Here is a 144,179-nt window from a genome sequence, read left to right as displayed (position 1 = left end):
TCTAACAAATATCCAAAATGTCTTTGGATCCCTATTTTATCCTTTTTGGCCGATCACAAACAGGTATAGAACAATAGTATCAAAAACAAAAATCATTTTAAATAAAGATATTTTATCCAAAAAAAACTGTATATGTAGCTTTTTTCAAGTTTCAACATGTATTTGTAGTTAAAAAAATTCTAAGTGAAAATAAAAAAGTTTATGTATACATGTAATCAAAAAAATCAAAAACTATGTGTGTAATAAAAGTCATAAATGATAATTGAAAATAAAACAAGAAAAATCAAGAAAAATATATAGATCAAGATATCTAATCTTATAAGATAGGACATTTACCTGATTGTGTTTGCTAAATTTATTAATTAAAAAAAATTATTCAATCAAACGATAATAGAAATAGGCGTACATGTTAAATTGATTGAATAAAATAAAAGAGGACAAAAAATATTATGCAAGGCTGCACAAATTAGAAACATCATTTGAAAATAAATATTTTTTTATTTTAAAAAATAAAGTTCATCTATATACAAGATAAAAAAAACTATAAATTAATCGAAAAAACCATTTAACAAAATAAATACATACAAAATAACTAAAAAATAATCGTCACTTACAAAAAGTTATGTAAACAAAATAAAAGAGAGAATGAATATTAATCTAAATATAAATATAAATAATGATTTAGAGGGAAAAAACATAAAAAAACATTAATTTTTTTAAAATAGAAAAAAAAATAATTTAGAAAAAAGGATAGGATTTATAAGTCCTGGTAAGCCAAGCCCAGGCCATCCAACCTGACCCATTTTGTTATGGCTCTTGTGCCTGAGCTCTTTATTTGTAGTATTTTGGGCATCGTCCACCCTATTTTTTCAAAAAAAATTAGACAACGCGTCATATGATTTTTCTAGAAACTGACCACCATGGTGGCTGGAAAATCATAGTAGAAGGGTTTTTATCCGAAAACTCATTTTTAATCCAAAACATCAAAAAAACACCTTAAGAATAGTTATAAACCTGCCCATAGCCTCAAAAAAACCCAAAAAACTGTTCCAAAACCCGAAATCAACTCGAAAACAAAAATCTTCTCAAGCTCAAATATAATTTGCAGGCACTTTCAAGGTAAAAATCACCTAATATGAACTTCCTTCATCAAATGAAACTGTTTGACACAAAGATCAATTGTTTTTGGCAGCCGAAATCAATGTCAACAACATAAATCTTTCTCTACACTGAAATTCAGCGATCACTCTCTCTTCTCTCTCAAATTAGGGACTAAAAAATAAAAAAATAAATTTTTGTACTCAAATTGAATTGAGAAAATATTTAGGTGCTGAATATTTATAGTTTTTAAAGTATGGGACTAAATAAAACTTTTTGTGTGAGCTTTGACACCATCACTCATTTATGGTGTATTTTCTATTTTGGTCTCCTATCTTTCAATTTATCGTTAGTCAAGAAATTTGATTCAATTGCTCTTAAATTTGACAAAAAAATTATGCAATCGCAAAGAAACAAATTTGGCAATCAATTGAAAAAAAATTGAACATTAGGTCCACTGTAAAATGTGAGATCATGAATAATATATTTTTACTACAGGGAAACACTCACGCATTTTAGTTTCTTACATAGTATTTTATCAAATACTTTTTCTATAGCTACAACCAAAACTATAATTATACATATACTAAAACAAAATGGTGTTTTCGTGTAGAAATGATAAAATTTTAGATTTTGCTATTTTTTTCACTATAACAGTGACAAAATTGTGATTTTTTATTTTTTTATATAGAAAACAAGTTTTTCTTATATTTTCTTCTATTTGTAATTAATATTTTTTATCATTTTATACTTGGCCTATTTATCACAATTTTTTCTCTTATCACCATTTTTTTTATAATTTTTTAGGTTTTTTTTTTTCTTTACACTTTTTTCTAGAAAAAATATTATTTTTTATTTTTTGCAGTTTGAATATTTATCACTCTACACATGGTCTATTTATATTATTCTTTCTGTTCTTATCTTTATTCTTTTGTAATTTTTTTATTTACAGAGACTAAAGAAATAGTATTTCATTGTAGCAATTGCAACATTGTTCCATTTTTTTGCTACCTTAAAAACTAACTTGAGATCTTATATATTTTTATTAAATCATATAATCTTTACTATATATTTATTATATGTAAGCATTGATATTTTGATTTATGGTTATAGTTTTATACTCGATGTTAAAAACGTGTTAATAACACCTACACATTAATTCTTTTGCATTAGAAAAAAAATTATTTGACCTGTAACGAGACAAGTTAAATAGACACATTAACACTTTGTATTTTTGCATTTATTAGTATAAATAATTCTCGATGTATTTAATTAAATGCATGCAAAAGTTTTTTGATTTATAATTAGAATAAAAAAACACTTGAAAAGCTTGCATAATTTGTTTTTTACCAAAACAATTATTCGACTCGTGGCAAAGTGCCTTTACATGGTCGGGTGATGTGGATACCAAATATACATTTATTGGATATAAATTTTGAGAACAACATTTACAAAAAAATAAAAAAATAAAATCCACTAAATATATCACATTGATGTTGAGGTCTATTGAGATCGCTTGAAAATAAAATTTAATCTATTAAATTGTAATTTGACTTAAAAAATATATCTTACCATAAAAAACAAAGAAAACAATTATTTTCATAAGCATTTATTTATTTATTTATTTTGATATATGTATTAAGACCTTTTTCATTAGAGTATTTGTACTTTTGATAATTGATCAATTGAGTACATTTGATACAATATCGGTATGAGATTTAATGAGATTCTTCAATCAAGATTCAAATAAAAGAGGTGTTTATCTTTAATTAATAATAAAAATTTTCAAAAAGTATAAGTGTTTCAATAATAATAAATATGACTAAGTACACGAACTAATTTTGTTGTTATTTTAGTAAATAGAGGAAATAACATAGTTACTAAATGGTAATAACTTGATTTGGTCCGGCAAGTTTATTTAGTGACCCACGTGATCTATAAAGTAATTTAATTAATATCACATCTAAGTCTAATAACTATAATTAAGATGTTAAATATAAATTCATGAGTTATTTTGGGCTCAATAGTCATTTATATTGCATATTTTCTTATAAATTATGGTGTTCAGGCCAGCTTATATATACTTCGACTAATCCTCACAGACCCTGAAATTAACGATCAGGTAAACCTCTAATGACCATCAATATTAGCAACTTCAAGGCTCGAACTTGAAACCATACGAGGAGCAAACTTTTCAATTTCAAACTCTTTTCACTGAAGAACTACCTGTTAACAAAGCATAAACTTAAACAACCTTATTTTCTTTTAAATTTTTTTTAATATAAATAAAAAAATAAAAAATTTATAAACAACCAAACATGCCCTTAACATCTTGTAAGAGAATCACGTGAATTTGTTGGTAACTTTCCCATTTTTCAATATGGTGGACCAATGCTTTTGAACAAAGACAAATTACAATGATCATCTTTTTTGTACTTTTTTTTTTATAATATCACAATAAAAATAAAATATTAAATAAATAATATAGTTAAAAATTTAATTAAAAAATAATATTATTTATAATTTTTCTATGAAATTTTATTAAATTTAAAAATTAAATAGATATTATTTTTTATCATAACTATAATAATATTTATTTATTTTTAATAGATAATATTCTAAAACAAATAAATATTAGTTTCAATTTTAAATTATAAAGATAATATTTAATTTAAATAAATATTGTTACAACTATTTATCTGAATAAAAAAGATTGAAGCTAGTACAACACTTTATTTATTAAGAACCACTACTTCATTTGAGCAACATAATGCCACAATGTTAATATTATCTAAAACTTAATTTTTTATTTTAGCAAGTTAAAGAATAGAGGTGAAAGAATAAAGGATTAACTTTTAAATAAACAAGACAATTAGGGAGATTAAGATTAATGTACTGGAGTAGAGCCAACCATGGAGAGTTCTTAACATATATATAAATTATTTGTTTTAATGATAATAATATATTAAATGTATTTAATGTATATATCAAGATATTATTGTTGTAAAAATTATTCTACATCAAATTGCAGTTTTAGACTCTTTGGAATGAAATATCACTCGAAGATTCTCAAGCTTATATTTTATATAATCAAGTCTTTAAGGAATATAATTTGGCATTACAAAATGATTTTCATCAACCTAAAATATTTTATTGTCATATTTCCATCCAAAAATATTTTTAATGCATAAATTATTCCATAATGAAAAATATCTCATGAAAAATTATTGCATCATATATTTTGGTATTTTTTTATCACATTGGTTTTCACACCATTTGTTTATTATTAACTAAGATGTCAAACTTGTAATTTTAAGAAAAGTGTGCTTAATACTCCTTTTCTCTCAAAAGCTTCAATCTAGTTGTTTCTCACATCTTGAAAAATCACTTGGAAGAGCAAATGTTTTTTTTTTTCTTATTTTGTATTGCTAGTAACAACTAGTTTTCGAGTTTTTCCTATAAATACTCAATTGATTTCAATGTAAGATCTCTTTCACACTCCTACTCTTTTACAATCTTACATATTTGATGCCTTGAATTTCTTTTATTCTAAAAATCTTTTATTCATCTTTGTACTTTATTATGAAGCTTTGAATCCTATATTGAATCAAATCATTTTTTCACCTTCGTGAGTTAGATTACATTTTATAAAGACTTTAGCTTAATACTTGTAATCTTCGTTTTAAAAAAGTGAATATCTATTGTGAGATAAATATCATTTGTAAAAGTGTAAGTGACACTTGAAACAACTTAAGTAATCTTTGGTTAAGAGTCATTTAGTGATTGGTTTAATCTTGAGTCTTCTAAAAAATTATGATTGGTTTTCATTTTTGATCCTGTAAAGATATTTTGATAGATTTGATCATGTGCCCATAAAAAAATTGTGTAATGTTTGATTTTGAGCCCGTAAAAGGATTGAATTTGAAACCCCACAATAGAGTTTGTTTCAAAACCTATTAATGAATGAAACGACAATATGAATACATTCTATAATGCTAAGGCTATGAATACATTCTTTTGTGCTTTTAACAATATGGAGTTTACTAGGGTTAAGAATTGTAAGACAACCTTTGAGATTTGAAAACTTTTGGAAGTCACCCATGAAAAAACAAGTCAAGTTAAAGACTCTAGATTGAGTAACCTCACACCTCACTAAAGAATATGGATTTTTCAAAATGGAGCCTAATGAAAGTATTTATAATATATATACTAAGTTCATCACTTTTGTTTAGTGAACTTGTTAGTTTAGGTAAAAAGATCATAAATGAGAAAATGGTTGGTAAATTTTTGAGATCTTTACCTAGAGCTTGGGAACCTAAAGTCACAACCATTAAAGAGGCTAAAAATCTTAAAACTCTTAACTTTGATGAGTTTATAGATTCATTTATTGCTCATGAAGGAAAGATTAAAAAGCTTAAAGTGGAAGATAATAATGTGAAAAGGAAATCCTTAACTTTAAAAGCTGTAAATGACAATGAGGAAAAAAATATATATAATGGTGAAGAATATGAAGATAAAACCTTAATAGCTAGAAACTTTTCTAAATATTTAAGGCTTAAGAAGTATGGTGCAAATCGAAGAAGTTTTAGAAGAGAAAAAGGTGATAGGGGAGAATCAAACAACCAAGATGTTATTATTTGCTATGAATGCGAGAAGCTGATTCATGTGAAATATGATTGCCCAAATATAAAAAAAAAGATCAAGATTTGAGGAAAAAAAGGCATTAAAGGCATCAACTTGAGATGACAAAGATGATAATGCAATCTCTTTGGAAGATGATGATGATGTGGAATAGGAGGAATTAACAAGCTTATGTCTGATGACTAATATTGACATCACCAAAGAAGAGATATACTTGATGGAAAATAACAACATTAACATTGATGAGGTAAATGATCTTGAATATCAATTTACTTTTGATGAATCGTAAGATGCTTTTGATGATCTTTATCATGAATACAAAATGTCACATAAAAAATATCTTACTTTAAAATAAATTAGAAGGTATCTTAAAAGATTTTGATGTTTTACGGGGGAAAAAATGATGTTTTGTTGACTATGAATATTGACCTTAAAAGGCAAATATATTCTTTAAAAGAAGTATCTAAATTATTTATTTGCAATGAAAATTTAGTTAAGAAAAATGAGATTTTAAAAGCTCAAGTTATTGATTTAAATTTTACCTTAACTAGATTTACTAAAGGAAATGAGAACTTAAATATACTTCTAGGTAATCAAAGATGTGTATTTGAGAAAAGTGGTTTGGGATATAATCCAAAGAAAAATAAAAAAAAACTTTACTTAAACTTATTTGTTAAAAGCATCAACATCTTTGAACTTGTACAATTCTTATGGTAAAAATGGTTTACATGAAAAATATTGCATGCACATGAATATCTTAACTAAAATCAAACATATTTGGGTGTCAAAAAACACATTTACTAACCAAAATGGACCCATGAGATTATAGGTATCAAAACCAAATTGTTGAGATTTTTCTTTGTAAGAAAATAAGGACATGATATTTAGATGATGAATATTCAAGACATATGTTGGGTGATAATTTCAAATTCACATTCTTTAAAGAGAAGAATGTCGAACATGTGACATTTAGACACGATATCAAAGAAAAGAAAAATGTATCAATAATATTGGACATTCCTCTACTATTAAGCATGTTTTACTCGTTGATGGTTCAATGTATAACTTACCTAGCATTAGCCAATTATATGATAAGGATAATAAATTTATCTTTGAATCCTTACATTATTTGGTAATTTGAATCCTTAATAACAAAATAATTTTCATAGGGAAAAGACTCGGAAACACTTATGTAATTAACTTAAATGATATTGATCATAATATTAAGTGTTTTAGTATTTTGGTGGAATCACCTAATATGTGGCATAGAAGACTTAGACATGCCACTATGAGATTAATTCAAAAGTTGTCCAAGAAAGAGCTTCTAAGAGAACTTCCACAACTTGAGTAAAAAATGAATGATTTGTAATGCTTGCTATTCTGGAAAACAAGTCAAAAGCTCTTTCAAAGCCAATGTATCAAGTCTCCATAAATCAAGTACTATAACTTCTTCATAAGGATCTATTTGGTCTAATATATGTTCAAGTCTTGGCAGTAAAAGATTTGTATTTGTCATCATAAACAATTATACTAGATTTATATAGGTTCTATTTCTTACACACAAAGATGAAGCACTTGAGATCGTTTCAAAATTTTGTAAAATAATTCAAAATGAAAAAGGTTGCTTGATTTTTAAAATTAAAAGTGATCATGATGGAAAATTTGAAAATCTTGTATGGCGAAAGCCATAAATACCTCTTGCTATATTTCAATCGAGTTTTCCTTAGACCAGTTTTGTATAAAACTCCGTATGAACTTTGGTTTGAAAGAAAATCCAACATTTAATATTTTTAGGTATTTGGATTAAAATGTTTTGTTTTAAATACCAAAGATAATTTGGAAAAATTTGATGCAAAATCTGATGAAGGTATTTTTCTTGATTATTCATCTATTAGTAAAACATATAAAGTTTATGATGTGAATCAGCGAGTATCACTAAATAATCCATAAAAGGTACCAATTGAGCCTATTATAAAGTCTGAAACTAAAAAGATCCAAGAGTGATTAATTGGGTTGATTATAAATATTTGGGTTAACAAGTTTCAAATATGCCAAACTAGACATTTGTGTACTATTTGAGCTATATATAGAGTTACAAGTGACATTTTTCTTCTATTTTAGTGGGGATAGAAACCAAGCATCTCAAGCTTTCCATTCATAGATGGTAGGCCCAATAATTCATCTAGACGAGAGAAAACAACATGTTTATAAGTAGACCAAAAGTTATTATACAAGTTTTGTAATTTGTTTTCTTATGATCTATGGACTTCTTATTTAACAAGAATTCTTTTTGTATAGGGATCGTATAGATGGAAACAATTAGAATTATTTTGGTAAGGGTTTTCATATCAACAACTTGATTTTCCTTATGTTTTGTTGATTTTCTCATTAGCAAGGTTATCTTATCATTTAAAAATATTAGAGGCGGTTTTATGATTATATTTTCTAATGCATAGATTTATGTTGACAAACATAATTTTTTATCTAACTGTTTGATCAGGATAAAATTTTACTAAAAGATTCCAGAGGCTTTGTTTTATATACAGTTAAACTTTCATAGTACTCGGACATCAGAAAGGACTTACGATAAGCTCCATAAGCTACTATGTAGAATTTATATTAATTTCCTCATTGATTTAAGATTCTTTTTCCTATTTTATTTATAAATATTTTAATATTTTTACAACCTTATTTAAGAAGATTTTACCCACTTTAATAGGTTTATTTAGCTTGTATTCAGTGGCGGAGCCAGGATTTTTTAAATGAGGGGGCAAATTATTGACAAATATTTAATATTATGTATTATGTAGACATGCATTATATTAAGAAATCAATTTGAAATATATGTATTAACTCATATCAAACAGAATTAATTTAAAAATACTTTCAAAATAAAAAAAACTTACGTTATAATTGTTCTTTTCGAGTTTTATATTTTAAAACCGCTTCATAATAACTTTATTATCAATCTCATCAAAGATATTTTTCTTAATATATACAATCAAACTGTCATTCATCTATTTTTAGTTTATGGTGGGTTCAATATTTGTGTTTTCTAAATCTTCCAAGGACTAGTGAAGTTCTTGACAACAATTTTATGTTGATATATGGTAGAGAGTAGCTAAAACCATAACTTAAAAGGATTGTCATGACAAATTGATGTTGTTATTGTTGACTTATTGTTTTCTACAGGTGGGTTAAACATAAATGTTAAATATTTTTTTAATTTCTATATTGTGTCCTTAATTTTTTGAGTTGTCATATACTTCATTTTTAATCACTAGTAAGTTCATCGCCATCCATTTTCAATATGAAATTCATAGTAAAATACTTATCAATTTATTAAAACTCATTTCAATTCATATCCATATGCATATAATATTATTCATACACATATTAATTCAACAAACTCTTAAATTATTATAAATCCTAACATTTTTAATAACTAATTGTAAAGGAATAAAACTAAAATTAAACAATGAAACAAATAGAAAAGATGAAGAAAACTTACCTAAGGCATTAAGCATAAAAGGTTATTTACTTAACTAATTAATAGCTTAGGACTTGAAGAGAAACTTTGCAAAAGAAAGAGAGGCAAGAATAATAGCTCGAAAGAAAGAAGAAAGGCTCTCAGTTAATTAATGAAAGAAAAAAAATTTAGTGAAATGTGCTAAACATATATATTATATACTATATTATGTTGTAGTTAACAATAACTAACTTGGGTTAATTAGTAGCCAGCAAAGAAAATTAAACATGTTAAGATATTATTAATATTTTAATATAAAAAGTATTTTAAAAAAAAGTTTAAAAGGGCAATTGTATATTTTAATATAAAAAATATGTTGGAAAAAAAAATTAAGGGGGCAATTGCCCCCTTTTGACACCATGTGGCTCAACCACAGCTTGTATTTAGTTTTTTTTCACAAACTTTGATTTCAGAATAATCTATTGTGTGTGAGAGGAAATTCTATTAATTTGGTTCTTCATTGAACTACTCTCACTTATCAAATAATTAACTAAGTTTAATGGCGTTTTCTATACTTCTCATTCATGTTTCTTCATAGGTGTTAGGTAGGATTTGATTCTTTTAGTCTTGGTGCCTTAATATAGGTTATCTTTGTGTTAAGCTTAATCACAAGTCTAAATTTAGCTTTCTTGGAAAGAGTCAATTGGATTGTGGGTTTTTAGATTTTTATATCTATGAGTTTCACATCATTTGGTATTAGAGCAAGGCTTTAAAATTAGGTTATATCCCCTTATCTTTTAGTTTATGTGTTATTTCATCATTATTGTCATCTAAACCTAGTTGTGGAAAAAGTTCAAAAGGAAAGATCAAACAAATCACATAAGAGGAAAAACAAGGGTTTAAGCCACAAATTAGGGTTTTTCATCAAATCTTAGATTTGGCAACTCAAATCTAAAAAATTCTTGATTCTTGGGATATCTTAGTGTTATATGTTGATTTTAGGATTATTCAGACATATTTTATTGGGAAATTTATGAGATTTATTAAAAAGAATAATTCATAACAGGCAGTTTTGGCCTCAATATTTTCTTTCTTTGCTAGTTTCAATTAAGTAAAAAAAAAGATTTATTTGCTTAGTTTGGATTATTTGAGTATTATTTCATTATTTTTCTTATTCTTATAATTTTTTTTCTGTGTCTTTATATCGTTCATATTTCACATGAATTCATTTTGTTATTCGCAATTTTATATAGTTTTATAGTTTTTTTTCTTTATTGCTTATTGAGTCTGTATATTATTTTGAATTACACCACTAAGTAGTTAATTTTATTTATTTATTGTGAATTAGTTCCTTAAAGAACTGATTTTAGATTGAGTGGTAAATTGCGAAAGGTGAGCTTATTATAGTGAAAAGCTAGAAATTTATGTGAAACGCGAGGGGGTGACATCTATTGAGTGTAAATAAGTAAGGGTGTGCGTGATGATATATTTCTCTTGCTATTAACATGATTTTTATATCTTGATAATGTCAACTAAAAGTGGATCATCACCGCCAAAGAATATGAATAATCCAAAATGAAGTTATTTGTCTATGCAATAACAAATGGAGATGATAATCATGAGGTTTGAAAAGGTTATGAATGTGATGACTGGATTGAGAACTGAAATAATTAGCCTCAAGATGGGCCAACCCATAGAGGTCTCGATGGTAGAATCCATGTGAGATGAGCTATTTCATATACAAATGAATTTGTAGCTATAAATACAGATAAGGAGACTAAGGATTTTGATTATGAATATGGAGCTAGATTTTGGTAGTATAGGACCCGCAAACATGGAGGAGTTTGACCATATGATTATTTTAACCATAAGAGAGCAGATAAATAGGATGGTTTTTGTGATGGTTTGGATATAACTTTAGGGAGTGTTAAGATGAAGATTCCGACTTGTCAGGGCATAAACAATCTTAAAGCTTATTTGAAATGGAAGAAGAAAATAAAGTTTATTTTTTTTTATTATCACCATTATTCTAAGAAAAGAAGGTAAAACTTGACGTTATTGAGTTTATTGATTATGCTATTATTTGGTGAGATCAAATTATTTTAGATAGAAAAAGAAATGAAGAGAAACCTGTATAAACTTGGGAAGGAATGAAAGCAATCATGAGAAAGAGGTTTGTTCTTGGATATTATTATAGAAAATTATTTTAGAGATTGCAGATTTTAACTCAAGGGTTTAAGATTCTGGAGGATTGTAATAAAGATATGAAAATTACTATGATTAGATCTAATATTATAAAGAATGAGAGGCTACAATGGAAAGGTTTTTGAATGGTTTGAATAGAGAGATATCTATTATCGTAGAACTATAACATTATATTGAGTTGATGATATGATTCATATAACTATCAAGGTAAAAAGACCGTTGAAAAGAAATGGCAATACACGTTAAAGAGATAACTTGGGTTTTTTTTTCTAGCTTGGATGCCAAAGTATAAGACAGAAGGGGACTGCCCTATCAAAGACAAATACAATGGGAAGTAAAGTCGAATCACCAAAAGCTATAAAAAAGGATTCAACCATTGTTATCCAAGGTAAAACTAAAATTTAAATTAATCATAACCATAATATTACATGTTTTAAGCGCTTGGAAAATAGACATATAGCTTTATAATATCTAAACATAAAAGTTATTGTTATAAAAGAACATGTGGAGATTGAATATGAAAATGACAAATTCGAAGACATTGATATGCCAACATGTAAGGATTGTAGTGATGTAAAGTATTTGGTTGATGGAAATGTTTTGGTGATGATATAAAGTAACAAATAGAGAACATCATCCATACTAGATGCTATATAAGTCACAAGGTATGTAGTATGATTATTGATATTGAGAGTTATATTAATGTTGCTAGTGTTATACTTGTTAGAAAATAGAATATTAACACTAATACACATGAAAGACCTTATAAACTTTAATGGTTGACTGAATGTGGTGAAATAAGAGTTATTAAATAGGTTTTGATTGCCTTTTTTGGTTGGAAAATATAAAGTTGAAGTTTTGTGAGATGTGGTTTCTATGTATACTATTCATCTATTATTGAGGCGTCTTTGGTAATTTGATAGGAAAACTAAGCATGATGAGTTTAAAAATATATATTCTTTTAAAAAGAATGAAAAAACTTTCATACTTGTATCATTATCACTTAGACAGGTTTATGAAAACCAGTTGAAGTTAGAAAGGAAACCTAAAGTGAAGAACAACTATGTGAGGATGTAAGAAAGAATGAATATAATGGAAGCATTGGGAGAATAATTTTGACCAAAGTAGAGAAGAATAGATTTTTGACTGAGAGAAAACAGAAGAAAAAAGGGGTGAGAAAGAAGAGAGTGTGGAAAAAATAAAGAAACAAATTAGTTTTTATGCAAAAGAAATTAAATTAAGAATGCTTATTTTTCTAACATGTCTATGATTTTACTTGTGTACAAAAATACATATTTTAACACTTGTGAACTTGATCTTTGTATTCCTAGTGTTTGTGTTTCTTTGTTTTAGGATTATGAGGATGTATTGCCTATAGATGATGTTTCTATTATTGATTTAATGACGAATCATTTTGAGAAGAGGAAAAATGACGCGAATCAATGAGCATTACTAAAAGATTTATTAGAGATACCAATTAGGCCTATTACAAGGTCGGAAACTAGGAGGATTCAAGAGGAATTGATTGGGCTAATTATGGATATTTAGGTTAACAAGTTGCTAATATGACAAACCAAACCTTTGTGTTCTGTTTATGCCATATCTAGAGCTACACGTAGAGTTTTGCCACAATTCTAATTGGGATGGAAACTAGACATCTTAATCTTTTCATTCATATATGGTAGGCCTAGTAATTTATCCTTACAAGAGAGAACGATGTGTTTGAAGTTAGGCTAGAAGTTATTGTACGAGTTTTGCTATTTGTTTCTCTATGATTTATGAACTTCTTATTTAGGCCCCATTTGTTTGCTGGAAAGTAGTTTCCTTTTGGAAAGTGAATTCCAGGAAAGTGAATTATTTTATGATATTTGGTAGTGTAATGGAAAATAAGTTGGAAAACATTTTCTAATGTTTGGTTATGTCATGGAAAATGAGCTGGAAAATAACTTATTAATGTTTTATTTTTTTTCAAGTTTATTAAAATAATGAGAAACAAATCTTACAAATTAAAAAGTTGAATGAGAATAAAATTGAAAAAAAAAAATATAATTTCATAAATTATCTCAAATAAAATATATAATAATCAAAATAATAGAGATCAAATCTAAAAAATAAAAAAATTGAAAGATGAAGAAATTAAAATAATAATAATTAACATTTCATAAATTATTTCAAATAAAATAAGTAACAATCAAAAAAACGAGGACCAAATTTGATAGATAAAAAATTTCAATTAAAAAATGATAACGGAAAAGCAAATAACAATTATAAAATTAAGGACCAAAGTTAGTATAAAAATTTCATTGTAAAGGATGAAATTGAAAAACAAATATTCAAAACAAAATATATATAGTAATACCCATCAGATGTCTTAAATTTGTTTTTTATTTCTAGAATGACATTTGCGATATCCAAGTCTTTAATGTTAAAATTTATTAGTTAATATTGCTTAATCATATAATTATTGCTATCTAAAATTAGAATGTTATCAATATAAAGACACACAAGGACATAACACTTCTCAATATAATGAGACTAGAACAATACCAATCTATTAAATATCATATAAATTTTTATTTCTAGAATGACATATCTGATACTTAAGTTTTTCATGTTAAATTTATTAATTAATATTTTTTTAGTAGACTTAATCATATAATTATTGCTATTCAAAATTAGTATGTCATCCAAATAGAGACTTATAATGATATAACCTTTATTTGTGTTTTTTTACATAAATAAATTTACAAACTCCATTGATTTTAAACTTATTTGACAACATAATCTTATCAAAATTTTCATTTCATTTTATTTTAAACTATGCAATGATTTGACAAATTTATCGACTTTCTTTTGAAATGAAAGACAAAATAGTATTTAACTTTGAAGATCAATTTCAGAATATAACTGTGTTATAACAAACATGAAAACATTAAACATATGAACCATTCAAAAGTTTTTTTATTTTTCCTTTATCATGTATAGAGCAAAGGTATTAAAAGACATGTATATTCCTCCCAAGCATCACTAAAGATATTAATTTGACTTTTCAATGCTTGTTTTACATGTTCTAAAAGAAATGCTAAACAAAATGCCAAAATACTATTTCTCTTACAAAAATATTATTTATTACAATATTTTTTTTAGCAGTTCCTTTTCCTTTTATTCTTTTTTTTTAAATCTATGTTTTTTTCTCTGTTTGTTTTCTATAAGATTATTTTAATTTTATGACCCGTATCATGAGTTTGGTAAGTTCACTCGTATTTATCTTAATTGTTTTTTTTTTGTTTTTTTTAATTGATTTTTTTTTTAATTTTTTTCTTTAATATTAAGTTGAATGAAAATCATCCGAGTGACCACTAATTCAACTAGATCTTATCCAGTTATTAAAATAATTATGTATCAAATATATTAATATCGAATTAGCTCTTATGAATGAATTTACCATTTGAGTGCATACAAGCAAAAACAAAAAAAAAGCTTGTTCACATGTTTAAATAGCTTTATTATTCTAAATAACATCTCGGCTCTTATGAAAAAAGACAAACTCTTTTATTTAGGATTGTAAATCAAATTAAATAATATCTTTAATTTAATAAAAACTAATCAATCAGTCCTTTTTCTAATTAATTGAATAGTCAAGGAGCTAATTAATTATGTTTTAAGAATAAGGGATTATTAAGCTCATTTAGCAAAACTAGAGGGAATAATTTATAATTTATTCGTTTTAATTAACAAGGGTAATAGAAAAATGGCGGGCATAGAGGAAACGCGCGCGCCCAAAAATTTCAATTCTATCCATATTCTCTAATAAGGTCCAACAAATTAGAAACCCTAGCCAACCACCCACCCACCCAGATCGGACACAGCAACGGACTCGCTTGCTTTGGATTTAAGCTCTGTAAGTTTTTCATTGCTGCATTTGATTTGGATATCTTCAGTTCTAGATAAAAAAAAAGGACTGCGCTTTTTCTTTTTCTTTTACTTCCCGTTATTTGATAATTAATGGCAAATATTTAGTAATCGCTGGCGGTGTAGGCAGCTAAGTAGAGAAACCCTAAACAAGTGACCCAAGAGAAGAATTTTTTCTTTTCTTTTCTTGGAACATTTTTAGCGTTTCATATCATTTTTATTTATTTATTCGAGGTAGAGATTATGGAAAAATCATCACGGATAAAAGGAGCAGAATCGGTGTTAAATCTTGAACCAAACTCTTCGATTGCTATTGGGTATCACGCTCTCTTTGGTTCTCATGATGATCTGATGCTCCTTGAGATTGATGAGAAACTCCTCCCTGATATCCTCCACGAGAGGTATAAGTTCAATTTAGTTGTAGAAATTCATTGGACATGTAGCTCTTTTTTTTTAAAAAAATAAATTAATTTCTTTGTAGGGTGGCGTTAAGAGGCCAGCTGGATGAAGATTCAGTGCTTTGTACTCAGTCAAAAACTTATGCCATTAAGTTTGTTGGAAATTCTAATTCTCCATTCCTTATACCCCCGTCAGGTCAATTCGCACTCTGTGAAAATTCACAAGATTTTGATGGGGAAATTAATGATTTTGCACCTGTCATTAAAGTTGCACCTGGAAACATGGAGCTCGTTGAGGTTGCTCCCAAGCTTGACAGGCTTAAATTGCTTCTTTCAGAAAATCCTTACAGCTATGAGGATGTTTTAGAAATGGATTTCATGGAGGATGTGGAGAAAAATAAAGCAAGATTGTATAATTGGGATGATCTGGTTGAAAGGGTTCAGGCTAGTGATGAGGAGTTGAGGAATGGATTATGTGCTCTTTCAGCTGTGGAGATTGATGGGTTTTGGAGAATTGTTGATGAAAAATACATGGACATGATTCTGAGGATGCTTTTGCACAATTCAATTTTGAATGACTGGTCACTGGATGCACTCAACGAAGATGATGTTGTGAGTGTGCTGGTGTCTGATGGATTTCCTGATAAGCTTGCCTGTCATTGTTTGCATGTTTATGGCAGTAAGGTGGATGGGGATGTGGGAAGGAGTTGTGTTTGGAGGTTGGATGAGAGTCGTGTATGTGTGCATTTTGCAAGACAAATCTTGAGCACAGGGAAGAAGAAGATGGAGACTTTTATGGCTGAATGGTTGCAGAGGATTCCGGGTAGGATGCAGGCAAGTTTCAACATGTTGGAAGGTGAAGTTTTGACGGAGAAGCTTGGCGTTGAGACATGGGTTTATTCCTTCAGTGTTTCTTCATTGCCCTTAACACCTGCTGAACGTTTCAATATGCTCTTTAGAGAGCGGTCAAAATGGGAGTGGAAGGATTTACAGCCATATATAAGGTTTGATCCTATTTCTTTCTTTTCTCTTTTCTCTGGATCTGACATTTGATGCAATTCAATTTCCCTTAATGAAATTTATTTTTCAGAGATCTAAAAGTACCTGGCCTTTCGTCAGAAGGTTTGCTGCTCAAGTACACTCGAAGAACACAACCAACCTTAGATGCAGATCCTGTTTTCAGTTCAAGATAGTGCACAAATTTATTTCTGTCAGGCATCATCCTTGTAACCTAAGTGTATCATTTTATGTGGTCCAAGATGTGCATGTGTTATTTGTGCATGCCCTTCTTTGTCAAAGTGTTGCATGTCGTCTTTGTAAAGGAAAACACAAATGCTTCTGCATAATATGTTGACTGCAAACACTAAGTTAACCTCCAGTTCACCAACTTTATGCAAGAGTCTGATTTCCACCAAGTAATTGCACCTCTGAGAATCTATTAATGCAATTTTCTTTCTTATTAAGTAGTTCGTTTGCAATCTTTCTTTCTGACTGGTTAAATGAATCTGGAAACTCATGAACTTACCAGATTAGTGAAAAATCTAGATGTTTGGTTCCCAACACAGGAGATTACCAAAGGGTTGTGCTCTTTTTTCACCTGGCTTTGAATTTCGTTCACTTGTTGAAAATAAAGCTTAGCTGCTAACTTTCTGATGCCAATTTTGAGTATAGGAGCTACTTGTGACACGCAGTGCGCTTTAAAATCATCATTTTCGTCATATGATTAAATGATGCAGCATTGCAGCGTTATATTTATGGTTTTGTTCATTTTTATATTGCTACTAGACTGGTGCCCGCAGCGTACGAGCTATGCTGAGTATACACACTATTTTTCCAGTAAAATTAAATATTTACCTCTCGCAAATGTTTTTTTTTTTTTAAATCTAATTACTTTGTTATAGTAATGATAAATTAAATAAGTTGGATTTATTTAAGTCATTTTAAAAAAAAGGAAAGATAATATAAAAGAAAATATATGATGTTGTTTCGTCTTTGGCTAATTTAACATGGAAGGACAAATCAATGTAAAAAAGGATAAAAAACTGGTGTGAGTTTAAGGGGTGAGTTAGTCTGGATTAATCCGAGAAACCTATTTATAGATCATGAGACCAATATAATTCAGTAGAAAAAAAATTGAAGTTAACAACAAAATCATTTTTTTTAAATACAATGTCAAATGATGATATTGGAAAAGAAAATAAGAAAAAAAATATCAACCCCTATTAATTTTTCAAACTCGTGACCCGAGTCATTATACCGAAAACATTATATATGAGAAAAATCATGAAATACAATCTCTAGGAAATGAAACGTTGAAGGATGACTTGAAAAAAAATAGACTTTTTTTTTAAATAACAATTAAAAGAATGAGGGTTAAAATCAAAAGAAAAAATAATTCAAAAAGACAACAATAAATTTTTAATTTTGAAGTTAAATTGAAAAGAATAAAAACATTAAAAGAATAAAAAAAATGAGGACCAAAATAAAATAAAAATATAATCAACCTGGATTGAAGGGTGAAATTGAAAATAATAAATTTTTTATAAAAAATCAAGAAAAAAATAAATTATCAAAAGAATAAAGATCAAATTAAAAACACCAATATATGATAAACAAAACTGAACATGTATAATTTTTTAACGTGTTTTTTTACATAAAAATCTTAAATATAAATTGAAAAACTTATGAACACATCTAATTACATAAATTATAAACTATTTTGTAAATAAATTAAAAAAAGCCATCAATGATAAATAAAAATGTAATTGAAAAAATTGAGTGACAAATATAAATCAAGATATTTAATTACATAATATGGGTCATTTACCCTATTGTTTTTAATGAATTTATTTATGAAAGTAAATCTGTAACAAAAATCGACACATAAAATTTATTGAATAAAATAAAAGAAAACAATTCTATGCAAGGCTGCATATATTAAAAATATTATAAAAAAACAAATCTCTTTTATTTTTAAAAATAAGTTTAATATATAAATTATAAATGAATCACACTAACCTCTTAAAAAAATTAAACAAACTCAATATAATTAAAAAATAATTGTTATTTAAAAAAGATTAAATAAGAAAAAAAAAATCACGGAGATGGGGTAGTAATCAAAACATAAATGTAAAAACTGTTTTTAAAAATACATATAAAAAAAAAGTAATTTAAAAAGAAAAGAAAAAAAGAAAAGAATCAGGCTAGGCGTTATGGGCCTGATAAGGTAGATCTAGCACCGAGCCCACAAAGAAAGGGCTTGTGCGTGACCTGCAAGTCCATGCTGATGCACGCAGGCCTTTATTTTTTTTGGAAGTTAACTGGGTTGACGACGTGTTGTTTGACCCCTTTTTTTACCAAAAAAACTAGACGACGCATTGTCTATAATTGCCTAGATTTCGACCATTGTTGTGGCCGTAAAAAGATGACTCTTGTTTTTTCAATCTAAAAACTTATTTTCAACCAATGCTTGACTCAAAACATCTAGAAAACACCGTTGAAATCTTATTTAATCAATCCATGACCTCTAAAAACGCAAAAGACTGTCCCAAAATCCATAATCAATTCAAAACAAAAAATATTCCAGAGTTTAGATATGTTTTTTTTAGTTATTTTCAAGGTAAGAAAACACTTAATTTTAACTCCATTCATCATATAAAACCATTTGATATAAAAATTGATTTTTTTAGTTACTAGAATCTTCACCAACAACAACTTTCTCTCTCTAAAATGGAATTCAATGACCCCCTCTTTCTTCTCCATTGAAAAAGGACTATAAAAAGAAAAAATAAAGCATGTTACGATAATGTAATGTTTTAAAATTATAGAGATTAATTATTTAATAGCTTAAAAAGATAGGGGGCTAAAATGAACTTTTTAAAAAAATTTTAGAGCTATCACCCATGTTACTCGTGTTTTTTCATTTAAGCCCTCTAATTTTTCAATTCAAGCCTCACCACTAACAAATTATGCAATTGGACTTCAATTTGGGTTAAAAAAAACCTCAATTGTGCAAAAAAAAAAAAATTTGAGGATCAAATTGAATTTTTCAAAAATTTCATTATTAAAATCAATAGTGAAATATGAGAATGTGAACAGTAAAATTACTACATTAAAAAAACACATGTTTTATAGTTTCTGATGAATATGAAAGGGGGGGGACCAAATCTGACAAATATTTGAAGAAAAAGATTTTTTGAATACGAGTTGAAGAAAATAATTAATCGTCTTCAAGAAGCTTCTACTTGAAGGAAAAAAATAAAATGGTAGTAGCAGTTGAATTTAATGGATCATAAATGGTTTCGAGCAAGGTTTACGAGGGAGATTTGTCTGTTTCCGACTTTGCTTGCAGCCATTACAATTTGAGATTTCTCTTTGGCATGGCCCACAGGTTCCTGCAGACCGGGAAGTTAAAATTTCATTTTTTCATGGCATGGAAAGTTCCTAAGATATGGAGTTGGTCAGGGGCACCCCATTTGCTCTTGCATCTTTGAAATCTCCTAAGATATCTGCAGAGGTATAGCCATTTGCCCAGAAAACTTTGTACACAACAATTATTGCTTTTGGAACTCCTCTAGCCACAATTACAACTAATCCGAAGTAGCTTGCATTCGTACATATCTCTTCTGCAATTCAAGCCGTATAACTTCTGAAATAATTTTAATATGTAAAGTATATAGACGCAAGGTAACGTGAATATCTTCTAAAATACACTAAAATTAAATTTAAATAGTTTGTAATTTGACCCAACAAGAATTTGTTTTGAAAAACCAAAGTTATACATAATGATTTTTTTTTTACTATAAATTAAGAGATGCAAATAAGTAGTATAAAATCATAATGAAGTTGATCAATCTTTCAAAAAGTTTAAAAGTTCAATCAAGAACTTGGTATGAGAATCACTAAACCACACGAAAGATTTTTAGATTCATTGGATTATTATTATTTATTAGATTTATCCATATCTATTAGTGATATCCTATTAGACTTATGATTCTTTATAGTATAAATACTCTTTTGTAGAGACTTTTTAAGGTTAGACTATTAGACTATTTTTAATAAAGAGATCGGCATTCTTGCTATCTTTTGTATGATTGAGTGATTATCATACTAAGTTCTTGATTGGTTTCTTTCATTTTGAAAGACCTTTAAACGTTTTGTGAAGGATCTTGAATTTTTTTTTTTCAAAAGTACTAGTGTCATTAAGACCTTTTGCTTGTACTTGACAGAAAATTTCAGAAACTATTTTATTGCTATTGTCTTATGTATTTTTACCATAGAATCTCCATTGTCATGACAATCTTGTTGGACAAAAACTATGATTAATTGATCAATGATTTTGACAAGGATAATGCCATGACAATTGAAAGTCATCTTAGACCTTAATCCAAATTGAGCTAAGTCATTGGCTTTTGTATTATTTAATCTAATTGAAAAACAACAATAAGATTAGACAAAACTTTAATAAGGTTTGTGTCTGCAATATGATATAGAGTTAGAGTTAGATGTTTATACTTATATTCTTTGGATAAAAGGTTAATGATAAGCAATGAATCCTTAGTTACTATAACTGATTGTGCTCCTAACTTCAAGAGTATCTCTAGGCTTATGATTAAGGCCTCGTATTAATCGTTTATGCAAGGAAAATCAAGCAAAAAACATAAGGTCACTTTATGACCTAACATGGATATCATCACCACGACACCAGCTTTGGTTTTGGTCTTGGATCTATCAAACCACAATGCCATGAAATATGTTGTACCATGATAATATTGATTTATGCCTTTTATAATTCAATTTAACTTTTAGTTTGTGATGTATTTTCTCAGTTTCAACATGAATATGTTTTTAATTTTTCTATTTGAGTATAATGTTATTGGATTGAATATTTTTTTTTATGTCTATGTATGACAAATTATAATAAATTTATATTGTAATTACATATCAAAGTTGCAATTTATTTTTTAATTTTTTCCTCAAACTATTTTTTTTGCTTTTTTTTTTATGTGTGACCAATTTAATGTCATATTGTTAGATTTTTTAGTAGAAAAAAAAATTAAAAAAACAAAGGACCAAATAGTAAAACAAGGAAAAACCATATGGCCATTATCAAATCATGGAAAAAATGTTTTTTATTCACCTATTTTTCTTCTTCTTCCTTTACTGTCCTCAAACTTTTTTTTAATTCAATTGCATTCTTTTATGACCAATTGAGTATTGTTTGAATTTATAGTAAAGAAACAAAATTAAAAGATAGATAACCAAACTATAAACAAGGAAAAACTACTCGACCATTACCAAATTCATAAAAAAGTGCATTTTAGTCTATCTATTTCCTTTTTTTTCTTTACAGTTTTTATAGATTGTTGAATTTTAGTTTTAGTATATAATTTTTTTTTTGTTTATTTTTTAGTATCTAGGTGTGAGGGAGAGACAAAGTCGCTAAAAAATATCGATATTCCAACCACAAAAATGGTGATCTTTTTGTCAATAGGTTAGATATTTTAAAGGGAGATCAATGGAGGAGGTTTTTCCCACTCACAATGCTGAAAAAAATAGAAAAGATCGTTAATGTTTTTTTATTCGGTGATATTTTGTTTTTTTAGTGAGATTAGATGTTATCTTGTCATTTCAAATGAGTTTTTAAACGTTTCTAGAGTGTTTTTTTTATATGTTTTCAGGTGAAAACATGTTAAAAAATAAATTTTTATGGTTCAAAAACTTAAAACTCATTAAAAGCTTATTTGACTAATATTGTGTTGCGATATGCTATTCATTGATTATTAAAACATAAAGAATTAACATGAACATTAAAAAAATGAGAGCATTTCATTATTATAATAATTCATAACTATATCTAAAAAAGCATGAAGTCTTTAAAATTTTTTGATTGATTATTATATTCTTAATACAATACTAAAATTATAAATATCTCCAATACAAATATATAAATTGCACTCCACCTTTAATTAAGGAGAAAAAAAACCTACATTGATGAAAACTTAAAAACAAATCTAAAAAAACAAGTTAATATGATCTTTCTATTATTTTCATATTTATTGACAACATAAAACTATAAATAAAGTAATTAAACTTCTTCGTAAAATGGTTGTGATATGGATCCAATGTTTCCTACTGTAGAGAGTGTGATCTAGGTTGAAAATTGATAGACATTGTCAAAGACCAAATCCAGTACTTGTTATACATTACTATGGATTTTCTATTTTCCTTATTTGAAATTCCACATTTAGTTAATGGCATAGAACCCATATATAATTAATAAAAAACTAAGAGGCATGAGACTCTCATAAATCATCTTAGAGTGAAGTAGTGCAATTTTCTTCTTTTTATTTTTATTTTTATTTTTTCTGGTGCTTGGTGTTTATTTTCTCTTTAATTTGATTCTTTTAAGGTCAAATTATTCTAATTTGTTTTAAAATGACAAGATTGAAAGAATAAGGGTCAAAATGATAAAGATGGAGAAACATGGTGGCTTTTTTCAAAATTTATGTGAAAGGTTAACTTTGGTCGACCTCCTACTTTCAATTGATAAATTTTTGGTCCTTATCTTTTTATCAGTTTCTGATTTGAGAGAGGAGAGACTGTCACCAGATTCCGATGGTAGAGAGAAAAATCTTAGTTGATACCAATTCTAAATACCAAAATGGTTGATCTTGGTGTCAACGAGTTCCATTTAATAAGAGAAACTGGTGGTGTCAATGTAATTGATTGCCAGGATATTTAATTGGTTGGCTGTCCTGAGTGGAACTAGTGGTGTCAATGTGATTGACTGTCGAGATATTTAATTGACTGGTTGTCTTGAGTGGAGCTGGTGACGTCAATGTGTTTGACTATTGAGATATTTGATTGACTAAGCTGCTCAAAGTGGAGTTGGTGACATAAGTACGACTGACTTGTTAGGTTATTAATGGATTATTAGATGGAATCGGATAGTCGACTAATAATACAAAATTAGGTATTTATGTTAAAGTGTTAATTACAGATTAAGGAAATAAAAATAGAGGTTTATATGTTTTGTTATACTAGTGTTGAATTTTATCCTTGATTAGTGATATAATAGTGAAGGTCCAGGATGGTTGGACCATGAATTTATGTGGAATGTTTGTGGATTGTGTTGTTGACACTTGGGATCGTGTAATTTTTTGGATAGATTCTGCCAAGATTTCATTAGAATATTAAACAACTAAAAATGAGAGTAACATGTAATCATGAATGATGGATTATGAAATTAAAAATAAAAATATATCTAGGGTTTTTAATGATTCATGACCAGCGAATTGTTTGAAACGTGTTTTAAAATTTAGGGTTGTTACATGAACCTACCCGTATGATGATGATGTTAGAATTTTATGACGTGTTTTATATAGGAAATGGCAAGATGAAAATTGAATAAAGTTTTTTTATAAGAGAAACTCAGCTGAAATTTCATTAAATTGAGAAAGTTTCCATTTGGAAATAATAAGTTGAGTTAAAGTGCAAGTTTTAAATCTTTTTGAAAAAGATAAAAAACAATGTGAAGGATAATAGTGATAAGAACCAAGTCAAGTCCGAATTTCGCTTTAAACTATTTATTAACCAGTTTTGTAAGATCAGACATATCTCTCAAATCATAGATCAGAACAAGCTGAAATTTTACAGGGAGATACTAGACACATGAAATATGTTTTAGAAAATTTTCAGGTCAAATAAATTTTGAGAAAATATTATTTCAGATGGTTGAAGTTACTAGACAAATCTTGTCAAATCTACCAAACTAGACTTTTATGTACTGTTTGGAACATATTTGGAGCTACAAGTGTAATGTTGCTACCATTCAAGTTGTGATGGAAACTAGACATCTTAAGCTTTCCAACCATATATGATAGGCCCGATAATTAATTCATACAAGAGAGAACGACGTGTTTGAAGTCATGATTGAAAATCTACCAAGAATGTGTGAAAATTGAAGATTCGGGCTACGTAGAGAAATTTTAGCATGAAAACTTTGTTTTTATTATTCTATTCTATTTACTTATTTAATTTTGAATAATTATTTTTAACTTGAGTTTGTTCTGGCCTATTATACGTTGTTTAGAAGTTTATTTTTTATTAGACTTATATTAATTGATTATTAGTTTAGGCCCATTTGCTTAGAATCCAAAAGGGATCCATTAGAGTTAATTAGAGTAGACTATATTATGTTTCTTTTTTATCTGTAAATTTGAGCAGCAAGTTGAAGAATAAACGTGAGTTTTTCATTTGTTTGTTTGTGACAAAACAACATTTCCTTGTAGAGACAAATCGTACACTAACTTGTTAAAGATTAAATGGCTTCGTGATGTCATTCACATACTTAAGGTTTTTAAATACAAGATTATCTCTGGATCCAAGTTTTTTTTTTCCAATACTTTTAGTTCTTAGATACATGGTTACCTCTGGGTCAAAGTTTTATCAAACTTGATTTTCGACTTTTAAATTTGTTATCCATTAAATAAAATGGTCTATGCAAGACTACGAGAGATTATACTAGACAAATAATCATATAAAAAGCTAAAATGACAAAATATATGTTTAGAGAATATCATTATATACATGAAGAGGGTGTTTGAATGGGAGGTAACTTGTGCTTTTTTGAATAAAAAACATGTTTTTATAGCTTTTAGAGGTGTGGTTTATGCTTAAAAGGTATTGTACCTTTGACAAAAAGCCACCACACCACCAAGCCAAACACACCCGAAATGAATCATAGATAGAGAGTCAAGAGAGTACCTGATGAGTAGTATTTGGTTAGAATAAATTGAATTCGAAGAAATCAAAAGGTCATAAACATATTTATAAAATGAAAAATAGCATAAATTAAATATATTATAAATTAAAACAATGGTGTGAACGATTTTCAAGCTACTTAGTTTTTCTACATTGAACAAGTATTAGTGTGGGCTGACATGACTTAAGCTATATATTATCATCTGACATGACTTTTTGTTATAACTAATTCTCTACAAGCGATCGACAATCACGGTACTAAAATTCTCAAGACATAAAATCTTATATTAATATGAAATCTGCGAATACGGCATGACATCATTATTAATTTATTATTTTAAATTTGAAACATATATGAATGAAAAATAATTTCCTGCCAGAGATTTTTTCTACCCAACACATAACAGTCTCTAAGGATATATATCATGTATTAATTACTTTTTAATTTTACTCAACTAAAATATTTTGTCTATAATAAAACCTTTTTTTTTTTTTATTAGAGAGGAGTGGTTGAGATTTTCAATATATTTATAAAATATTAAATATTGTCTAATACGAGGGTAGTGCAATAGACCGTCATGTATCTGGAAGGAGGATATCTTTGAGAGCATGGAATTATATTTTATTATATAAATATAAAGATTAGCTGTCTAACTATTGTAAATACATCTTGTGAGTTGAAACGATAGAACTCACATGCCTAACAGCTAGGAGTCTCGATGCGTTGAAGCAAAGAGAAGGGAGGAACATTGTCAAATACAAATAAAAATATGGATGAAAGTTTTCCATTCATAATTAAATTACAGTAAATTTTACTAACATAATAGTTTTTTAAAGTATTCATCCATAAATACCAATGAAAATATTTTATCGATAATTTTATATTATCAACAAAATAATTGATAAAATAAAAATTAACGAGGAAAAGTTTTTTGATAAACAGTAATCTTCTACAAACCCTTCAGTAAAAATCATGCCAATTATTATCATCGACAGAATATCCTGTAAGCAAGATGTAAGATTATGGTAGTGATACGTGTGGCTGACTGACTCATGTTTCTTCTGCAAGAACGTTTTAAATTTAAACATCGAGATTTAAATTGGTAACGTTCAGGTCAAAAGGTGCAAATATATTTCTAGCCATAACGGTGGATCCATCATTGAGCTCGACATTTTCGGCGACAATGGCTTGCTATTTCAACCATTACGTGTCCATGGAGTTTGATTTCCTTTCCATTTTTTTGTTGCAGTCATGATAACGTCTTGGAAAAAACACACCTCGTCAAGAAAATAAACTGCACCTTTTCTTCAAGCAAAAAGTTCATCTTTCGATGGAAAGAAAGTTCAGAGTAATTATTCAGTATAGTACACGAAGATTGTGTTTTCTTCTTCCACGTCATAATAATATATATATTTTTATAATAAATCCCATGTTTTTACAGAAGGAAAGGATACTATTGTTGGCATATTTGGTTGAAACTAAGCCCTAGAGAGAGAGGAGTTGACCCAGAAAGCGTAACTCGACCAGGTTACTGGAGCGGCGCACCACAATCCCTTGAGCCAAGGCACGATATCTGGGATTAACTGATTTAACTGTTTTCTCTTGTTTGTATTACTAATCCGACCAACAACAGTTGATCACTTCCATTCTTTGAGTAGAATATGGATGATCCTATGGGTCGTCAGTACATTCTCGCAAGGAAGGACGACAGTAGATTGACGACAAATTCAAAGATTTTGCCATGTGTGTAGCCTCCTTTCATGACTTTAAGCATATTTTGCACGCATCTTTCTTTATCAAGAATGACCTGGGCACGTTGTGTTTAAACTATTATATACGTGAAATGTTTTGCTGATAGCTAGCTGGTATTGACATCCATGACTTTTTCTTCTATCACGGGAGGAGAAAATGCAAGGATTTGGCTCGTGATCTGTAGGGGTTATATACACGTTAAGTATTCCTGGCACGGGCTGCTCTATGATCTTCCAGTTATGGCTACTTGACAGCAACGCCGATCTCATCCACTGAATATTAATTAACAATACAATTTGGAACTTTGTATTGGTTCTTAAGGGGTTTTGGATCAATTAATAATGACAGTATATTTTATATTATTGGTCTCTGTACTTCTAATATTTCCTTAATATGATTCATCAACACTTCTTATTTATTTATTTATTTAGTTAGTTAGTTATTTGGTTGGTTTCAAGAATTGTTTTTCAGTAGCTGGCAATGTGCGTTTTTGGTTGCGTCAATCTTGAACTTTTAAATAAAACTCGTTTGGTTTTTCTTAATTTTGGTATTGTGATAGCTTTTATAGTTGTAATTTGAAAAAAATTATTTTATAAATAATATTTTTGATTGAGGTTTGTTTGATATTTATATATATTTGGTTAAAACTGTAGTTGGAATTGAGATTGAATAAAAAATAGTTTAATGTATTTGGTTAAATATGTTTCTCAAATTGAAGTTATAAAATAATTAAAAAAAATATATATTAATATTGATGATTTTTAACTAAAAAATATGTTTTGTGGATTCTATTTTTTATTTAGCGCATGTTTGTTCTCTGTTCATGCAGTTGTTTTTATCATATTGATTTTGTGTTAAAACCAATATTTTAATTCAATCTGCACTTATATTAAAGATCATTCAATCCAAAAGCTTTGCAAAAAACCCTTATTTGGATCTTTAAGATTTGTTTTTGAAGTTAGGTTTGTGAGTATTGTTACATAATATTATGTTTTGAATAAAAGTTGTAATTTTAAATTTTAAATTTTAATTTTAACTTGTGGGTGTCCATGATGTTATTTTAGCACTGGTTTTCACGTGAAAATTGAATTTCAAAAGAAGGAATTTTCAATTCTAAACTGCCCAATATTTGTTTTTATTATGAAATATGAGAGATTCATTTATTAACTATTATAGCCATTAGAAACATAGCTTAATAGAGAAGAAAATACAAAATCTTGGAAGAGTTTGAAAACTTACTTAATTACAAAGTTAAAACCTCTTATCATAATCTTACTTAAAAAGTCATTGAATAGAAAACTATATTCATACAACTAAATCAGTTCTCTAAGAACTTTTTGCTTGACCAAATGATCTATAATATTATTTTTCTTTCTATAAATATGCTTAAAAAACACACAAAAAAACAAATTGCATGCAGTAAAAGCATTATTAAGATCACCTTGCAAGCACCATGATAGCATGATGTTTTTTTTTTCACATTGTAAAAATTAGATTCCATAACCTTTTAATTTGAAAAAGCATAGCTTCAATTAGTGCTCAAAAGCAGTGCCTTTTAAATTATCAAAACCTCAACTTGGAGCCCATATTAGTTGTAGAATAAGGGAAAATATTCCCTTCATGATTTCTTAAGACCCCAACAATTCTTAAAGGTTCTAGAGTTTTCCATTTATAGACGCATCAATATTCCATTACAGCATGCCTATAGGAGGAGCTATCCAAGATGAATCACTTCTCATTTTTTATCCCATTAGTCCATATAAGAAGATCATTTTATGAATGTATTAAATCTAACATAGTATAACAGAAACTCCCATCATTATATTTGGTCCAAATTGCAACTCAATGAGAAAGTGAGTAAAACACATGATCTTAGTAAGTATCTTCCTAATTAAAAATCATATTATTTTAGCATTCCAAATCGGCCAAAATATATCAAAGAAGAATAAACACCATGTATTGTTTTTTCATATATCCAATTACCATGCCATTAAAAAAAAATTCATCTAGAAATTGAGGCAAGATCCATTGTTGCCCCAACCAATTTACCGATCGAAACCATCACTTCCAAACCATATCGCTATACAATAAAATATGTTTCATAGTTTCAATCTCCTTTTACAAAACAAGCAAATTAGATTATTACCTTCTAACATACCTCTTCAATGAAAAAAGTATTTTGTAGGCTGTTTATTCAAGATAACAAGTCATAGATTAGACTCTACCTTTGGTGGTGCACAATAGTACCAAATATCTGATCAAAGTGATTTTTTTCCTAGCAAAAGAATTGACTCAAGAAAAGAAGTACAACTCTTTACCGAGAAAAACCTATTCGGGTTTGGTCTTCAAACCTTTCTATTTGCAACATTTTTGTTTAAAGAAACCCCTCCTCTTTCTTTACCTTTTTCGATTCCCAAAGGCTTTTTCTCCATGATAAGGACCATTTCCAACTATTTTCATTCCAGGTTTCCATCTCTAAAATCTTTGCATTTGGATTTCTACAAACTATATAAAGACTTGAAAATGTAAGCATGAGAGCAGAATCTCCTAACCATATTGATGTCCAAAATTGAATGTGATTCCAATTTCTTATAGCCATTGATATTGCGTTTTACAATCCTAGATAACAATACTTCACACCATTGATAGGTGGACAAACACCACTCTAAATAGCTAAAAGAGTTGCTATAAACTATTTATATCTACATGTGTTTTCCATGTAGTCCAAGCTAAAGTGTGATTCCCTGTTACCCGTGTTTTGTCTTTGATTTTGTTATTTATATGTGTTTTGTAGTGTTTAGTATTTCGTTACTATATATATTTGACATAATATAAAAAAAATTGAAAATTCCAAAAAAAAACATTCAAATAAAAATATAAAAAACTCCCCACACAAAATAATATATAATGATCTTAACAAAAAATGAAAAAATGAAAAAATAATATATAATGAGCCAACCCAAGATATCCTGTCAAATTCGCGTCCCAAATCATGTGATTGGAATAACCCGATAAAAAAATAAACAGTGTTAACTTTTCAAAATCGTAACCCAAGTCATTAGACCCGAAGTACCCAATCTGGAAAAACCATGAAGTCCAATTTCCAGTCAATTAAATATCAAAGGATAAAATTGAAAAAAGAATTTCAATTATATAGAAGGATTTTAAAAAATAGCAATTAAAAAAATAGGAGTCAAGATTCAAATGCTAATTAGAGGTGTCACACGTTCCACTTAAAGTGCACAGACGTCTCTCATGTGCCTTCAAATGTGCCACACGTGCACATTTTTTTTAGTCAAATACATAATTGCCCTGGGTTGACTTTGTAATTACAAAAAAAAAAAAAAATTTGTAAAGCGAAAAATGCCCTTGTCTCAAGGTTTAATTTTTTTTTATTTTAAGGGTATTTTTCATCGTTTAACTGTGCATTTTAATTATTAATTATTTTTTTATATTTGTTAAAATACCAAATTGGCCCTCAATTTAAATTATAATAACAAAAAAATCATTGTGAAAATACAAAAATACCATTTTATTTTAGGTTTATTTTTTTTGTTTCCAAGGGTATTTTTATCATTTTACTGTACAATCAAGATAGAAAAATACTTATTTGTTTTCGCTCTATTTGAAAATGACAAATGGACCATGCAAAAAAACTTCAATACCCTTAGAATCTAGGGTTAAGTTTTTTTTGTTAGAAAAACAAAAACATTATTAAATTATTCTAGTGAACAGTGTCAATAGATCTGAAGCTATAGTGATCTCCAAAGGCCAATAAGCTATTTTTAGTTAGAAGCTTTAGAAATTTGATAGTATTCTATTGTTTTTTAACTTTATTATTTTTTAGATTAGAGTAATAAACATGATGAACTCTACCTGATTTCTGAAGAACCAATGGTAAATCAGTAAGAAAATAACGTAAATCCCTTAAATTAAATATTCAATTTCATGTTTTTTTTTTCTTTGGTTTTTTTTTCATGGTAAGTTTTTTTTTTTTTCATTAGTTGATTTCTTAAACCTAGGTCTTTGGAGGGGCCCATTAACGGGTCAAGTAAGCTACTCATTTCAAATTTCCAGTAAAGAAAATTAAGGAGGTCGTGCAAGTAGTTGCTAATTAATTATACTGTTCTAGCACAAGAATTAAATTGCATATAAATTACATGAAACTATACGGTAAAAACACAAACCTTATTGTTTGGACAAAAATACCGTTAAGTTTTTTTTTTTTTTTAAATTAATGCGCAAATAAAATAAAGAAAACTTTCACCGTGTATAAATAAACTACTCAAGTCTGGCTTTATTGCCATCGAACTTCCCTCTTCTTTAATCACCTGGTTTAAAAAAAAATTAAAAAAAAAAGAAAAGGAAGGAGCTGAATTTAGATTTATATTTAAATCTTATAATCATCATTCAGGAAAATGTATTAAAGTTCTCTAAATGTACAATGTGTGCCTTAAAATTGTTAGAAAGGAGACTTTATTATAAGTTGATGTTCTAGTTGGTATATGAATACTCTTAATTAATTTATGGTTGAATAAAAAAAAAGGTGGTTAATTTCTTTTATTTCCTTCTAAATTAAATATATTGTAATAGCATCTAAAGCTTTATTCTTGGTTGGGTTTTCCTACCTTTATTGATTAATCCTATAATATGAGATAATTAATGGCTTAACCTATCCTTATGTTCGTTATCTAATATATATATATATAGTCCGGGTCAGTTTGTACCCATCTCGACTAATCACACGGGCCCTGAAGTTAACGATCATATTATATTAGCAACCACAAGGTTCGAACTTGAGACTACAGGGGGAGCAAACCTCTTGATCCCAAACTCTTATCACTAGACCACCTACTAGATAGTTATCTATTATTATATTCTTAATTGAGTTAGTCGTGCCCTGTAAAATAAATGAGAAAGTTTAAATACCTTAAGGTAAAAGATAAATTACCTCAATTTATCATTTTATTTTATATCTAAGTCTCTAATATGTTCTTAAAAGCTTAATTATCCAAAATTTGTCCTTGAATATAGTTTATTTTCCTATTTGTACTTTATTAGATATTTTAATTCAAATTGATAAAAATAGTGCATAAACCTAACTTAATTTATTATAGCCATGAAAAGAAACAAATTTTAACCCCACATGAGAATATTTTTTTTAATAAGGTAGGTGAGGTTTGAGAGTTTTAAATGATGATATTTTCATTAATTTACATGAAAATTTTGAAAATAAAATCAGACGGGATTTTACTATATCATTTCTCATAAAATACTATTTATTAAAATGTTTTTATTTAATTTTTTTTGCAAATTATGTTTTTTTTTTTAATTTCAATTAAATATTTTAACATTAGGTTTACGGGGAATTGAGTTTTATAATTTTTTTCAATTTACTTTTTATGAGGTCATTCCAGTCTCATTACCTGGACTGCGGGCTTGACTAGTTTACTCGAGTTTTTTTCATCCCATTTTCTGATTAATCTTTTTTATATATATATAATTCATCATTCAATATTAGGCTAATTGAAAATTAGGTTTCGTGATCTGTTTTGCTTTAATTTTTATAAGGTTATCCTTGTTTCGTGATTCGAGTTACAAGTTTGGTAAATTATCGGGTTGACTCGAGTCATTTTTATGTCCGTTTTTTAATTGAATTTTTTTCAATTTCATCTTTCAACACTGTGTTGATTTAGAATAAATCTTCATAATTTGTTTCAATTTGCTTTCTATTGGGTTATCTTAGTCTAATGACCTAAATCGAGGGTTTGACAAATTAACCCGAGTTGACTTGGGTCATTTTTTGGTCATTTTTAATTGATTTTTTTAATTTCTTCTTTCAATATTGAGTTTATTAGAAAATGTTCTTAATTTATTTTGATTTGCTTCTATAGGGTTATTATGGTATCATGACCTGACATGCAGATTGACAAGTTAACCAATCATTTTGATCAATTGATAACCAAGGGCATAATTGGAAGTTTGTTGATCAACTATGTTTTTACCGATTATCCGGGTTGCCTTTAAATTCACCAAATCATTAGGGTCATATCAAGTTAATCTCTACATAATTTAATTTTTTTTTACTACAAATGTTTTTTGGAACACCTAGACTTTTTTCTTCCATGTTAAAAATAAAATTGATTCGACTTGTAATACAACGGGAGCCAAAAATCTAATGTTTATTAGAAGGATGTATTAGAAAATAATATAAAATATAATTACAAATTAAGAGTAATTGGTCTTTTAATCATAGTTATTAAACCCGGCCCGGGGTTGACTTGGTCAAGGGACCGGGTCTCGAGTTTCATGAGTCAACCCGGGTCAACTGGGGTCAACCCGGGTCAACTGGGGTCAACCCGGAAAATAAAATAAAAATTAAATTTTTAATATTTTATATGAAAAAATTAAGAAAAAATCCATGTAAATATAGGCTATACATATTGTAAATAATGAAGTTTAAGAAAATATTTTAATTTTTTTTATCCCACATTAAAAAGATATTATGTTAAGCTTTTAAGTTGAAGTATTTAAACTAAATTTTTTTTTATCCCACATTGAAAAAACATAACGTTTTTATTGGGAACATAAAATATATATACTAGTGATTTCAAATCCCACATTGAAAAAATATAACTTTTTTTTTTGTGTACATAGATTATATATACTAATGGGTGTCAAATCCTACATTAAAAAAAATAATTTCTTAGGAACATAGAGTATATATACTAATGGGTTTCAAATCCCATATGGAAAAAAAATAGCTTTTTTCTTGAGAACATAGAGTATATATACTAATGAATTTCAAATCCCACATTGAAAAAATATAGTTTTTTTCTTGAAAACATAGAGTATATATACTAATAGCTTTCAAATTCCACATTAAAAAGATACTATATTATCCTTTTAAGTTTAAGTATTTAAACTAAAATGTTTTTTTATTCCACATTGAAAAAACATAACTTTTTTCTTGGGAACATAGAGTATATATATTAATGTATTTCAAATCCTACATTTGAAAGGAAAAAAAACCGGGTCTCGCTCGGGTCACAGGTTGACCGGGTTTAGTCGGGTCGTTACACTGACTGGTTTTTTTATAAACCCGAACCGGTCCAGCTTTCAAGTTGATCTACAGAATCAGTTCTCACTCAGGTTTAATAAGTATGCTTTTAATGATGGATTGGAAACTGAGCTTAAAATATAAAAAAAAAAAGTTGAGATAATTCCCCTTTTACCTCAGGTCATTTTTGGTATAATATTAAGTCTTCGTTATATAATATTAAACTGAATTATTTCATCTATAATCTTAATATACATGAGTTGAATCCGTGGATCTATTACCGCTTATGGAATATTCTGACTCTATGAAAAAGTGGAAGCACCAAATTCAAAAGGCTTAAAAGATTTATTAATCTCTAAAGAAATTATCCCATTTTCCATTAGTTTTTTATTTATACATAAAAAAAAATTAAAATAAACTTAATTATTAAATCACTCCTAATCTATACATATTATTTATTTATTTATTTATTTTTATTTTTTAAAAAAGGCATAGTAGCTTGACCTTCCTATAAATATGTCCACCATCTCCTCACTAACTAATAAAGAAATCCACCCGCATCTCCTCTGTCTTTCACCTTTTCACTTGAAGATGAATTTTTTCAATCTCAAAAACTACTCTCTAATCATCCTCAACATTGTTCTGTTTCTTTGGACTTCAAGGTTTGAGACTTGCCATGCTAGAGAAGGCCATCAGTGGAGGTTAAAAGGCAAATTCCCCCCTGCACACTCTGTGCTAAATGTGGAGAAAGAAAAAGGTCACGGTAGCACTGCTGGTAGCAGCCATCAGCACCATGGTCGCAGTGCCATGTCGAAGTTTGCTGGTAATAACTACATGTTGGCTGACGATACCATGTCAACACAGCAAGAAGGGAGCTCTAAAGCTTTTAATGTGTTGGAATTTGGTGCCAAAGGTGATGGAAAGACAGATGACTCAGAGGTGATTTGTTTCTTTAAGCTTTCATTTTCATTTTCATTTGCTTATGTTGAGAAATTTTGCTGGCCACGCTTAACAGCAGAAGTTGCAGGTGGATTCATTAAGGGAAGTGCATGCTATTTCTCGGAGTGGCACTTCATCCAGTTTCCAGTTCGTAATCATTGTTTAGCTTCTCGAGATTGTTGAAAAATAGATTTAATTTTAATTAATGCACGAACAAATTCAGGAGTGGTAGGCCATGGCAGCAAATTAAAATCAGAAGTCAATCTCAAATATACTCCATTAAATTTATAATAATAGAAGAAATTATACCACGTCGTTGGCCCCCACGTTTCATGTTCCCAAGAGCTAATTAATCAATCAAGATTCAAGAACCAAATCTATCTTCTAATCAAGCATCTGCTACATGCATTGAATTTTATGTATTATTCTATTCGTCAAAACCTTCTGAAATTATTGTTAAAATGAGAGCCAGGCATTTGGGGCAACGTGGGCAGCTGCTTGTAAAGTGGAGGCATCGACGATGATAGTTCCATCTGGATATGTTTTCCTTCTCCATTCGGTATCTTTTTCAGGTCCTGGTTGTGAAGCTGACATTGTATTTCAGGTATACTTCCACCATATGAGCACTTCTCTTTTTTTTCTTTTTTCTTTTTTTTCCAATTCTGATGTTTGATTTACCGAAAATAAACACTTGTCTAATCTAATTTCACGCAGTTGGATGGTAAGATCATAGCTCCTACTACTCCTGGAGCTTGGAAATCCGGGCTTTTACAATGGATTGAGTTCACCAAACTGAATGGAATTACTATTCAAGGTAAAGGCATTATTGATGGACAGGGTTCAGTCTGGTGGAACAACTTGCCAACAAATAATCTTGAAGACTCAGAGGTAAAAGATGCAATCAAGCCATAGCTCTCAATCCCATCAAAGAAACTGTATTCACGGCAGTTTCCATTTAAAGTTCTGACAAAAAACTAACCTTTCCCCGTCTCCTGTAAATAGGGTGTTATGAATGCAAAAATGCCAGGAACCAAGCCAACGGTACTCACATCTCTCTCTAAGCCTTGTCAATGTATAAAATTAATGTTGAAACAAAGATGCCGATGTCACTCTTAACAATGCACTGCAGGCTCTAAGATTTTATGGAAGTACTCGTGTGATAGTTACCGGCATCACAATCCAAAACAGTCCTCAAACCCACCTCAAATTCGACGATTGCACAACTGTTCAAGTTTCTGATTTCAAAGCAGCATCACCTGAGAACAGCCCTAACACAGATGGAATCCATCTGGAGAACTCCCATGACGTGCTCATTTACAGTTCCGATCTTGCTTGTGGTAATTCTGGAACTTCAAATTACCTGCTCCACAAATTGACATGACAAATAAATTAAATTGCATCATGAATCAACAATTCTGCTAAACTGTTATATCTTGTTCCACTCTTCAGGGGATGACTGTGTATCTATACAGACAGGATGCTCACAGGTGTATATACACAATGTTAACTGCGGACCAGGACATGGAATTAGTATTGGAGGGCTGGGAAGAGATAACAGCAAGGCCTGCGTTTCAAACGTGACTGTCCGAGACGTAGCAATGCTCAATACTTTAACTGGTGTCAGAATAAAGACATGGCAGGTATAATAGAATCCATCCTTCGCTAGTAATTTGTTCTCCAGGGACATGATATTTTGGAACCACATACCTAGCTAACAGTTTTTTATGCAGGGAGGCTCTGGCTCAGTACAAGGAGTCACTTTCTCAAACATACAAGTTAGTGGAGTTAAAACACCAATCATGATCGACCAGTTCTACTGTGACAGGAGCAAATGCCAGAATGAATCTTCAGCTGTGGCTGTGTCAGACATAAACTACATAAATATAAAAGGCACATACGCATCAAAACCTGTACACTTAGCATGCAGTGATGACCTGCCATGCACTGGAATATCGTTTTCTGCCATAGAACTAAATCCAGTTCAAGAAGACAGCCAACCTTTCTGTTGGAACACATTCGGGGAACTGAGAAGCACCACTGTTCCGCCAATTAACTGCTTAAAAATGGGCAAATCAAGAAAACCCGTTGTCAATTGCTGAGGACTATATATATAGGGATAGTGTGAGGACATAGAGGGGGTGATGATGCAGTACAATTCTGTGATATTATTAAATGCTATAGTCTTCCGTTTGATAATAAGATTAGCGATGCACTAAAAGATAAAAAGCTCAAGGCATGAAATCCAATTGTTAGTTGTAAGACAAGTTCATTTTAGCCGAATTCGAAACAGAATGCGTTGGATCCTTAACGTACGGTCCATGTATTCCACTAAGGATTCCTTGATACCATCAATACTCATGAAAGATGGGGTAGTCGTACACATCTGAAGAAATGATCCAAGTAAGACCAGATTTTGAGATGCATTCTATGTTTAATTTAAAAGTAAATCTCGAAAGAAAAACCCGCTGTATCAGAATGTTTAAGCACCCGAAATGTTTTGCTGCCAAAATACGCATAAAATTAAGAAGCATAGTGAATAACTTCGGAGGCAGTCAAAGAAAAACATTAAGCCAGTCAAAGAATCCCAGAATAGAACAGAGAACATGTAACCAGCAAAATAGTCTGATATTTCTGAATCTGCAGAAAACACCATATTTGTAGATAGGATTCTAATGTTGAGAAGCAAGATTCCAGGGAAGCAGGAATAATATAATCACGTTTTTCGAACTATCAAGAAGTTAAGCTTTAAAAGGCCTGCCTCTTGTGACAATCAGCAAAACAAATGAAGAGCATGGAAGCTGAAGGGAGCCATTCATTTCAGAAACTTGAAGTCAAAGTCAGTTCTCAGATTCAATTCCATAGAGTTTCCATGAGATGAATCACGTAGAAAGAACATATAGCAGGTTTATTGATAATAGAAGCCTGATTCTGTGATCATTGATTTTCAAAAACCAGCAGCGACATTCTTCACTCGTGTTTCCATTGCTTCAGGGCTTAGGAGAACTCCTCAATCTTAATATTGTCATTTCTTTTCTATGGCCATTAGTCAACACCAACCTGAAAATCATGAAAAACCAAACTGAAGACCAAGCATACAGAATGCAAGTGATTCCAGATTTCAATAGAAGCGAGTCTTTTGTAATTGCGAATGGATGGAAAATTCTATAGCATTTAGATCAATGGCAGAAGCTACAAACATAGTTTTTGTAGCAATGAAATGTTTTTGCACGCTGCCTGCCTTTTTCTCCCATTCTTTTATATGTTTTCAGATTCCAAGATGAATCCGAGAACAGATTAAACCACAAAATTACTAGAGAACTATGAGTCCTAATATCTAATATAATCGTCGAGATTTGTAGATATAACGGATTCCTCTTTAAGTTAGTTTGGGACTGTAGTTTAGTTGCTTTGAGTTGAGTGACAAGTCGTGGCTTCTAGCCTTTGGTATAAATCCTGAGAACGCCTTTTTTGTAATCCGGCAAATAAACATGAGACTTTTAACCGTTCTTGAGCAATTTGACCGTTCTATTAAAAAGAAAAACAGTAATTTATTAATGTACATTTAAACATTTTAACAACCATTACATATATGATGTATCCGGTTTTGAAGAGATTTAGTGTTTTGAGTACCTATAAGAAAATCTATTCTAAATAGAATATATGAATGATTTAACAAATTTTTTTACGCATTGATGAAAGATGTGTAGATCTAAAAGAAGATTCGATAGCATCAAACTGGGATAACGACTTAAAATAGCAATAATAGAATATTTAATATGGATATGACTCGAATTTTTATTAGAGATTTTCTATGTTTTTTTTATGAGAAATCATTTTATTACTTATCGGACTGTTATATCTCCCGGAATTAAACTCAGAATTTTTTTTTTGAGATTAATTTTGTTATTTTTCTAGATATTTTTAATTTATGTTGTTTTCCTATAAAACACTATTTTATCATTTATCAGACTGTTAGATCTTCTGGAACTAGAGTCATAAATTATTTTTTTGATTAATTTTGTTATTTTTTGTTGATATTTTTTAATTTATTAGAAGGAAAACTTATCAAATTCTTATTTCAAAAATAAAATAAAATCTATGATTACTTGTCTTTTCATCCTAATTCGGCCCACTTTCTATTTTTTTGTGCTTGTTGCTGTATTGATTGTGCTTCAGCTTGTATCAATAACAGTGACAACCATTTTTAAAACTGAAGATTGTTTGATTTGTTATTTCTTTCTCTTAAATTAGATATTTAATTTACTAGCAAAAAGACAGAATGAAATAGGTGGATCTTTTATATGATATATCAAAATAAACATGAGATAATAAAACGAATAGAATTGAAAAGAAAACATTAAAATGTGAGACAAAAAAATGGAACACATTTTTGTAGTTTCTCAAGTACAAACTCACACCCAAAAAAACATGTGACCTAAAAAATAAATACAAATAAAACTAATTGAATACACACACACCCTAAAAAATATTACGTAAGGCCGAACATATCGGAAATATAATTTAAAAATAAATATTTTTTATTTTGAAAAATAAAGTTCATTTGTATAAACAAAAATAAATACAGATGAATTATAATAATATCATGAAAAATTAAACAAAAATAAAAATTAAAAAAAAACTTATATAAAAAAAAGACATGCAAAACCCGTAACCTAAGTTATGACACCAAGATAAATTCATAAAAAAGAAATTGAAGATAATCACAAAACTAATATTAAAAAAAAAAAACTAATGCAGAACAATAAGATCGTACGAAACTGAATCACCAACAAATCAAATGTCAAAAAATAAAATCAGAAAAAAAATCAATCCCATAAAAGGATCTAAAATAATAAGGGTGAAAATACAAAAATAATAATTAAAGGGTGAACACAATTTTTCAATTGGAGGGTTAAATTGAATTGAAAAATAGCTTTAACAAAATGAAAAACAAATCAAAAAAATGAGGGTCAAATTTAAAAAAAAAAACTTTGATTGAAGGATGAAATTGAAAGCCAATTTTTTTTTAACAAAAAGGCCAAGGAAGAAAATTAAAAGAATATGGTCCAAAATGAAAAAAAAAAGACATGAGAAATTTTAATTGAAGGACTAAATTGAAAAAAAAAACAAAACTTCTATAAAAGGAATAATAATCAAATAAGAAATCAAAAGAATGAGGACTAAAATTAAAAAAACAAAAACAAAGAAGAAAATCATGCACTTTATCTGGTAGGAGAGAGAAAATAAAGGGAAAAAAAATAAATGACCAATGGCGACAATCTAACCACGAAACGCCGCCATGCGCCACACCATGTGGAAGAGATACGATGACACATCCAAAAAAATAATGGAAGGTCAGGTTTGGTCACCGAGTGGCATCAAACGTGCCCCTAAATAGCGCGAATGCCACCTACTTCTCAGAGTGTGCTTAACACTCACCAATATCTTTTTTTATTAAAAAATTAAAAATTCAAAGTGAAAAATACCAAAACACCCCATGGCTCTGGTAATTACCCAAAAAAACCCGTGCGAAAATATGAAAATACCCTTGAATGCAAACCTTAATTTTTTTTCCTTTTAAGGTCAAATACGTAATTTATCTATACATGAAGAATGGAAAAAACAAAAAAACTATTATCCAACGGCCTAATATTTTTTTGAACCTAGATGTAAAGAAGTATTTTTACTGTTTAAAAATTTATGAAAAATAAAAAAAAAACTCTTGAACAACTCTAAATTTTATTTACTTCGAAGGTAAAAATGTTTTTTTACTATGAAAAAAAAAAGACTTAGGTAATCAAAAATAATTTTTTAATAATCATTGGGTCACTTGAAAAGCCAAAGCACCCCTAACAACAAAGGCCATTATTTTTCTACTCGAAGGTAAAATAATAATTTTATTAGAGCAATCCACAATAATACGTGATTATAGTAAAAATTAATTTTATTAATTTTATTGTAGGGTATATATTTTATTAATTTTATAAATAAACCATTAGTTGAAAAGTCCATCAATTAAAGACATTTATAAAAGTCATCAAGCTAGGATGTTGTGTATCTCCTTATTTCATAGCAAGCTTCAGCTTTCTATCATTTATTTTAAAATAGTAATGTGTATAATTTGATTCGAAAGAGCACCAAAAGCCTCCTCAAATTCACCCATCACAAAACTATGGAAGGATAATAATTTTGACTCTATCATCTTGTTCCAACTTCAATTTTATCCTAATTTCTCCTTCCCACACACTATTGGTAGTGCAAACAAATCCTCAAGACTGTGTTAAGCTTGTAATCCCTTAACCATGGTAGGATGTGGTGGGGTTGTAGATGGAGAAATCAAGATGGGTAAACAATCTTAGTCGAGAAAAAAATGTATAATTGAACGTTTGTCGTGCATTATTGACACTTCGCACTAACAGGAATTAGTAGGAGCTTTAATGGTGATTTTATAAGGCGATCACAACCTCTTAAATACACCGAAAGATAGTTGTACCCATGGCGACTCCTTTCATGATGCTGAAGCTGTAAATCATATAGTGTAGGTGGATTGAGAGGGTAGAAACCATTTCCATTTCAATGGAAAAAAAAAAAAAAAAAAAAAACGAGAACGATTTCAACCAACTCAAGGACGAGTTTCTCCAGCTAAAGAGAATGATCCAGGAACCTTTCGACAAGTACACACAATTAGCATTTGACATATTGTTAGGGTTTCTTATGAACCCAAAATTCTATTATCTTGTTCCAATATAAATTCTATCTTAATTTTAGCCATCATTATGCTATAATTCATGTTTTTTATTGTTTTCCCCTTCGAGAAACTGGGTGAGGTAAAGAGAAGAGCGAAACACACTTCAGGTAAGAAAAGTAGCTGCATCAATAAGTTGAGCGGACTTGAATATAGACAGATGGGGGGGTCATCCCAGTAAACAATACAAGCTACGAAATCCCTAGCACCATTAGTTGCTAAAATGCAAGTGCAATACAAATATTTCTGCTGTAAATAACTTTGTAAGCCAGCCATCTATTTCCACAGCCACACCATGTAGTATGCGGTTCTTGTGTTCAAAATTGCACAGCGCTTGCCCCAGCATATGATGATATGTGCAGCATCAGCCTAAATTTTATCTGTTATAGCAATGGCATATTTGTAAAACAGAAGAATCCAGGGGGAATTGAAATGTAGAAAACTAGATCATTGTGTACCTATGTGCCTGTGGGAACAGACATGTTTATATATACTTTCCACAATACCTCATGCAGTAAACAGAAGCCCATGTCTATATTTATAATTTTCCAAAACCTGCGGCAACCTTCTTCAATCTGTGTGTTTCTATTCTTTCAGGACTTGGGAATCCAGTCTTATCCTCGTACTTCTTTTCCAAGGCCTATTAAATTAGATCAGGATTAAGAAAATTAGTATTATGTCCACACCGTCGAATGGCGAGCTGGTTATTATATAAATACATTTAGCATTTCTTCAGCGAACAACCAAGAAGAAGAATAAATAGAGCAGAAAGTCGAACAGAGGTGATTTTGAATATGATCACGATAGAAGTTAAGACTTTTGTACATGGATGGGAAAATGGCATGGCTAGCTGCAACAGCTGAAATTATAGTTATCTGGGTGTAAAGAAAGGCCAGCAGCAATTTGATCAGCCTACCTCGTCAGATGTTGACTGAGTGATAGAGGGACAATTGCAATACCAACTATATCATGACTTTCAGTATGACACTAGTGCTATCGAAGGCAATGATATAGCCATGCTTTCCTTTGTCCCAATCAACAAAAAACTAATTCGTTGAAAACAGGCAACCTTTCTCCTTAAGTCGATCAACTTGTGCATAATTACCATATTAACATTAAATTGAGGGTTGGAAAGTGAGACAAGACATATGGCACCTCCTAAGCTCATTTTTAAATCCAAGAAATGTTCTTTCACATAGCATGGGCTTTTTGTCCCTTTATTTTATGTGTTTGCCCTTCCCAAGTCAGACAAGAAAACACTCGAAAAGGAAATCGGATGAATTCATGAACAAACTATCTACAAATCATTAAGACATGTGGGTTTAAAATCACTACAGTCTATAACCCTTGGGTGAATCAGATTCCTTTGTGCTCCTCAGTAAATCAAGGGAAGATAATACACATGAAGTTTGATTTACCACATTATACTCGTTTGCATTTACCTGTTGTTCTGACCAAGACACTAGTAGGTCAGCAGCAAATATGGACATTAGTATTTGTAATTTCTCATAGCTTGTCTCATGATATGGTTATAATTTCCTATGAAACAAAAGAATTCCCTATGTAACTATAAACAAGCTTTGTTGCATTGACTCCAGACAAATATTTCCTATAGAAGAAAAAGGGAATCCTTCTCAAGGTTAGTGGAAAACAAATTAGTTTTGGCATGCTTACTCACCTGTAGCCCTGGACGAATACTATCAAGAACTTCTTCAGTCATTCTATCAAAGAACAGAATCCCCTGCAAGACCATGAGCAATCTTTGTAAGAAGGCTTACCACTCGATAATCATTAAGCACAAGACACAATAGTATTAAAATAGCAAGTTTCCCAGGATTTCTTGCAGTCATCAGTGATTCCAATTTCTGTGGAGGATCCAAGGATCTTTTATTGAGATTTTCAGGATATTATCTGCGGGAAAGTTATATAAGATTCAGTGAAGTTGGCCATCTTTGCGGTTGTGTGGAGAATATGAAAGGAAAGAAATTCAAGAATGTTATTGAACTTCCTTTGCTCAAGTGATTATTGTAGGGTAAATATGTTTTGTTTGTTTTTTCACCTCATTTCTGAGTATAGCATCAAGGACCAATAGAGGATTCCCTTTAGCTAAGATGCAGCTGGAATGGAATGCCTAGGTTTGTTGACTTATTTCTTCTCCTACAGTGATGAATGTCTCATTCTCCTTTGAATATCTGCATATTCTTACTCCTCTAACAAAACACTTTACTTGTCTGTGTTGGACAAGATCTCTCTGGTATTATAGGACCTTCAACATGCATATCAGCTAAAGAATTGTCATAATTCTGGCTTACAATGCAATATTGTGACGGTAGGATCATAGAAAGTTTTGAGGAATAAAGGTGACAATTATATGTCTCAAGAACACTACAAGCACAAAACAATTTTTTTTCATAAATATAATTAACTGGAAACCATAACCCCATATATAAAAACACAAACTCCTTTAAAACTTTTGCTTGATTGTTATACCCTTAATATATTAGTAATATTAAAACATCAATATTAATATCTAAATCCTAACCCACCTCTAATAAAAATAAAAAAAAAGGACATCTTCTTTCTTTCACATGAACAAGACATTTTAAAAAGTTATTGTATTCCTAAAAAATAGATTAATCCTGTTTTTTCATTATTTTCCAATTTATAAACCACCCAAAACCCTGAAAAACATAAAATAAGCTTTTTAAAATTATTCATAATCTATATAGTACTTTAATGAAACTTTATTTTGACCATCAAAACTCTAAAAAAATTTAAAATTTCTAAAATTATAGTAACTTAATATTTTTTCAATGTCTAACAATACATACTTAAAAATAAATTAGTGCAAAACTTTTTGTGGTTATTTCCTAGCATTCTTATCCCAACAACCAGCTGTCAAATATTCAAAGATAATACAAATTTATGTTACTAATTTTATATTTTAAATTCAAACAAACAGATTTTATACTTACAAACTTTATATGAAATAATTCAAATTTTAAAAATCAAATATTTTAATATAATAACTATTCAACCTTATTCATCTGTAAATAATTCCAAACAATCTATTAGAGATTAAAAAAATATTATAAAATAGTTTAGTATACATGCAAAGCATGTGTCAAGAAAACTAGCAGCTATAAAAAAAAGCTGGACCTGGAGACATTATTCTTCATCAAATGAAAAGAAAACTGGTCATGTATTAATCCCAAACCTCCTGAAATTTCACTTCAATTCAGAAATATATTCTTGCAAGCACACGAAGAAATATTTTGGATAAAGCATATCTCTAAGATCCATAGGTAACTTCATGTATACTAGCAACTACATACAACTCAGGCTTATTTGTAAAACTTCCAAATGCAACACTCATATATGATCTCGTCATCAAAACAAGAAAAAAAAAAGTAGAATGTTATTGAAGAAAAGACCTGTAAATGGTCGAATTCATGCTGGAAAACCCGTGCAGGAAGACCAGACAAGTTGACAGTAAACCTTGCACCATTAATGTCCCTCGCATCAATCTTTACAGATTCTGGTCTCTGAAAGTATAGATTTCAGTTGAAATAAAGTCTATTAAAAAATCTTTATGAAGAATCACATTGTTAGCTAAAATATCATAAATCAAAAAGCTTTCTCACATTATCAGTTGATTTGGCTCAGATAAGCACACACGACAAAAAAATCCAACGCAGCTCAACATTCAGCTAAATATAACTAGGAATTATAATATATTAAAAGAAGGTTAACTTGTATCTAAATATTTTTTTGAGCTGTCACAAGAATGTATCATGAACATACACGATGGGAAAACAGAGTTCATGAAATAGTATTTAGTTACAACTTAACCATTGTGTCCTTTCATCAGATATTCATGTCACAACTTTTTTTCGACAAATATCATTACTAGTCCAACCACCACCCAACCAGATGAGTCAAAATTAAGCAATAAAATATCCAACAAGGCGGAAAAAATCTTGACGAAATCAGACCAAGTCAAATCACAATTTGCTCAAGTTTTTTAGGTTTGGTTTAATCCATAAAGGTTTAGGATTATATCTCTTAAGCGATGAAGACAACTGAATAATTACACTCATTCAGACTTTGATTACTGGAATTCTTTACACTGACCAAATTCTACGTTCCACTGTGTACTATAGGAGTCCTTTTTATCTTATAGCCCTACTCAATACTTCAGTTTGAACTTGACACTCAAAGCAGAACATCAATACCTTAACATCGGCGTATATCCCAGGAAAGGATAGGCAACCTTCATTAAAGAGCACAGTTTTCTTCGAATACTTATTCACTCTGGGATTAACAAGAACAATTTCGTCTCCTTCTCCATGCTCATCAGCTGGATTGAATACCATAAGTTGAACATTAATTCCTACTTGCGGGGCGGAGAGTCCAATACCATCAGTTCTGTTCAAAATCAAGCCAACAAATACTTGTTTACTAAAATGTAAATAAATAAACAATTTTTTTTCTAGAAGCATCCAACAATAAATTATGCAAATATTCTTTTAATAAAACTTCCCTCCACAAACATCTGAAAACAAGAATCAGTAACAAATTATACAAAAATATCATAAGAAAATAATTGGGTTCTTACTTGTACATGACATCGAACATTTCATCAACTAATTTCTTTAAATTGTCATCAAAACTATCAATTCGCTTGTTTTTGGCTCTGAGTATAGGGTCTGGATATTCCACGATTTTTAATGGTGCCTCGAATTCAAGATCACCTGCTAGTAACAATCTATTAATTCAATGGAATTAACGCATGCATAACAAAAATTCTGATCAATTTTTTCTTGTTTTTTTGCTTACTAGTTGCTGCTACTTGGTCTTGTTTGAGAAAAGGTCCACGCTTGGCCTGACTGCGAACGAATAGTGAGGGAGGTCTGGGTTGCTTCATGGTTGAACTGAACCGGGCGAGTCTGATGGGCTCGCATAAGGTTTGTGTTCGGCTATGGAGATAAGGAAGGAGGAGAGCACGAGATAGCGAAGAGCTGCGAGTGCAAGTCGCCATATGAGTTACGACCCCACTCCTAGTGTCTGGTGCTGTTTATTTGTACTGTTTTTTCAATTATTTATTAAATTAAAAATCTGAATATTAACAGAACATATAAAACTACCTTAGAGTACTGTCTGAAACACTATTCATTGTGACATTAAAATTACACTTTCATCTTTTAAAGAAAATTTTGTTTGCCCTGGTTTATTGAATGATTTCGTCTTTTTTAAATGCCAATTAGTCATTAAAAATTTGTGAGTTATTTTTATTTTTTCAATTTTTTTTTTAATAAAGAACACAAATACTTATTTACCTCCACATTAAAAAAAAATTTGAACTATTGGCCAAGGGTATTTATACTTTTATACTTTTTACAAAATTATGCATTGATTTTTATGCCCTTGGAATTGGGGGAAAAAGAGAGGCAAGAGTTCATGTGTGATTTTTCTTTTCGCATGAGTTTTTTTTGTTAATATTAAAAACATGAAGGGTGTTTTGGACGTTTTACTCTTAATAATTAATTTTTTAATAAAAAAACTGCAGAGATATGCACCTTGTGTTTTTTAAACGGTGCGTGTGACGCCTCCCGATGACCGTTTTGCCATCTCATTAGAAGTGTCGCCTCTCCCTCTTCCTCCTGATACGACGCGTGATGACTAGTTTGTAGTTGGTGGTTGTTTTTTTTCTTTTCTTTTTTTATCCTCTCTTTTCCTCCTGATAGCTCTGTGTTTTATACTCTCTAATGTGTATGAAATTTAACCAAGAGGAGGACTTGGAAAAAATCCTTTTAGATTAATCAGACTATGGATTTTTGCCCATATTAAAAAAAAGTTATGGATTAGCTCTTTGAACATGTTAATCCATATTCGATGTACGTGTACATACACTTGCATTCATGAACATACATGTATTCATGTTTAAATTTCACGCATGCATACGAAGTTTGAAATATAGGTCCTCGACAAGCCCAAGTCCACAAAGTGTACAACACCTGACACCAACAAAGAAATATGGAAGATGAACAACGCGTTCACCATGATGTTCACTTCTAAAAGAAGTTGGATTCCCTGAAGGTTAACATGGCCCGCATGATTAGCCTGCTTGAACAAACGTTCAATAACATCTCTGGTGAAGGCCCATCCAATTAGCCTGTGATTTTTGTTCAGACTCGGGCAATAATTCGGCCTAAAAAAGATGGGAGGACATTACTCAAGACCCCTAGTGTAACATAGCCTTTATGCAATCAACAATACTTGCACAAGTCTTAGTAGTTAGGGATGCATTCACTAATGAATCCCACAAGACAAAATGCTCTGAGTGGCATTGGTAATGATAAAATAACAATGTTAGAAGCTAGGGTAAGGGTTATCAAAGGAGTGGACTTGTATAATCTTGTTCAAGCTGTCGATATATGTCTAGCCTCGAATGAGGTTGTACCAAAGAAGCTCCATGTACTTGAGTTCATAAAGTACATCGAAACTCAATGTCCTGTCACTCACCTCAAGTTTTATTACAACAAGATGGAATAAGTAATGTAAGATGAAAAATTACTTATGTATTTCTTTTAAGAAAGTTTGAATGGGAAAAATTAGATTGGTACATGAGCTAGAAACATGAAAATCCAGAAATGGAAAGACCTCATCAAGTAGTAAAGTACAACATAGATGTTATTCCAGACAGATTTAGCTTGTAAGGTATAGATATGGGTGATAGGGTATTTATTCGAGAATACATCTGAACGTGGTTTGGTGTAGCTACTTAAATGGGTCTTTTACTACTAGAAATGGAGATGGTCAGCTTACTCAAAACGCCTTACATTAAGTTCCTAATTGGAAGTGTAGCCTAACACTTTGCGGACCTAGTGGTTGTGCCGAAATAATTGAATGAGTTATCAAGATAGTAACCATGAACTCTAAAATCATGAGGAAAAGAGAGAAAACCAAAACTTTAGAAGGTCAGATATTTTTCCTTGAACAATGGTAAACATCACCACCAATCCAGTGGTGAAGATGAGATAAAGGAGCATCAGATCTACTAGACCACGCTCTATCAGCAGCGACAACGCATGAATCCACGTGTCGATAGTGGTGGTGACACGTGGTACACGTGCCGCCACTGTTCCAGTGATCTTCCAATGTCGACTTAAGTATATCCTGGGCCCTTCAAATGCCTCAGAAGGTCCTTCAAATCTGGCTTTCCCTTAACAGGTTAAGAGTTACCAACGTTCGATGGTGTTAAGAAAAATTTACTTATCTTCCAATCCTGAAGCATCGTTTATGGTTTTCTACAAATTAGTAACAAGAACCTCTACTCTTTCATAAACTCAGCTTGTGACCTATATAAAGTTCTAACACATTTATCAAAGAAGACTATAGGAAATTTATGTTTATTTCTAAAGAATGTAATAGGTTCACGTATGAATCCACTTTCACGAAGTTACACAGCCAATGAACCAACATTGTCTCTGGTTGCTTAACACAAGTATGATAAAAAATGAATATCATGTTTCCTTTGTTTTAACTAACAATCTAAAGCTTCATCCTGAAATATCATTTGATTTCCTTCTTGACCATACGAAGATTGTGGCATCAACAAATCAATGAGTTACACTACCACACATATAATGGACCATGTTATTATATGTGCAACCCTACTACCAAACAATGACAAACGATCCTGAATCCAGAGGCACGATATGATACTTTCAAATTTGGCATGATGGTTGAAAGATCAAAGCCTTTACACTACATGATTGTGAGATTCTCAAAGCCCAAGTGTTGCTCGCATGATAAAGAGTTTTATATGTACCACTATATTAGAGTCGAGTTGTTTGAATCAACAATTTGAAAATGGAAGCTATTGGATGAAGTAAAGTTGCCACAAGAAGAGTCCCTTTATCATCTAACAAAAGTATCTGTGAATGGTTCACTTCATTGGCTTACTTGAAAAAGAAACATATTTGTATTTTATATGAAAAATGAGAGTTATTGCATATTTCCATTTCCTCTACTAGTATATGAAGGAAATGATAGCAAATATAATATCGGGCTTGTTGAATACAAAGAAAAACTTTTCATGACTTGCATTGATAGAGAGGGCGATTTCATGGAGGTATGGATCATGAAAAGTTACAACAGAAAACAATAGAATAAAAGATAAACATATAGGTTTTAACAAGGAAAGAACCCTATGTAAGTCCTTTGACCTTCCACAATGCTGACATTGTCCTGATAGGAAATATTTTTCTGACATGACATTCTTTAACCTCAAAACCAGAAGTATTGATGTGTTGTGATTAAAGAAAGGTTTACTTCGTGGATGCTTCCCATTTCAATTCACTTTTATTGCAAAGGAAAAAACATGGTCACACATAAAAAATGAAATTGCCTAGCCTTCAAGAACAATTACCCCAAGCTACCATTCTTTAGTTGGTACACCAAAACATCCTTAACATAACAAGTGATAAAAAATACTTAACAAAACACATATATTGCTAGAGAAACTGATCTAATAAAGGTGTTAAATTGTCAATCAAGTTGCTATGGAATTTTTTTATGCACTTTTGTTTTTGGATTAAATCGTCTTTTCCATAAAATATGTCTTTTCTAACACACGAGTTAAGGCTAGTCAATCTTGAAAGATTAAAATTGTTTTTAATTGCAGAAATGATTCAATGTTTGTTAAAATAACATGATAAATAATATGGGGTGACCAAAATTTTTTTGAGCTCATATACAAATTTGATCCACACATTATGTAGCTAAGTTTTAACAGTATGCATAATGACATGTAATGGATTCGGTAGTTATGGACTAGTGAATCATGATTCTCTGTAAGTCTAAATCGTTATGTTGGACGAGGTCAAATTTTATCGGTTTTAACTGACCTTGCTTGAAATGAAAAAAGATCATTTTTGTTTATTCCTTTCACAATTCTTAAAATATATATCCCTTGCAATCTCATTTTAAGCTTGGTGGAATATTGTTTTCAACAAAGAAACCCTGACATAGATCATACCCTATATTGGGGGTAAACAAGTGATTTTTTTTATTGAAAAGATGAAGACAATGTTAGAATCAATGATAAAAAAGAATGCTAAGAACAAAAACCTAACGATTGATAAATGGCTAAAAGTGAAAAAGCCCTAGACTAAGGGGCCATCAAAGTAAACTTTGAGGAAGGTTGTGTGAAAGCCAAAAGCAGATATTGTCCGAACTTAAAGGCAAATCAAGTTGTGATGATGAAATGCCATGATAAGGTTAAAAGTAGGAAAATACCTATCAAGTCTAGGAGTGGAAAAAAGGTTTTAATTGAGGAAAGACACAACAAATGCCAAAAGTCAATGTCGAGGGTAAGACAAAAAAAATACTGAATTACAAACATGTCTTTTGGTATCTATAATAAAGCCTCTTGTGTCTTCAAATGATTAGTTTGGTTATCCATCAAATGAAAAGTTGGATTTTACCTTATGGCCTCTGTTAAGAGAATTTTGATCTTTTAAGTAAACATGATTATCTGCCATTCTTTTACAAAGATAGTGAAATAGAAAAAGGGAAATGACGAGGCTAAAGATAGTTCGATGGACTCGACAGAAATTGGGTGTACAAACTCTCTAACATTACTACCGAGAACTTGTGGATGACCCATAAAAATCGGGTGTACGAATTCTCTAACATTACTACCGAGAACTTGTGGATGACCCATAGTATTTTAACCATTGGGTGTTTGCAATCAATCCTGAGCACTCAGTCTCTAGAGTTCACAACCTTGTTAGATCAAGGAGTGCAAGAACATACAACTCATCTTAATGAAAAATATAAACGATTCTTTGTGGATTATGAAGAACTCTACCGAATGGTCATGGATATAAAATCATAGATAGGTGGTACATGTGTACCTTTTTATTGGCCCCACAGTCCCGAGGATGACCAACTTCCTCCTCTAGCACCGCCTATATTCTAATTTCATTGTATTTGAACGTATAAATTTGTAATAAATATTTGTTTTTTTATATTAATATAATTGATTTTTAAATACTTGAATTTTATATAAATTTAATTTTTTAATTATTTTCTATTTCCGGTCAATATGGTTTTTTTTAAATATTTTTAAATTATTTTTTACGGAGTTATCGATGGAATAATTCCATCAGTATATTCCAGAGAGTTGGAATAGAATTACAATAAACATCCCTGTAACTATTATAGAGAAATGAGATCTTAGGCTATGTGGGCTTTGAGTTTAAGCCACATGGCCACTTTCACTCGAATTAGTTTAGCATGATATGGGCTTGGGTTCAAGTCTAGGTTTAGGTTTGGATTTATAGTAAATGATTTTTTTATCTCATTAAGATTAATTTTTTATCCCATCCATGAGTAAAATATTTAATTAGTAACCTTTTACTACTTGAATAATTTATTTTTTAATAGAAAAATCTAGTTTAAAAGAAAAAAAATTATAAGGTTTTATTTTATTTTATTTTATGAAAGGCGATTAAGCGCTAAAATGATAGGAATTAATTCTAATAATTATTAAAATTAATTCAGTAATAATTTTGGTTCCAATAGTCATTATAAAAAATGGCTTGAAGTTGGGTAGTACTATTCTGCATAATAAGCTATTATGTCTTCTTCTCCTCTGTTTTCTAGCATTATTCTGCTTTATTTATTGTTTTATTTTTTTTAAAAAAAAAATCTAAAGCTTAGGTTTGGGTACTTCATAGAGAGATTCCAAGTCTGTTTTTTGTGAACTTTAATCAGCAGTGCAACTACTCATATGGTGTTTTTAAAATTCCCAGAGAGGCTAATGACATGCAATTTGTTTGCACCAAGTGACACATAATATAATTTTAAAGACAAAAGATATAATTATTTGCATCTCTTCATAAAAATATAAGTACACAAGTAAATATACCAAATATTCTTATAAAACTTAGTTTTGTATGCATTTTATTTCTGAAATAAATATAATTTGTTGTATGCTTATTTTGTCTTTGAGTATTTGTTATTTGATTGTTATAATACAGTGTTAAGTTTACAAAATTAATAAAATAAGAATTTGAGTTTTATATTCATGCAAATTATATACATAAAACGTTAACATAAACTTTTTTAAAATAGAAACTGTTTGAATGTATTCGTTAAAGGGTGTTTGAAAGTATGGTTGCAATTTTTTTTCTTTTCACTCGAAAATATATCAAAATAATATTTTTTATTTTTAAAAAATTATTTTTAACATCAACAAATCTAAATGATCTAAATATATATATATAAAAAAATTAATTTAAAATAAAAAAATTATAAAAATTTTCAACCTCACTTTTAAAATATAAAAACAAAAATAACTATGAACATAATTATATCACCGGATCTCATCTGTGACACAGATTAATGTCGATTACCAGCTAGATAATATTATATTATCTTAGATTTCCTTACAAAAACCCATAGCAACCCTCCTTATCTCATTATATCACTCTCTCCCCTCCCCCTCCCCCTCTCTCTTTCTCTTTCAAACCTCTTATACCTCTCTCTCTCTCTCTCTCTCTCTCTCTCTCTCTCTCTCTCTCTCTCCAAGAAAAAGAAATGGATAAAAGTCCATGCAACTCTCAGGATGTTGAAGTGAGAAAAGGGCCATGGACCTTGGAAGAAGACTTGATCTTAACCAACTACATCGCGAACCATGGTGAAGGTGTATGGAACTCGCTTGCAAAAGCTGCAGGTAATCTGTTGCACCATTTCTTCTCTGTCAGCCTTTTTTCCTTGTGAAAATGAGATCATAATTTTATTAAGAGTAATAAAACAAATTACACAAGATGGTCAAAAAATGGCTATCTAAAACGACAGAAAAGATTCAATTGAAAAAAAAAGAAAAAAAAAGCACAATGATCAGGAAGAGAGAAAACTGATGAGGCAAGCAGAACAAAAACCAGAAAAAGATAGGGGCAGTAAGTAGGAAAGATGAAGGAGCAAAAGGATGAATTTTGCAAATGTTTGTAACTGAAAAAATTGTACTATAAGGAATTACCATGATGTTGTAAGATAGGGCCAACCACAATAAACTTGTATGATCAGTACGTTGCACCAATATTTCTAATATTATCATCTAATTTTTTTTGTTATTATTTTAGTTTACGAAAACATAATATATACAGCATTTAAGTTGTTTTGGTCAGCAAGCAACACAAGCCATCTTTTTGTTTGATAACCTTGTAGGTCTGAAACGTACCGGAAAGAGTTGTAGGCTCCGTTGGCTCAACTACTTGCGGCCTGACCTTCGAAGAGGGAATATTACTCCTGAAGAACAGCTCTTGATCATGGAACTGCATGCTAAGTTGGGAAACAGGTTCAAGAAATATATACATATATATGTGTGTGTGGCTTTACTTACTTTCCTTTCTCCACCATGCTCTAGCAATAAAAAAATATTGCATTGTATGTTTGTCGATATTGGAAGACGTTGAAGAGATTCAATTCCCTGATTTCTTAGCTATACTTGTTGTTATCAAGGAAAGCACCGTTCTTAAAGTCCCTAGTTTCTTCGGACAGCCTCAATGAACATGAGGAGGAGAAATAAATGTTGCTAGGTAGGGTCTGAGCTGTTCCTAGCAAGAATTTGAATTCAACACATGGGGATTTACAACATGTGGCTAGCAAAACTTTTCAGCTTTAAAATATTCTCTAATTTTAGTTGTTATATGATAAGATGGAGCTGGGGGATCATCACTTTCTAATGAAATCTATCCTCCATCTAGCACACACATATATATATGGAAAACCATCAAATTCATCAGCTCTTGAAGGTCAAGAAGACCAAAGTATTTGAAGAGATCACGCACGATTTTTTCTTCTTTTATATATCAAATCCCTAACCCCAAAACTATAACAACAACATATATATATGTATATATTTCACCCAAGATAGTCAGTACCAAAATTATTAGGAGATTGCGGCTACTTGTGTGCTGGATGCATGAAGGATGATGGATCCCCGCTCAACGGTGTAAAAGTATTACTCAAAAAATAAAAAGGTAATTTTTTTTTCTCTCTTCAACACACACAAAAAGGAGCCTTTCACACCGAGGGTAATCGGGTCCGAAGTCCTGAAAGGGTTCTAAAAATATATCAGAATCTAATATTAAAGCTATATTTTTTATACTGGCCACTTGTGGGCAACGTGAATGAAATCCATACAGAATTGGCAGTAAAAGTTTCTAGTTTCTTATTTTCTATTTGAAGGTTTTTTTTTCTCCAAGTTGTCATATGGGAATCCCTCCTTTTCCGAGAAAGAGAAGCTGTTTTGAATGGATTGACGTAGACATTAACCATATTGTTCTAACTCTTTTTTTGTGGTAAAGTGTTTTTTTTCTTTTATTGTCTGGTTTTTTTTCCATAAGGTGTATATGTGATTGCGATTTGATATATTTTCTACTCAAAATTGTTGGATATCACTACATATTTGTATATTTATTTTTTTGGTTAAATTAATAACATTTCCTCTATGAATGATTAGAGATCTAAACACTTGTAAAAGCATAGAAACTTCAAATTAAATCTTTGGCTTTTGATGTATAAATGCCTTTTCCATTGCAATTCTGATTTGTAAAACCTTTTTTTTTTTTTTCGAAAATGTAGTGCGAAGATTTCCTACCACTGTAATTCCGCACCTCAAAAGTCAGCCATCCTGTAAATCTAACACATTCAACAATTCATGGGGCTGGTAATTATTATTTACACCAACAATTCCTCTATCATTTCATATGAACTTTAGCTTAAGGGAGAGGGGACCTCACAAAGCTCTCTTGGTTTAATTGTGAGATTATGCGTCTTGTCCCTGAAAGAAAACAAAGTGTGTTGTCTTGTGTGGTCATGTCAATAGTCTTATAATGTCATCTGTTTTGTAGCGACTCTAGCAAGGTCTTCAATTATCGGGCAGACCTCTTACAGCGAAAAGCTCGAGTGAAATAGTCTTATTGCCATAGTCATGCATTACAGCTTAATTCCAATTGCTGATAGTACTTAAATGTCTTGCGTTTACTCTTTTGTTATGGTAAATCTGATCCTTGAATATTGAGTGTTTTCTATAAGATCTTTAACTGGTTTACATACTGGTCGAACAATTTCTGGAAACAAGTTCGTCCTCACACTTGATTTCTAGAGCTTTTTTTTTTTTTTTCAAATTCCTCCTCAAACATAGATCATATGCATATCATAAAAGAACTGACCAGAAGGAAATTCTTGGCACGTCTAGGTGGTCGAAAATTGCAAAGCATCTTCCAGGGAGGACCGACAACGAGATAAAGAATTACTGGAGAACTAGAATCAAGAAGCATACTAAGCAAACTGAACCATTTGCGGCGGGGAGTTCTGAGACTAATGAACATGGGAGCAGTACTTGCCAAGTTTCCAGCGCAACCGACCAAATGGAGACCTATTGTCCACCATTCTATCAAGGAGACGTAGGGGCCTTTTCTGGTGGGAATATACCTCAAGAACTGAACGAAAACTATTGGAGCATGGAGGATCTCTGGTCCATGCAACTGCTTAATGGCGATTAAATATATGTAAACATCTCGGGTTGATCCTATTTTGGATCAATATTTAGGTTTGTCTATAGCTACCTCTCCGTAGTATTCTCTATACGCTAAAACTCATTATGCATTTACGCACGGTTTGTAATATATATACACATATATATAGTATGCTATAAATACTTTGCATTCGTTTATATATATTTCATGGCAAATGATCTTGAGACAGGTTACCTTGTCTTATAATGTCACCTTCCTTGTTTCATTAAATATGGCTAAGTGGGTTGATTTTATGGATCTAAAGGTAACCTGAATGATCGGAAAAAATATGACTTAACTTTAAAAAAAATTTCAAGATGATAATTTTTTTAAAAAAAATATCGAGACAATGACAAATTGGATCAACTCTGGTCCTCCTACAACCTAGGTCATGGACTCTATTAGGTTTAATAACATGTTTTATATATATATAAAATTATTTACTTATAAAATAAAAATAAATGTTTGCAAAATTGAACATCAACCCTAAAATAGACTTTTATTTGAAACTGTGATAACCTTATAAAATACAAACAAAAATAAATCATGGAATCCATTTCCTAACCAATCTAATATTGAAGAACAAAATAAAAAAAATAATAAAAAAAAAAATAAAGGACTAAAAACAAAAATAAAATTCAATTGGTGAGTAACCCGTCAAACCTGTGAATCAGGTAACTTAGACTAACACGCCAAATACGTGAATCGAGTTATGGACTTCACCGAGATTATAACTTTTTCTAAAAACTGTTTCTTATTTAAATATATGATAACAAAAATAGACAATCACAAAATCGAACACCAACCTTCTAGAAAGTGAAATAAAACCAATTATAAAACTGAATTTTCAATTAACTAAATATCTATAAATGAAATAAATAAAAAGGTTAAACAAGTCAGACCTGCGAACCATGTCAATTAACCAGCCAAATTTATAAAGAGATCCATGGACTTTATAAAGTTTAATAACATAGAACTATATTAGAAAAAATATATGATATACAACAAAGTCAAGTTCAATTAGAAAAAAAAAAAAAAAAGACACCCTATCAAACCCCATAGATCGAAGCAACTTGGATTACTCTAATAAATCTGCAAATCACTTTGACCCTATAAAAAGGCAAAAATAAATAAATACAAAACTAAATTCTCAATGACTTCAATATTGAAAGATGAAATAGAAAAATATAAATTTTAAAAAAAATAACAAAACAAATTCAAAAAAATAAAAGAAAAGAAAAACAATATATTATTATAATACATAGTACAATGAATGTGAGTGATTAGTAGTTTCTCTCACACCCTTTAGCTTTTATGTTAATGTACTTTGATCACTTATATGATAACCTTAAAAACATGGTTTAGATAGGGCAAATTTTTAAGGTTTCGCTACATTTCAAGGGCTTTACCAGTAGCTTAATTAACATTGAAACGGACAAGTGTTCTGGGGAGTATTAAATTGATACACAATTTAGAATTGGCTAGAGTCCAACATCTTGGCAAACCAATAACATGGGATAATAAATACATGAAGACAAAACGGGTCCATTCATAGGATATAAAGAAATTCAATAAGCACTGATTGCTAGTGAAAGAAAGAAATCAAGAATAAAAAAAAATAAAACAAAGTCACTCAATGAATTATTATCCATCTATGTACTTAATATCCTGTCTAATAAACTCAATCCAACTCAATTATAAGTCTCGACCCATGATTCCATGTTTATTATAAATCTAAACCTGGTGGCCTGCATGGTCGATGAAATGGGTATATGCGTTTCCTCTAGAAAATTGACTCGCCACAATCTACACACGAACTATTTTTAGAAAATGTTAGCTTTGCTTTTGATTAATACTTGTCCATGTTGATGAATTCCTATAAAAAATTGACGAGCGACATTGGCCTAACTCTTGCAATTGAAGCAAGGAAATCTTCACATGCTCTTTATAAATTCCCTGCCCACTTGGCCAACTTGTTACTCCCAAGCCACTTTCTGACTTTTGTCTTCATTTTTTCATCGAAGTTTTGGTATTTAATTCCACTACTAACAATTATGATGATCGACTAATAAATTTTTGACAACCTAACAGAGCTCTACCTGAGCTAGCGTTCCATATATGACTCTTATTCGATCATAGGAATACGTGCGGGCATGCAAATTGAGTATATGTATTAGCTTGATGGATTTGTTTTCTTTTGTTTTTCTTTGTTCATTTTTGTTCTTTGATTATCTTAGTTATATTTGCTCGAACTTGAACTCTTGTTCATTAGCTTTAGTAACCCTAAACTCCACGACAAAGCAAAGTCGGCATGTGCTTCTCTAGAAAAGAGTGGAGTTTTTTAAAAGACGAACGAACAGAAGTCAGGCCAAGTGATAACTACAGGACTAGTTTTTCAAGAGTTTGCATTTACAGTTTACCAACCTTTAACTTTAGCAACAAACTCTTTTCTGAATTAAGAGTTTTGGATATAATGCCAAGCCCCATTTCCTCTGTTTTTGCACTGGCTTATATGGGAAAGATGGTGAAGGACGTCAAATAATGGATTGAGCTTTCATTGTTGCCTTCTATCACACGAGGAAGACCTAACTTTGAGCCCCACTTTCTTTTTTCTCACATGTTTAATGTGCATAAACCTTTCATGTGAAAGACAAGGAAAACTCACATGATGGGTCGGCCATGAATACACACCAAAATGTCATCATGATCGCCTGAGTAATGTGCTCAAGCTCGGACTTCCTATCAAGCTAGTTTTTTTTCTTCTTCTTTTTTCAGTGGGCACACCTTGATTTTTCTTCCAATTTCGATTTGTTTTAAATTATCCACGAGTTAAGGATTTTTTGGGTCATATATATGCATGTGATATCAAGTTGATCAGCAAATAAATCATGTAACTAGATTAAGCATCCGAGTACATATTAAAAGTATAAAACGTAAATATTTAACCTTTTAAGATATTATTTATTGATTCAACACTCTTAAAATTCTGAGTATATTAATCATTATATTTATAGTAAAATTAACACCTTTAATTATCATAATCTAATGAAAAATTTAATTAATTGTATAAATAAAAATTCTAAACACAAGCCTTTTTTAATGCAGGAAACCTTTTTCTATATTAACAATCATTTCCTTCAACTAATATTCTACAATCCTTTCCTTCAACTAATGTTCTTAAACACTCCGTTTAGTAATAATGAGGGACTTTCCTTTTAAAAAAGGTTTATCTTGAATACAAACACCAAATAATCTTCCTAGTTTCACAAACGACTCCAACTTAAGGTGTCTTCTTCTATATTTTCTTTGTGAATGATGTATAAATCTTCAATATATTGCACTGCATATAACTTGAGAATATATTTGTAAATTGATCTTAATCCAATGATCTATAGATTACTAGAACTAGATCTTCTATAGCATGTTTTACTCTACGAGGTATGCCTTGTTTTTTTTTGGCAAACGCCAAAGTATTAGGAAACACTTTCCTTAACTTTTTTTCATGCACGGAATAAAGGTCATTAAGTATAATTTCCTTTATTTTCTTGATAATACATCTTTTAGTTGGCTAAAGTACCTATAGTTTTTATTGCTCACTACACTAAACTTTATTACTCCAACTATGATTTCTTTAGGTAGATCAATGTCCATTTTTGCCTGCAAACAAAAAATAAACTAATTTGGCTTTCCTTTTACATTGTCGATCCCAAGTTTGTCCATCTTTATTTTTTCTTAAAAAACTCCCACACTAACTAATCTAAGATCTTTGATGTCCATTTGCTAAGGTCAAATCTAGGAGGAAAAGATGCTTAAGTAGTATATACAAAGAATGGAAGCCTGTAATTACAAAGTACTCTTCTTGAATAACAACCTTGAACCAAACATTCAATAACATACACATGGTTAAGGGTTCTATATCCTTAATCAACATGGAAGATTGTTGAGTTGTCTTACTTTTCTCCTTTTCTTCAAAAACATTTGCAGATTATTGAGGTTGTCATGTTATTCTTTTATTCGAAGCTCTGAAACTAATTGTTGAAAAACTAAATACACAAATATTTAACCTCTTAAGATTTTATTGATAGATTCAACACTTTTAAATTTTGAATACATGAATCCTTATAGAAAGATTACAATCTCTAACTATCATAATCTAAAGATTCTAATTTTACACAAATCCTTTTTATCTAAAAAAACTTTTCCCTGTCGTAACAAAAATGAATTTAAATTGAATTTCAAAGGTTATATCCACTTGATGAAACTATACGGTTGCATTTGGATATCAATCATTGAGTGTTTATCTTCTTTCTTTTTCTTTTTAACTGACCTCGAAATATACAACGAGGAGCAATGATCGTCCAAATTTCCAAACTTCACCCAAGCCCAATATCATTTCTAGAGTTTCAACCTCAACTTGCTAGTAGAAAAACCAAATCTTAATCATTCAAGCATCCCCTTGAAGGCCATGTGTTTATCATAGTTAGTTCATCTATGGAACTATTATTAATTTATCATTATTGATATCGACATCGATATCCTGTTAACATGCCGATATATACGATGACGACCACTTAATTAGAACATATGGGATAAAGAGTACAAGATGAAAGTGAAGTTTCTTGAGTCGACAGAAAGATGTGATGATTCCATCTTTACATGTGTATTGCACGTTACTTTTTCTAGTGCACATGCAATTATGTACAAGCTTGTAAATGAACCTATTCCGTGCTTTTAATTGGCTTATGGGTAGGTTTTAAAAATTAATTTTTCTGCTTTTTAACCTAGTGGTAAGCTTCGGGATAGTTAAAACACTGAAGAGAAGAAGAACATTGTGAAATCCTCAACTATACAGGGCTGACTGCTATTGTATTTATAGTGTAGGGTTACAATTGATACGAATAAGTGTCTGTATAGTAATACAAGCCTATATATACAATGAATAAATCATTTACAATAAATCAGGAATTGTCTTCCTTGTTTATATCCTTAACACAATCAGTTTCCTTGGCATTCCCTCTCAAGTTCATGGGAATAGGAAGAACATGAAACATGTTCTTGAGCATTAGAAACCGATAAGTAAAGCGTGCTTATGTAAACAAATCTACACCTGATCGGTAGTGCTAAAACAACGAAACTCATGGTCTAGTTTGGCAATATTATAGAATGTACCTATATAGGGTTGAGAATAATGAGGAGGCTTAACCTATTGGTTAGTCAACCTTTTATGTGTGTGTGTGTGTGTGTAGGGCAATATATACAATAGTAATGGTGGATATTACAACATAAGAGTATGCATATAATATTTTCTATATAGGTACATTCTATAATATGCCCCCTCAAGATGAGAGTGGAGAGTTGACCTAAAGCTTGAAACGAAAAGCAGAAAACGAAGCAGTAGGAAGTGGCTTAGTAAAGACATATGCAAGTTGATCTTGAGAGGAAATAAAACGAATCAAGAAAAGAATTTTACAACCTAGAAGAAAAATCAAGAAAAGACAAGACACGTAGACCATATTTAATATTATAGTCATTCAACCATAAACACACAATCACATTAGTCTTTAATGTCTATAATCATCCGTCATGCATAATAACATTTAATATGCATAATAAAATTATTGCATGCTTCAATTCTAATTATTGCCTTTATATGCAATTTTTAAAATAAAATTCTAACATTTAGAAATATTAAACAAATCCATTTTGATAATTTCTCAAACACAATAAATTTTATTTAATATATATTTTCTTTGAAAAACAATATTTCAAAATTTAATAAGAAAAATAATCATATCAAAATTCTTATTAAAATCCTAAACATTATAGGATCAAATAAATAAAACTTTGTGGCTTAAAACTCTTTTTATTTTAGAAAAAAATATTTTTTCTAAACATTATTTAATTAAACATTTTAATTAAATCCTAACCCAATTAGGATATTATAAAACACAAAAAATTTTGAATTAAACATTTTAATTCAATCTTAATCCTATTAGGAAAATTAATTCTACAATTAATTTAATTTGTTTTTCAATTTTAAAATATAAAATCAACATTTTATATAAGGAAGGGTAGAATTGTAATTCTATAAATTACACCTCAAAACCCTTTTGTAATAAATTATAAGTGTTAAAAACCCTAAAAAAGCACTAGGGGCAGAATTGTAATTATTTCCCTCTCCCTTCCTTTTCTCTTTGTTATGGCGTGGGAACACTGCCCACGTCGGCTGCAGTCATATCAGCGGCAGCCGTGGCTACTGCCCAGCAGCGTCTAGAGCTACTCGTGGTAGCGCCCATGGCATCTGGCGCTGCGTGCAGCAGCCCCATAGCACAAGGTGCTACTCATAATAGTGTTAATGACAGATCTCCTCTTTTCAAAACAAAATATTGCCAGATTTAAGCCAGATTCAATAAATCCAACCAGATCTTACTGGAACAATAGACTTTCAATTTATTAAAAAAAAATCAGGAGAGAAATTAATTTTTAGAAAATGATTTTGCACATAAAATTAATTTGAAATTAACACCAATAAAATTAAAATATGCAATCATCAACCTTAATTGTCTAACAATGGCTCCGTTACCACAGTTGGGTTTTCCAAAACACTTATACGCAGCGGAAACAATAAATTTAAAATTTTTTCAGGAATCCCAAGGACCTAATTAGACAGATCTAGGGTTGTTTAGGATTTATACAAATATTACTTGAAGATCAGGTGTTCTTTTCAATTTTGAATAATTATTTTCAGGTTGGATTATCACAAATCACAAGTTGTCTAAATGTTTGGCCTATAATGGTAATCCACACAAACCACCAGTGAGAAATCTCTTAAACCTTTTTAGGAAAGAGAGATTATTTTACCCTAAAGTGCTAGCTTTTTTCTTTTAAGTTTTTAGTATTTCAGTATTGTACTCTACACACCTTTTTCACCTTCCACTGGAAATAAAAGGCATGGCTTTCTATAAACACTCTCTATATAAGATAACTTAGAGATCTCAAGTTTAAAAATCACTTGCACAACCATCATGTGAGCTTTTCTATAGAAACAAGTGATCTTTTCATATGAAATTCTCATGTAGGTCAGTTTAGAAAGCGTTTGGAAAGGCGGGCCAACTCGCGTTTCCAAAAAATTCAAAAACTTTTTTTTTGATCGTTTTGGATCGTTTTGATGCGCTGATCTCAAAAATAATTTTTAAAAAATAAAAAAAACATCATTTTGATGCATTTCAACATGAAAAGCACTTTGAAAAGCAACCACAATCACACTCTTAAACAGGCCCACTAGGGTACATGTTATCTGACAAGCACCTACATATTAGTTATAGATATCCCCCATACCTAAGTTTATAAGAACAATTACTTCCTTTCATAAAAAAAAGAACATAATATGTACTAGTCTCAACAACTCTAATTAATGTTCAGTCTTGAGCATTGATCAGGAACATTTAGGAACATTGCTTTGATGCAATAGGAATCTCATAGTTATAATAACTTTATAATTTCTTTTGCAAAGCATTTTTGTCTCAATAACTTTACCTTTATTCTAGATTCATTAATCAAACATTATATTCATTAATAAAATATTTGATAAATATTAAAGATATATAAGCCTTCATTAATAAATTAAATATTTTTACATGAAAAAAGAGTCAATGCAACATGTAACCAAACGATTGGCTACATGGCATTATACAACATTTCAATCCTTTATAGAGGGGGATTATTGTCTAATTTTTCCATGACTAGTGTCCAAAACTAAGATTTGATAATAGACCACTTATGATGCATAGTGTTTTTATTAATAGCATATTAATACATCTATTTTAAGGGTAAAAAATAAAAAATATCAAAATAGCCCAAAATATTTTGGAAAGTTAGTGTAAGACTTTCCATCATCTAAAAATATTGAAATAGTTTATTTCTTTAACTCGCATATTTTAAAAAGAAGTTCTTTAAATTTTATTCATTCAAAAAAGGGTAACATAGAAAATGATTTGTTAGCAAGTCATGTCTCAAACCTCTATCATACCAAGCTATCACCTCAAAGAAATCATGACATGTCAAAAGCTTATAATAACTAGGCTTTTTGTGATGTCGTTTTTGAATACTTTCCCCAAGAGTTTATCAGCATCTTCAGCCATAAGATACGGATGCTTTCAATCCTCTATTAGGACAATCCCCTTCTATTTTCAATCTTTAGACTCATTTTAGAACTATTCTTGATTGTCTTGTCCCATATCTCTCGAAATTCCATGCATATCAAGCTTGCCTAGCTAGTGATATTATATGGAGATGTCCTATAGGAGGTTCTAGTCATTACGTGAGAGTAGGTTGATTAACATATTGGTCTCAAAAGAATCGCTCATTACTTGGATCACAAAGCCCCAAAGGTTGATCTGATGCCTATAAATGGCAAAAAGTCTAAACTGAGGTAAAGCTAATTGTGACCTTGTATACTTTCAACGAGATTCTAAGGTTTTATGTGTGCTAGCCTAAAACAAAGTTATATCAAAACACCATTAATTCCTCATGCCAGCCTAAAACGATGTATACGCAAATGAGTTTCGTGCAATGGGTGTATGGGCATAAGTCCCTATCCAATCCTATATGCATAATAACAAAATATATAAAAATAAAAAATAAAAATAAATAAACAAGAGCACAAAAACCAATATAACAAATCACATAATATAAATAATCACATAAAAAACAAAATATATAACAAGCATATTATTTTCAACCAAGCAAACAAAGTCTAGCCCTTACTAATTTCCCAACGGAGTTGTCATTTTATCATAGGAAAAATCTCAACGATCTTGATTATTTCAGGATTGACGAAGATAAAATTAAATACATGAATCACCACCTAGTTTTATAGTAATCGAGAACCCTAAATGGTCTTTAGAGATTTTTGGATAAGGTTCAAGCTACGAAGATAATATAATAGGCATCTATTACACCTCATATGCAAACTACGAAGGCACTGGTGTAAATAAGAATGTATCATCCAAAATCAACACAACAGGTATAGACAAGCAATATCTCAATCTCAGAAGCTTCCCTGATGGAACCAAAATTTGTTACCTTTGAAACCTACGCACGGGGTCAGCAAGAACAAGTATCTGATCAGTGCAGGGTTTTTGTATGGTAACTATGATGAACTACGATGGGAAGCAGTGAGACTGAATGATGCATCCACTCCCCTCACAACAGAAATCATCCATGTCCTTTCTTCAGATAATATAGACATTTGTCTTGTGAACACAGGTTTTGGGACACCTTTCATATCAGTTTTGGAGCTAAGGCTTTTGGACAATAACACTTACAGCAATGTACCTGAGTTGTTGGCCGCAGAGTTGGTTGTGGTGTAGCCTATTCAGATTCGATCAGGTGAGCCATTTTCTTTCATGTTTTCATACATTACCTCAACTGTCCAGTATTATCTAGAAATTTCTCAGTAAACAGAAACATATCATCAAGGTTCTCTAACGATGTCTATGATTGAATTTGGTCACCTCTTCTGCCTCTTGGTTGTGAAGCTAAAAATACTAGCTATGCCATTAAATCACCAGATGATAACAAGTACACTTTCCCATCTGCTATCATGCAAAGAGCAGCGGTTCCAATCAACCATAGCAATCCCCTAGTGTTCTATTTTCAACGTGACAACCCCACCAACCAGTTTTTCCTCTACATGCACTTCGCTGAAATTGGAAAGCTGCCAGCAAACCAGACCAGAGAATTCAACATCTATGTCAACAATAAGCTGTGGCATGGACCGATTGTTCCAACATAATTGCAGACAACTACAGTAAGCAGCATATCCGTATTGGAAGGAACATAATTTACAGTTCCGAACAATAAAACCAGAATGTTGAATTTTAAGATTTGAAGCATTTTCCACCGATCAATTAGGCAAATAATAAACTTGAGAATCAATGATCTGACAATCCAATTTAGCATGTAGGGTATTGTCATGTGTAATGCAAATTGGCCCGTTGCTATCAATATTCAGCTCCACTTTTCAAAAATAAAAATGAGTTCAATTTTTTCTAAAGAAAAATATATCAAACTTCATTGTAGCACCATATCCATAACAGAACTTTCACAAAAAAAGAATACTAATATATTAATTGGTATATAAAGTCAATTGAAAAAGACTTTACCTAGTCGAGACATGAAAAATATAATAAAGAGGATATTCACCTGTTCAACTGTGTCATTGTGCTGCCAATTAGGAATATTGAAGGAAATTGATCGCTGACTGCAGAAAGCAATCTTTTCAGTAGAAATAAAAAGAAGTCCTGCAACAGCACCAGTTTCAGTTGACAAAAAGAAGTGTGATGTCTTTAGCAGCTTTTCTCCAGCTCTAACGTCAAATTTCTGCTTGAAAATGTTCTTCCTCCCACCTTTTTTAATTCTTTTGCCTCAAATTTCATTGTCTAAGAGACCAGCCGACGTAACTGCAATTATATAACATATGATTAATGATATTATTTTTTTTCTGAAGAAGAATCTCATCCTTGATTTATTCATTCATAATGGGGTAAGAGAGAGAGAGAGAGAGAGAGAGAGAGAGAGAGAGAGAGAGAGAGAGTGAGGACAATACTTCAAATAATTCAATGGAATGAGTGTTAACTACCACGGTCAACGCAATTTGCAGTGGTGCTGCTTGATTCCCCATCTGCATCAACTTCTTCAGCTGCACCTGCAAGTCATTGAATTAAAATTATCCACAAATATTGATTTAGATTCAGCAATACTAACTGATAATCTTGGGGAGAACTAGAAGACGAACCAGGATGATTAGAGGAAGAGGGTGTTCCTGGTTGCTAGCAACAAAGTGGAAAAGGTAACCTCATTGTCTTTACCACCACCATCCTTTAACATCCCATGACAAACTTCAAAAGCATCCATCGATAACCCATTTTGGGCATACACAGCAATCATAGAATTCCAACACCTTTCCAGGCAAACTCATTTCACCACACTTTATATACGCATCCAACAAAGTATTCTCAACTCCCATCACTTTATCCAACCCGACCTTCATAGCAACCCCATGAACTCCCTCACTGACTGCTTTATTAGAAACACAAGAACAAGCCGATAAAACAGAAACCATAGCAACAGAATCAACAGAAGTTCCTACCTCTTCACCATTTCCTTCACTCTTCTCAATCAAAAACTCCTTAGAAACCATTAACGCTTCATGAGCATCATCATTTTGAACATACCCGGTGATTAAAGAAGTCCAAGTAGCAATATTTCTCTAAGGAATTTCATCGAACAGTATTCTTGCATCACTTAACTTCCCACATTTTAAACACATATCAATCAAAGCTGATGATATAAATAGGTCCGATTCAAACCCAAGAACAAGAGCTTGTAGGTGGGTTTGTTTTCCAGAATCAAAATCAAACAAAGCCGAACATGATTTCCTCAAGAATGATGAGAGTACAAAGTTATATTTTATACGAAGGCAAATCATTTTATAAATAACAACTCTACAGTGAATTTCCTATTCCTTTTGATGAGATAAATATTTCTCTTTTAAAATAGCATCAGGAAAATTGATTTTTATATCGTGCAGCAGCATACAACTTCAAAAAAAAATCATAATATCCAATTCATCTTTATCCATCAGACAAAACACTCTCTAATATCGATCCCAGCTTTGTGATCTGTGAGAAATATTATAGTGGTACATTAAACTTTCTTTTTCTATTGTTTTCCATGATTAGGAGTTAACTATACAAGAAAACTGAGTTGATAAATGATAGAAAATTCGGAAACTCAAATCAAGAAACTTGTGGTTGTGTTTCAAGTTACGGTAATGGTAGGTTTTCAAATTATTTTTAGTTTAAAAATAGTTTGAAATAATATATTTTTTTATTTTTTTAAATTTATTTTTCACATTATTATATGAAAAAATCTAAAAAATAATTTAAAATAAAAAATCAATTTTTTTTAAAAGTACAGCTAAAAAAAACAGGACATTAGTTTGAAACCTAGGTGTTTCTAATAACATATTATATTTATATATATAATGATATAATAAAAAATAAAATTGATATTAAAATATTAAAATTGAATTGGAAAAAAAAAGTAATTATGAATGAATAAATTAAAACCATTCATTCAAATCTATACAATATAATGATAAGATATATTTTGGATAAATGACATGTGGTTAATTACTTCTTCTTACGGTATCTCTTGTATAAAAAAAAATGATAATTGAACTATAAACGATAATTTTAGTATCTTTAATTTGTTTATAAAAATGGATTAAAACGGAAAGAAAAATATTTGCACTAAATTATTTGTTCATCCTCCACGTAAAATATAAATAAAATAAAATGATGAAAATAAGTCATATATCTTGATGAAACAATCATTAATACAGGGTTGTTTGGAATTATCTTACCGTCGGCGGTTCAAAGTGATTTTCACTTAGAAATATATTAAAATAATATTTTTTTATTTTTTAAAAATTATTTTTATTTTTAACCATTAAAAAATAATAATTTTTAATAAAAAAAATTTAAAATTTAAAAAAACATGATTTACAGATCGCGTTACTAAACAGGATTGTAAATATTCATCTATCCGCAACCAAACAAATCTATCTAGCAACTTGAGCGCAAGCTGAAGTTGCTGGGACTTTCAGCCCTCTGCCCTCTCAAACATGGCACTAACCTGCACCAGCACTTGTGTATTTCATTTTACCATCACGAAGACACTTTCAAAAGATAGGAACAAAGATGCTGAGTAATTTGCAGCCTTGTTATTAGCATTATTTGAATCAATTCAGAGCTTTTTAATCCCTTTCGTTCATCATTGTAAGATTCTTCCTTGGAGAGGCTACATGAAATGATTAATTGTAGATATTCCCACCCCTAAAAAACAACATTCCACCTCTTGTTTTTAATTAAATGAAATATGTTATAGCAATGTGTACATGATGATAAATAAGTGTTTTGCATAATTGTTTATGATCGTAAATGAAGTATATTATCAGAATATGTAATGAATGAGAAATAAGTGTTTTATAAAATTGTTTATAATTATAAATGAAGAATATAATAGAAAAGTTTAGGTTATGTGAAATAAATTATGCTTTTAGTATAGGAAAATGATATTATATAAATTATGCTTTCAGGTTAGGAAAATTATATTAAGTGAAGATATGCGTGCGATATTAAAAAATAATATAAAAAAAAATATGTTTTTATGACAGGGATAAATAAATAATTGATATAGTCAGATCCTATGGAGGGAATTAAATTATGAAAATCCTAAGTCGATCGTAATGACGAAGACTAATTGGATAAGTTTATTTAAAGTTGACCATAATAATAGGGAATAATTATGAAAATCTTAAGCTAACCATAATGGCGGAGACTAAAATGTTGATTTTGGTTAGTCTTATTGTTGAAGAAGCCTACTATGTAATGGCATAAATAATGAATGATTTAGAACAAGGAATAAAAACAAGCAAGGTTATTGTACCGATCAAAAAGGGGTATTTGATAATGGTTTAGAAATACTATAATAAAAGAGAATGGGGGAACTTAACTTTGGATGAAAAGCATGAAATAACTAGAAAAATATAGGACATGAAATACAACTATTAAAATGAACAAATGAGCATGATTGACTTAAACCCCAAGCTATGCTTATTAAAATTGATTAATGAATGCATGGTTGATGTAAGGCATAAAATGATGACTATTAAAATGAATAAATAATAACCATCTAGGTGGTGATCCAGTGGTAAGAACTTGGAATCAAGAGGTTTGTTCCCTCTGTGATCTCAGGTTCGAGCCATGTGGTTGCTTATATGATGACCACTAGAGGCTTACATGGTCGTTAACTTCAGGGCCTGTGGGATTAGTCGAGGTGCGCGCAAGCTGGCCCGGACACCCACGTTAAACTAAATAAATAAATGAGAACGGTTGATTTAAACCCCGAGCTATGGTTAAGGAATGGAATCGATGAAAATGGTTGACTTAGAACACGAGCTATGGTTATGGAGATAGATTAATGAATATGAAAATGAATTAAAACATGAGCTATGAGTATTGTATGTGATTAATGAGTCCATAACTAAATAAAAAGCATGTATGAGATATGAATATTGTTTCGGATTATTGAATCCATAATTGAATTAATATACGAAACAATGGTTATTATTTTTGGATTAATGAATCCATATTTGAATTAATATACGAGATATGAGTATGGTATAAGATTAATGAATCCATAATTGAATTAAAACACGATTTATAACTACTAAAATGGATAAACAATGAAATTATTGTTGGGATCTTAGCTTGTTGATGAAGATGATAATATATTAAGTCAAATGTATGAAACAAAAGTTATCGCTTGATGAAGAAAATGAAATAAATTGGAAGGAAGGATGACGTTCCATGTTTTGGGAAAGATTATGTATGTTCAAAGAAATGTTATAATCTTGTTATTTAACATGTAATTTGTGTATAATTATATTTTGATGGAATTGATTGATAGTGAGCTTGAGGTCTCTTTCTATTATAATTTTATAACTTGAGTTATTTTGGATAGAGTCTCCATATAAGAAAAACTCTGTTGAAAAATGTTCAAAACAACACTAATTTATATTCTATTTTGCAATAACATAATCATTTAAAAGATCAATGTAATAGCCCGGTCCAATCTGCTATATATTATCTGTTTTGGGTCTTATTGATTTCACGGTTTTGTTCCTGGTGACGTGAGCCCACTTCTAAGCCTGATACTCCAAAACACGTATGACAAGTTGGCAACAAGTACTCTTAATAAGACCAGCTACCACTCCCTCACCCGTTGATGTGAGATATTACAATCAAGTTGCCTTATAAAAATTCTAGATTGTTACAACTAGGCTCTGTTATTTTTTATTTCTCTAATTTTGTGGTTCTTCTAAGTTAACTAGGTTAATTTTCATATAAATGAATTTGAAACCTGATTTAAACAAATAATTAGGTGGTTTTGAATACTTAAATAAAACTCATTATATGAGGTTTAATTATAATGCCAAAATATGCACTTTTGTTATTATTAAAGAAAAATATATTCACCCAGCAGCATAGCACAAAAGAAAATTAGCAAAAAAAAGAAAAGAAAAGAAATTCACTCCATGGAAAATGGGGCAAACTAACCCCTAGAGCCATAATCCTTTTCCCGATGGCTGCTGCTTCTTAGCACAGCCAACACAAGGTCTGTAAATCATAGAAATAACTAGGTGGTTATTTTTAATTTGGTTTGGTTTTATTTTTTTAAAGTAATTAAATTAAATATTTTTTTAAATAAAAACAGGACTGAAATCGATTCTAACCAACCGGGTTTAGTTTTTTAGAACAAAAACCGGCTCAAACTGATTTGGCTTGGTTTTTTCGGTTTGGTTTGGTTTTTTTCGATTTGAATTCGGTTCAGTTTTTTCAGTTTCAGGCTTATAAAATCAAAACCAAACCGGTCAGTTTTTTTTAAATTTTAATATATTTAATCAAATTTTTTTATATATAATTTGGATTTTTTAGTTATTTTTTTTTATTTTCTCAATTAAATCAGTTTTTTTATTTCTTCTAAACAACCGTAAAAGACCAGATAAGTTCGGAAGAGAAGCCATGCCCATGCGGTGGGTATACATGATTCGAAGCCTCATCCACAATTCATCGGTCGACAACAATTTGTCCTAGCCATAGCCATAATTTCAAATAATCAGATTTATCCACTTGTCTTCACCACAAAAAACCCTGCCATCATAATCTCCTCTCATCTTTCCGCACGCTTCCCAATATCTACACTCGGTCCCACCGTATCTTCTCCGTCCCACGATTGCTTCAAGTTCAAAACATTTGTAGATAAAATAAAATTAATTGCTATAATTTAACTAAATTTTGTTCTATAAATAATAAAAAAAACTATCTTCCTTAATTTTCTTAATATATATATTGTAAATATCATTTTGCAAACCTTACAAAGATTAATCTCAATTTATAGATTTATTTTATAATTCTGAATGTATGATAATAAAAAATCATAATTATGAATTAAAAATATGTAAAACTAATATGTAAAACTAATATTTTGTGAGATAATATATAAGATTTAAAGAGATATATGTTTAAAAAACTGATTAAAAATCGAATTATAATACCTAAGGAACTGAGAAATATATAATGGATGGAACCATATAAATAAAAACAAAATCCAATCAAAAAATAAAAAAATAACAAGCGTTGGTAAAACCAGAATATATATATATATATATATATACACTTTAAGAGCCTAAAATGGTACAAGTGATGGTGGGTTTTCCTTAGATGACAAAATGCCACCCAAAACACAAAATGGAGAATTGAAATAAATCTCCCTACTCTTCTTGACTCTTGAGAGCGAGAGAGAGAGAGAGAGAGCGGAGAGAGTTTTGGTTGGAGAAGGAGAGCCAAAGGAGATGGGAAGAGCATTTGTGTATGTTATTCTTGGAGGAGGAGTGGCAGCTGGGTATGCAGCTCTTGAATTCACAAAGAAAGGGGTCTCACCTGGAGAACTTTGCATCATCTCTGAAGAAACTGTGAGCGAGAAAAAAAAACCTCATCTTTTTAGCCTTTCTAGGTTTATTTTCCTTAATGGGCATCTGATTTTTTTTCGCTCTTTGTTCTATTCATGCTTTTCTTTGATGGGTTCAATTTTCAGTTTGTTAGTTGCTTTGTCTCCTTAATTCTGCTTCTTCCTCTCTTTTTTTATCTTTGTTGGTTAGATTATGAAAAGTGAGTTACGTTTAAGAAATCCCAAGAATATATAGCATGCTGCTTACCTATAAGGAGGATTCTGAAATTTGAACAGTTAGCATCGCCATTGTTACCATATGTATTTTGCTATAGCTCTTTTTTTTTTTTTTCTTGTATTGGTTGATTGATTGCAAATTCTTGCCTTGCCTTGTGACTTTAAGTAATGGTAGACTGCAATAGTTATTGTCAATTTCATATTACTTATATCATGTTTTTTCCTCATTCTTTTAATGGAATATAAGCCATTGGGGACATTTCTGTGAACAAGTACCTTCTCTTTCTATTGGTCTTATTTTGGTATGTGGGGTTTTAAAGTTGGAAAGCAATAATGAAAATGGCTAACCCTATAGCGGATTCCGCAGCTGCCACCATTGGAACCAATAAAGCAAATAATTGACCCATCATATCATCCAAAGAAACAGAAAAGACCAAAAAGCTCAAATTCACAGCTAATAACAATCTCGTATATGGGTTTTTAAAGTTTGTGCACTAGACATTTTCAGTCTGAAGTTATGCCGGCATTATAATTTGGCATCATAGTATTGAAGGTGCAAAATGAATTTGATTTATATTTTAGTCGTTGATATGTAATGTTGATGATAACACAAAAGCTTAGCTTGTGCGATTGAATAAACTTGATGTTAGCTGTGAGTTGGGAAAACCCTTGCACGGGTGATAATTATGCAATGGAACAATAATAAGACTGAAATGAAAGTTTTTCTGCAGGTCATAAAATTGCATTCGCCTCATATTTCCTGCTTGCCATGTCTAGTTAGATAGTGATTCATGAATGTCTACTGGATTTCTTTCAGGTTCCACCTTACGAGAGACCTGCATTGAGCAAAGGTTATTTACTTCCTGAAGGTAAAAGTTCTCATCATTCAAGTTCAGGGTCTGGTTATCTAATATAACCAACTATTTTGGTAGAATTCTTTATGTAGTGTGACATATAAATAATCTACTGAAATGTGCTGCTTGTTATTAGTCAATAGCTTTGCCCAAGTCACATAGATTTGTCAGGCTGAACTTGGGGATAGTCAACTTTGAGTCTGGATGCAATGTGGGGGCTTTGGTTTCTTTTTCCTGATATGCTGTCCTAAAATTCACAACTAAACTAGGGAGTGAAAATGCTAATCATTTGTTGTTTTATGTTCCTCCCGTTCATTTATTATTCTAATATTCAGCCTTCTATTGAAACTTTTGCTAACATGCAGCTCCAGCACGCCTTCCATCGTTTCACACTTGTGTTGGAGCTAATGAGGAAAGGTTGACTCCAAAATGGTATAAGGAACACGGTAATCTATTTTTGGCTTGTATGATTCTTTCCACTGACCAATGAGAATAATAATCTTATAGCACTGCTCTTATTCTCTGGAGTACCTATTTCAAAGTTTGCTATGTTATCCATATTTTTATTTGTCTAGAATCTGGATGGTTCTTTATGCATTCTAATTGGAATTATTTAGCTTTCAGGTATAGCATCCTTCATATGTTCTTATCTAGATTACCTGTAATTATAATTTGCTTATATCAAATGTCAAGGGAGCAGAGGTAGATGAAAAAAATGCAGAATGAATTCAAGTTATCCAATTTTGTTCTCGCTCGATATTTGTGATCTCACCTGCTCAACTATATATATGACATGAATTGTGTCGATGGCAGTTGTATTATATTTGAATGTTTGATCCATTTGGGTTGCAGACTTGTACAATGAGGCTTTTATTACCAATTACTAAATACAGCAACTATGATCATTATGCTTCATGTGTAGATTTAAGTTGACAATTAGGTTGCCATACTATATCTGCTTGTTAATATTGTTGACATGAGAAAGTTCTTTGACTATCGAGTCTAACATCTTTAATTAGTTAACCTGTTGCTATAAAGATTTTTACATAAGTAAAAATGAGACATACTTTTCTCTTGTAGAAACATAGACTTACTAATTACATAGATAGTTTTAATCAAGCATTTTGTGATGGGTACAGCTCTTCATATTTTACCTACATCCAACGTAACCAAGATCAGAAGGAAATGTCTCTTCATTTTTGGGGAAAAACTCCTAGTAGAATTTGTTCAGACACAAATACCAGCGAAATTTTTTCTGTTACAAGTTTATTATCAAGTCTTCTAAATTGTTGGCAGCTGAAATTCTTCCTTTTATGTTTTATCCCTAATTGATGGCTATATGAATTATTTTTTCTAGGAATTGAATTGATTCTGGGAACTCGAGTTAAGTCTGTTGATGTGAGGCGCAAGACACTACTAACTGCAGTTGGCGAGACTATAAGCTACAAGATTCTCATTATTGCAACAGGTGCTCGGGTATTGAAACTGATCTTTCAATTTGTTGATGCTATTTTTTATTCAGATGGTTAGTTGATGTTTTTAATGTTGGGTAAATGCAGTATAAAAATACCAAGTAGGGATCTGATTTCGCTTTGGGAAAATTAGAGGAATTACAATCCATGTCCTTTTGTTTGGTAGCGTTTTGAATGGGACCACTTGTCATTGTTAAACATATATAATATTGGAGATACAAAATGTTCAATTAGATCTTATCATCATGTTAGTTTGCATTTTTTGCCTTATTTTAACTTTGGAAATGGTTCTCAAAAGACTCTTACTAAAAAAAAAAAAAAGGAAGAAAAAAAATGTTGGCCTTTATAAAAATTTCATTGAAATAATAAAATGTGTAGAGAGTGAATTGCATTGTTCAAGTAATAATATGACATTAAAGTAACTCTTCTTTCTTTCTTTTTTTCACTGTTCAATGTAGGCTTTGAAGCTTGAAGAATTTGGAGTGAGTGGATCAGATGCGGAAAATGTTTGTTATTTGCGAGATTTAGCTGATGCAAACAGGGTTGTTGATGTGATGCAATCTTGTGCTTCTGGGAATGCTGTTGTTATTGGTGGTGGCTATATAGGAATGGAGTGTGCTGCGTCTTTGGTGACAAATCGAATTAATGTCACTATGGTTTTCCCGGAAGTACATTGTAGTAAGTGCTCCCAATGCTGCTTTATGCTTCCTCTTTTGAGATCTTAAAACTTATTTTTGAGGAAGAAAACCTTTGAAGTTAAAGGCTGTGGAACGTCTCATATCTATCAAACTTGTTTGCATTTAGTCATGCAAGAACAGTTGTTTTTGAAGATTTTCCTGCCATGTTTTCTGACCACAAAAATTTAGGACTACCAATTCTTTCCCAAACTATTGTCTTGATTTCTTCTTGAATACAAGTTACTAGTGAAATATGTCACTGTCTTTGCCTTTTGTAGTGGCTCGCTTGTTTACACCCAAGATTGCAAGTTATTATGAGGGTTATTACAATTCAAAAGGAGTTCGATTCGTAAAAGGAACTGTCCTGTCATCTTTCGAGATTGACCCCATTGGAAAGGTAAATCTCCTGCCGCTTGACAATCTTGCTAGAACTTGTCTCAATCTGTTTCATGTTGCGGAATATTTCAGACATAGTATTGGTTACTGTTACAGTTTCTGTTATGCTGATTGGGTTCATCAGATGATTCTTATAATTTTTCCGGTGTGAAAAATGTCAAAATGCAGGAAGCTTCATGAGTTCATAAGCATCAGGAGCTTTAGCTTCCTTAAAAATTGATCACCAAGTCTGGCTTAACCAATCCAATTCATCTTTTTCAGGTTACCGCTGTTAATCTTCGAGATGGAAGTCAGCTTCCTGCTGACATGGTTGTAGTGGGCATTGGGATCCGTCCAAACACGAGCCTGTTTGAAGGCCAACTGACTTTGGAGAAAGGTGGGATCAAAGTAAATGGACGAATGCAAACGAGCAACACTTCGGTCTATGCGGTAGGAGATGTTGCTGCATTTCCAGTGAAACTATTTGGTGAAACACGTAGGCTTGAGCATGTTGACTCTGCGCGGAAAACAGCAAAACATGCTGTTGCAGCGATAATGGAGCCTGAGAAAACAGATGAGTTTGATTACCTGCCCTTTTTCTATTCCAGGTTCTTCACATTTTCCTGGCAGTTTTATGGGGACAATGCAGGGGAAGTGGTGCATTTTGGGGATTACTCGGGGAATACAATTGGAGCATACTGGATAAGTAAAGGTCACCTTGTTGGATCTTTCCTTGAAGGAGGAACGAAAGAAGAGTATGAAGCTCTAGCCAAGACCACAAGACTTAAGCCAGCAATAGATGACATAACTGAGCTGGAAAGGCAGGGTTTGGGCTTTGCAGTGACAGTTAGTAAGAAACCACTAACATCTCCACCTGCTGATGTTAGTGATTCTACCCTTGTTCTGGAGAGGCCATTGTTTGCTTGGCATGCGACAGCTGGTGTTATCACGGCGGCATCAATAGCTGCGTTCGCATATTGGTATGGAAAGAGGCGCCGGAGGTGGTGAAGTTGCTGTTTCCAAAGCAATTTAGTAGGGTTATCGGGGTTTAAGAATGAATTTTATGATACCATGTTGTAGCATTAATAGGTCAGGAGATGTGGAATACTATGATCTCGTGTGATTAACTTCAATATATTGCTGAATACTAAATCAAACCACTTCATTTTGTTGTTGTGATTGATATATGTGGTACTGTGTTGTTTGGTTTGTTCAGATTCATCCGTGATTCCAAAATATTATCTAGAGAACGAGACATGAACTTGGTCAAGGAGTAAAAATAAATAAATAAATAAATAAATCGCATTGTGTGTCATTTATTTAGCTGCCATTGATTCCCTAATCATATCCCCTGTTTTTGTCATGTAAATAGTAAGGTCTCCATCTTTACTTATTTTAATTTTTGTTCCCTTTTTTGTTTGCATAAAAACAATTGTTAAACGCAACTTTAAGCTATTTGTTGAATGTTGAAGTTATAGCTTGTTTGCTGTTCGTGGTTTTTTTAAAAGTATTTATTTATTTAAAAACATATTACAATAATTATTTTTTTAATTTTTAAATTTTATTTTTAATATTATGCCGGGTTGTTCTTGTATGGATTTTAATTTTTTTTTTTGTTTTTGTTTGTATTTGTGTTGCATATGGAAAATGTATTACAATATTATTTAATTGCATATAAACGACAAGAGGGCATTTGGTCTAGTGGTATGATTCTCGCTTTGGGTGCGAGAGGTCCCGAGTTCGATTCTCGGAATGCCCCAGCATTTCTTTTTTGTTATTTTCCAGAGTGTAGACTGGTTGACAAATATACCCCTAAAACAAAAGGCTCTCCCTCCCGAAACAGCCGGAAATTGAAAGGACCTTTTAGTCTAGTTATTATATAAGAAAAAAAAAAAGGGACCTTTTATATAAGATTTATATTAATCTAAAAGAAAGAAAAATAATATTAAAAATATAAGAAAAAGAAAAAAAAAAAAAGAAACCATCGTTTCATAAACCTTTCATCTCCTCATCTCTCTCCCCATAACCTTATCCTCAAAACACCTATCCATCTGTTTCTCTCTATTTCATCTCCATAGAAAAGAAGAGAAGAAATCCTTGGATTCCCCATCATCAGAAATGGCAACAACAAACCCCCTCTCTACAACAATCCCAACACTCTCTCTCCACTCTCCATCGTCTTCCACCACACACTCCCCCACCAAACACTTCCTCCTCTTCCCTCGCCGCCAACTCCCCCTCTCTTTCCGCTCCTCCCACGTCCGCCCCGTCGCCGCCGTCGCCGCCCCTGAAAAAATCGAGAAACTCGGTGCAGAAATCTCCTCCTTAACCCTCGAAGAAGCCCGCACCCTCGTCGACTACCTTCAGGACAAGCTCGGGGTTTCGGCTGCTGCATTTGCACCAGCAGCTGCCGTGGGTGTCGCGCCAGGGGCTGCAGCTGATGCGGGAGCAGCAGTGGTAGAAGAGAAGACGGAGTTCGATGTTGTTATTGAGGAAGTGCCCAGTAATGTTAGAATTGCGGTGATTAAATCGGTTAGGGCTTTGACCAGCTTGGCATTGAAGGAGGCCAAGGAATTGATTGAAGGATTGCCTAAGAAGTTTAAAGAAGGGGTTTCTAAAGATGAAGCTGAAGAGGCCAAGAAGCAACTTGAAGCGGCTGGTGCTAAATGTTCTGTTGTTTGACACAACAGCTTTTCCTTAATTTTCATTTGTTGGAGTAGCTTGTTTTTGTGATGAAAAACCTTTACACTTGCTGCTAGTAGTGATGGTGCTGTATGCTTTGCTTGCTTCAATTTTAATTTAATTTAATTTAGCATATGGATTGGATTACCTTCATTTCTCCTTCCTTGAATCAGAAATTGTGCGTCAACAATGCTTAAACAGCATGCTCTATTGTTGATTTTACCCTTCAATCTCATCTCCACAGGTACAGAGTGCTAAGTTGTAACCCAGAATGCTGGATATGAAAAGAAAAGAAGCTTTTCATAAAATAATACAAGATGGGCACTGATCCTTTTCTCTTAAGAATAGAACACTGTTATAGGGTTGCTTGTTCTACTAGATTATACCTTGCAATCTGCAATTTCCACTGTCTATCCAAAATGAAACTGCGAGTCAGCATGCATTCACCAGTGCGAAATTCTAATACGTAGCACGCCCCCACATGGCCATGGCCACATAGTCAGCCAAGGGCGCATTGCTACACGATCTTATCATCTAGCAAGAGAACATCAAGAGAACATTTGAGATTTCCCTTTGAAAATATTGATCATGCGTGCCATTCAAGAAGAGGTTTTCTTTGACGAGTCCCAGATTACTGTTTGGTGCAAATCCAACCTTCATCATCCGATCTTGCAGCTCTGTGAACTTGGCCGTATCACCATCTTCGCAAGCAATGCTGATGACGTGTATTATAACTCTCACTATCAAAAACCTGGAATTCCCTGGCAAAGAATACCAAGAGTGATTCTGCTTTGCCTGGCATCCCTTTTACCACGGTACCCATGTATCATTGCTATGCATATTTCTGGATCAGGTTGCAAACCAGAACTATTCAGCCTTTATGCTTCTGCCCATTCTACACCAGCCGCAGATGAGGGCTTTATAGGTTAGAAGAGTAGGGTTTAGAGGTAAAGCATCTGCTACACAATCACATTTGCAGAGGGACTCGATGAGTTTATTGTAGATTTCCACATGGGGTATATAACCACGCTCAGACATTCTTTCCAGAAGAGTCTTTGCTGCAAACGGCTGATCCTCTTCACATAACGAAACTACTAGATAATCATAAAATATCTAGAGAGATTGAGACATCAAATTTCTCAAGCTCCACAACCGAATTCAAAGCAGAAATAGCCTTCCCTCTTTACCATATCCTTGAATAAGAACCCGACAAGTAAAACTATCAGGGCATCCCGTTTCCTATCATCTCCTACAACAATGACTTAGACCCTAGCATCTTTCCTTCCTTGCAATAACTACGAGTACGAGTTTTATACGAAACAAGATCGAGATTCAACCTCCATGAACCATTCTATGGAACCCTTCCTTCTTTACAAAGGCCATTCATTAATGCAGCATACAAAACCATAATTTTTCTAGTTTCTTGACAATTAGTTCTTTAAAAACTGAAATTTTTTAGATTGATTGGTAAAAGGTGAAATGTGAGCTTATTATATTTACAAAGGCCATTCATTAATGCAGCATACAAAACTAGATTTTTTCTAATTTGTTGTGAATTAGTTCCTTAAAGAATTGAGATTTTTTAGATTGAGTAGTAAAAAATGAAATATGAGTTTATTATAGTGAAAAACCAAAACTTTATGTGAAATACGACAGGAATGACATCTATTGAGTGTAAACATGCAAAAGAGTTTGTGGATATATTTCTCTTACTGCGAATGTGATTTTCAGATCTTGACGATGTCAACCGAAAGTGGATCACCACCGCCAAAGGATAGGAACAATCTGGAATGAGGTTATTGAGCTATGCAACAACAATTAGAGTTGATGAACATGAAGTTTGGAGAGGTTACGAATGAGATGGGTGAATTGATAATTAAAGTAGCTAGCTTATGAGATGGGTCAGGCCGTAGAGGTCCTAAGTAGAAGGCTTGTAAGACTAGTTATTTCACCTCCAGAGGAGTCTATAGCAAAAAAAAAATATAGATGAGGAGTTTGAGGATTTTGATCATGATTATAATGCTAGGTTTCAACAACATAAAAACCATAAGTATAAGGGAGTTCGGCCACATGGACATTTCTACCAAAGAGAGCAAACTGAGAGGGTGGTTTTTTTTTATGATTTAGACAAACATTTTGAGAGTATTAAGATGAAGATCCTGACTTTTCAAGAAAAAAAAGATCCTAAAGCATACTTGGAATGAGAGAAGAAAATGGAGTTATTCTTTTATTGTCACCTATACTCTAAAAAAAATAAAATAAACTCGTTATTGAGTTTACTGATTGTACTATTATTTAGTGGGATCAAATTGTTTTAGATAGAACAATGAATGGAAAGAGATCCGTAGAGACTAGGGATGAGATGAAAGAAATCATGAGAAATAAGTTTGTTCATGGATGTTATTATAGGGAATTGTTTTAGAGATTGCAAAGTTTGACTCAATAGTCTAAAAGTGTAGATGATTGACGATTGTCATAATTAGAGGTAATATTGTAGAGGAAAGAGATGTTACAATGGAAAAAATTTTAAATGGTTTGAATAGAGAGATAACTAATGTGGTTAAGTTGTAGCATTATGTTGAGATAATGGATATGGTTCACATGGCTACCAAGGTATAAAAGGTAATATACGCTAAGGAGGTAATTCAAATTCCTTTTCCACTTGAAGGCTGATTTATAGAAGAGATATTTCCCCCTATCAAAGTCGAATACTATGAGAAACAAAATTGAACCACCTAAGGATCCATTAGAAGTTTCAAATTGGTCGATTGCAAGATCAAAAGAAATAAAAAAAGCTCAAAGATACATTCAATTAGCTTATTTAGAGTATTTGGGTCAAGGTGAATTTCAAGAAGACTACATCTTTAACATGTAATGATCATACTTTAGCCAGTTTAATCTATATACAAAAGAGCTTGATTCATCTACTTTTTATGTGCTAATTAATTTTGGTAACTAGAGGTATATTTTTTCTAATACATAGTTTTACTTTAACAAGCATAGTTTCTTATCCAACTTTTGGATGATATGAAAATTTTATTAAAAGATTTCAAAGGCCTTGTTTTATTTTGGGTTAAAATTTTAAGTCAGTTAGACATCAAGAAGGCCTTATGATAAGGTATAGAAGCACTATGCTGAATTATATTAGTTTCTTAGTCGTTTTAGGATTATTTTTTCTATTTTTTTAGAATACTTTTATTATTTTCCAGCATTTTTTAGGATATTTTTACCTAGTATAAATAGGGTTTTTTTAACTTATAATTAGGGTTTTTTTACAGACTTTGATTTTAACAATTATTATTGTGTGTGAAGTTTTGATCATACTTTTTTGTTCTTTATTGAACTACTTTAATTTATCAAATAATTGACCAAGCTTCGTGGCATCTTCTATGTTTCTCATTTGCGTCTCTTCATAGGCATTGGATGAGGTTTTTTTATCAATTACTTATAGTTTTGGTGTCTCGGTACATGTTATCATTATCTTAAGCTCAAAGCTTGAATTTAGTTTTCTTGAGAAATGTTGATTTGAGTGTGGGTTTTTGGATCTTTATATCCAGGGGGTTCACATCAACGAGTTGGAAAGAGAAATAAGAAAAATAGAGTTTTTGAATTAAAAAGAATGTAGTTTTGAACTAATAAGTAGGAGAAGGGAGAGAGAAAGAAAAGAAAAAAAAGGAAAAAAAAGAAAAAAGAAAATGAAAAAACAAGAGAAACTCGTAATTAGAGAGAGAAAATCATAAAAAAACCTCTCCATCATGAGTACCACCATCATCTTCACCACTAGAAGCCACCACAACAGCTCCCCACTCTTGTGGAACCACCTTTAAGGTAAGCCACAAACTCTCATTCCTTTTTTTTTTCTTTTTATAATAGGGTTTTACATGCATGATACAATTCACTCGTTTATTTATTGATTTTGAATCATATTAGTTTCATTTTGTAAAACTAAAATTTCTCATTTTTATGAATGTATAAACATAGATTTGTTTTCAAAATCAGTGTGAAAATAACTTTGTTTAGGAAAAATGTGATTTTTCACTCATGTATTTATTTTATTTTATTTGGTTATCACATACGACAGTGCAGCGACCAGCTCTCTTTCCTAGAAGGGAAGGGCCTTTAGGTTTTGAGATGGAAAAGGTATACAACTTATTAAGAAAAAGTTACCACCTGGTATGATAGTCATTTTGAACCTTAACTGGTCTTCATAATTCTAAGATAATGGACTAGTTATGCTTGAGGAAAGATATTATCACCCTAAAGTATCTTACCTGAGGTAAGTTGTATTTAAACTTGTCTTCTATTTCTAATGGTATGTTCCACCTAACTTTTCAATGGTCTACTTATATGGATGATAGCAAGTTTACTTCAAAGAGTTAAACCTCGAGTAGATGTTTCGGCTTGAGCCTATCCATTCCAAAATTCAGGTTATTTTGCCACTTTCAATTGCTACCATTCATTCATTTGATAACATCTACTCGAGATGTTATCAAATGAACTAGTTATTTGGTTATCACATACAACATTACAGCGACCAGCTCTCTTTCCTAAAAGGGAAGGGCCTTTAGGTTTTGAGATGGAAAAGGTCTAAAACTTATTAAAAAAAAGTTACCACCTAGTATGATAGTCATTTTCAACCTTAACTGGTCTTCATAGTTTTAAGATAATGGACTAGTTATGTTTAAGGGAAGATACTATCACCCTAAAGTATCTTATCTAAGTTAAGTTGTATTGTAACTTGTCTTCTATTTCTAATGGTCTGTTACACCTAATTTTTCAATGGTCTACTTATATGGATGATAACAAGTTTACTTCAAAGAGTTAAACCTCGAGTAGATGTTTCGACTTGAGCCTATCCATTCCAAAATCCAGGTTATTTTGTCACTTTCAATTGCTACCATTCATTCATATGATAACAATTAATGAATTAACATATCTATAATCAATTACTCTCGATCAAGTAAATGATCAATAATGGTCTATCAAGTTATGTCAATGAATAATTAGATAGGCTTTTAGTGAGATCATTGAACCCAAGCAAAATCCTAGGAGATGTTATAGCTAAAATTGTTGTTTATACAACAGTAGCCCATGGATAATGGTCGATTAATGACTGTTTATACTATAGTGTTAATATATTTGCCCTATAGTTAATTGGTTGATTACACGCGGCATTAACTTTGTTCATGCAAAACATATTTATTATTAATAAAGACTTCTTTAACTTTAATATTCATTTGTGTTTGATTAATAAATCTTGAGTAAAGATAAAATCCTTGGAAAAAAATATTTTGTAAAAGAAATTATAAAGTTGTTATAATATTCAACTGTTTCCTAGTTATGTTTAAGGAAAGATACTATCACCCAAAAGTATCTTACCTAAGTTAAGTTGTATTGTAACTTGTCTTCTATTTCTAATGGTCTGTTACACCTAATTTTTCAATGGTCTACTTATATGGATGATAACAAGTTTACTTCAAAGAGTTAAACCTCGAGTAGATGTTTCGACTTGAGCCTATCCATTCCAAAATCCAGGTTATTTTGTCACTTTCAATTGTTACCATTCATTCATTTGATAACAATTAATGAATTAACATATCTATAATCAATTACTCTCGATCAAGTAAATGATCAATAATGGTCTATCAAGTTATGTCAATGAATAATTAGATAGGCTTTTAGTGAGATCATTGAACCCAAGCAAAATCCTAGGAGATGTTATAGCTAAAATTGTTGTTTATACAACAGTAGCCCATGGATAATGGTCGATTAATGATTGTTTACACTATAGTGTTAATATATTTGCCCTATAGTTAATTGGTTGATTACACGTGACATTAACTTTGTTCATGCAAAACATATTTATTATTAATAAAGACTTCTTTAACTTTAATATTCATTTGTGTTTGATTAATAAATCTTGAGTAAAGATAAAGTCCTTGGAAAAAAATATTTTGTAAAAGAAATTATAAAGTTGTTATAATATTCAACAGTTTCCTATTGGATTAAAGCATTGTTCATAAATGTTTCTAGCCAATGCTCTATTAATATTAGACATTAATTAGAGTCATTGAGACTAGCACATATTATATTATTTTCTTTATGAAAGAAAACAGTTGTTCTCATAAGCTGAGATATGATGGATACCTAAAACTAATATATATGTGCTTTTTAGATGACATGTACTCCAAATAAAACCGTATTAGAATTCTATATAGAGAGATCTCCAATGTCTACAAAAATGCTCATATGACAGTTGTGTAAGTGATCTTTATATTTGAAATCACTAAGTTATCTTATATAGGGAATGTTATGCTTTGATCCTAACTACAATTTGTTCTAATAAAGGGTAATTAATGAGCATATATTAGGTATAACATGAATTATATGAAGGTATTTGAGTGATCAAGAGATGATTTATCATCCTAGATAAATTAGGGAAAATGTTCTACTTGTTCTCAAATAGTTTGATTGTGAAATTGTTTAGCAAAGTGAAATGAGATTTAAAAAGAGTTTCATATCTTATTTAAAGAATCAATGACTATAGTGTTGAGAACAAACATGATTTCACATAGCATACATACTTCATGTTATAATTAATGTCTAAATAAAAAACATTCTTGTTGAAGGATAATAATTGCATTCGAAAACTATCCTAGATAAATTATTAAAAATGTTCTACTTTTCTCAAATAGTTTAATTGTGAAATTTTTTAGCAAAGTGGAATGAGATTTGAAAAGATTTTCATATCTTATTTAAAGAATCAATTACTATAGTGTTGAGAACAAACATGATTTCACAGAGCATACATACTTCATACTATAATGTCAAAATAAAAAACATTCTTGTTGAAGGATAATAATTGCATTTGAAAACTGCTTAATCATAGGTTAAGTCAAACTACATATAACTTTCCTAACATTAGACGGATCATGAAACGTTGTTAGACAATACACTTAATCTTTAAATATAAATCAATCAATTATTTTATTGATAATAAATTAATTTATTTAATTTATTTAATCCTATTTAATCTAGGATTATGATTTATATTTGGGTCAACTTATTAAGAACCTAATAAGTCACACACATTAAGAAGTATTGATCACAAATTAAATTGGAATAATTAATCAAGTGTGACTTGATTGTAAATAAGTTTTAGAAATTGAGGACTAGAATATAATTAATATAGGAAATTACAACTCTAGACATAGAAAAATCAAGTAGGGACATAATTGAATAAACTTTAAAATCATCTTGAAATAATATATTTGATATTATTCAATGGGATAAATAGATATTTTATTATTACTAGAGTTATTAGGTTTTCCTTTAAATAGAATGTTATGCCTCATATTTTTTAAAAAGGGAGAAAAATTACATAAGTTACAAGACAAAAAGAGCTAACATTTATAGGCATAACAATTCCTTTATTCTAAAAAGAGTTTTAGAAGATTTCTCATTAGTGGTTGGTGTGAATAACTATTATAGACTAGATACTTAGATTGCTTATGGTTTTCGACAACATAATCATGAAATAATTGATCAAACCTCAAAAGAAGATGCGAGTATATGTTTTGGGAAAGTCGACATATAGTACTAAAGTTCACTCGTAATTTTGTTGAATGAGTTTTTTTACCCCAACCCTAAATATCTAAGCAGTGACCTATTATAGGTTTATCTACTTGAAAATAGGATCTAATAGCATGAATATTCTTTTGAACTTGGTTTGGACAATGACCTCTATGGATTTATTTTTCCCAATATATTTTGTTAAGTTTAATAATCATATTGGTACTTTAATTCTACGATGTTGCCCTATATCAATGTTCGTATATATTGGTCGATAAGACTAGTGAATGCACTTTCATAGTAAATGGACAATATTATTTTACTAGAAAATTTCTATTTTTTTTCTTATTATTGATGTGCATTTTGAAAGGTGGTTTACTAAAGGCTTTAGTACTCTTAATTGGTGCTTGGGTATCGTTGATAAATACTAGGCTTAAAGACTTAGAAGTTTTACAAACTCGTTTATTTGAAAACAAAACGAAAGAAGTGTTACTCCACATTAATGTCCAAAGTAATTACTTATTATAAGTCCATTACCCCAAACACTATTAGTGAATAACAAAAAAGAGGACATAATTTATACAATTTCAAAGTAAATGAAAGTTTTTAATAAAATAAAATAGGAATATCGTCTCATACAAGTCTTTTGATGTGGGTAGTTAGGCCTTACAAACTTGTTTCAAGGCTCAAAAAAGCATGTGTGAATGGTTTTTGTTATCTTAAACAAAAAAAAAAACAAAAACAAAAAGAGCAACACCTGCTACCTTCGTAGATTCAAAATCATAGTCATAACAGGATTCCATGAAGCCATAACATTGCAAGATATGGTCAAAAATAAATCAAACACAAGGTGGAAAACTTGATATGAGTTTCGGCCAAATGAAACACAAGTGAAAACTTAAAACCGAGTAGAAATCATATCTGAAAAGACCAAACTAGGAAATCCATAGGCCTTTTAAAAAACCTACTTTGGTTTGGGTTTTTTACTCTACTAATTAGAAAAACAAAAAACAACTAAATTGAATCTTCAATGTAGAAATCATTAATCTACATATCATTCAAATTTACATATAGTTCATGATAGGCATGGATAAGATAACCATATAGAAAAGATAGAACATAGAGAAAACATTTGCAAACAAGGTAAAATTCCAAGCTACTTTTAGGCTTGAACTTTAAAGGGCAATAGATTTTAATCATTCCAGAGTTGTTCATAATGAGTGAACATTAAAATGAGTATCTGACCTACTCAAAGATTCCACCTTATAAAGGTAACTTAAAACTTAATCACGCAATCCAAAAGTTTAATTCACGAAGAGTGAGTCCTATTACAAATAAACATTCTCATCAAAATAGCTGTACAAAAAAGCTTATAACACAATCACACAATTCAAAAGCTTTACTCCTGAAGAGTGAGTCCTATCATAAAAAACAAATCTCATCTAAATAGTAACATATGACATCTCAAGATTCATGGATATAGACATTTTTCACATCACAAATTGCACCATTATAGTTATAAAACTAAGGCATTAAAGAAAGAAAATGAGCCAAAAAAAAACACACAAGGTAAAATATCTACACTTGGAGGAAGATGGGGGTTGAATCAAACTGAAATGTAAACCAAGACTCATAAGCTTTTTGGAACCCTAATTTCTCACTCTCCAACAATAAAACCTTCAAGACTTTCTTGCCCAAAATCCTGAATAACAAACCTAATTTTTCTTTTTTTGTTTATTTCAGTTCTCTAATCTAACTATATTTCCTCTAAGTGTTCCTTCCTCTTACTTTTTTTTCTCTCTCACACACACCCTTGACCTATTTATAGGGGAAGAGGACTGACCTACCTTCCTAGACCAAATCGACACAAACCACATGATTTCTAAGCATGAAATCTACAATGTTGAAGGGTTAAGACAAAACAACGATCACAGGTTTCAGTACATGGGCATGAAAAGGCTCTCTTGTAGTGGGTCAGTGAGTTAGTTTTTGATGAAAAACAATAAAAGGAAAAAAACAACAACGAGGTTAACATGTTGCCATGTAGAGAAGAACAACCAAAGGTTGAACAACGTTAAAATCATGAAAGAACAACGTTTAAAAATGAATGAAACAATGCTAAAATATCCAAAACAACAATGGTTAGTGATGGTTTGTCAGGAAAATGACAGGAGTGGTGGCTAGGATTCCTGATTTTGATCTCTAAAAAAAAAAGACAAAGAGGTTGAGGGTATATATAACAAGGCCTTGAAATGACGATGTTTGGTGTGGAAAAAGCTCAAAATAGTATTTGAAAGTCAATGCCTTTTTAGTTTTAATCCTCTTGAAGTTTTAATTATTCAATTAGGCACAAAATCAAAGCCAAATTAATAAAATCTATTAATGATGTCATGGACCAAAGTTAAATAAACCCTTCAAGTTCTCAGCTATAAAATCATAAATCTGTTTCATTAAGCCCCTGATTGAATTAATAAGACCTCCTAAATTAAACCAATTTGATAAATTTGGTCCTTGATCCTTCAATTCCTTCAATTAAAACCATTTTTGTTTAATTTAAATCCTTCAAAAAATTTCTTATTTAATTAAAACCTTGAGGAATCTTGATTGACTTATTTAAACAAATAATGTTTTTGGATTTTCCTCTCTTTTTGAAAATATTTTTGGGTAAAAATAGGTTATAATAGTTTTCCTTTCTTTACAATGTTTATAGCACAAAGGCTTATAGAAAAGGCTTTGTATAATAGGTTTGTCAAGAAAAGATGGTGTTCGTGAAAACTTTGAAAAGTGGTAAAGTCAAGAAAAGACTATGCATGGAAATTTTAAATGTTAGTCAAACCAAGAGGTGACCAACCTCAATTTTCTAAAATGATCAAATCAAAAGGTGACCAACCTTATTTGTCTTTGATCGTAGAGTTTGTTTGGCTTACCTATAAGATTTGACCGAATATATCTCAATTGTAGGAGTGAAGCCTTCTGATAACATAATTGAATTTTAATTGAATTATGGCACGAGGATGGATCTCCTAATACAAGTTGAATTCTACCGCAAGACCGCTTGTCTTAAAGAATCAAATCCACGATGCTCTTTAATTGTAGGGCTAAAACTTTTAGTGCCAAGTTAAGTTGGAAGAAACCTTGTCAAATCTTTGTTGACATGGATTTATTAGAGCTTTTTTAGATTCCAATTGGGACTTTTACCTATAAGATTTCTACAAAACATTACACAATGATAAACACTTTTGGATAGATGACATGTATATATCATTATCTGGATTAAAATATAACCCCCTCTTCTTTTGTAATATATCTTCCTTATTGATAGTAGGACCGATTATTTCTAATTTTACCTCTCTTAGTCATTTGACACACCAGCCCACTCGAGTTTTACTGTGCAAATCCTTTGTTTGGTTGCTTACAAGTCATACGACCTAGGGCTTTTTGCAATAACATCCCAAATATACAAGGGTGCATTGATCTTATCGTCATACACCTAACATTTATGGTATTTTTTTATATGTTCTACGCAGTCTCTTTACATGGTCATCTAGAAGTAACCAAATCATTGAATCTACTCAACCATCATTTGTTTGTTTGCATGAGTGGCATAAATCCTTTTATGAACTTATCACAAGGCCTTTTTGGCTTCTTTTTTATTCAAACATCTTAATAGAGTTCTGTCAAATGATCTTTTGCATAGGGTTTCTCCATCCAGGTAGTATTATTCAATTGTCATCCTTCTTAAGGTTTTCTTGTCTGCCTTGGATGCTTCTAATGGATATTTATGGCATTCGATGAACTGTTTGATGTCATGATACCAAGGTTTCCCAATTATTTCTCCTTCAACTAAACAACATTGATATGGAGAATTCCTGATCTCTATGTAGATTAGGTGCACTCTGATTTCATCTCCAACCCATGAATGCATGCCTCATATCATGTCACATTGTTAGTACAATCAAACTATAACTTGATTGAGATGAGATACTGACTTATGGAGAAGAAAAAAAAGGAAAAATCTAGCATATATTTGGCCCTAGTACTTCTATGGATAATAGAAATGCGATTTATTATAGGTTGGGGAGCAAGCCTATAACTGAAAAGCAAATCGAGTATCCGAACAAGGTGGGGGAGGTCCAAGTCACAAGTCGTTGGTTTTAACTTTGATTTTATTTGTGGAAAGTTACAATCTTGAAAGCAGAAATTATTATCACAAATAGGAAGGAAGATTTTGTTTAAGGCAGTGATTACTGCCACCCCAAATTATATGATGTCCAGTTTTAAATTTCAAACAAGTTTTTGTTGTAATTGTTGTCTGAGAAGGAAGTTTTAGCATTGAAATAATATGTACTGGGTCTACAGTCGCAAAGAACACCTTAGTATGGGATTAAGAAAAGCTTGGAAGCCTAACTATGAAGTATGGATATTTTGTGCAATCATCCTTGCATAACATCTCTTCTCAGATAGAATCTCCTTCACGTTGTGTCTTAAGATCAAGTGAGGCTATCCAAAGCTTCTAAAAGAAATAATGGGCTCTCAAGATACCTTAGAAAATCACAAATTTCTTGTGTGAGGCTTTACAAACTCTTTAGCCACATGAGAGGGTTTGTTTAAGAGAAATATTGGCCCAAATTTTGTATCTTATATGTGGAGTAGAAGTGGAATCAGTGGAATATACCTTTCTTTTATGGTGATCGTGGATAGTGGACGTGGCTCGCAAGCCAATTAGGTAATAGCGCAAGTGATATCGATTTTGTTTTGATAAAGGATTTGTGGTTGAAGCTACAACATACTTTTAAAGGATCTGCAATTTGGTCAAATTGCATTACTCTAATGGCATATTTGGAAAGCAAGGGCCGACTATTTTCAAAGGGAAAGTCGCTAATCCTAAGAGTCTATTTTTAGATGCTTCAAAGGATCTTTGAATCAATATTACTCTTTAATGTTGCCTAACTTATGTAGTGTTTAAAATTATAATAGCAGTTGTTTTTTACTTTAAAATATATCAAAATAAATTTTTTATTTTAAAAAAATTATTTTTGAAAGGGAAAGTCACTAATCCTAAAAGTCTATTTTTAGCTGCTTCAAAGGATATTTGAATCAATATTACTCTTTAATTTTGCCTAACTTATGTAGTGTTTGAAATTATAATAGCAGTTGCTTTTTACTTTAAAATCAAAATAAATTTTTTATTTTTAAAAAATTATTTTTGACATCACGATAATCTAAAATTATATAAAAAAATAATTTAAAATAAAAAAACAAAAAATTTCAAAAATGTTTTTTGATACAAACACACAGTTCTTGGAACTATTAGTAGTGTTTGAAGGTCATGATCAACAACAGACAACTTGACCATTTCAAAATGGTGTAAAAAAACATGTGCTCTCTAATTTGATTTTTTGATCAAGTTTGCTGGACCTTAAATTTTTATTAATTGGTCAAGCATGATTCTTTCAGCCTGATATGCGTTAGTGAAATACAAATGGCAAAGATTAGTAGAGGTGTGTTGAAAACTACAATTGAATACATTAAATTACAATTCTTGTAATTATACTCCTTAAAATCACATTTCCTCTCAAATATCTTTCTTCATCCCGATTCAAATAACATCTCGATCTCACTCAAAAAAACCCTTATACTTCTCATCTTCTCTATATGCTTCATAAATCACTAACTTTTGCTTCCAAACTATAATTCATCTCACAAATCCTTCACAGTCACCATCAGAGCCCAAAATATATAACATCCTTCCAATCATGAAAACTCTTAATTTTTTATTTAGATGAGGAAAGTTGAAGCAAGCCAAGGGATAATTATTTATGGATTTGTGGGAAACAAATAGCTTTTAGGGCTCGAGAGAATTTCTTTTTATTTTTAGGAGTGAATATTAATATAGTAATATATATTTAAGTATTTGATATATTTAGGATTTGTAATTCAATGTATCAATCCTTAGCTTTCTACTTGCTTCAATTAATCTCTACCACCCCATCATCCATCTTTGCTTAATTCATAGATAAGACAGCCAGGTAATTCCTTAGGGATATTAAGCCGACATGGGACATGGTAGGGAAGGACAGTGTTAGCTATACACCTAGAATGGTCAACATTTGCTGATTGGGCGGTCCCTGAACGTGTTTGTTGACTGGATCAACTGCCAGATGAAGAGTATGGTGCAAATTCCTTATATTTTGATTATTTTTTTTACTAAACTTTTTTTATATTTTTTTTTGATGTGTTATATTAAAAATTAATTTTAAAAAAATAAAAAAAATATATATTATTTTAATATATTTTTAAATAAAAAACACTTTAAACCACAACCACTATCATAATCTCAAGCTTGTGTAATAACATTTTGATTGTTAAATGAGTTGCAACCTTCCATCCAAAACCGAAGAAAACAGGAAAACACCTGAATATAAAGACGCACCATAATCATCAATTACTCCTTACCTCCCATGTTGAAGGCAGTTTTAGAAGCAACCGTGGTTGCTGGAACAGCTTGAGCACGGAGAATTTAAATCAGATTATTTAAACAGAGTACAGACATCAAGGTTACATAAAGGTTAGAAACAACTGACCATTTAGTAAAGCTATATATTTACATATAAACTATTGGTGACTGATACCTGAAAAGGGGGAGTCCCTTGTGTCGCCATTTTGATGGAAACCCAGAAACTTGTGCATTCCAGCCCTTTAGCCTCACATAAAGGACTCGTGGAATAAGATCCAGTTAGAAAAAGAAAACCGATTAGAGATAAGCTTCACGCAGGAATAGTAATGCGTTCTAACTGAATAGTTAGAGATGCCGCAAGCAAAGATCATATAGCCTAATTGACTGCAAGTTAGGCTATGACCCTCTCTCAAGTGACCAGCATATTGGCAAGCCTAAGCTGCTTCTCCAAAGGCAAATACTCTTTTAAACATGTACAGGTATGATACATCACATGCAATAGAAAGGAGGCAATATCCTTTTCACTTCCGTCAATAGGTTGCGTGCTATTTGTATTGTCAGGGGGTCCTTTGTCAGTAACCAAGTAGTATATGCGTTCGGTTGATGTCCAAAGGGTAGAAACAATGGATTCCGCAACAACTTCCCAACTAGGTTCGGTCACAAGGGAAGGGAGGGTAACTGGTAGATCACTCAACACGGATAGCTGGTCCAAAGTCAGAAGAGACCCATATTTGCAACAGCTACCAGATAGCAGACCGAGAAACTTTAAGGCCTGCAGAAGAAATGTAAAGACCCTTTATTCAAAAGCATTATCACAAAGAAAAATTAAAAACAAAAACAAAAGGACTTTAAAGGTGAGAAATAATACAGGTTCCTTTGCCCCTTATGATTCAGATGACACAATGGCAGAAAACAACGCATGGGAATCACTAATTTCTACACAGAAATGCATTTTGAAAAGGTTCGAATTAAAAAGAGCTGAACTTCTTAAAAACATGTACACAAGAATGGAAGTGGAAGCGGAAGCGGAAGCGGAAGCAGATCATATCAACTGCCAATGAGGGATGGATTTTTCAAGGCTGCATTTACATACAAGTAACACTAGCCAGACTACTTGCACAGATCAACTATACCACCACCACCCTCCCCCCCTGACTGCAGGTAAACAAACTATCCTCCTAAATACATACAGGGTTACTATTCCATATTTTGCTTAGACTATAGCTACCATGCCGGTGCCTTGTGTTGGGAAATGGGAACCAGTCACCTATGCATTTTGATTGTGTAAAAAAAAGCTTACTATGGAAGGATAGCTCGAGACACAACTAATCTCCACTGCATCAACAAGCCACTGTCTTTTGACACTACCATCTGCATATTGCAAAGCTGCTACCACTTCAGCATGCAAATTCCAAATATCTGTATTGTTGAAAAGAGGTGCATTAAACCAATTCTAAGCAAGAAATTCCAAGGCAAGAACCACCAAAACATGCAGCAAATTGAATCCAAATTGGCATCATGGAAACAACATTAGCAATATTTAGAATTAGACCGGCTCAAAGTTATTCAACTACCATGCTCTTTCCAAGTAAAGTAACTAACCCTTTGATTTAGAGTTCAGCATATAAGCTTTTAATCTTCCAAGCTCGGTTAATGGGATGGAACCCATCCTAACTAGCTTCACTTTCGCTAGAATCTTCTTTAGGACTTCATTTGACTGGCTACCTCCTTGCACAAGATCCCCTAATGGAACCTGCAAAGCAAACATTGCAACATAATTTTCTGAGAATAGAACATAATGGAAATTCAAATGCTCCTACATAAACTCTACAAGACTAAATAATGTTTTGAACCATTTTGGGTTCAGCTCAGTATTTACAAACCAATTAAGTTGTTGAATATAGATATACATGAAAGAGTTCCAAAGAGTACTCCCCATGGTACTAAATATGATTATCAGTAGAAACTTGATGCTCTTCAAAAACATTATCAGTAGATATGATTCAAGTTCATAGCATATGACCTAAATATCCACAAAGCAGAAACGAAGACAAGAATTTTCTGAAAAGAAATGCTCCATAGAGAGATGATTGACCATGTTTACCTGCAGGAAATCCAATAACCAATCCCCTTGAGCCTTTGCCAAGCATTGAACTGCCACACGCCATTCCTCTGCAGCGTTTGGCAGATCCACTCCTGTGAAGGCAGCAGATTCTGATGCAGGCAACAAGTGAAACAGCACCTCTATGCACTTTTCAAGGTTTGATATGTACTCTACAGAGCTAAGGACAGCTTCTTCTAGACACTGATAGAGACCCACCCAGCATGAGATTCTCAATGAGCTCTTCTGATCAGAGCTATACCCTTGGTATAAAATATCTGAGCCAAAGTATTCAGCAATATCATCAAGCAGTTTCTCTAGCCTGGAACCTGAGAATACTTTTATCAGGCCTGCAAGATGAAAGAGCAGACATGACTGTAGATTCAGCTCTAGTGTCCTGAACCTAGTCAAATCAGATAGCTCGTCAAGGAAAGTCAGGAGGGGATCAAATTGATTCGCATGAGCTATTGAGAATTGTACACATTCCTCCCGAAGGGCTCCCCTCTTAAGAGCTGAATCTGGCAACAACACCTCAGACACTTGAGCCTCATATCTCATGCAGCGTCTAATGATCAATCCCCAATCCACTGTTGGCAATCTAGGAGCTCGGGAAAGGCATCTTAAAACTGTTACAACAGTGCCCACATGTGCAATAGCCCCTGCCTGAAAATTAGACAGCAAGAAATTAGAAAGAAGAATTCACAAAAAGCATCTCTCAATAAGAAAAAAATAGCTGAAGAAAATAATATATGCAAGCAATAAGATAAGACTAACGAGTAGGTAGTGGAAGAAGGCAAAAACATTAATAAGTCTGCATGTATTTGCTTATGCTGGTGTTGTAAATCTACAATGTGATAACAGAGATTTCCCAGCACCTGATGCATAAACTAGAATAGATCATTATACGAGGCAGAACCCAAAGTTATAAGCAGACAAAAGTTGATTGTTCTCTCTCCATTCCAAAGTTGAAAATGTCTCCACACATGCACAAAGAACTAGAGTCCATCTACTTCTTATGCCAAAACTTCAATTATTCTACAATCTTTCAGCATAAACAGGGAGAAGCAGAAGCATGCGTGATAGTTCATAGTTCTTTCTGAAAATATACTAGAAAACATTCATTGCCTTCTAATGATTGCACTCTAGCCTAAAGCTAAACAAGGATAGAGAAATAGAGAGAGGAGAGATGAGGGGGGGAATCAAGAAATAGCGAGCTGGGAGGCTTTAATTTAAATAACATCCAAAGCGGTCTCCAGACAATATTGTATTCTTTATACAAGGACACCAAAGAAATCCTAACACCCTTTGAAGTAACTATATGAAAACAAATACCTAATATCCAACTAATATTAATGCATTTTCTTCCAAATATAAAACAACAAAAAATCCTTAGGGGATCCTCCATCATAGCTTGCATACCAGCACAACACACTAGTGCATCCACCAAGAAAACATGGGCCACTGTGGAAAACTTCCCTCTCCTTCATTTACCTTTATCCGTCCACATAGCAAGGTCAACTAGCTAAGTGCATTCCAATTTAATAAAATGTGAATAAGATATTTACTTACACACATACATAAATACATATGTGCACACGAGCAAACACATATAATCTAAGAATTGGTTTTAGCATTCATCACCAACAAAGAGACACTACAAGAAACATACTTATAGACACACCTTAAGGTATAAACTATTAGAGAATTATATAAATCATATCTTGAAACCTCACTTAATAGCTTAAACTATTAAACTGAAATGGTTCTTTGAAATGGTATCAAAGTCTTGCTGACTAAGCGATCATAAGTTCGAATTTCACCTTATCATTTTATTTGATAAAAATTAACCACAAGTTAGCGTAGGCCTGTGCAAGTTTCAAGCTCGAAAGGCTTTCACTTGAGGGAGTGTGTTAAAGAATTATATAAATCATATCTTGAAACCTCATTTAATAGCTTAAGCTATTGGGTTGAGATAGTTCTTTGACATAAACATGATGTGTTCACACACACAAACAGCATAAACCCCATGTTTATCTCAGGCATGCATTCTCACTAAAAGAGCTATACATACATTCATGTTTAGCGAGAGAGAAGATGAAACAAATCACAGCTCATATTAGATACAGATAGCCACAAAGGAATAAAATTACTACAATAAACATGTAACCTGGAACGTTTAGACAGAACCTACCCCGGAGTTATTTAAATGCATTAACCATATAGTCAGCTTCATAACTAAATTGTCCTCAGGAAAATTGTGAGAAATTGTTTTGCTATCAACAACATCAGTCTGATCATTGCTTTCAGCATTTAGAAGTTCCTTTGACCACAAACCATTTCGAAGGAATGAAACGGCCCAAGCTGCATTTTGTTGCATTTTAAGATCATCAGAATTTTGCGCAATGAGAAATATCTCTTGCACCAATGTTGTCAAATGTGGCTCACAAAAAGGGCTTGAAAGTAAAGGGCCCAAAATATGAGAAGATTCCTGTTAACCAAAACAAAGAATGGTGTTCAAAACAAAAACCCCTATTTTTGTGAGGGTAACTCTAACAAAAACACAGAATATAAGAAAGAACCTTTTGTTCACAAGCAGTCTTGATTGAGGCTGAGAAGTGATGGGCATGAACCAAAATCCCTGCACCAGCTCCCATTGCATTAACAACTCCAAGCATCCCACCCAAATGGATGATAGGAGGGAAAGAACTACAGTAGCATTTTCTAAACATCTCCAGTAAACCTTTTACAAATTCAGCTTCAAGAGGGTGCACACCTTCATTCAAAATGCAAGCGATAAGACTTCCGGCACCAATGCATGATGCCAACATCAAGCTCTGATGGAAAGTACCAGATTTTTTAACAGATAATAACTCAGATATGAGCTCATGATAGCCCTTTAATAGTTGATCCAGCTCATTATCATTGATCATTTCCACTCTCCGGCAGAATGCCACAACACTGGGAAGTGCAAGACAGGATCCTACTGATAAAGCTTTCTCCCTTCCTTCACTGGAAAAAGATGAGTTCGTTACTAGAGAGTTTACATGTGGGATCCATGATATAATCAAGTCCTTTATCTTCAGCATAGCATCATGTGCCCCAGCTCTATATATTGCACTGAAAGAGATCCCCAAGCCAAGGACAAGACCAGCAACACCCCAAGGATCTTCCTCCAAGTCATCACACTTCTCAAGCAACTGGTCAGATGTCAAATTGATTTCCATATCATTAGCACCCATGCTGAAAAATGGAGGAAGACTTTCTAGAATATCATATGAAGCATTACTGAGCTGGCTTGTCATCAGAAGTAGTGTCCTAAGAATCTTCCCTAATAAGTCAACCTCCTGTGCCTTGTACTTTTCTTTATCCAAATCAACATTATCAGCAGCTTCAAACCTGGTAAGAAGGTCTTGGCATGCAAAGCCCAAGCCAAGCCCACAAGCTCCTTTGACGAGGATGCTTTTGCTGCCATGCAAAACCTGAAAGCATGCACTGTCTTATAACAAATGCCATATAACTTGTATAATCCTTTGCAAAAGAATCTAAGTTGATCCCTTTCATAATAATTTTCTGAAGTATACTTCATTAATCCCTCTGTTGGTGACACCAAAAAAAACCCTACGTGTACAAATACACTCATTTTGAAAGCTTTTTCAAAATGGACTGGAATAAAATGTTCACAGTTCCAAACCACAGATCTTCATACCTTTATAAGTCCAGTGATATTCTCAAATTTCTGTTTGTGATCAGTTACATGAAGACAACTTGAAACCAATCCAAGAGATATTGCGGCTGACCATTGGCGATGATCATGCTCATTCTGGAACAACCAGTTTAGCAGAAACTTTGAAGCAGTTGATTTGACAGTATGGGTAGATGGAGCCAACACCTGACAGTAGCCAGCAAAACCAACCATTTAACTGACAAAGCATGTGAATCAAGAAGTTTAAATGTGAATGGTAGTGCATTTCTATTTAATAAAAAACCAAACCATTACTCAAAAATCAGAATGACTGGTTAAGAGGCCTTTAATAGAATAAGATGAAATAGCAGGATTGTGCCAGGACCTGAAACCAATTAACTGACCACCAAACTTTCACCCAGCCTCATAACTTGGTTAAGGGAAATTTGCAGTTTAGATGCCCTGGATGGCATTTTCATTTTCCTTTTTTTTCAATATCACTGTCTGTTTCCCACATTAATGCCAGCCTGGGCTGAAATTTGAATCCACAGTCTCTACATTCCATCTCATAAATATCATGGATATGCATATAAAATTGATCTTATGATTGGTACAATGATCCCAAGCACCGAACAAAGTAAAGACATCAGTAAGTAGTTAGATTGTGAAATCTGGAATGAGATTTATAGAGCAATCTCTTACCACACAGAGTGCACCAATAGCCAGAGCAATATTTTCAGCAGAACTTGGGATAGACTCTTCAGCAAGTCGCATCACACGCTGCAAGAAAATAATGCAGTAGAAGAGCATTACACATGGCATGAATCTGTTTAAAATTGCTGCAGATAAAATATTATGGTACAAATGCTAGAAGAGGAAAAGGTGAACCTTCAGGATATCGGTAGCAGCTTTAGAAGTTTTATCTAATGAAACAGATGGTGCTTTAGCATCAAGGGATGAAATATTTGCCCTTATCCAACGCCGCATGAAGGACTTCCAAGATTGCAATGAAAGAAGGGCAGTGAAAATATTTCTTGATAATTGAAGAGAAGCAGCTATTTCCACCAGTGCACTCTCATATCCAGCATGGAAATCTACAGATACCTGGGAGAGAAAGTAACATAGATTTAAATATCATAGTAAATTCTCAAGAAAAGAACTCAACATATGATTTCTTACTCTTGACAAGCATTGGCTGTTCACATCTTTAGGGGTAAAGGAAAGGCATAACAGAGCTGCCCCAGGTAATTGCCCAGCACTACCTTTTATCCCTGCAAATGTATTGCTCATTTGATTTACTGTACAGGTCACACATAAGAAATGAACAGACTCCAAGACAACTCGACATAAAATGAAAAGGTGAAGTAGATAACCTAGCATTCAATAGGCTAAACCATCTTAGATGGACAAGAAACTAGAGCTCTTGAAATCCAAACAAACAAACACAAAAAGACTTTTCAAGACTCCTTTTCATTCACCAAATGGCCCTCTCAAAGTTTACAACAAATGTAACACGAAGTCAGTCCTAAAGAGTCATAACCAAATAAAAAATAAAACCTTAATGAATAAAACTACATAACAATCCAGATAATAGCAAAAAAAAAAAGACATTTCAAACCTTATAACTAGAACCTTCTCAGATATGACAAAATTACACCATTAGTGAAAGTTTAAAGTGACTAAGAAAACACCCTTCATATTGTACCGCATCAAGAAAGTTTGCAGTGGTCACCTTTAAGAAAGGGCAACCACCCTTGTCAGCGAGATGCCTGTATTTGTCAAACAATATTATCCATCTATGATGAATCTAATACATCATTTTTCTATATTTTACTTTCTTTTTCCTTTTCCCACCCTTGTCTGCTAGATTCCTGTATTTGTCAAACACTATTATCCATCTATGATGAATCTAATACTTCATTTTTCTATATTTTACTGTATTATTCACCTCATATATTGCTTCTCTACTAGAGGTTTTACATTGTATTATTCCTCTCATCTCATTTTCCTTTTCTTTTTCATTTCCAAAGTCCACTCAATATCTTTCAACTCTTTTTCCCACTTATTCTGCATCGGGACCTGTAACAAGGGCAGACAATAAACTTCTCGCAATCACTTGAGTTGTCATGATACCATAAAATGCTTTGGACAGGGGGTTGAGGATTAAAGACAATAAACCAAAACTCACATGGAAAGCAGCATGATCTACATCAGAACCCAATTGCATATAATACCTGAGACGAGAACCTGTGGAAATACATTTAGCAACTTCTCAATCTTACTTCCAGCAATTTTTTTCTCCTTCACCAACCTTCGACGATTCCTGGAGCAAATATAACCAAAGTATCAAGCTTCAATATCTTATGGTTTTCAGCAAGTGAAGGAGAAAAGTGGATGTGTTCTTTACACATGTTCATGAGTTATGATCTTGACTTGAAATCCTTCCATAGCCGTGAGCACATCAAGATTCGTCTCACGTAAAAGCAAATCCGTGTTCACTGTCTTAAAATCTGGAATTCCTATTTGTATATGTGTAACCTAGTAAAGCATAAAGTCATTCAGAGAATCTGTTTTAACTGGAGCATATGATGTGAGGATGCAAGAAACCAAACATGGTTAGCAGCAAAATAGATGAGTACTGGGACTAACGATAGTACATTTTGTCAAAGTAAAATTATCAAGACAGAAGATTTTGAAAACAATAAAATTTTCCAATGATTTTATATAACTTTCAATAATAAGCATCTCACACAATTTACCTCATATTGGCTCAGGGCCTCAAAGGCAAAGATCCTTGCCCTTGCCCACTCAAGTGCATGACTGACATGTACAGCAGTTCCAATACCCCATAAAATTTGCAAGACATTCCTTGAAGCTTCTGAATATGCTTCAGCATCCATTGCACCCCATCTCAGAAGGAGGCATATGCTGTCAATGGCAAGAAGTCATTTGGTATATATTAATATATCAATTGAAAGAAAGGATGAAAAAGTTACGGCTAAATGGATTAGGTACAAAGATTTGACAGAAATATCAGGCGCAACTAAGAATGTTGTCCTCAAGGTAAATCAACAAAACGGATTACTGTTGCCCTAAAGTTAATGAGAAAAAAAGGAGCAATATAAATTAAAACAAGGAGAACAAATGGGGAATGTTTTACGGTGCAATTTTCCAAACAGGAAGAAAAATGTTGAGAAAGGTTCTTATTTAACCACTGGGTAATACTGCCTCCTGACCAGGGTAAAATGTCCCCCTTTTACGAAAGGATACGATGCCTGGACAGCTAAAGGTAGGCAATCCTTTAGCAATCTAAAGTTACCTAGCCTCACCTTTCTTTTGGTATGATCTATATTGGTTATATAATCAGGATTGCCAAATGGAGGCACAAATTTAAATAGCAATCAAAACCAGCACGTGCTTACCTTTGTGCAAGAGCCGGGTCTGTGGTGTAGTCTACCGCATGCTTACCAATGACATCCCAGGCAGTATAAAAATCTAAAAAGAAAATTTATTCAACTGTAGTTCAGAACATAACATAATGATAATTAGTGCAATTTTAACTTATCATGAACATAATCGCTGGAAGACATACAATTGAAATATATGGGTAAGAAAACACACATTATCCTGCTGACAATAATTGAAGTATTTGTGGTTAAACTTAGCATTCAAATTTTCAGGCCGCATACAAGCATGGAGTTAGCATTTTTCCAAAAACACCATATCATTCAAACGATGACTTTATAGAAATGCTCAAATATGTTCTGAAATAATAACTACCACTGCAGTCAAGGTAAGGATACTAATACAAAAATCTACAGCATTAATTGATAATCATAATAAATGAAATTGACAATATCTGTCCAGTAAAAAATAGAAGAGGTGGGAAACAAAAAGAAGGGTGGATAAAAATCCATCTTATTAAGAGTTAAAACTTGGAGATAAAGAATCTCAGGGGTCGTTCCTAAACTTTCTGCAGAGGAGCTGCAGGCTCACTAAGCAAGCATAAGGCACCTCCATTCTGGCCAAAGCTTCTAAAACCTTGACATTAAATTCTAGCAATTACATGTCATCATTTATGATGGTCTTGACCATCAGATAACTAGAAATCAAAATGAGTACGCCATTACATACTTGAACTTGCAAGACAAATTTGGATAAAAAGCATACAGAATGTTCTCAAGAAATATGATGCAATTTTTCAGACATAACGGAAGAGGCAAAAGCAACATTTTCAAACCTAGAAATGTTTAAGATATACATTGGAAAAGGAAAAGGATTGGGTTTTAAAGCAGGAGGAGGATTACCAATTACATCAGCTTCACATAGATGTGCAAGGCTCTGAAATCCAAGAGCTTTAATAATATGATCTTGGCTCTCAATGCAAGCCTGTTAGTTCAGAGCAATGAGACCCTATTAAATTGTGTAAACTCAGGACATTAGAAAATAGAGCAGCTATGGCTTCACACATACCGAAACAGATAAGATAAGATCCACCCCCCTATCAGGGTTCTTTCTGCAAATGTCCCGAATGGAGGCAGCCAAACTTATTAAGATGTTTCTCTCATGCTTGAATTCAGTGAGCCCCTTCGGAAGCAATATTGCCTAAAAGTCAACTAGCATGTTAGTATCACAGCATAGTAATATAGCAATAGAATTTGAGAATGAAACAAACTCATGGACAGGAAAATCTGTTTAGCATGGATGAATGACTTCTGTTAATTTACCATAGAAAATTAGATATTTTAGTTCGTACTTGGTACTTCTTTAGGGAGTCTAGACATTTGAGGTTATCATGACATTTAGTATTAGTTATAAATTTTATTTTGTTATATTTCCTGTTTGAATAGCCTTTATTCATCTTCAGTATTGACAAAGGCTGAAGTGCCATTTCAGCCAAAATCTTTTCTTTATGGCAGCAATATTCACAATAATTGTTGTACAATGGCCATTCAGTTTTAGTGACTGAGTTTCATCAATCATGAACATTCTAAACAGTCATCCACCCTTCTATACCTTCAGGACAAAAGGAGCGGATAAAATCCAAGAAATTGTGAGAAGGAGCTCTATGAAGCTTTAGATCAAAAAATGTCTCCTAAAGTCTGTAACTACACTTAACAACATCCAAGAATCTTTAGACCAGGCAATCACTATACTTCAAGTTTGTGTTAACAAGCTCAAAACAAAAGCAGTAGAAGAAACACTAGTTCCATCATTCCATGATAAGAAATAGCAGCAACTAAGAAACTAAGAATTGCAGAATAACGAAAAGTTCCAGTAGTAGATTTTTTACAGGCAGAATGTGGACAACATGTTTAAAAACTTTACTTCATTATTCAAGTAGACAGGATGTTCAAGAAATTAATTCATCATTCCAAAAAAGAAAAAAAAAACCTTGAATGGTGAAGTTGAAGGCATGTAAAAATGCATGTATCAAGGCCAGCAGTGCAACTTCAAGTTATGGAGAAAGCATAGAAAATGCAGATTCTTACTACTACAACACTTTGAAACACAAGGTTGAGTTTTTTCTAACAAAGGGAGAATGGTGTTGCAGTTTGAGTTTTTACCCAAAATCACTAATCTTGGGAAAATTAGGGATTTTATTTTACTTCAAATGTTTCTCATTTAGTGAATCTACTTGTTTTATGTTATTATAATAACTAATATTAACTATAACTTTTTTGGTTAGAAATTTTATTCCAATTCCCGTTTTCTTTTATGGTTCCACGGTTTAATTCTTTACAAAAAGCATATCTTTCTTGGTTTAGGGTTTCTTGTTGAATTGATAATAAAATTAGAATTGTTCTCTGCCTACTGCCATTCTTCAAAGATTCATCTCCCCCTTTTTCTTCCTCCCTCTCTCTCCTTTCTTCCCTCCCCTCCTTCCAGAATCCTTTCTCAGGTCCTAGATAATGAGGCCGAATGGCTATATTAATTTTGACACAAATAAATAGAAATTATCTTCTCTTTTTGAGCAACATGCTAGTCCCACTTCATCCTCACCATTCTTTGCACACAAGCCTCCAAATGGAACAGAATTTGCATCTAATTGCATTACAAGAACACATATTAAACAATCTTTACTGGGATCAAAAAAGAATTTTTCAAACTTTCTTCTATCAAACAGTTCTGCACATCTCAACTTCATTGATTATTTCAAATTTTTGTTGTATGTTTGTTTCTGCTTTCCTAAACAATTAAAATGAATGGTTATTTGCAATTCAGCAGAGTGGAAGCAGAAGAATCTTACTTGCAAACTCCCAAAGGCACGGTCATTGATTGCCCAGGTCTGACAAAGCAAACGAGCGCCGGTGGCATACAACACACTGAATATGACACATAGGTTGTAGTTAAAAAAATACAGATATGAAGAAAGGACAGCTAAGATTATGTAACAAGTTAAAAAAGTTTTAGAGGTCACCAGTAAATGATAAGACTTTAAAGGTTTAATTGCATATTTCATCCATGAACTATTAGAATTGGCAGTTTCAATCTTATGCTTCTTTTGCATTTATTAGGTCCCTGAATTTTTCTTGGTGGATGCCATTCACCAGAGTCCAACTATAAACCAAGAAAGTTGAAGACTAACTATTGACCATAACCAACAAGTTTCAGTTAGAGTCGCATACAGATGGCATCTTGACTATAATGTCTTTCATATATCTGTTCAAATTCCAACTTTCTTGGAAAATCAACAGCTTTCCCGGGAATCTACTACGCCCAAACCACCAAAGCCTAAAAAAAATACATCAACCATGCCAGCACCAATGACTACACCAATGAGTTCACCAACACTGCTTGCCTCTAACTCAGCAAACACCTCAATTTGCAGTTGTGAAGCATAAATCAAGCTCGGGCCCATTCAGTTCTTGAACATCAAAACCCATAATACATGTTTAGGATATAGTTTTTTATTTTTGTTTTTTCCTTCTCTCTTTTGGTAAAATCTTCGAAATTTTGTTTCTCTTAGTTCTGTTACTATATTAGATTTGATATTCTGTTAAAAAAAATAAGGATTTTAATTTTCCTCTGATACTTCATCTTTAGCAGCCACAATGTGGATAGCTTAAGTTCTTTGCTTGAATTGCTGATAATTTCACATACAATTTCAGTTGCTTCTTTGAGGATGTGGGTTGTTTTATTTTTGTTGTTGGTCTAGGATTCTACCATGAAAGGCTTTTATTGTAAACAGGTGGGGTTGGAAATTTGAGGAAGATAGAATCAAACTATTTTCTGCTTTGCATGATTTGGATAGAGCATTCAAATGGGCTTAGAGAACATTTTTGTCCATTTGTTGAGCTGGAATGCTTATCAACACTTTGTCCTTTTTTTTACTTTTAAAGAGGGATCACAAGTTTGCCATGTGGTCTCTGTCAACTTCATGCACCTGGTAATTCGGTCAGCCAAACTGAACAGCTTATTAACTAATAATTAATGTTGACAGATCAACATTTCTAGTGACAGAGTTTTGGCTCAGTAACAACACAAGGGGAACAAAATGAGTTGGGACACTTGCAGCCCATTATAAAAGTATAAGAATGAAACATCCCCAAATGGAAAGTTGGAAGATTAAATATGTGTTTAAGCATTCTATTGTGGTTCTCATCATATCAATGACAGCAACTTCACTATTCATACACCCATTCATGCTGAGTGCCCATGAAATCTGTTAAGCTGTCTAGAGACATGATTACTCACTATTACCCACTGAATGAGCACAACAAATGGTGTCTAGGACAGTTAGAATTGGATGATTGAGCCAAATAAACACTAGTAAGACAAACGAATTTCAATAGAGTCAGACACTGACTCAACTACCAGATTTAGGCATATAGCATAGGTTGGAATTTAGCATGCATCAAGTGCAATTCAGAGGAATGAAAGTAGTTCAAGACCACTGGTATTTAAAAGTACCGAAATAAAATTATTAGACAGGCAATAAAAGAAACCACTTGCTACACAAAGTCCCGACGTAATAGATCCTATTACGACTCTTCAAACAGCCAAAAGAGCCAACTGAGCAAAAAAATAGAACCCCACAATTGGTCAGGCAAGCCATCAGGTACCAAATGGTTAGTTATCTGGGAAAACTCATCAGGTTTTTCTCATACCCACTGCCTTGTATAGGTGTAGAAAATTTGGAGCATGCAATTATACTGAACTTATTGTATGTGTTATCCAATTTAGGCACTTGGTGAAAATTTTAATTATAAAGTCAGTTTAATTATCAGGTCATCCTATGATGGTGGGTTGCTCATCACAAGTGTCCATGGTCACATTATTTGCAAAATCAGTCAACCATAAGAGAAGCAATACATGTTTCGGAAAGGAAAACAAGCCTATTAGAACCGTTAGAACATATTAATACCAAATCAATGGGCTAATGTGAACCACACTAAAATGACAATTCAAGCTGGCATGTCCTATATATACGAGGACAACTATGGACATGGCTATTGTTTCTACCCTTTCTCACTATCCTGTTCCACCTGAGAAAAAATGTTATAATTGTCCATAGCATATATCTCCCATCCCTTCATGGCATAGCTATGATCACCACAATACACAATATCACTAGGACAGCTCAATGAAATTCTTCATAAACAAAAAATGCACTAAAAAAGGAAGGATAAGAGAAAAGACAAACATCATGAGTTGTAGAGAACATACGGTTTTCCATCTTTCTGAAGCATCGGCAAGATTGTCTGAATTATGAGGGGAATCATCACAGAATGTGAAGCAAGTGATGGAAGTAATGCCAGAAGTTTTGGCTGCAAGAATCAAAAATCTTACTGTGAAAGACATCAAAGGGAGAGCTGGATACACTCTTGTATCAACTAAAATTAGACGTGAAGCAAGGTAAGAAAAGAAAAACTCACCAACATATTCTGGTAACTAATGTCTTTACTGGTGAAGATGTTACTATAAAATAGAATTGCTAGCAGCAGTGGCACTCCCTGTTTGGGGTCCACAATGCCAATAGCACCCAGCAAATCAATTGCCGTATCTCCAAATGACCGGTGCATCACCAAAACACCAGTAATGGCACCGAGTAAAGGGGGCAGTTCTGCAAGATAAAAAAAAGTGGGTATAAAGTGAACATGATATTAAAGCACAACAATTTTAAAGCAATTTTTCTGAAACAATAGGATACCATGAAGAATGAACCAAACATAATTCATTGGTGTTATTCTATCTTACCCCTTGTGAAACGTTCTTGAGACTGAGAAACAGATAGGGAGGATTTTCTTCTGTCTACAATCGACAAAATGTATTCTCTTAACTGAGAAGCCCAATGTCTTGGTTTCTGGTGCATTACTTTGACATCCGTTTTGCCACTGGAAGCAAAATTCAGGAAGGAAGTGGGCAGTAAAAACTGGTCCTGGAAAACAGAACAGACAGAATCTTACAAGACCTCAATCATCATATGCTAGTCAAAATAGAACCATTCCAACAACTTGACACACTAAACCTTGATTTCAACTAAATGGACCACATGAATACTATTGCACCATTCTACTTTATCTGATGCAAAAATGGCACTTCTAGAGTCCCAACATTACTGCCTTATCCTCTTCCTCTCCTACATAAAGCATAATGGCATCTTAAATGAGCTTGTTAATAGGACTATCATATTTTTCTCATTTGAGAGCAAAAGTGTGAAATGGAACCCAGCAAAGAACAATATTGTCTTTCCTTCTCTTTTCCAGGTTAGGGGTGAGAACAACAAATGAAAAACACGAACCATATCCCAATACTTACAATTGCAACAAGTATTAAACAAACAAAAAATTCCCCACTCTTAACATAATAATCAGAGTAATATTGAACCTGAAACCACAAGCATCGCAAAAGCCTATAAGCAATCGATCCTAGAGAGCTGATAGGGGGGAATCCCCCTTCTTTGGCTAGTCCAGCCTTTGGTGCTTTTGACAGTTCTACTAGGACCTTTTCCAGCGTCACAAGCAATTCTGCTGCTTCTCCTTTAATAGATCTAGATGTAGATGATAATAGGTTGATGACAGGAAATGTGAACAAAAGCTCTTCGCTCGTAGCACATTTGACTCTATCAACCTCATATTCTGAAAAATAAATAAATAAGTTACCTTATATTGCAAGAAGGTTAACAGTGGATGAAAAAAGGCAACTATACACAATGATAAGAACATTGAAGTAGAATCAAGTGCCTGAAAAAGGCTTGGAAGTGAGATTAAGACAATGTCAAACAGTGGGTTTTCATTTTCTAACTAATAATTGCAGTGAAACCAGTCATTCTTAATGATGCAAAACACAAAATGCAAAGGAAACATTGCACAAAACAAGGCTGCAAACTAACTGAAGATGAAAGGAGAAGCCTTGCATAAAAATTTTAATAGACAGATAACTCTAAGGCAACTTAAATGATCATATGGCATCCAAAAGTATTAAGAGAATACTATATTGTGTAACATCATAAATACAGAAATTGCATCAGAACAATTTCCAATTAACCAAGAAGCTTGCACAAGAAGATTATGATTTAACTAATGGGCTTGTAATAGGTAGCCAATCATTAATTCATGCCAGCAAAATGAGAGTTAGGAAACATACCCTTTTCACTTTTCCATTTTAAAAGGAAGTTCAGGAGTTTCAATAAAGAGAGTTGTTCGTATTCAAGATCAGATTGAATCAGGACAACAAATAAGGATAGCAGTGTTGATGATATTTCAGGCATATATTGCAAAGAAAGATTTTTCTGGGCAACAAACAGCCGCTTCACTAGTTCAACAATTGGTTCACTACTACCAGCATGCCGGTGATGACATGTCAATAATGAAAGAATAGCATCTGACAGTTCCACACCAAACAGTTGAGCCTCAGTAACCAGCTGTGAACGGGAGAAGATAACAATTAACAGCAAGTTATGGCAGACAAGCTCCATGCAAAATTATAATAGTTCCATGTCCACAAAAAAAACAAACTTCCATAATGCACAAATGAGACAACAGATTATGCTGATGCTGCATTGAGAAGCATACCAGTCCGGTTCCAACCAAGTGTCTCAAAACGACCGTATATGCATCAACTATGGATTCCAGAAAATAATATGAGTTCTTAAGCTCCTGCACATCATCAAGAAATTAGAATTAATAGCTATGAGCTTGCATTGAAGTATGAACCAGTTAAATTTATTATCTATGCTCCAGTTAAATCAATCAGTTAAGCAACGTGAGAGTATAGCTCCATCTGAATAAAAGAAAAGGTAAAAGAAACAATTACTAAGCAAGCATACTGACATCTGAATTCTTATGTGACGCATGCTTAAGGCAACCTATCAGTAGCTTTAAAACCGGAATCGCCTCATCAGGGAAAGAACAACAAAACGAAGCCATTGATGATATCAACTGCCTTGCAAACAAAGATGACGAAGAATTCGAAAAGGGCACGCGTAGAATCGAAAAATTCAAAAAGGGTCTCAAGAATTCACAAATTTCCACCATTCCCGATCTTCTATTCTGTCCGAAAAATAGTAAGACTTGCTGAACCAATTCAGACTGAACCTCAGTTCTTGATGACAAAATCTGCAATCCATAACTCAAAATTATTGATTTTACACTTTAATCAAACACAATAAACCTCAAATTAGCCAAAAATATTTTTTACTAATAATAATAATAATACAGACCATTAAAATGTGATCCTCGAAATTAGGAACTTTTTAAATCCAATTAAGTTAACAAACCATAACAAAGGGGTGATTCTCAATAGAAGAAAAACGCCACGACCCATGATTCCTTTGAAACCCGACCCGAACGACAAATCCAAGAGCTTTAACAAATAAACCAACAAATTTTGGGTCGGACCCTTCGAGTGCAGACTGGAGCTCCAGCAAAGTTCGGGAGAGGTCCAATCTGGAGTCCAATAGGAGGCGACAGAGCTCGCGTACAGACTGGTCGACGACGGATGGAGAAGCGGAGCGGAGGCATTGAGAGATAGCTTCTCTACCGGGTTCGGAATCCGGGTCGAGGTAACTCGGCGCGGATCGTAGCTTCGAGAAGATTGAAATCACCGCGAATTTTTGGAGCGAGGGTTGTGGAACCCGTGTTTTCTGGAGTAAAGGAGTGTAAGAGTCCATTTGTGCAGTGAGAGAGAGCGCGATTGAGAGAGTTAAAACGGAGGAAATGCTATGACAGAAACGACGGGGGATTCCGCGTTTCGTTCAGAGTCCTAGTGACGTCGTTTTCATCTTGAACCCGTAGTTAAAAAAATTCCTTCGTTCTCTGATTTATAAACCTTAAAATTAGCCTTGGTAGAATTTATTAAATTCATGTGAATACATAAGAGGAGGTTGCAGGAGGTATGTTTTTAAAATCTTCCAAAATAGAATTTAATTTTAATTATACGTATCATTTAATTCAAGAATATTTTTAATATCAAATAAAAAAAACTAGTTATTAATCTTCACATGACATGCGGTCATTATAATTTTACACTATGATACACTTGGTTTCAAGATTAAAAATTAGAGGTTAATTGCTAAGAGATGAAATGGTAAGAGGTTAATTGATAATAGATTAATTGGTTTAATATTAAATATTAAGGGGTTAATTATTAATAGATGAAGTATTAAGGATGTAAAAAAAATGGTAGATAGATCAAGTAATAGTTAGTTCTTGCGATACAAATGTATTTTTGAAAAAAATTAAAATTTATTTTTTAAAAATTAATATTTTAATATTTTTAGATCATTTTGATGTGCTGATATCAAAAATAAATTTTAAAAAATAAAAAATATATATATTATTTTAATACATTTCCAAGTGAAAAACACTTTGAAAAACAATCATTACCATAATATCAAATGGGCTTGAAGTGTTGTAAAAATTGTGCAAGAATCATTAGATTTTAAATCAAATTTTAATTTAAATATAATTTAAATAATTAACTCATGTTAGTGGGAACTAATTTTGTGTAAGAAAGAGAGAATGAATGATAGTTTAAACAAAAAAAATAACTCAATTTTTAGATAGTGTTTAGTTATTGTCTTGGGATAGAAAAAATAAAGATAGTGAAAACAAAAATGTGCTTGGTTAAAGAAACATAGACATAAAATAAATCTGTCTTTAAGACAATTTTAGAGTGAATTTATGTTAGACAAGTTTCTAAAGATAATATTTTTTATTTTTTATTTCTAAAATATCCTTGTAAAAAACTCTTAATTCCAAAATTATCCAACTAAAACATGTAAGAAAAAAAATGGTTATTATCATAATTTTAAAACTCAACTCGAGAGTCAATCCTAGGCAAAGCTTGAGTCACCAGTCGAGGCCTAGATCATGGGTCGGGTTGAACCAAATCAGCGTAAAAATAAAAGTGTTTATTATCATAATTTTAAAACCTAATTCTAGGGTCAACCCAGAATAAGGCTTGAGTCACAAGTCAAAAGGATTAAACCGTATTGACCCGATCAACATAAAAATAAAAATGGAAAGATTGTTGACATTTAGTGTCACGCGTTCATGTATGTGTGTGTGTGTGTGTGTGTGTGTGTGTGTGTTGACGATAACAATAACATGAAAAATGGACTAATGATATGTTTGGTTGAGAATAAGCTTTAAACAGGTTTTGTACGAAGAACATATCAACAAGTATGATGAATTTCATGAAAAAATCAATCAAGAAGTCCAACAAAAAAAAAAAGCAAAATAAAGACTTGGATTAAGCGTTCATTTTAGTACTCATGTAAATCTTTATATCATACTTGATAGCACAATTAAAATGAACTCACACACTTCATTCTGCATGCATTAAATGATTGATAAATAATGTGATTTAATCTAAAATAGATGATTTTAAGAATCCATTAAGGTTAATTTGTTAAAAATAAAATTATGCATGAACTAATCGACCACTTATTCATCAGTGATGAACATCTGAGAATTTTGTAGTAGTCAGTCAATCGATTGACTTGACTAATCTTAACTGATTGATAGTTTGAATTGTCAGTGGGATTATATAGACTATAAATAACTAGTTTTTCTTAGAAACATATGTATAACTTGTCTAATTGCAAAATTAAAAACGGATTCCAAACATATATGAAACACAAGCTATTTTGAGAGTAAAAACACCTTAAAATCATCAATTCTTGATTATACTCTAATTTGTGCTATTACCTTCATAATCTAGCACAAAAATATTCAATCTCATTCTTACTACATTTAAACACCTTAAAATCTTATAAGTGATATCTTATGAGATATTAGAATTTTCAATTGTATTATTCACTTTATTAAAAGAGTTAGTTGTGATAACAAAATTACCTTATAAATCTTTGAGAGTTAGGTAAAAAGTCTTAGTATTAGTGAGATAATTTCACCAAAGAAAAAATCTTGAAGAGAATATATCTTCAAGTGGAAAAAAAATCTTAAAGAGGGTATATCTTCAAGTGGGAAAAATCTTGAAGAGAGAATATCTTCAAGTGGTGTAAAAATTTTGGTGTTGATTCTTCGAGTGACTATTGTATTCTTGAACTTTGAGAGTTAGTTAAAAACTGACAATGTTTAGTACTTGAGGTGTGGATATAGGCTTGTCGAACTTTGAGAGTTAGGTAAAAACTTTAAGAGTTAGGCTATTGTATTCTTGAACTTTAACTAATAAAGGAATACAATATTCAAGTACGGTTTGGTACTTGAGATGTGGATGTCGACTTGTCGAATCACATTAAAAACGAGTTTACAAATTCTCTCATTTATCTCTTTACTTTAAATACTTTAATTATATTGTTGGTTATTGTATTTACTTGAGGTAATTTGCATTATTTGTAGAAATTAGTAATACACCTAATTCGCTCCTCTTTTAGATGTTAAGTTGCTTTAATTCTTGAACAATAAAGACCTGAGTCACGAATTATAAAGGTTAACTCAGGTTGATCGGGGTCAATGTAATGATAAAAATTGTTATTATCATAATTTTAAAATCTAGCTTGGGAGTTGACATGAGGTGGGGTTCAAGTCACGGTTCGGGGGGGTCAACCTAGTTGACCAATTTAAAAAAAAAAACAATCAAAGCAAGCTTGTTTCGACCAATTATTTTTCAAAAAAGTCAACAGGTTTTTAACCCGTGTTTTATCTGGGGTTGAACTAGGTTTTTTACTAGGTTAAGTCGAGTCAATTCTTCCTCGATTGACTCAAACCAATCAATTTTTTCTTAAACTCATACCAGTCTAGGTCCTAGGTCAACCCGATTTGAAGTCATCTAGGGTTATTATAAAATAAAATAAAATATTATTTTTTGAAATATATAAGTTTGACAATAATACATATTAAGGGTAAAATAAACTTTTTTATATTTTATTTTATTTTGTTTACCATAACCAAATAGATATAGAAATAATCATTTTGCCTTATACATCACTACCAAATACAATTTTATGTTTGTCTCCTTTTTTATCTTGTGTCCTCTGTATCTATCTCTTTGTCCCGAAATAGTAATCAAATGTTATCTTAAAATCTTGTGTCTACTCCCTACTAGGTTGACACTTAACCCCTACTAAATTAACATTTAAGTATTTCAATTTTCTCCTTTACTGTTAAAATTTACCAAACATAGTTAAAAAAAGGTTATATGTTAATGAATAAACACTTAACATCCTTTAATCCAAAACCAAACTCAACTTAGGGATGTTATAAAGTGGTTAAAAAGAAGTGTAAAAATTATATATATGGTGAAACCTAATAATTTTTAAATATAATTAAATAAAAATATAATAATAAATAATAAATAGGGTACAATGATGGGATTAATTTGTTGGATGGATATATAAAAATAAACACTAAAGTTGAATGTAAAAACATTGTGCACTGAAACTCAATTTATTATTCATTACAATAGTAAAATGATGGGTTTTTTTTTAAAAAAAACCCAGATACCTTTGTTCTGGGATATTTTTATCTTTTCACATGGTGCATTGGTCATTAAAGGATTATCAAGGGTATAATTGTATTTTTTTTTAATTTTATAACCACATTAAAATGGTCTAATTACCTCTAAATTCAAAAATTTATAAAACTGATGAAGATAGACATAATTGTCTTTTTATTTATTCATGTATAATAAATTGATAGGTATACCTTTGGATTCAAAAATTTAAATAGTAGGTTTAGGAGCTTTTTGGTCTTTTCCTTAAGGTTTTTTTTTTTCTGTAATTACTAGGGCAATCAAGAGCATGTTTGTCTTTTAACATTGATTAAAAATCATTTAATTCTAAAAATCTACTTGTATGTGTAGTGTATATGCTAGCGCATAGGAGGTGTTTGTGCTTGCACCTTTTATGTGGTACCTCTCGATGACATAAAATGTCACTTCACCATGTTGTTGGAAAATACAGGTTAATCCTCTTTATTTTTTATATTTTAACTTCAGTCCTTATTCTTTTTATTTTAATTTTTATCCTTGGTATTTTTTTAAGTTTTATTCGTTTTCAATTCTAATTTGTAATGTATAAGTTTTTTTCTAATTTAGTCCTTCCTATTTTGATTTTTTTCCTTCGTCATTTTATAAAAGTTTAAATGTGTTCAATTTCATTATTTTATCCAAGTTTATGGTGTATTATTTTTTTAATTTGGTCCTCTTTCTTTTGATTTTTTTGTCTTTTTGTTAGATTTATTTTTCTTTTCAATATAACTCTCCAATAAAAAAAATTATTTCCTTCTATTTTATTTTTATTTTGATTTTCACCTTCATTCATTTAATTGATATTCTTTTTTTAGATCATTTTGTATAATTAATTTTTTTCTCAATTTCATCCTTCAATATTTGATTTGTTGGGGATTGTACTTCATGTTTTTTCCATGTATGGTGCTTCCGATCTAATGACCTAAGTCATGATCTAGAAAAATTAATGCAGGTCCACATCTTTTTTTGGCTTATTTTCTTTTTTGATTTCATTGTTTGACATTTTTTTTAATATTGACTTCGTAGTTTTCTTCAATTTATTTTTTATCAGGTTATCTCAATCTCAAAATATAGGCCATGGTTTTTATGAGTTAACCCGAGTTAGCTCGTCCCTTATTACTCATGTTATATGTTTATCACGCTACCTTGAATTGACTTGAGTAAGGTTTTTTGTCTATTTTTTATTCAGTTATGTACTTCCAAAGGTTTTTTCTCCATGTTACCATGGTCTTTTTTCTTAAAAAAAAAATATTTGTTAACTATCATTGTTAAATTCTTTTATCGTATAATTAAAATAAAACAAACTTATTAAACCTGATTGGAGTTATAATCCAAGTTGTTTGTTTTTTTCTTTGAAATGGGCTTGCATCACCTAGACATCATTTCTTTATGCAAAAAAAAAAAAAAAAAAAAAACAGGCCCACAGAGTAGCACTACTAGAAATATGGAAAACAAAAGTTGAATATGAAAAAAAATCACAAACTTTAACATTTTTCCCGCTTAAAATTCTGTTAGTCATTAAAAAAACAGTTAAAAGAGAAAGTAGTTTATGATTTTTTTTCAATGATAATAATAATGATTTCAATTTGGTCCATTTTCTTCTGATATCTTATTGTTTCATTACACTTTCAAAAGTCGTGTCAAAAGTCTTTATTGTTTAGGAATTCCTGATCTAGAGGCTTCACTCATTGTTAAAATTGATACGTCTAATATTAGTTATGTTAGTATTCTCAAACAATAGGATCAAGGTCAAGAACAAGTAGTACAATATTATTCATGTATTTATTGGTGGGTCATTAAGAAAACTATTCAACTATCAAAAAGAAATTTTATCAGTTGTCTTATGAGTCTCATCTTTTCAAGATGATTTATTTCTCAAAAAACTCCTTTTACGAATATATTGTCAATTTGCTAAATATGTCATTGAAAAAGGTGTTTCAAATATTATTTCAAAGCAGATTTTTGTCAGATAGCTAGAAATATTATCAAATATTGATTTTGAAATTGAGTTCATAAAATGAAAGGCTAACTCTCTTATAAACTTTCTATCCAGAGAAATTTTACATGACTTAAAATAAGTGTCCCAATCAAGAAATCAAAAGAATCATATGTTCTTACACTCTCAAAACCAATTCATTTTAAAGCAACAAGTAAACAATAAACTTCAAGGAGGGTAAATCCTCATACAGTAATGCTAGCTTTTACCTTATATAACTAATTTTCTATCCTTTCAGTATCACCTAGTCAAAACACTTCACCTAAAAATTATTCTCAAGCTCTAGACATCTTCTCCCATTCAACCTCAAAAAACACCTTCAACAACTTTATTATTACCCTTTAAATCCTTTTACAAAAAAATCATTAACCCTTACAAGTCAAAAAATTATGATCTTTAAATTTGTCCAATTGAAAAAAAATAATTTATAATGAATACCCAAACAAGATAACTCCTTATATATTTCCTCTTCAATTTCAATTCTTTCTAGAAAATTTGTAAAAAATAAGACAATTCTATGAATTTATCTCTTAAGAACCACTTTTTTAAAAAATAAAAATTCTAAACTAGAATCAAAGTCCTCACACCTTAAAACGATTTTTTTCAAAACTATCATCCTCAAAGATTCAATTACTTTGATTATTAGCAAGCTTGGTTATACTCTTTTCTTAAAAAACGATGACCATTCATGGTTTATCCATTTTGATAAAAACTATTTGAAGAATTTTTTAGCTTAGTTTTCAAAATATTGGTGGCAATATTTTCATCCTATATATGAAATTCTTCCTAAGAAATAATAGAAGGTTTGGAATTTTTACAGCAAAACAACCTTTAAATTCAATTCCCACCTCTTTGCATTTTATTTCAACATTTGGTGTCCTATGGATTATATGCTAGGATTCATAATAATACATGATGTAGACGAAGATATCAGTTACTCTCCAGACCTTATAAGAGACATTAAAGTCAAATGGTGACCCTAATTGAAATAATCTCAAGTTGTTCATTCTTGGTTATAATCTCATCAAGCTCTACAACAACAACTATCTATCAACTCCATTCAAAAACTAATATATATATATATATATATATATATATATATATATATATATATATATATATATATATATCATTTTTCTACATCTTATTTCCAAAACATACTTTATATTAAAAAAATGGTAATATATAATTTCCTATAAAGAAAAAAGCTCTTAAAAAAAACCAATTTTGCTGCTATTATTAATATTTTAATTTCAAATCGTGATATATCCAAAAACAAATAGTATATAATTTTCCAAAAAGAAAAACGTGATTGCAAAAAACATCTTATTTTTTGTTTCACATTTTTTTATAACTTATCATATTTCTAATTCAAAATGTTTTTTATTGACTATTTTATCTTATAAACTTCACCATAATATTAAACATTTTTACTCGAGATCCAATTTACTGCTATTTATTGCAACTATATTCTTATAGAACCTACATCAATTTATTGCAAGTTAATTGTTGTATCTATATGAGATCTATCTCAAGTATTACTTCCAATTGTTCAAAATAAAATTTAATTGGTAAAACTCATCAACCATGACATAAGAATGTAACAAAGACAAAAATCAAACGTGCAAGGATGACATTATTACATAAAATATTTAAAGGACTTTTTAAACATAAAAATTCAAGAATTCAATGACTCTATGCAATAATTAATCTATTATAACTTTCTTAATTTTTATTAGTGAAATCATGCCAACCTCTTATGCACTATCTACCAAAGTAAAAATAGAATCTAAATAAAATTAGGGTGAAAATTGGGTCCTATTAAACAAGGCTAGGTTTCCATCCAATTGAGTTAAAATAGATGAGTGCTTATCATATCACACTCCTAATTATTTAATACAATAATCTAATGATATCCCAAATTTTATATAAGGAATGCTGAATAATTTGTTATAAGAGTACTTGTGCCTTGACAAATATTATAGAGAGCCTAGCATATAATAAAATAAACTAAAAAGGAAAGGGTGAAATCCATAGTGCCAATTATTGTAGCTATAAACTCAATGGTACTATGGATAATAATAGTGAAGTTATGGTTTTGCCTCTCATGACAAAAATATTTGGCCTAGTTGATGAGAATAATAGGATCTTTTATTATTTTATGAACAGTAAAAAATAAGAAATTACCCTTAGAGCAAAAAAAATCCAGAGCTGATGTATATGAGCATTTTTTTCCTTTTCATTTTTAAATGCAAAATGAATTTATTATATTGCCTTTGAAGTCAACAAAAGCTTTAACTTTGGTCTAATGTTATTTTCATCATTTCAATATGTTTTTTTTGTTATTATTAAGTGGGATGAATGTTATTCATTTGTGTTTGAGTAGTGCATGCGACGTCGTCTCTGCACTTGAATGTTGTCTACCCTGTTTGGGAGGCATGTTCGATGTCGTTCGACGACCAAATGGTGGCTTTTAAAGTGGCGTCTGAAGTGTCTCGGCGGCCCCTTCATCCTTGAACAATGTTTGTCATGAACAAATATCTAGTTTTGCGCAGATGACCTTTTTTTTCTTTCTTTTTTCACTCTCCTCCTCACTTTCTATGTCTAGCCCTCTAAATTTTCAAAGTAGCCTCTCAATTTTTTTTTTCTTTGAATATGGTTTATGTTCTTTTGATTTCTAACTATTAGCCTTTTTGTAAAGTTTTGATTTTGTTTTTTAATTTCATCATTCAATTCCAATTGTTATGTGTTGTTTTTTCCAATTTGGTCCTTTTTTTTATTTCTAATTTTTTCCTAACCTTTTTGTGCAATTTTACTAGTTTTCAATCTTATTCCTCAATCCAAATCTATGGTATATTATTGTTTTCAATTTGATCCTTATTATTTTGATTATTTTGTCATTTTATTAAAGTTATTTTTCTTTTCAATTTCACACTTCAATCGAAAGTTTGTAGTTGACATCTAGCTTTTTCTTCTTTTTCTTCTTTTTCTTCTTCTTCTTTGTTTTTAATTTTGATTTTTACCTCTTTTCTTTTAATTGCCATGTTTTTTTATTTTAGATTCTTTTGTATTATTGATTTTTCTCCAATTTCAACCTTTAATATTTAATTTGCTGGGAATTGAGTTTCATGATTTTTTCATGTATGATGCTTCTGATCTAATGACTCGGGTTACAGGTTTGAAAAACGTGAAATATTTTTTTATACTTATTTTGTTTTCCAATTTCATTGTTTAACATTATTTTTAAGAAACTGGTTTTCTTCAATTTATTTTCTATTGGATTATCTTGATCTCATAATATGAGTCACAAGTTTAATAGGTTAACCTGATTGACTTGCCCTTTATTACTCAGGTTATATGTCTATCATGCTAACTTGGGTTGGCTTAGACTGGTTTCCCCCCCTTTTATTCCCCATAATTTTGTCATTTCAAAGGTTTTTCCCTAACTTATTGTGATTGATTTTTTTCTTAAAAAAGATTTTGTTCATTTACTAATTTTGTTTTTGAATTTTTGATTATTACTGTCTATTTTTGATTATTTATTTAAAATAAAATAACTTATTAAATCCAATTGGGCTATAACTCAAGTAGTTGATTTTTCTTCTTTATTTGAAATGAGCTTCCAACAATGAAATGTAATTTTTTATGAGAAAAAAAATCTGCGGAATAACACTGAATCACATCTAGTTCTACACGAGAGTGTTTGGTTTGGAGATAGCTTTGATTTTTTTTTTTGTGGGGTCCCCACAAAAAAACATGTATTTTTAGATTTTAGAAGTGTGGTTTGTGTTTTAAAAAGATTGTATATTTGAAAACAAATCACCACACCTTTCAACCAAACACCCTCTAAACATGAGAAGAAAACCTAACTCCACTTAACAAAAAATACCTCGTTTTCCTCTAATATTATCTAGACCCTGTTTGCGATGAATAATAATTTGTTCAATAACTATTTGTTTTTAATCAATAATATATGGAAACTTGCATGTTTTACCATTTCATGATTATTCAAAATATTTTTATTCTTTAAATTGCCAACTTAGCTCACTAAAAACAATGGAGTCTATTTCATAATCCATATCTATACATGAAAACTTAAAATCCTTATAATTATTTTGATAGACTATCATATCCTTTACATAATATTAACATTATAATCTACTACAATATAAATACATAATTTTATTTCATTCAAATTAAAAACTATCATGAAAAAATTACACCATTAACTAAAAAATAGTTATATTAGATTTGTGATTAAAATTAAATTATAATACCAACTAATATGTATAAGAAAAAAATCTCTTATATTTGCTAAAAAGTATTTGTATATAAAAGAAAAAAATATATTATTTATGTTTTTTTCTCATTTGAAAAACAATAACAAACTTGTAAAGTAAAACAAGAGAAAACCTCTAAAATATATTTTCCAAACTCGCACATATTATGAACAAGAAAAGAGAGTGCTTATATTATATTTTAATTTTTTACTGCAATGCAATTAAAATTTACTTTATAGGGTTAATAATTATATATACGTGTCTTAACCCTGAAGTCTAAACCCCGTTAATTGGCCTCTTTGATCTGGATAATTATTAACCCTATTTCGGCCTAAAACCCTATTCCTTCCTCTGTATCCATCAATGGCTATGACGTCGCTTACAGAACTCGATGATGATACGGTGCGCAGCATGTCTGTTGGAGCTGTTTTCTCCGAATTTGTAAGCTTCACGAACAGAACAAATCCTTTAGCTTAATTTTAATTACTATGCAATTCAATTAATGCAGTTCAGCTCTGTTTACGCTCTTAGTTTGTGTATGTTTTATACTTATTTATTTGTTAATTTATTCAGGGGGGGAAGATTAATTCAATTGATTTTCATCGAAAAGACGATTTGTTAGTTACAGCTAGCGAGGATGATTCGGTTCGCCTTTACGACATTGCAAGTGCCAAGTCTGTTTCCTTTTTCCTTTTTTTCTTTAAGAAGATGAATTGCTTGCTGTTTATATATATATATATATATATATATATATATATATATTATGGGATACTGAGTTTTTTAGAATTGAATTTCAGATTGCTGAAGACTACGTTTCACAAGAAACACGGTGCAGATCGAATATGTTTCACGCACCACCCTAGCTCTGTTATTTGTTCCTCAACATACAATTTAGATTCTACCGGAGGTTTTTTTTTTTACTGTTTTCTTTTGAGTTTTATATATCATTGTTTCATGTATGAGCGAGTGATGGAAAATGTTGCAGAATCATTACGTTATCTATCAATGTATGATAATCGATGTCTTCGCTACTTCAAAGGGCATAAAGAGAGGTATTGGCTCTTCAGTAATGAGCACTGATTTTGGTTTTAATCGCGTTTATTTGCTTGCAAAAACTTTGTTTAGTTATTTATTTATGTGGGAGTTATGGAAGTGAACTCAATAGCATATACCTTTTGGTAACTTGCAAGAATACTTCCAGTTTTATTTGTTTTTCGAGGTAGCTGGAATATTTGAATATGGGCACTACAACTCATAGGTCTCATCTTAAGTCATTTACCATAAGCCAATTCCTTGATGGCAGAAACATTTTGTTTACACGATTCCTTCTCATAATTGGGCGCTTCAGCCTTCTCTTTACATTTCATTGTATCACATTAATGCACAGGCATGTCTTATTTAGGTTAGCTTAGATGGTTAGTGCCTTTTTTATTTTTCCAATGTCTCAAACCAATGTGGCTTCTATCTCATGATGCTGACATGAAAAATTTCACTATATATGATGTTTCAGGGTTGTTTCCCTCTGCATGTCTCCAATCAATGATAGCTTCATGTCTGGTTCTCTTGATCACAGCGTTAGAATATGGGATCTTCGTGTAAATGCCTGCCAGGTTTGCTTCTAATTCAGCATTAAATTTTGATGTGAGGCTCTTTCAATAAATACACAAAATCAGTTTCAAACAGGGTGCATCATAACTAGCAGTCGAGATGACTAATCTAGCATCACAAACAGCTTTTATTTATTCTACATGATTGTGATTTATGCTCACTGTTATAGTTTTCAGGGAATTTTGCGTTTACGTGGTAGACCCACAGTTGCATATGACCAACAAGGTCTTGTCTTTGCTGTGGCAATGGAAGGGGGTGCTATTAAGCTGTTTGATTCACGTTCCTATGACAAGGTTCGTACCTACAAAGCACCAACTTAAGACTTAGCATTTTTATCTGCTGAGTTTGACCTGTATCTCTAATTGCAGGGTCCCTTTGACACCTTTTTAGTTGGTGGAGATACAGCTGAGGTCTGTGATATTAAATTCAGCAATGATGGCAAATCAATGCTATTGACGACCACAAGTAACAACATCTATGTTCTCGATGCATATGGTGGAGAGAAGGTTAGCTTCCTGGGTTGGATACTTAAAGCCTGATTATCTCCTTAAAGCCCACTCAATATCCTGCTGATTTGCTTCTGAATAAGCTTGTGTATTGTTCTGTTTATGTATAATTTGTGGAATAAGTGATTGATCTAAAGTTTCTCAAGAAGCTTGTGCATTGTTCTTTTTATGTATAATGTATGGATTGAGTGATCAATCTAAGGTTTCCCTCATGCAGCGATGTGGGTTCAGTTTGGAACCATCTCCAAATACAAAAATAGAGGCAACTTTTACCCCAGATGGCCAATATGTGGTATCAGGTATCTGATTTTGGTTCTATTTTCCTAAATAAAATGTTGTTAAATTTTATTCATTCCCATTTAATCCACAAAAAAACTAATATGATACAGGATGCTGAATGCCAAAGCTATCAATTTGAGTTTTGAAACTAATGTTAGCCTTTCAAAGTTAAAAGGCATCCATTAATAATCACAATATAAACATTTATGCTAATATCACCTGCTGTGTGTTTTTTTGATGAATAGCAATACAGCCCAAGATGGTTTTTAACTATCATCTAACGTGGCCTAATGAGATGCAAATTTCAACCTAGTCTTTTGATGTTTTCTATTTTGAGTACTAAAATGGTGCTAATGGTTTTTTTCTGTTATAGGCTCAGGAGATGGAACCTTGCATGCCTGGAACATCAACATGCGAAATGAGGTATAGATTATCTCAATATTTTGTCAGATGGAGTTTCTAGATTGCACAGGATGATCATGGCAAAATAAATAAATAAATGGAATTCAATGTAGCTAGGCTAGGCACCCCTTTGACTCTCTTAAGAAAGAGTTCATATAGTGCAAGGATTTAAAAGACATTTGTTTTTTCGTACTTCTTTCCACACATGCAGTGATTGAATTCTGTGTCGACTCCATTTTCTTCCTTTTGGTATACTAGGTCCAGGGATTCTTCAGAATTTTGCCAATATGTCAATGTGGTGGCTGTAGCAAGCAGAGTATATTTGCCTACTGCCTAAGTAGTGTAGATTCCCCCATGCACCCAAGGGGAGTCATTCCGCTAGTTGGATTGATACGCCTGTGGCAAATTTAATATCCTCAATATCCTTTACTTGCATATATATATATATAAAATAAATCAACCTGCACATTTATAAAAGTACTATGGCTGTATTGGCAGTGAAAACAACCTTCTTAGATATTCAATTTTACCTTGTCTATTGTGTTACAAACTTAGGAATTTGGAATTCCATCTTGGGAAACTTTTTCTGTATGATTAAAGCTATCATCAAGTAATTGTTACGAAAATGATAGTCCTCATACTGAATCAATCTATTGGGTTAACCTACAATTTTGTACTAAAAACAGGCTTTGAAGTCAAGATAGCAATACCAATGTGGTTCTTTTGCAGGTATCATGCTGGAACAGTCACATAGGTATCGCATCATGCTTGAAATGGGCTCCTCGTCGTGCCATGTTTGTTGCTGCGTCTACTGTTCTCACGTTTTGGATACCGGACAGCTCAAAATCAACTGTCGAACCTCGTCCCATGGACGTTGAAGGTGCAGCAGCTCCATCTGAAAATGTATCTCAACAATGAATCCTGGTTTCCTCTTTTGTTTAATTTTACAAGGAATCCTAGGTGCTTAGCTTAATCATGTACATTAGGTAGGGAATCACAATAAACCTAATGTACCCTTGTTGGGCCAAAATTTTGGTGTCTGAAGCGGCCTCAGATTTTGTACATAACACTTTATATGTAATGAGTGGATCCTGTGATTTCAACTCGTTCCTTTTCTTTTCTATTTTTTCTTGTGAAAAAAGAGCTTGTTTTACTGAGGAACATGAATAATGGTAAGCATCACACAATTGCTCACTTATACTTCAAGAGTTACTGTCAGAATTAGAAATTTACCTTTTCTCTATACCTTCGAAATTTTATGTTTACCATCATTAATTTTGCAAGAGAACCACCATCCTGGATTCATGTCTTCTTAGACCCGGTTTTTTCCATTAAACCATGTAAAGGCAAGATGCATTTGCATTTATCTTTATTAAAGCAAAACATGGTGGAAATACCATTTATCAGAAAGCATTAGAATCTATGATCGCTGGTAAAATAGTAAGAAACAGAATATATCTGCCCAGGGTTGACAAGTCCTTCCGAATGTAATTTTTGCTTTGCTGTTAGGAAAGCTAGGCAAAATATGAATTGAGATTTCCTGCCCTGTGATCAGAAATCTGAAATTCTGGAGAGAGAGAGAGATTACAAGAGAGAACGCAAGATAACATTGAAATTCAACGATTGAACCCAGAATACAAAACAGTACAGATGCTCACATTCTAAATTAAGGTAGAACTCATAAACCAAACTCATTCTACCTCGCAATAGAGATTCCTTACAACTACATACAACAAAAGTAGCTCTAGAAAACCAGCCCTCGCATACATAACCCTAGAAACCAAACATTATTCTTCACTTGATTTCATTTCATTTCATTTCCCGTCATGTGCCTTCCTCTGGATTTCTTGGCCCACTTCCTTGGTCTTCTGTCCCACATAACCTGCCATGTCTTGCATGCGCCTCTTTGCCTGGTCAAGACTGTCCGGCATGGTCTGGGTAGCCTCCTGGATGTACCTACCAACCCAGGAGAGCGACCAGGACCCTGTCAGTCCGAAAGCCCCAGATGCCAAAAATGAGGTCACAGCTAACCCGATTACAAGGGCAGCTGGGATCAGAACGGGGCTGAACAGGATAAAAAGAGGGGTGGTTACAGCTAGACCGATCAGGGTGCCAACTAGGGTTATACCTGCAAGTGCAAGAAGCCCACCACCTACAGGTAGCATTGTGAGCACAGCCAGGGCTTTAGAGGCTGATGGCCCTTGCTGTTGTTGACCCTTCAAGCCATGCACTTGCACTTGGTGCGGCTGCATACGATCAGCCATTGGTGATGATAACACAACTTCGAGGAAAATGAAGATATATATGGGATAACGAGACCACACAGAGAGAGAAGGACAGGAGGTAAGGAGGAGAGATGGGGTGGTGGTGTTGTTTTAAAGAGGAGACGGAAGTGCGGTATGGCGACACGTTGAAGGGCGAGATGGTGAGTAAGGGCTTTGCATGGGAAACAAGTTTCAGAGCCTATGTTGGGAAAATAACCAAAAAGGAGAACTGAAAATGTAAAATGAAAATGAGGTGGCTTATTGAGAGGGGATCTCTGTTGCCACTAAGCCGTTGCAGCTCGGTGAAATTTGTAGGGTTGTGCATTATACATGGAAATAAGTGGGTTTTTGGCCTGGAACCGAAGATGGTTGTTACCTTCAGAACGATTCTACTCAGTTTATATAATTTGCATCAATTCAGATCAAGTCTCTCTAGCTACTCTTATGATCATGTTAAAAAATCAATTGATATGGTGGTCCTCTCAGTCAAGCAAACTACACATGCTAAATAAATATGGTAAGATGAATTAGAATGATAGTTAGAATGTTACACATATCTAGTTTACAATCTAATTAGAATTGCATCCTAACTCTTTTGGGAAATAGACAAAAGTTCATAATGACAGATTTAAATATTTTTAACTCAAACCTCTTGACTTAGCCCATCCTTTTGAATCCACTTTGATTTAGATCTTACAATAAACTCAATAGAAACTTATAATAGATCCTTTGATGTCGTAGCCATGATCACATCACATGTACACAATCTCAAATGGTATTTTCTAATAGCACTATGTTTGAAACTGTTGTAAACAAATTCCACCTCAGCCAATGTAACATTCCACTGTTTAAGTTTGTGTTTATAAATGCTACGAATTAGATTGTCCAAAGTTCTATTTAGAGACTCTATTTGAGCATTAGTTTATGGATGGATAGTACTACTAAAATTTAATGAGGAATTAAATACTCCACAAAGTGAGCCAAAAGAGACCAATGAACTTGGTATCTCTATTAGATATATGAGGGATTTTAAAACACTATGCAACCTCACTATCTCTTTGAAAAATAGCCTAGCCACATTGATTGCATCTGTAGTCATCTTTAAATATCTATCCACAATAACAAAAATATAATATATACCTCATTGAGTTCATGAAAGACCTAACACGAAATCGATTAAAATATCTTCTCAATTATGTTCAGGTATAGGTATGGGCATGTATAAACCAGTGTTTTGAGATTGATCCTTAGCTGTTTGACAAGTAAAACAATGTTGAACAAATATGTTTGTATCACATTTGAGATGAGGCCAATATTACTTATCCTCCGAAGTTGACATTGTTTTGTCTCTTCCTCCATGACCCTTTAATCTACCACTATGTAAGTCTTGAATCACTTTCTTATATAGGGATGTACAAGGGATATACAATTGATTACGTTTCATTAAGTAATCATCTTGTATATAAAAATCTTAACTAGCTCGACCATTAGAACACTTCTCTCATATCTTTTAAAAATCAGCATCTTCATCGTACAACTTCTTTAGACATTTAAAAACCAAAATCTTAATGTAGAAAATGATTAGAAGGGAAACTCGCCTGCTCAATATATCAACCACTTTGTTTTGAACTCTAGCCTTGTGCTTCAGACTAAAACTGAACTTCTAAAGAAATGTATTAACTATCATTTGACTATTCAATCCACCTAGCTATCATATCCGTACTAACTTTATTTTGACCATTTCACAGACTTTAGAGCTTTATAATTTGAATATAAGATAAAATCTAAATATGATGGTATCCACTCCTCAAGCTAATTTTTGAAATGATTGTTGCACTGTATAACTGATCTAGCATGACATTTAATCATCAAATTGGAAACCTGTATCCCAAATCAATTTTGTTGATGCGAACGAGGGTTAAAAATAATATCATCTTGGAAAATTAAAGTCATCACCTAATAATTAAAGAAATCTAGGGATCCTAAAATATGCATTGCTTTCAAAGATTCAGGTAAGGGATTAATTATACTTAAATGAAGAACAACTTCACCCTTGCAACATCCTTTCTTATGAAAGGTTACCTTTACTATATGTTTTCTCTTAAATTTGTTTTTTTGATTGCCATTAATTATCTTATTTTTTATTTTCAATTTATTTATGAAAGATTTGATGTTGGTTCTTGACACGTCATCTTGACTACTAAAATTCCACTTCGATCATAGAAATGAAAAAAAAAAATCTATTTTCCTTTTGTTTTTTGAAAAAGATTGAATATTTATCCTAAAAGAAAAGACTTATTGGAATAACCTAAATTAAACATGTATGTATTTTTTTTTATTTTAAAGTTAACGCCCCATACCTTAGAATCTTTTTTTTTTTTTAAATAGCTTGAAATCTGTTTCTGATCGGGTGAAACTACAAGTATAAGAAGATGTTGATAACTTTTACTCTTTTTACTTAATTTTTTGAGACAATTACCTCCCCTTCAATGTGTGTCCCTAAAAGAAAAATGGTATCATGCATTCAATTTTTGTGTTTTATTTTTTTGTTTACCATGCAATATATTTCTACTGTCAACCTATGGAAACTCAAGATAAAACCACAACTATGTTTCTTTTTTTAGGAGATTCATTAAGGCTATTTCGGTCTAACATTAAAAAAAAGAACATAAGTCAATTTCTAGAGAAACTCGGCCACTTATCACTACATAATCCCTTTTTTGATTAAGTTTTGAGTTGTCTAACAGTGCATCTTTCAAATCGTTACTGCAAAGCACCTGTAAAGGAATAAATTATTGGGGCCACTCTTTTTTGGTTTAAAAAGAAAAAGAGAAAAGCAAAGAAAACAACATCATAGACTTCTTGCAGATCAAAGAGGAATACTCTCCTTATGGATTTTTGTATATGTCAATTTATTGTGATTTATTACAACAATATGAAACTAAATGACTATATAACAAATCTTATTGTAAATTTACTTTCCAAACCTTATTAACCCGAATACATGTTGTCCCTGTACCAAAATCTCTTTATTTCTTGACTTATCTTAAAGATCATTTTTTTGGTTTCCCGTAAAGCCAACATTAAAGAAAGTTTAAACTAATAAAGTTAAGGCACACGTTTTTAGTTTTATACACATACACTTATATGTTAAGAAGCAAAGTAAAACTGGAATTCCAAGTAAAACTTTATATAGAAATTGTAAAGATACATCAATGTACAAAGATATTTGAACTTGGCTCCACAAAAATCTTACTCCTAGAATGAACTAGATTTTGTAGAAAAGAAACAAAAAAACTATGCTACTGCCTTTGCGATGTGTGTTACTTTCGTTATAGCCATGCCTTCTTGCTCTTATTGAGTGTGTTTGTAGGTTCCTCTTTCCTCCTGTTTGCCCTTCTCCATAGTTTTTCTAGTTTTCCTTTTTTTTTTTTCTGCCCTTTCTTTCCTCCTGTTTGCCCTTTTCCATAGTTTTTCTAGTTTTCCTTTTCTTTTCTGCCATTTCTTTCCTCCATTTTGCTTCCTCTATTTTTTTTTCTTTTATAGGAGGTTCTTAGTCTCTTTCAAAAAGGAAAGAAAATCACTGCCTTTATTAGCATCCAATATTTAGAGATAATGTTGTAAACCAATTTAGTTATTGACCATTGATTGCTCTTTGCTTGCTTTGTAGAGATAAGATCAAATTTCAAAAGCTAAATCTTGCATCAAAATGGAAAGGATAGTTACTGGTCTTGGAGGAAGGGTGATTGAGTAAGCATGTTTGACATGAAATATTTAGAGGATTCTGATAGTTAAAGCTTGATTTCTCGTATCATAATTGTAGCCAACATATCAGAGAACATGTTCTTAGCTTGATTCGTGGAGATAAGATCAAATTTTGAAAGCTAAATCATGGATAAAAATGGAAATGATGGCTGTTGGTCTTAGAGGGAGGTTGATTAAGTGAGCATGTTTGGCATGAAATCTATAGTGGATTATGAGAGTTAAGGCCTAGTTTCTTGTACCATGATTATACCCAACATGTGAGAGAACATGTTTCTTTTGCTTTTGTGTCATCAAAAGAATCATTTAGGATTAAAATTAAGCCATAATAGTGCACGAGACTCAGTCGTTTATGCCTCTCTTTTTTTCCTAGAAATTTGCAAATGCCATGAATAAAATGACGTCGTTTTTTTCCCTACGTTCATCAACATGTTTTTCTCTCTTTAAGTAAAATACATCGTTTCACTTAAAGTGAAATGACGTCATTTTTGCTTCTTTAGCATAAGTAGGTTTTTTCTAATTCAATCAAGCCAAACTTCAGCAGAGTCCCTTCATTTCAGCGCCTTTTTCTCCTTGATCCCTGGTCTTTTAATTTTTTTATTTTGGGTCAATTTCTATCCTTTTTATTTAATTTCACCCCTGACTGAGTTACCTTAGGCCTTTGATTTCTTCAAGGATTCCATTTCAGTCATTGGTTCTTTAATTTTCTATTTTTAAGCCAAGTTGACTTCTAACTTTAATTTTTTTTTCCAATTAAAACCTTAATTGATTTCCTAACTGGACTATTTGTTCCAAACTCACCTTTAAACTTACTTCTTTGAATTTTAGCTAAATTAAATCAAATTAAGCCTTTTCTTCAATTTCTTCTTCAATTAAATCCTCAATTATGGCCCTAAAATTCCCAAACCTTATTTTTGCTCACGATACTTAATTATCAATCCAATTTCTACCCCAATTATATTTTTATTTTTTGGATTTATTTATTTTTATATTTTTTATGACTTCTCAAGTTTTTTTTTTGACACATAAAAATTATATAAAAATGAAGAAAATATGAAATGGTTAAAATTAACTAAAATTATTGAAAAGACATGTTTGTTTTTTGGATTTTTCTAATTTTAAAAGAAAAAATATATACGAAAATGGGAGGGGGGGTTAAAATTAGTTTACAACCACCGCCACCACTACTACCACCATTAAATAAAAATGAAGAAAATAAGAAATGGTTAAAATTAACAAAAATTACTGAAAAGGCATGTTTTCTTTTTTGGATTTATCTAATTGTTTTTAAAAAAGAGAAGGGGGGTCAAAAATTGGGTTACCAACACCACTGCTACTTCGACTACTACGACTATTACCATCACCACCACCACCTCCACCATCACCATCACCATCACCATCATCATTATTACCACTACTACCAACACCACTAGCACCACTACAATAACCACTACAACCACGACTACTACTACGACCACAACCACGACGATGACTTCGGCTACCACTTCATAACTTAATAATAATAATAATAATAATAAGAAGTCATGTGTATGCATGTTATTTATTTTTATTTATTTCTTATTTTTTGTCATAACTTATTTTTTACCCCCGTTTTCTAATGTGTTTTCAAAAATCTATAAAATATATATTTTGATATAATTTAGTTAATTTAAAGTTATTTTATGATTTTGATTTTTTTGTTTTATTCTTTTTGTAATTTCTTATACTAAAACTAAAAAAAAAAGAAAAAGAAAAAAAATCAGGATATGAAGTAATGAATAATAAAGAAAAGGGGGAACAAAATAAAGAAAGATCAAATAATAAAGGGAAAATGATGCAAATGAAAAAACTAAAAATAAATAGAGATTCAAGTAAAATGATAAAAATTATAGAAATAGATCTTCATTCAAGAAGGAAATAATATAAATCTTTCAATATCTTTTTTTTTTCTAGTTTTAAAAAGGAACCCAACAACATCAATTAAAACTTAGGGGAAGGACATAAAAAGAAGACATATGAAAAATACATTATAAAAACCCTACCTAAAAAACATAAAAAAGCCCTATAAGAACCCTAAACAAAATAAAACGATGAAAAAAAAGATCAGAAGAGCAAAAATAAAGACTAATAAAAACCAAAATAACCTTAGCCAACAACTCTTTTTTCATTTCTTCTCTCTAGTAACTGAAATCTAACAACCACACTCCACCACGTTGATTAGCAACACAAAATTCAACTAGCGATGTTCATTCTCTAACTAAAGCAAGCCTTTCCTCTCTCTCCCCCTCTCTCTCACCCCATCTCTTTAGATACAATCCAGACTACACCCAAGGATCCATTAGAAGTTCTAGTTGGGCTAATTACAAGATCAAGGGCAAAAAAGATCAAAGATGTATTCATTGGGCTTGTTCAAAGTATTTGAGCCAATGTAAATTTCAAGGAGGCTATAACTTCAACAAGCAATGATCAAACCTTAATCAATTTAATCTATATATAAGAGGGGCTTTATCCATCTACTTCGTGGGCTTAATTAATTTTGGCAACCATAGGCTTATTTATTTTCATGTGTTTTATGGATTTCAAGCTGTGAGAGAATTCTTTATTATGCATGGAAACATAAGTGGCTAAGGAAGAATTTATTGCAATAATTTTTTTTTTGGACTCTAAGGGCACAACACAACATATATTTTGGCTAGGGGTTGTTTTTAGGGAAGGATTTCATTCAACAATTATTTCTTTTACTCTATCATATACGACACATTAAATTAGTTTTTAGAATTATTATTTTTATTATTTTTTCATGTTTTGGGCCTTCCTTGAGATACGTTGAGCCTTATTTTAATATGAGTTGATGTTAGCATATTAGGTCAACTAGGATGTAGTTTTTTCAAAGTATAAATACGCTTGTAAGACTTTATATTTTTTTAGAAGTTGGATAATACATTATTGCCATAAATTTTGTATGTATTGTGAGAGGATTATCTTGTTTTGGTTCTTTTTTGAACTACTTTAACTTATCAAATAATTAACCAAGCTTCATGGTATCTTCCAAACAACTCGTTTGCTTCTTTTTATAGACATTGGATGAGGGTTTAATTTCTATATTCTTAGTTCCTCAGTACAAGTTATCATTGTTTCAATCTCAATTACAAGCCTGAATTTAATACCTTTCATTAATTCAAAACAATCATTATACCAGATCTATAGGGTGTATTTTTTCTTTTCAGAAATTCCATTATATTATGGTGTTCCAATAAGTGTCCATTATGAGAGACTCTCATTCTTTTTTAGATAATCTTGAAAATTTTAGCTGAAGTATTCACCATCTCGATCTAATTAAAGTATCTTAATACTCTTTTCAATTTGTATTTCAACTTCATTTCTGAATTCTTTGAACCTTTCAAATGATTCAAACTTCAATTAAATGCACATGACCATCTAATATGGTCATCAATGATGAAACATGTATATCCATATACGACATAAATCATTATTGGTCCATACACATATGTATGAATTAAACCTAAGTATTCATTAGATCTTTCAGTCTTTCAATAAAATGTGTTTTGGTCATTTTACCTAATAAATACACTTTTCAAGTTTCATATGATTCATAATCAAAAGGATTAAATATCTTTTTTTTAATGTAACTTAATGATTCTTGTTTCATTAATATGAACTAATTTACAATGCCATAAATAATATGGATATTGATTATTTAATCTATTTTTCTTGCTATTTCAAGATCAGGTATATACAAACCATTTGTATTAGCAACAAATGCATATTACATATCATTATTATACAAGAAACAATATTTTTTCTTAATAATAAATCTAAATCCATTTAGAAATGGATACGATGTTTCTATAAAATGCTAGAAAAAAATAAAAATTAATAAGTTCTAGTATCAGCCTACTTGACAAAGTTAATGCAACAACCTTTGCTTCATTACCAACTCATAGGTCCAGTTTATCTTTATTCAATCATAAACACACATGAAGGAGAAGCTTCAATAAGTTTTTTAGCCTTCACGGTTGCAAGATAGTCTTTGCATAATCCTTCTCAAGTGTTTTTCTTTGCCACAATAATAACAAATACCCTTATCTTTCTTGATGCCCAAAGTAAGATTCTATGTTTAGACTACAAGACCAAGTTAATGCTTAACTCACGGTCCATGACAAAGCCCAATTGACCTTATTTTTTAAATAGCCGATCATTCTTAACACATGTGTATTCATTGAGGAACCCTTTGTCATCTTATAGCGAAACAATTCCTTATAGGTCTCATATCTCTCAATTCTACTGGTCACATCAAACAACTCTTTAAGATACGTAATTATTATATGAACATCTATATTCTCATGCTATATTTGAAGTTTAAGTGACATGCTAACTAACATTACATATGTAACCTACTTATTATCATCAATGTGACATTGATATTCAGTCCTAGCTTCATCAGCAAGGATGTGATGAATATAATTTTTAAGAATATATAATTTTCTTTCTTGTTTGAGAACAATTCTCACATTTTAGTATCAATCCAAGACGTTTAGTTCAATCAATTTATTAGCATCAAATACGCTACATAAGGATAAATTTATCCTTACTCATGGTAATCTATCAACCTATTTATGTAAAGATAATAAGTATTGGTTTCATACATAAACATTTATAACCAAATTTAGATAAGGTCTTTAATCATAATTTAATCTCCCACTATTTCCTGTAAATTAATAGCCCGCATTATTAATTCAAGAAATCTAGCTTAGATCTCCTAGTAAGCTAAGATCCTATTTAATTTATATGACCATAAGTAACTTAATAAATTAGAATAAAGTAAATTAGGTAGATAACATAGCTTATCAATCATATTTTTATGTAACAGTTAGGTGATAACTCTTTATCTAAACATATCATACATATATGTTTCGCCTAATGACTACCTTTAATCTTATATGATTATAAATATCTCATCCAAATCATATAAGTTGGTTAAGTAGGATTTAATTTTATATCATTAAACATATTTGAATAACGGTAATTTTGAGTTGCTCAACAAGTTATCCATGAATAGAATTCTAGTTTTATGCATATCAAATCACAAGGAAATAAATCATGTTCTCAACATGTACCTAATATATTAATTGTAACATCCCTATTTCCGAAACCAACACACCAATCATAAAAAAAAAACATGGTAATTTTTTTTTACTTTATTTTTTGTTGAACTCATACAAAGTTTATTGAAATTTCTATCAAAATTTTGGCAGAGTCTCCCCTATACCGGGAGGTCCCAAGTTATCGACAAATCATTTATATATATCCTATATTCATTGTTCATACACATTCCAATCATTACAAGTCTCAAACTGTAACACCCCAAACTTTTAAGGTAAAATTCACACAATGATCAAGTTATAAAAATGAGAAGAATCTCAAGAAGTTTTATTTATTTATTTATTAAGAGATAACCATTAATTAACCATCGTAATTGCATTCATACATTAGCATAATGAAAATTCTAAATTTCAAATTACTACTTAAAGTTTTAACAAAATAGTACTACATAACTTTATACATACAAATTAGAAGTATTGTTAAATACAACCTAAAAGAAAGTTCTTCAATTTTTCTACTAACTTAAGTGACTATACAAAGGGAACACCCATGCATCAACTAAGGGTTACGCTACTGAGATGAACCTGCATAATAATTTGTATAAACATAATTAAATTAATTAAAATGATCTAGTATATTTTTCATTACACTAACAATTTACTTTTTAATTTATTTATCATCAATTTCTATAATTTCCCACCTGTCAGCACACCAATCTTGTCCAATAATAACTAATTCTATTGATCACCCATTCACAGGGCACCAGTTCCAAACCAGGACACTAGTCCAACCAACAACCCATTCACAAGGCACCAGTTCCAAACTAGGACACTAATCTAATCATCAACCCATTCACTAAACGCCAGTCCCAAACTAGGAACCAGTTCAACCATCATTCAAACACTATATATAAAAACTAAAATTTGAACTACATCTTATTAGGGACTAAGCTAAAGAATTAAACGAGACTTTAAATTAGAGATCTAAGTGTCAGACACCTACCGAAAACTTATGCTCTGCTAATCGTCCCCTGCTCTCGTCTATTTCCCACAATCTCACCTGTACCAATAGTTACACTAATTTAAATTTCAGTCTTGATCACACATACACACGTATACATACTGCCTTTATAATTTAACATTTTGTAATAAAAAACAATTCCAAACAGAAGTTACCAATTTACAAGTTTTAGGTGGCTCAACATAACGGATTCCAAATACTGTTTAGTATTTTGAGTATAATCGAAGCTATAGAACTCGGTTTTATGCGTTGTTTGTTTCTTTGGAGCGCTAAAACATGGGTCTGCAACTTTCATGAAGATGAATATACCTAATGTTTCCATCTACATGCCTAAATTCATAAATTTCAGAAACCTAAAAATTTGTCCTGCTAATTCTCGGTTTTGACTATCTTCGGTTTTCTTCCATATTTAATGTTTTGTTACTCCAATTTAAGTAAGGTCAATTTCATTTAAAAGGTAGCATCCTTGTCTATAACTTTCATGAAGGAAAATATCTCAAATTCTATCATCTTAGGGTTCAAATCTTAGTAGAGAAATTGAGAGACAACCTGTTCAGTTTTGATTTCTAAGTTCAACAAGTATAAATTTGTTTCCCATGTATTTTTTTCATCATTTCCAGCCACTATAAACACAAAATGCCTCTACCTATCATTATTTAACAAACTTCTTAAACCTACACTAAGGTATTTTAAAATCTCAATTATTCATGAAAAACACAAACAAATTCAAGTGACTTAATAAGAGTGCTTGTTACCTTCTATTACCAAAAAAAAAAAAAAGAGTCAAGAGATTAAGAACAACCCCTTTTCTTCTTCCCCTTACTTCTTTTAACCCTTCCCTTCCCACTAGTAAATTCTCTAGGTTTTTCTCAAAGTTTTCTTCATAAATCTTACTTGAAGCACTCTTAGTTCACTTACTCTCACTTTTCTTTGATTTCAAAGGATGAATTTACAAGGTTTCCTCTTAATTTTTCTTTTCTCCTCTTTCTTCCTCTTCTTGGCCGGCCATTACTCTAGGAATTTATAGAGATTTTTTGTTATTTATAATTATGTTCTTTCCTTATTTGCATCTTGCCCCCTCATATTTACTTTTATTTTCACATTGACCCCACCATTCCTTTTATTAATCCATTAACCCCACTACTTCTCTTTCTTTTTACTAACTCCTTACTCCTTTATTATTGTTTTCAATTTCCCCCTCTCATTAAATAACTTCTCTTTTAATCCAATTAATTTGTTCAATTTAATCATTTCTCAACATCCTTTGTATTTTATTTTATTTTACTAAATCAAGATGAGATTATTTTATTCGAAGGTTTACATTCTCCTCTCAAAAAAAAAAATTCATCCTCGAAATTAAAATTTTATACCTGAGTTTAGAAAAGTCCAGGGTACTTCCTCCTCATCTTCGCCTCCTTTTCTCACGTTTCTTCCTCAATTTGAGAACACCTCCATAACACCTTGACCAAAGAAATTTTCTTATTTCGAAGCTTCTTTTCACTACGATCCAAAATCTTCACAAGTTTCACTTTTAAAGTCAAATCTTCTTCAATCTCTATAGGAACCTATGGTAGCACTCGATAGGTCTATCTTTGCTTTCCATAACATAGAATCATGAAACACATCATGGATCTTGGTCAAATACGGGGGCAACGCCAACTGATACGCCACGGGTCCAATTCTCTTTACCACTTCTTAGGGCCCGATATATCTTGGTGCTAACTTTCCCTTCATACCAAATCTTAACATGTGCTTCCATGAAAAAAACTTGAGATGTATTCGAGAGAAATTAGATGAGAAAAAAATTTTACAACCCCGACAAAAAAATAGAGAAAAGGCAGGACATGCATGCCCTATTTAATATTACAACCGTTCAACTATAAAAAACACAATCACATTGGTCTTTAAATGTCCATAACCATCTATCATATATAATAACATATTAATATGCATAAACAAATATATTATATGCTTCAATTTAATTATTAGCTTTATATGCAATTTTAAAATAGTACTTCTAACACTTAGAAATATTAAATCTAATCTAATTTTATAATTTCTCAAACTTAATAAATTGTTTTCATTGAAAAAACATTTTTCAAAATATAATAAGAAAATTAATCATATTAAAATTCTTATTAACATCCTAAACTCTTTTAGGATTAATTAAATAAAATTTTCTAGCTTAAAAACTCTCTTTATTTAGAGATTTGTTTTTCTAAAACATTTTAATTAAATAATTTAATTAAATCCTAATCCAATTAGGATAACATAAAATTAAGAAAATTTTGAATTAAACACTTTAATCCAATCCTAAGCTAGTTAGAAAAATTAATTCTACAATTAATTTAATTTGGGTTTTAATTTTAAATTATAAAATTAATATTTTATATGTAAATGGACAAAATCATAATTCTGCCATTAAACTACTTATTGTTATTTGGTATAAGGGTTAGGGGCAAATATGTCATCTTGCCTTGAAACCCTAAAATATTGCTTCATAGAAAAAATCGTAATTCTGCCCCTCATCTCTTCTTCTTCTTCATGCTGCCAGTAGTGGGCTAGCAGCTATTATAGTTGCTGCTAGCAGTGTGAGTTGTTCATGTTGGAGGTTACCTCCAGCACTGGTAGCAACGTTGTTGCTGTTTTTAGTGGTAACGCAGGGCGGCATCCCTCGTTCTGCACCTCTTGTAGTGTCGTGGTTGTGGGTGTAACTATAGTGTTTTATTGTTTCTCGTCAACAACGAGCTTGCCATGGCCAAGCACGCCGACAATGCTGTTATGAAAAACATTTTTTTTATAAATATATTTCTTGGTGGATTCTAGCCATATTTGACCTAAATAGTAATTGAATACTTTTTTCCTTAAAAATCATGAGATAAAATAATTTTGCACATAAATGTAATTTGCAATTAATAATAATAATAATAATAATAATTAAAACATGAAATCAACAACCATAATTATCTAACAATGAATTTGATACCACTGTCAGTTTTTTTCAAAACACATATACACAATAGAAATGTTAAATCTAAAAATTTCTAGGAGTTTCATGAACCTCTAGATAGATCTAGAGTTATTTTGAGTTTATAACAAGATTACCTTAAGATTAAATATTTTTTTTAGCTTTAAATAATTGCTTTTAGGTCGAGTTATCACAAACCATAATTCATCCAAGTTTTCAGCTTCTTACAGTAATTCACACGAACTATCAATGAAAAATCTTGTAAACTCTTTTAGAAGAGGGATTGCTATGCCTTTGAGAGCAAATTATTTTCATTTGTATTTTTCAGGTGTTCTATGTACTGTAGTACTATGTGTTTATATGTAAAGAAAATAAGAGGCATAACATACTATTTATAAGGAACCCTGAAAACCCTATAAATGAAAACAAATATCAATTTGCCTCCTGAATAATATCACATATATTATTTCAAAACAATTTTTGAAATTTATTCAATCAAGTCCCTACTTTATTTTTCTAGGTCTATAATTATAATTCCCTATATAAGTTACATTATAGTCAATTTCTAAAACTTATTTACAATCAAGTTACACTTGATTAATCATCCCATTTTAATTTCTGACTAATAGTTCTTATGTGTGTTCCCCATTAGGTTCCCTAATAAGTTGGTCCAAATATAAATCATAATTCTAAATAAAATAGAATTAAATAAATTAATTTATTATCAATTCAACAATTGATGTATTTATATTTGAAGATAAGTACAATATTTAATAATATGTTATAATCATGTTTATTGGGATGATACGATCCTGACTATACAAAAAGATCCATTAAAAGTTCTAGTTGGGCCAATCACAAGATCAATGCCAAAAAAGTTTTAAGATGTAATCATTGGGCTTATTCAGAGTATTTGAACCTAGGAAAATTTCAAAGAAGTTACAACTTCAAGAAGCAATATTGATCAGACCTTGGTCAATTTAATCTATATATAAAAGGGCCTTATTCATCTACTTCGTGGGCTTAATTAATTTTGACAACCATTGCTTATTTATTTCCATGCCATGAGAGGGTCATTTATTATGTATGGAAACATAGGTGGCTAAGGAAGAATTAGTTACAATAGTTTTTCTTATTGTTTTTCTTTTTTTTTTACTTTGAGGGGCAACATAACATATATTTTGGCTAGAGGTTCATTTACAGGAAGGATTTCATTCAACAATTATTTCTTTTACTCTATCATATATGACATATTAGCATTATTTTTTAGAATTATTTTTTTATTATTTTTCATGTTTTGGGCTTTATTTGAGATACTTTAGATTTTATTTTAATATGAGTTGATGTTAGCTTATTAGGTCAACTAAGATGTAGTTTTTTCAAAGTATATATACGCTTGTAAGACATTATATTTTTTTAGAAGTTGGATAATACATTATTGCTATATATTTTATATGTATTGTGAGAAAATTCTATTGTTTTGATTTTTCATTTAACTACTTTAACTTATCAAAGAATTAAACAAGCTTCATTATATCTTTCATATTACTCATTTCATCTCTTCATAAGTATTGGATGAAGGTTCAATTTCTATATTCTTAATGTTTCTGGTTATCATGGTATCTATCTCAATCACAAGCTTCCATTTAATACATTTCGTTAATTCAAAACAATCATTATACCTTTGTTGGCTCATTAATCACACATATTCATTTTATCAAGCATTAGGCCAATTCTGGCTCACTAAGAACCCATATTCAATCCAAACACTCCTTTTGTCATTTAACTTCACTAATGTTAGTCATTCATTTTGGGAAGATTGAGAATATCGGATCCTAGCCCAAATTCAAAACCAATCGCTTAGACTTTCAAATAAAACATGTTGTTTTCGGGAATTCATAGTACAACCAATACTTTTTCATTTTTCTAATAAACAAAAATATAATTTATCTTAAATAAGATGAATAAGATAATTCTTATATAAAATATCTAAAAACTAGTTATGATTTTTAGTTAACATAAAACTAAATGATAATTTTTTATTTATTTTTACCTTTATTATTACAGAGATTTTCCATGCAACATTTTTAGTGTTATATTTTTTGAAATTTTATTTCGAATTAAGATTTGATAAATTAAAACGAGATGGTTAAATTAAAAATCATTGTGCTGGAGAATTAAACTTGGATCATCCCGTCACGAGGGGACATGTGAGTGGTGGGAAGATGTATAACCCACGTGGATCAAACTCACTAATTCCTATATCTACCTTAGGATCTGTTCACTAAACATGTGGTAAGGTCCACTGGGCTTGAGGCACGTCGAATCAATCAGTCAATCAATCGACATAGATTGCAACAGAAGCTGTCTTCGGTCGTGGAGTTTCTGGCTGGGTCAGTTGATATATAGTTTTGGGCGGTTGAGGGTGGTAGCCCATGAAGTCCCCAAGAGAACGATGGATGTGACCCATTCTTGATCAAAGAGAGACGAATAAACTCACTAGACTAGACCAGGTCCCAGATTGTAACCCTCTTTTAACTCCCACACCTTTGATTCCTCTCCCCTTTTGTCTCCTCTGCTGCTCGTGCGCGTGCCTTGTTATGTCTTCAATTTCATCAAAAGGAGGCATGCTCATACTAGGAGTCGCCCTATTCTTTTCATGTTATCGACCGACCTACCTATGCCCCCTTTTCACTCATGAAAAATGGTTGATGGTGTGACTCTTTTTCTCTCAGAAATTATATGTTTATATTTTACTCCAGATTCTACATGTTAATGCTTTTTCAGTACAAAAAAGCATTGTGATAACACATTGAAAAGGACACGCCAACCCCCGCTTAATCACGAACTGCTTAAGGAAAAGCAATTGTAATTAGCTTTGGAAAGAAAGAAACTAATTAACACAACGCAACTCATCTCTCCGGACTGGACATCTCTCTGAATGCATGGCACTTGACGGTGGTGGAAACCAGGCGTTTTCGGTATCGTGTCATCATGAAACTGTAAACTTCCTGGGGTTTAGATGAGAGGCACAAAACTACATCTACAATATGATTTTCTTCCTTTTTAGGAAAAAAAAATATATGAAGTGATCATGATTCAAAGGAAATTAAGCTTCGATTATATGGGATATATGATAAGCAAAGAAACGAAGTCCTTGCATGGTTAATCTCTCCCATTCCCAATTACACAACAAAGATTTGGACACCTTTTAATTTCTCACCTATCCCCTCTAATTTGATCGTCTAGCGCCTTTACTATAGGAAAGTGGACTTAATATTTCCCTTCACCTAAATGGCATGCCCGAAGAATTGAAGAGGTGGAGCAGTCTGGCTCATCATCATTAGCAAAAATGTAACCAGCAGACTAGAAGGGGATAAAAAATCATCATGGAAATTGAAGGAGCTAAACTATTGTACAGCATGTCCTGCGGAGGAGTTGCCACTGCGTTTTGTGGAACGATCGTGGAGGTCATTACAGGGATGATAATTAAGTACTGTGAAAGATACATTAAATGTTAAAAATCCAACTAAGATCCTCATGCAATTTTTTCTTCTGTGGATGCACGTACCCTCACATGGGAAAACAATCCTTCTTGTGCTTTCTATTAGACTAGGCACCTGTACGACATACTGTTACAGAAAATGACATTACATATTTGCTATAGTAGGACCAAGATGACACGAAAAATCACAAGCAACCACTATATATATATACATGGGGCTAAAATATAAAAGAGATTTCAGATACACAAAGAGAAGTCAACAAATTTACAGTGTCAACTTTTTACGATATCTGTCTCTGGCTTGAAAAGAAAAGCTGAATTTAGTCAAGTTGGTGCAAAGCTTGAACATTGATGTAGAAAAAAGCCTTAAAAGAAGCACATGTCAATTTCCATTTTTCACTTGTTCACACTTAGGAATTAGGCCGGTTAAAGAAGGGAAACACCTCCTGGTCGTTTAATTATGGTTAAATATCGGTGCTGACATTATTTCACAGCTTGCAATATTTCAATCACAAATCAACTCCGAACCTTTAATTTCTTCATTTCAGTACCAAAACTATTTGGACAAGGCAATGTAGCCCTTCCGTCAGGATTCCATCTCGATTCAACAATAAAATGGGGAGGGGAAGCCATAAAAAGACGTCAAAAAGAGCTTTTTTTCTTTGAGAGTGGTTTTTGTTTTTATTTTTTTATTATAATTCTTAAATGTGGATCTTGAAATTTAAGGCGGGGTATTTTGTCTTCTTCTGGATTTTGGAGATGAAAAGATGATCATATATATTTGGATTTTTCTACCATGTCCTCTAAGGGCACATGTTCGTTGCTATAAATAGAATGATTTAATTTTTATACTCTCTGCTATATTGAATTATGGACGAGGATACAAATAAACCTATTAATCATACAAGGAAAACTTTCCAGTTATATCAATCAAACACGCGCCTTTAATTGTTTTACTGTGGGAAAAATATCATTTCAGTGGCTCTTGGAATCATGGACTGGCTGTTGTTATCAGCCAAGAGTTGAAGTCAAGAGTTAGCTCATGAGCCTAGCTTTGGTTTTAATGTTAGCCTGGAGCATCTCCTCTTGAATTAAAGCAATATATTTCCCTTGTAAATCAAGGCTGCTTGGAACTGGAGCAAGTTTCGCAGAAGCAAAATAGAAGGCTATCATTAATCTTCCAAGAAATTATGTAGTCAACAAAACATGAAGATGGCGCATTAAATTAGTTAAGAGGTTCAAGAAGTGGGCACCTAGTTAATA

General features: G+C 31.5%; 9 protein-coding genes, 2 long non-coding RNA genes and 1 other non-coding gene across 24 annotated transcripts; 7 read left to right on the top strand and 5 right to left on the bottom strand.

Moving 5' to 3' along the window:
- Positions 1–15,177: 15,177 nt before the first annotated feature.
- Positions 15,178–17,142, top strand: LOC7487867 (uncharacterized). 3 transcript variants are annotated; one of them, XM_024605889.2, is made up of 4 exons: positions 15,178–15,314; positions 15,564–15,726; positions 15,807–16,727; positions 16,814–17,142. In XM_024605889.2, the coding sequence occupies exons 2-4, from the start codon at positions 15,569–15,571 to the stop codon at positions 16,914–16,916; spliced, it is 1,182 nt and encodes a 393-aa protein (XP_024461657.1). In that variant the 5' UTR covers positions 15,178–15,314; positions 15,564–15,568; the 3' UTR covers positions 16,917–17,142. The 3 variants fall into 3 exon arrangements, with proteins under 3 accessions (XP_024461657.1, XP_024461664.1, XP_002298532.2); XM_024605896.2 differs by having other exon boundaries at positions 15,182–15,314; positions 15,560–15,726; XM_002298496.4 differs by lacking the exon at positions 15,178–15,314 and having other exon boundaries at positions 15,321–15,726.
- Positions 17,143–34,850: 17,708 nt separating this feature from the next.
- On the top strand, positions 34,851–37,659 carry LOC7496835 (polygalacturonase At1g48100). Its single transcript, XM_024609576.2, has 7 exons — positions 34,851–35,240; positions 35,713–35,844; positions 35,955–36,128; positions 36,243–36,281; positions 36,370–36,577; positions 36,690–36,880; positions 36,971–37,659. The coding sequence occupies exons 1-7, from the start codon at positions 34,893–34,895 to the stop codon at positions 37,337–37,339; spliced, it is 1,461 nt and encodes a 486-aa protein (XP_024465344.1). The 5' UTR covers positions 34,851–34,892; the 3' UTR covers positions 37,340–37,659.
- Positions 37,660–42,096: 4,437 nt separating this feature from the next.
- LOC7496836 (peptide deformylase 1B, chloroplastic/mitochondrial) lies at positions 42,097–47,055 on the bottom strand. 4 transcript variants are annotated; one of them, XR_002981508.2, is made up of 7 exons: positions 46,825–47,054; positions 46,604–46,742; positions 46,221–46,413; positions 45,420–45,530; positions 43,664–43,726; positions 42,444–42,625; positions 42,097–42,365 (listed from the first exon to the last, which is right to left on the bottom strand). XR_002981508.2 is itself a non-coding variant. In XM_006369866.3 (7 exons), exons 1-6 carry the CDS (start codon positions 47,024–47,026, stop codon positions 42,524–42,526), a joined length of 810 nt encoding a protein of 269 aa, XP_006369928.1. In that variant the 5' UTR covers positions 47,027–47,054; the 3' UTR covers positions 42,097–42,365; positions 42,492–42,523. The 4 variants fall into 4 exon arrangements, 3 of the variants coding, with proteins under 3 accessions (XP_006369928.1, XP_006369926.1, XP_024455718.1); XM_006369866.3 differs by having other exon boundaries at positions 42,492–42,625; XM_006369864.3 differs by having other exon boundaries at positions 42,492–42,625; positions 46,604–46,739; positions 46,825–47,052.
- A 6,346-nt stretch (positions 47,056–53,401) lies between these two features.
- LOC127905238 (uncharacterized) lies at positions 53,402–54,374 on the bottom strand. The gene is made up of 2 exons (XR_008059087.1): positions 54,239–54,374; positions 53,402–53,771 (listed from the first exon to the last, which is right to left on the bottom strand). It is a non-coding gene; the product is annotated as an uncharacterized LOC127905238 (long non-coding RNA).
- LOC7487868 (MYB-like transcription factor EOBII) lies at positions 53,487–56,741 on the top strand. Of its 3 annotated transcripts, none has more exons than XM_052452473.1 (3): positions 53,487–53,731; positions 54,226–54,382; positions 56,261–56,741. In XM_052452473.1, exons 1-3 carry the CDS (start codon positions 53,596–53,598, stop codon positions 56,565–56,567), a joined length of 600 nt encoding a protein of 199 aa, XP_052308433.1. In that variant the 5' UTR covers positions 53,487–53,595; the 3' UTR covers positions 56,568–56,741. The 3 variants fall into 3 exon arrangements, with proteins under 3 accessions (XP_052308433.1, XP_052308438.1, XP_052308435.1); XM_052452478.1 differs by having other exon boundaries at positions 53,488–53,731; positions 54,226–54,343; XM_052452475.1 differs by having other exon boundaries at positions 53,491–53,731; positions 54,226–54,355.
- An 8,626-nt stretch (positions 56,742–65,367) lies between these two features.
- LOC112328817 (uncharacterized) lies at positions 65,368–68,397 on the bottom strand. 2 transcript variants are annotated; one of them, XR_002984028.2, is made up of 4 exons: positions 67,378–68,397; positions 67,189–67,287; positions 66,786–67,042; positions 65,368–66,297 (listed from the first exon to the last, which is right to left on the bottom strand). It is a non-coding gene; the product is annotated as an uncharacterized LOC112328817 (long non-coding RNA). The 2 variants fall into 2 exon arrangements; XR_008059081.1 differs by lacking the exon at positions 65,368–66,297 and having other exon boundaries at positions 66,685–67,042.
- A 4,501-nt stretch (positions 68,398–72,898) lies between these two features.
- On the top strand, positions 72,899–77,987 carry LOC7496837 (monodehydroascorbate reductase 4, peroxisomal). The gene is made up of 7 exons (XM_002298499.4): positions 72,899–73,182; positions 74,212–74,263; positions 74,614–74,694; positions 75,606–75,724; positions 76,179–76,398; positions 76,676–76,794; positions 77,055–77,987. The coding sequence occupies exons 1-7, from the start codon at positions 73,063–73,065 to the stop codon at positions 77,778–77,780; spliced, it is 1,437 nt and encodes a 478-aa protein (XP_002298535.1). The 5' UTR covers positions 72,899–73,062; the 3' UTR covers positions 77,781–77,987.
- A 472-nt stretch (positions 77,988–78,459) lies between these two features.
- Positions 78,460–78,531, top strand: TRNAP-UGG (transfer RNA proline (anticodon UGG)). The gene has a single exon. It is a non-coding gene; the product is annotated as a tRNA-Pro (tRNA).
- Positions 78,532–78,759: 228 nt separating this feature from the next.
- Positions 78,760–79,587, top strand: LOC7496838 (50S ribosomal protein L12, chloroplastic). The gene has a single exon (XM_002298500.4). It carries the CDS (start codon positions 78,891–78,893, stop codon positions 79,452–79,454), a length of 564 nt encoding a protein of 187 aa, XP_002298536.1. The 5' UTR covers positions 78,760–78,890; the 3' UTR covers positions 79,455–79,587.
- A 13,944-nt stretch (positions 79,588–93,531) lies between these two features.
- LOC7490707 (protein RST1) lies at positions 93,532–111,412 on the bottom strand. 3 transcript variants are annotated; one of them, XM_024609545.2, is made up of 25 exons: positions 110,989–111,411; positions 110,543–110,827; positions 110,285–110,368; positions 109,857–110,133; positions 109,098–109,348; positions 108,468–108,648; positions 108,146–108,333; positions 107,937–108,037; positions 105,517–105,592; positions 103,740–103,871; positions 103,574–103,655; positions 102,689–102,761; positions 102,026–102,194; positions 101,674–101,804; positions 101,501–101,589; positions 100,446–100,537; positions 100,155–100,370; positions 99,969–100,046; positions 99,291–99,473; positions 98,164–99,063; positions 97,776–98,072; positions 95,588–96,247; positions 95,086–95,236; positions 94,784–94,854; positions 93,532–94,255 (listed from the first exon to the last, which is right to left on the bottom strand). In XM_024609545.2, the coding sequence occupies exons 1-25, from the start codon at positions 111,379–111,381 to the stop codon at positions 93,893–93,895; spliced, it is 5,523 nt and encodes a 1,840-aa protein (XP_024465313.2). In that variant the 5' UTR covers positions 111,382–111,411; the 3' UTR covers positions 93,532–93,892. The 3 variants fall into 3 exon arrangements, with proteins under 3 accessions (XP_024465313.2, XP_024465306.2, XP_052310327.1); XM_024609538.2 differs by having other exon boundaries at positions 94,784–94,902; positions 110,989–111,410; XM_052454367.1 differs by lacking the exon at positions 94,784–94,854 and having other exon boundaries at positions 94,087–94,255; positions 110,989–111,412.
- Positions 111,413–121,750: 10,338 nt separating this feature from the next.
- LOC7487869 (protein ANTHESIS POMOTING FACTOR 1) lies at positions 121,751–125,396 on the top strand. Of its 3 annotated transcripts, XM_002298501.4 has the most exons (10): positions 121,751–121,919; positions 122,052–122,152; positions 122,276–122,385; positions 122,464–122,530; positions 122,989–123,088; positions 123,263–123,379; positions 123,455–123,592; positions 123,810–123,891; positions 124,245–124,294; positions 125,003–125,396. In XM_002298501.4, the coding sequence occupies exons 1-10, from the start codon at positions 121,842–121,844 to the stop codon at positions 125,189–125,191; spliced, it is 1,032 nt and encodes a 343-aa protein (XP_002298537.2). In that variant the 5' UTR covers positions 121,751–121,841; the 3' UTR covers positions 125,192–125,396. The 3 variants fall into 3 exon arrangements, with proteins under 3 accessions (XP_002298537.2, XP_052306746.1, XP_052306748.1); XM_052450786.1 differs by having other exon boundaries at positions 122,276–122,530; XM_052450788.1 differs by lacking the exon at positions 125,003–125,396 and adding an exon at positions 124,532–124,956 and having other exon boundaries at positions 122,276–122,530.
- A 459-nt stretch (positions 125,397–125,855) lies between these two features.
- On the bottom strand, positions 125,856–126,834 carry LOC7496840 (oleosin Ara h 10.0101). The gene has a single exon (XM_002300013.4). The coding sequence runs from the start codon at positions 126,535–126,537 to the stop codon at positions 126,088–126,090; it is 450 nt and encodes a 149-aa protein (XP_002300049.4). The 5' UTR covers positions 126,538–126,834; the 3' UTR covers positions 125,856–126,087.
- Between the last annotated feature and the right edge of the window lie 17,345 nt (positions 126,835–144,179).

This window comes from Populus trichocarpa, chromosome 1 (genome assembly GCF_000002775.5).
Source record: "Populus trichocarpa isolate Nisqually-1 chromosome 1, P.trichocarpa_v4.1, whole genome shotgun sequence".
NCBI lineage: Eukaryota > Viridiplantae > Streptophyta > Magnoliopsida > Malpighiales > Salicaceae > Populus > Populus trichocarpa.
This window is presented reverse-complemented; position numbering and strand designations above follow the sequence as displayed.

Coding starts and splice junctions, on each gene's coding strand:
- LOC7487867 (XM_024605889.2), top strand. CDS start 15,569: ATGGAAAAATCATCACGGATAAAAGGAGCAGAATCGGTGTTAAATCTT. Junction 15,727..15,806: donor CCTGATATCCTCCACGAGAG/GTATAAGTTCAA, acceptor ATTTCTTTGTAG/GGTGGCGTTAAGAGGCCAGC. Junction 16,728..16,813: donor GATTTACAGCCATATATAAG/GTTTGATCCTAT, acceptor TTTATTTTTCAG/AGATCTAAAAGTACCTGGCC.
- LOC7496835 (XM_024609576.2), top strand. CDS start 34,893: ATGAATTTTTTCAATCTCAAAAACTACTCTCTAATCATCCTCAACATT. Junction 35,241..35,712: donor GAAAGACAGATGACTCAGAG/GTGATTTGTTTC, acceptor AATGAGAGCCAG/GCATTTGGGGCAACGTGGGC. Junction 36,578..36,689: donor CAGTTCCGATCTTGCTTGTG/GTAATTCTGGAA, acceptor TCCACTCTTCAG/GGGATGACTGTGTATCTATA.
- LOC7496836 (XM_006369866.3), bottom strand. CDS start 47,026: ATGGCGACTTGCACTCGCAGCTCTTCGCTATCTCGTGCTCTCCTCCTT. Junction 46,414..46,603: donor ATGTTCGATGTCATGTACAA/GTAAGAACCCAA, acceptor GATTTTGAACAG/AACTGATGGTATTGGACTCT. Junction 42,626..43,663: donor GTATTCGTCCAGGGCTACAG/GTGAGTAAGCAT, acceptor CTAATTTAATAG/GCCTTGGAAAAGAAGTACGA.
- LOC7487868 (XM_052452473.1), top strand. CDS start 53,596: ATGGATAAAAGTCCATGCAACTCTCAGGATGTTGAAGTGAGAAAAGGG. Junction 53,732..54,225: donor CTCGCTTGCAAAAGCTGCAG/GTAATCTGTTGC, acceptor ATAACCTTGTAG/GTCTGAAACGTACCGGAAAG. Junction 54,383..56,260: donor AAATATATACATATATATGT/GTGTGTGGCTTT, acceptor TGGCACGTCTAG/GTGGTCGAAAATTGCAAAGC.
- LOC7496837 (XM_002298499.4), top strand. CDS start 73,063: ATGGGAAGAGCATTTGTGTATGTTATTCTTGGAGGAGGAGTGGCAGCT. Junction 73,183..74,211: donor GCATCATCTCTGAAGAAACT/GTGAGCGAGAAA, acceptor GATTTCTTTCAG/GTTCCACCTTACGAGAGACC. Junction 76,795..77,054: donor AGATTGACCCCATTGGAAAG/GTAAATCTCCTG, acceptor CATCTTTTTCAG/GTTACCGCTGTTAATCTTCG.
- LOC7496838 (XM_002298500.4), top strand. CDS start 78,891: ATGGCAACAACAAACCCCCTCTCTACAACAATCCCAACACTCTCTCTC.
- LOC7490707 (XM_024609538.2), bottom strand. CDS start 111,381: ATGGACTCTTACACTCCTTTACTCCAGAAAACACGGGTTCCACAACCC. Junction 110,134..110,284: donor ACTTGGTTGGAACCGGACTG/GTATGCTTCTCA, acceptor TCCCGTTCACAG/CTGGTTACTGAGGCTCAACT. Junction 108,038..108,145: donor TTAGTTACCAGAATATGTTG/GTGAGTTTTTCT, acceptor TGATTCTTGCAG/CCAAAACTTCTGGCATTACT.
- LOC7487869 (XM_052450786.1), top strand. CDS start 121,842: ATGGCTATGACGTCGCTTACAGAACTCGATGATGATACGGTGCGCAGC. Junction 122,531..122,988: donor TTCAAAGGGCATAAAGAGAG/GTATTGGCTCTT, acceptor ATGATGTTTCAG/GGTTGTTTCCCTCTGCATGT. Junction 123,380..123,454: donor ATTCACGTTCCTATGACAAG/GTTCGTACCTAC, acceptor CTCTAATTGCAG/GGTCCCTTTGACACCTTTTT.
- LOC7496840 (XM_002300013.4), bottom strand. CDS start 126,537: ATGGCTGATCGTATGCAGCCGCACCAAGTGCAAGTGCATGGCTTGAAG.